This window comes from Vicugna pacos, chromosome X (assembly GCF_048564905.1).
Source record: "Vicugna pacos chromosome X, VicPac4, whole genome shotgun sequence".
NCBI classification, from domain to species: Eukaryota; Metazoa; Chordata; class Mammalia; order Artiodactyla; family Camelidae; genus Vicugna; species Vicugna pacos.
The window spans coordinates 101161921-101306099 of NC_133023.1; the positions used below are offsets into that span (position 1 = coordinate 101161921).

The 144179-nt window shown below is 38.0% G+C and overlaps 1 protein-coding gene and 1 long non-coding RNA gene across 2 annotated transcripts; both read right to left on the reverse strand.

Annotated features, from left to right (window-relative positions):
* Nucleotides 1-40039: 40039 nt before the first annotated feature.
* LOC116277463 (uncharacterized) lies at nucleotides 40040-111476 on the reverse strand. The gene is made up of 4 exons (XR_012067511.1): nucleotides 111239-111476; nucleotides 62933-63073; nucleotides 41320-41518; nucleotides 40040-40765 (listed from the first exon to the last, which is right to left on the reverse strand). It is a non-coding gene; the product is annotated as an uncharacterized lncRNA (long non-coding RNA).
* Nucleotides 111477-142366: 30890 nt separating this feature from the next.
* LOC116277464 (spermatid nuclear transition protein 4) lies at nucleotides 142367-143191 on the reverse strand. Its single transcript, XM_031671657.2, has 2 exons — nucleotides 143047-143191; nucleotides 142367-142855 (listed from the first exon to the last, which is right to left on the reverse strand). The coding sequence occupies exons 1-2, from the start codon at nucleotides 143158-143160 to the stop codon at nucleotides 142484-142486; spliced, it is 486 nt and encodes a 161-aa protein (XP_031527517.1). The 5' UTR covers nucleotides 143161-143191; the 3' UTR covers nucleotides 142367-142483.
* Nucleotides 143192-144179: the final 988 nt, after the last annotated feature.

Genomic DNA, 144179 nt, shown 5'->3' on the forward strand with positions numbered 1-144179 from the left:
CTGGGAAATAGTAAATTGGGAGTTTGAGTCTGCAGATACTAACTCCTATGTATAAAATAGGTAACAATTTTTTTACTGTGTTGCACAGGGAACTATAATCAATATCTTGTAGTAACCTATAATGAAAAAGAGTATGAAAAGGAACATGTGTGTATGTGACTGAAACATGTTGTACACCGGAAACTGACGCAACATTGTAAAGCAACTATACTTCAATTTAAAAAATTCAAAATACACTGATAAGAAAACCAAATGAAACTGCTATCAACATTCACATACTGGTCTTTCTATGTGCCTTAAGCTTCCTGTTCTAGGAGTGAGGTGGCTGGGTCATGTTTCAACATGTGTTTTATGTTTGAGGTTTTAAAAAATGAAAAAGCATTTTCCAAAATAGCCAAATCACTTATCACTTTCTACAACTATATTCAAGAGTTACTCCACATACTCACCATTTCTTGGCTTTATTAGTACAAATTAATAAAACTTTAATTTCAGCCATTTTAATTGGTTAGACTCTGCTGCAGACTATCATGTCTTTAGTGAACTCAGATCTCAGTCTAGTCCTTTAAAGCACAACTGCAAATTGCTTTTACTTTGTATGAGGTACATGTGACTCAGGATTCAGCCCAAGACTTGAGTTTATAAAACATCGTTAGGGTTTCACCTTCCCTAGTGTTCGCCTAGTTCTCTTAGGTATCCAGCAACCTGCTGGTCCCCGGCTTCCTCCCTGCTTCTTTCATGCAGAAAAATTTATTTTGGAGTTTTAGTCACTACACTCACCCTCAGGGTAGTGTGAGTGCACATGCACACACATGCACCCACATGCACACACACATGTACACAAGGTATTTACCCCATGCCAATTGCTTGCTCCAAGTTTTGACTCCCCTCCAAAACCTGCATGCCCCTCTTTGATCTCCAGAGCACTCTGTAGCTATTTTTAAAATAATTTATCCAGGCTTTATAAATGTTATTTATGGGAGGATCTGTTGGTTAGAATATCACTCCTTTATACCAGGAGTGAAACTTGCCTGGTCTTATTTACTCAGTTGCTTTTCTTTCTAAATGACACAAACTGCAGTAACAGTAGTTCAAAAACATTAAAGATATTCCTTTGGTCACTCATTGCTGATCAGTTAAAGGACCAGACCCTACATTTGATCTCTTAGCAAAATACATTCCTTGCACAATCTCTGTTCATTCTCCTTTCCTGAGATCATATCGCACACACACAAAACTTTAAGAAAGTTCTCTCTATATAACATATATAACTCTATTGCCAGGGTAAAATGAGACTCTAAGCATGAAAGCCATTTTCCAAGGTCATACTATGAATCCATGGCAAATGAGAGTCAAGGTTTCTTAAATGCCCAATGAATTTCATTACCAACAGTCTTTAATCAAGGAAGTTGACTGATAAGCTGTTTCTTTTAGTACCCTCCGACTTTGACCCTGAGATTGGACCTGTGACGTGTTTTGGCCAACTTGAAGTTTGCAAATATAACACAAGCAGAGGTTTGAAAAGTTCTATTGGGTTTGCTTGAGAACATGCCCAGGCTAGTTACATGGAAAGCAATTGTGTCATCTCAGTCATTTCCCCTGAAAAAATTCTAGGTCAGCCACAGCCGTCTGACTCCCAGTCATGAGTGAGCCAAGATGAGCCAAGTGCAGCCAGCTGACCCCTGCGAACTAGTGAGTCACGTGGACGAATCCTAGCCACCGGGTCTTCCGGTTGTTCTGCAGCATTATTGTGACTGAAGGTCGCTGACACACACATACCGTGTTGTTTTATCCTCACAGCTTTCTGAGGTTACTTCCTTTCATCTTTTGGGACCCTTGTTTAAACTCTTCCATTTACAACCTGTCTGTCCACAGAATGATTCCTGGTTTCCCTTCAGGACAGTGTAGTTTCTTCTTTCTTGTTCTGGTTCTTTTTCTTTCTCTGATGATTTCTTGTGTGTAAATGGGTATGAGGTTGGCATTTTACACTGCTGCCTTCAAATAATTTTGCTTCTGTATTTGTGCAATGGAAGCTTTTCCTAAAATATAGCCTGATTACTAGTCCCTTAAGACCGTCAGCGGCTAGTGAGTATCTTACACAGATTGTCTCCCCGGTGTCTGTCCTTGTCGTGGAGCTCAGTAAAAGCTGTTTAACTGAGTAAATGTAAAACAGCTACTACTCAGCTAGCACCATCTGGCAGCATCATTCTTTATCCTTGCTATGCTCATCTCCCAACATCCTGGCCATTGCTTCCTGTCTTCTGAAGACCAGTCATTTACTCTCTGTTTTCCTCCTTACCTTAAGCTTTGCCATTATTCAAGGAATTTGGTATCCACCTGGAAAGCCTGTGCAACACCCTGGTTTCCACTTATTTGAGCTCCTTCACTCCACCCATCATCTGTTTCTCTATAGATCATCCTTCAGAACAGCACATGTTCACAACCGAATCCTTCTCATCACTTAGAACAGATTATCCTCCCCAAATCTGAAATGCCTGTTCACTACATCATGTAGAAGTGCTTAACTTTCCAATTCTTTATACTTTATCCTCAGTGTGTCTGTACTAGACATCGCCTTTTTTCCCTAAATAACATCTTCTCCTGTCCTCCCACCCTCACTTCCTCACCTACTTTAGACATACAATCCATCATTTCGCTGACTGTCTTATTATTACCCTCCACTCTTTGGCCCTTTGTCCTTCTGTTTCATGAATTCAGCAAAATATTTTCTTTTAATGCTTTCCTTCTCCACTCTGAGGCCTAAGCTGCTCATCCAGAACTGCTGCAAAAGAAGTCCACAGTGGCTGACCTCCACTTTGGTCTCTTTTCGTCCTTTTCACAGACATCGTCTCCTTTTCCTCTCTTAACCCCATCCTTTCATACCCACATGGGAGTCTTGCCAACTCAGTTTCCCCCTTCTTCTTTACCTATGACTGTCTCTTTACCATTATATTAAAAAATTTAAGGTTCTTTTCCTAAAAACAAAAATGCTTACTTTCCCACTTACGTCCTATGTGATCTTTCCTCGTGTGCAAAACCAAGGTCTATAAAAGAGTCACCTTCATTTGTTTGCTGTCCTTCTTCAGTCCCCACTCCCTTCACAGCCCACTGCGCTCAGGCCTGCATCTGCACCGCTCTGCTGCATTTACCCTGTGTTAAGGCATCCGCTCCTGCTTCTAATAGGCTCTTTCAAGCCAACATTTATTTTTAAATACTACTATTGTTTAATTTTTAAGTTTCTTCCCATTTTATCTTGTTATAAGTAAAACTGCAAAGAATGAAGAGCATTATTTCATTTGTAAAACTTTTTGAGTACTCGCATTACTTTGGGTTAGTAAGACAAATTGTTTGCAAACAGCAATTTTTTTTGAAATTTTGGCAAAAATCACATGCTTCCTGTTGCTAAATGAGAAATGTTACAAGTCTCTGAAATTCAAATGAAGCTTTATCATAAAGGCAATTCAAGACTTTCCCACTTATGCTAGAGAATACTCTTCAAAGACTATTCTTTTAATATTTTTTTCAGAACAGATTTTAATTTTGGAACATTTTCTATTATGTAATGTAGGTTTACAGATAGAGATTATTCAAGGAAAGTCTATTTTTTGGCCTTTCGAATTAATTTTTAATAACAAAACAAATAAATGACAGGCAGAAAGTATGCAGGAAAAGGCTTCAATAAGAGGTTTTGCAATAAGCTATTTCTTTCTGGTTTCTCACGCTTTTTTATGATGGGACGTCCCTATCTCTTCCATTTGAACACACGGCCACGTTTCAGTGCATTGTGAATCTGGGGCCAGTGCTGGCTTTTCTCCAACCACATCCATCCTCTGCCCTTCTGTTCCCTACTCTGTTCCTCACATCTGTATCATTTCAACTCTCTGGCCCCTCTGGCTTATTATTTGGTTTAGCCAGTAGGTGGCACTGGCAGGAGATAGGAGGGCAGGAGGAAATAAAGGCCACTACCTCCCTGCCTCAGGGCTGGCATTCTAGCAATGACAGGATCTATTTAAACTTATAGCTCAAGTCAAGCATCCATAATCCCTGGCTCTAGCTCTCACTTTTTCCTTCTTTATGATTTAGGAATAGGAACAGAAAATCTTCCAACTTTTATTTCTTGTGTGCCTATATTATTTGTCTATTGCTGCGTAACAAATTACCAAAAATATAGCAGATTAAAACAACAGACATTTAATAGCTCATGTTCTGTGGGTCAGGAATTTGGCAAAGCTTAACTGAGTGCCTCTGTCACGAGAGTTTTTTTTTTTTAATGGGGAAAGGAGAGATCTATTCACAAGGGTATTTTTATGATTGTTTGGAGGCCTCAATTTCTTACTACAGGAGGCTCTTCACGGGGCTGCCCCATGATGGGGAGGGTAGATTCTCCCAAAATAAGAGATCTAAGAGAGAGTGCAAGTGAGAATGCTCAAGATGGAAGCCGGAGACTTCGTTGGGTTTTTTTTTTTTTTTTTACAAACATCTTTTTTCCCTTGTATCCAGAATATATAAAACATTTGTATACAGTATTAAGACAGATACAACACTATAAGCAAAATACTTTAACAGGCCCTTGTGTCAAAAGAATATACAAATGGACAATAAATACATGAAAAAGTGCACAACCACACTTGTCATAACAGAAATGCAAATTAAGCCCTTGATATAGTACCACTACATAGATACCAGACAGATTAAACGAAACAACAATATTGAATGTTGATCAAGATATACAGCAACAAGATGTTTCATGAGTTACATGATTATGTATCATTACAATAAATATGTAAAATTGTTTAAAAATATCTATTAATGCTGAACATATGCATTACTTATGGCTCAGCAATTCCAATCTCATGTATATATCCTAAAGAAATGTGTACGGAAGCACTGAAATACATCTTCAAGAATGTAGAGGCACTATTTACAATAGTCAAAAATTGGAAACAAGTCATGTATGCAACAATAGTAGAATGAATACATACACTGTAAGATAGTCATATAATGGAATATAACATAACTAAGAGAAAAGAACTACGTGCAGCAACATGAATGAATATCAAACTGTAATATAGGGCAAACTAAACTAGACGCAAAAGAGTGCAAGAGGAGAGGAAGGCACTGAATTTATTCAAAATGCAGGATACTATACAACAGTTGAAATGAACTAACAAGCTACATGCAACAATGCAGATAGAAACAGTTACAAACATTATATTATCTAACCCTTACAATACTCTTCCAAATTAGATATGTTACCCAGTGTACAGACGAGAAAAGTAAAGCTGAAAAACTTTTAGTTGCTGAGAATTATAACCTGAAGCTACGATCTGAATTCTGATCCAGAGCTCTATGAATTTCAAGGTCATATTCTTTTTTTTTATAATGTCTTTTTTTCTCTTTTTTTATAACATTTTTTATTGATTTATAATCATTTTACAATGTTGTGTCAAATTCCAGTGTTCAGCACAATTTTTCAGTTATTCATGGACATATACACACTCATTGTCATATTTTTTTCTCTGTTAGTTACCATAACGTTTTGTGTATATTTCCCTGTGCTATACAGTGTAATCTTGTTTATCTATTCTACAATTTTGAAATCCCAGTCTATCCCTTCCCACCCTCCACCCCCCTGGTAACCACAAGTCTGTATTCTCTGTCCATGAGTCTATTTCTGTCCTGTATTTATGCTTTGTTTTTGTTTGTTTGTTTGTTTTTGTTTTTTAGATTCCACATATGAGCGATCTCATATGGTATTTTTCTTTCTCTTTCTGGCTTACTTCACTTAGAATGACATTCTCCAGGAGCATCCATGTTGCTGCAAATGGTGTTATGTTGTCGGTTTTTATGGCTGAGTAGTATTCCATTGTATAAATATACCACATCTTCTTTATCCAGTCACCTGTTGATGGACATTTAGGCTGTTTCCATGTTTTGGCTATTGTAAATAGTGCTGCTATGAACATTGCCATATGACCCAGGAATCCCACTCCTGGGCTTGTATCCAGAAGGAACCTTACTTCAAGGTCATATTCTTAGCACTACTGTATAGGACTTTCAGGATTTGTCCTCAGTCAAGGTAGAGCAAGAGAAATGCTGAAGTATTTTTCCTTCTTACCAGTCTCCAATTCCATTTGTCATTGAAGGGCTATTCAGTTCTGAAGATCCAGCGTGACTAAAATGGAAGATAGATTTCCAGTTTGTAATATATAATGTAGACATCAATTTTTTTCTGCAGACTTGGGTCTATTTTTAATTATACTGATACACCTAAAAATGCATAGTTTATTCTTCTATGTAGATCAATACTAAGACTGATATTGATTCTTTCCATAATCTCATCCCCAAACGTTTGAACACAGCAGTTCCATATAGTATTGATAAATGTCTGCTCCAACTTGCAATTACAGCAATAGCATCAGTACAGTCTACGATTTTTTGACTGAACTTTTTTCAAAGTTCTAAATGTAGTAATTTAATACATAATAATAATCTTTCCTATTTATAGATGCTCCATAATTAAACATTAATAAAAATTTAGCCTTGTATATATAAAATGCGTAGATTCAGCTTCATAATAACAATACAATACTTGACAGATTTTTGATTGGTTGTCTTACCAAGAAACCCTCTCTATTCTGTAAGTCAATAGTCGACACTCCTGCATTTCCTTTATTAAAATTATTTCTCAGAAATAAGGTCCTTCTGAGAGAGCAAAACAAGTAGAAGATTTTCCATGGATACATACATGATTATGAATTACACACGCAGAGATACTTCTAAATTTACATACTGGCATATTTGTGGAAAACCAAACATACATAGAAAAATGTAAAAAAAAATCACATTTCTAGAACAAAGCCATAAGAAAATGAATATTTCTCAAATTTGGACTAAATTCATTTTACCTGAATGCCTAAATATGAAGTAATTTTACATGTGCAAAACCCAAATACATATAATTGTATGGAAACTAAGAGGAAGGATAAACACTTATGAAGAACTCTATAAAATCAGCAAATAAAAACAGACAGACACTCCAATTAGAAAATGGTCAAGAGCATTGAAAGACTTGGACAAAAACTTGGCCAAAGAAGTGACAGAAATGGCAGATAAGCACATGAGAAGATGTTCAGTATCATTAGCCATTAGGGAAATGCAAATTAAAGCTACAAGGAGTTCTAATCTCTCCATATCTGTCAGAATGGCTAGAATTTTTTAAAAAACTGATAACGCAATAAGCTGGCAAGGATGCAGAGAAACTGTATCATTCATACATTGCTGGTGAGAATATAAAATGGTACAGTTATCCTGGAAAACAGCTTGGCACTTTCTTATACAACATGCTGTAAACATGCAACTACCATTTGACCTGGAAGTTACACTCCTGGACATTTATTCTAGAGAAATGAAAGTTTGTGTTCACATAAAAACTTTTACATGAACTTTCATAGAAACTTTATTTGTAGTAACCAAAAATGTAAACAAGCTAGATGTCCTTCAGTGGGTGAAAGGTTAAACAATGGTACATCCATACCAGTAATACTACTCATCAATAAAATGGAAGGAAATATTAATATACATAACAATTTGGATGAATCTGAAGTGCATGCCAAAGTTAAAAAAAAAGGCTAATCTCAAAAAGATACATACTTTATGATGCCATGTATATATCATTCTCAAAACGACAGAACTATAGACATGGGAAACAAATCAGCAGTTGCAAGGGGTTATGGGAAAGGAATACAATTACAAGGTGTTGGTATTAGGGAGAGAGTTCCTTTATGGTTATAGAATAGTTCTATATCTTTATGTGGTGGTGGTTATGCAAATATATATGTGATATATATAATAAAATATTATATCCAGAATATATATAAGAACTCTCAAAAGTCATTAATAAGAAAAAAAAACAAGAAAAATGTGAAATATTTGAATAGCAACTAATTGACCTAAGATATACAGATGACTAGTAAACACATAAAAATTGATTAAAATCATTAGTCATTAGGGGTATGCAAATTAAGTACATAATTGTGTCTTCACATTTTTTAGAATGGGTAAAAGAAACAAATTAACTGAAAACACCAACTGCTGTCAAGAAAAGAGAGAAACTTGAACTCATAAATTGCTCACGAGAATGCAAAATGGTTAAGTCATTTTGGGAAATTTTTTTCATTACCAATAATATATATACATACCATAAAACTCTGTAATCCCATTCCTAAATAATTCTCAAGTAAAATGTAAATTTTTGTTCACTCAAAACCATACATGTCATTGTTTATAGTGGCTCTATTAATAATAGCCCCAAACGGGAAACAACCCAAATGCTATTCAGCTGGTAAACCAATATAAAAATGGTACATCCATATGATGTAATATTACTCAGCAATAAAAAGGAACAGACTATTGATAAAAACAAGTACAGGGATGTTTTTCAAGTTAAGTAAAAGAGCCAGATCAGAAAGGCTACTTACAGTATGAGTCCATTTATATGGAAAAAATTATAAGGACAGAAGACAGACTGATGGTTGCAAGTGACTAGGAAGGAAAGGAAATGGCCGACTACCAAGGGACAAGGGAAATTTGGAGGGTACTAGAAGTGTTCTTTATCTTGACTGTGGTGGGTGGTGGTTACATAATTATATGCATCAGTTAAAACTCACAGCATTGTACTCTAAAAAGGGTGAATTTTACTCTTAGTTAAATTATCTCTTAGTTAAAAATTTAAAATAAGATTAACTTCTTAAAACAAAAATTAATGATAATGTTCTGAAGACTTTTTATACATGTTATAGTAAAAGATATGAAAACAATAGCACAATGAATGGAGAGAATGAAAGTGTATTTTGTTAAGCTTCTTACAAGATAGGAAAAAGATAATATTAGTTGCATCTAGAATTAATAATTTTTAAATGCATAAATGTTTTGCTAATTCTTACACTCATGTCAATGACCAGTAAATATTATCACTCACCATACCTTAGTGGCTCTCTAAGGACTTTTATGAAATGAGCTGTGTCCTATTAGGGCACCAGAGCTGAATCATTATCTGATTCTGCCCTTGAACAACTGAGAAAAAAAAATTACAAAAACTACTTAATCTTTTTAAGTCTCAGACACTTAATTAAATGAAGACCCATGAAAACAGTAAGTTGTGTGATAAAAGATAGTTTACAATTGAAAGCATAAACCAACATCAATTTTACTGAGTTAAGAACCCATGTCTGATTTGTTCATCTTTGTTTTTCAGATAATTTTTAGCATAAAAGAGCCAGTAGTCTTTATTTTACTCCTCTTAAGAAGTACTTGCTGAGAGTTTGATATCAGTGGAGTTCAGCAGCTTTAGACATTTCAGAAACATGATCCCATGATACCCTGAACTCACTGGCTCACTGTCTTCATCTGTTCTGGTTGCTATAACAAAGTAGCATTGAGAGACTTAGAAACAACAGAAGTTTATTTCTTATAGTTCTGAAGGCTGAAATTCTAAGGTCAGGGTGCCAGCATGGCCAGCTTCTAGTGAGGGCCCTCTTCTGGGTTGCAAATTGCTGTCTTTTCATTGTGTCCTCACATGGTGGAATGGGGCTGAAAGCGCTCTCCTTTATAAGGGCACTAATCCCATTCATGAAGGAGTCATGACGTAATTACCTCACAAAGGCCCCACTCCCTAATACTGTCTCACTGGAGGACAGAATTTCAACATATGAATTTTAGGTGGGGAGGGGAGCACGGGGGAACCCAAACATTCACTCCACAGCACTCACTATAGCCACAGGTGATGTTCCCTACTCATTAACAAGGTCCATGAAACCTGTTACAAACTCATCTCAGCCTCCTGCGTAAGAGACGACTTACCATACTCCAGCCACGCTCGCCCTCTCACCGTTCCTTGAGAAATTGAAGCTCCCTCCCAACTGCATTTATTGCATGTGCTGTTCCCTTGGCTAACAGTACTCAGCTGATCCTCCCAGGAATGGCTAAAACAGCATACCCTCTATGCCTTCTTCAAACATCCTCATCCCATTTTCTCTCTCCTTCAGCTCACATAGCTATATATATTTACTTGTTTTGTTGCACTTATTACAGTGTGTTATGCCTTTTATACCTGGTAAACTGTGACTCTCTCAATGAAGAGAACGTACCTATTTATGCTTTTGTCTTTAAGTCGCAGTATAGTATATGGTCCATGGTATCCATGGAGTTACTGGATGAATGAATGAATCAAGGATGAATGAGTTTCAGTCGCTCTTGCTAACTTTAAAAAAACACACGCACAGCTCAAACCCCCCAAGCCACATCCTCTTTCAGAGGAGGCTAAATAAGACACGTTGACCTACTTGCAACCTATGAGCAGGGCAGTGTTTAGAGAAGAGAGTGGTGCGGGGCAGAGCTGGGGTGTCTAATATATTGCTGTCTGATATTCATATATATGTGGCATCTGAAGTCAGAAAAATCACAAGATCAGAAATTCACAGGTGAAAGAACAGATAGCCTTGTTAGATGATAGATATGTTAATTAATTTGATTGTGGGAGTCCTTTTCACAATCTATACCTACATCAAATCATCATATCGTATGTTTTAAATATATTTTGTCAATTATACCTCAATAAATCTGGAAAAATTGACAGATGAAAAACTAATGATAGTTTTAGAATTTTTCTTTGGGTATTATTGAAAAATATGCTTTATCTCAACTACCAAACAGCTTTTGAAAGTTTCTCTGGTGATTAAATATAGAACTAGTTACATTATTCATTGCTAAAATCATCACCTGACTCTTACCGTAAATGGAATTCCCTTTGATGTGATCATAATTGTAATAATCGCCATTACCTATTGAACATCAACTATACACCAGTAATTGTGCTAGTTGCCTTGCATATATTATTCCAAATCTTAATACCAACTATATGGTCATTTTATGGATGAGTAAATTGAGGCCCAGACAGCTGTAGCAAATTGTTCAAGGTTAGTTAACTGGAAGAGCCAGAATGTGACTACAGATACACCTTATCCAGAGTTCATGATCTGTTCTTTATATTATGAAGCAGCTTCATTCCATAGGTGTTAAAAAGATCTAGAGTTAGACAAGAAAGCTACATTTGTGTGTGTGGATGTGTATAAAACTGTGTATATATAACTAAGTGTTTGTGTGTATGTGTGTATATATATATATATTCAATAATGGTGAATTAGGAATACAAGTTGTTTCATAAATAATTATAAATTTGGTGACCAAGTAATTGTATTAGATTCCTTTAAGAAACAGTATAATAGTTATTCTAGCAGTAAATAGTAGCTATAGTTAATGCTCACATTTATCTATTGCATATTAATAGACTGTAAGAATACTTGAGAAGATATAAGCCAGCAGTGTTAGGTATTAACTTTTAAAGAGATCTGAAACCGGAAAATAGGCTTTGAGAAGAATATCTTTATTAAACAGAACAACCTAAACATTGAGGAATAGAGTCAAATCTAGAAGCAATCATTTAACTTTTGTCTGTGCCTCAGTGCACTTCAATTGCTATATTAATGGTATCAGAAAATGCGTCTGGATATGTAAATTCAAAAATACATATTTTGCATTACAGTTACATAAGCACTTAGGGCACTGCTTAGGACAAAGATGTACTATTCAGCAAATTCTGGAGCCGCAGGATTTAAGGTATTATCAAAAGGATCTTTCACATCTAAATATGAGAAATGTACTCCAAAGAGACAAGTAAAATGTTAGAGCCATACGCTTGTTGGAGAAACACTATAATATTAATAGTATTAAAACCATGACAAATAAATGAATAAGGTCATGAATAAAAATATAATAATTCATTTTTTATATTTTTAAAGAAAAAATATTTTTAGTATCTATATAAAGCGCAGTAATAAATGATTTTGTATCTCCTGCTTGAAGATGTGGAGTGCTGGAAAGAGTGTGAGTCTCACTTTACAATTTAAAAAAGCTGAAAAAATCTTCAAGTTTATAATTTTTCACGAACTCATAAGAGATTTGAGGTTGCAGGGCAACCGGATATGCCCAAATCTAAGGAAAGATGTGAGCACTGGCTAACTTGTAGATGACACACCCAGATGGCAGTAAATAGAGTCCGCCTAGGGTGGTCAGCGAATTGGTGGAGATTGTGTGTACACTGCCAAGACTGAATCTTATGAAGACCACAAAAAGTGGGGATGTCTGCAACATCTTGAAGGATTTATCTGCATGTACCTTACAGGATGTTGACAGAAAAGGTTAGCAAGTCTTTAGAAAGTTCCCCTTATGATGCAGACTAGGAAAAGGGAAACAGTGGCCACTGAGAGAGGACATGGAACTCCAATAACACCCTTCTTACTTATTTTTTCTATGGGACAAAATCCATTGCGGGGGGAAATGGGTGTGCAAAGAAAAAGAACAGATGTGCACTTATGCCACTGGTGAAAAATCTATTGTAGTTGGGGGAAAGAACAGAGTTTTTAAAAATCTATAGTGGGGAAGGGATAGAAATGAGTGCTGGGGCCAGAACTACAGCTGGAGGAGGAAGAATAAGAAGGCTGAGAAGGCAGGAGCCTGAGACGTGAGGATTCTGCCTGCCGGTAATGCACTGAGAGAGACACACAGCATTATCAATATCACATCCAGAGTATTTTTGAAAAAAAGGCCTAACTTCAATAAACTGAGGGACATTCTATAACCTGGAGATCAGTACTCTTCAAAACTGTCGGTGTCCTGAAAGCTAAAAGTGAGGAAGTATCAGGGATTGAAGGAAACTAAGGAGGCATGGTAACTAAATGCAATGTGCTGTGATGGATTGCATCCTGGAACAGGAAAAGGACTTTAGTGGAAAATCTGATAGAATCTGAATAAAATCTATAGTTTAATAATATTGTATAAATCTTGATCCCTTAGTTTTCATAATTTCATAATTACTGTGGTTCTGTGAGATGTTAACATGAGGGGGTGCTGGATGAAGGGCATATGAGAGCGTTCTCTACTCTATTTACAACTCTTCTGTAATTTTAAGATTATCTCACCTATGCAATAGCTGAGACCACATACAGTTATGTTTTGAGGGTGTTTGTTTTATCTTCCATTGCATTTCTGTTTTGTGGTAGGTGGTTTTTCATATTGCTGGAAGTAGGAACACCTCCACTAAAACTGTCCTGACAGTATAGCCAGGTTACCAATGCTTTACTTGATGTTGAATCCACTAACAACTTAAAACAAATTTTTTAAATTGAAGTATAGTCAGTTACAATGTGTCAGTTTCTGGTGTGCCGCACAATGTCCCAGTCATGCACATACATACATACATTCGTTTTCATATTCTTCTTCATTAAAGGTTATTACAAGATATTGAATATAGTTTTCTGTGCTATACAGAAGAAATTTGTTTTTTTTTTAATCTAACAACTTTTAAATCACTTCCTAGCATTGCTTCATATCGCTTGATACACTACCATGCTCCTTGAAAGACTCTTTTTTTTTGTTTCTCTAACACTCTACTCTCATGATTTTCTTCCTACTTATCTCCAGCCATGCATCCTCCAGATTCTCTGCAAGTATCTGTTTCTTTGCTGTGCCTATCCTAGAAACTTAGAGGTCTCCTTTTTGTTCATCTCCTATATCTAATAAAGCACCAAGTCTTGTTGATTTTATCTCTGAAATGCGTTTTGTATCTGTTCATTAATCTCCATCACACTGACCCTATCTTTGTCTGAGGAAACATCACAATTACTTCAGCAGTCTCTTAAGTGGTGTCTAGATTTCTGGTCCATTCTTCTTCCAGAGTAATTGTTCAAAACCATACCTGATCATGACACGTACCTCCTTAAAACCATTCAACAGTTCCCCCGCTGCCTTCAGCACAGTTGTCAGGGCCTTTCATAATCTGCCCCTTATTCACCTCTCCAGCCCCACCGCTTTCACCCTTTGGTTTTCTGTTTTAGTCACATCCAGAACAGCGTTATCCCTCCTGCATCTGAACCTTTGCAGGTACTAATCACCTTTGTCCTTGGAACATTGTTCCTTTCTCTCCCCTGATTGTCAACCTGGTTAATTCTTAGTCTTCTTTGGCATCTCTCCTTTGATATTATGTCCTCTTCCGGCTGTCTCTGACTCCCAGAACTGGGTTAAGTGTCCCATTATACAAACTTCTCTAGCAGCCTCTAACTGCCTCTATTAAAGTACTTACAGCACCACATCTAATTACTTATTTGATTGTATCCCTCACTAAATTCCAACTTCCTGGAGAGCAGCAACTTTGTATTGTTCACTATGTTATCCCCAGAACAGTGCTAATACTTTTTTGTTGAGTGAATAAATGACAGCAGGGGAGAGATGCAGCCTCATCTGTGAATGACACTGCAAAAGAGGCTCTGGGCTTCAGTTAGGCGTGTTCATCGGTCGTCTCCCCCTGACTTGTAGACTGATGTATCATTATACTACGCTGAATGCAGGTTTTTTCCCTGCAGAATATCCTCTCTGCTGTGTAGCCATTTTACCATTTTCACCATATCTAGAAAGTTAGTAAATGGAAAGCAAGTCAGTACATTTATGGGGCCTGTCCAAAAAGCACTCACATCGTGGACAGTGTCTGCTGTACATTCCACTCCTTTCCGTATTGCCTACCCTCAGCTAGTGTAATTCACTTAACTGAAATAGATAGTTCTGTTTTGGTGTGTTTCGAGCATGTTGAAAAATGGTATGGGAGTGGAGACATAGTAGAGAATCTATGGTGAGAGCAGATCTTACTGTTTGTCCTTCAGGGAACACCATTTATGGCTGTTTGCCCTGGGCACTCATTTTCCCTGTTAAATGGAGATGTTGCACTGCAGTCATTAAATTGGCAATTGCTTCAATCTCTCAATCTGGGGACAGTCCTCATAATGTGGCCACACACAGACTCATGCAAAGAGAATGAGGTCATGTGTTTGAACACATTCATTTTTACCCAAAGTATTATCCAAATACGGTTTATGAAGACAAAATCAGAGCTCCTCTCTTGAAGTAAGGAGTCAGACCTATACTTCATTGCTTACAGTGGTCCTTGTGACCTTGGCATGGATTTACCAGAGCTCTGATGTGTAAAGTTGGGAAACCCCTCACGATTCCTTACTTCTTCTTCACCTTGACCATTTCTTATTTGCCTAAGGAAGAGATTGTACTGAAATGATGAAATCACATCTAACTCTTGTCACACTTCCCTTGTGAAGACAGAATGGTTTATGAAACAGTTTCTATGCAACTGCTTTAGCCAAGTGCTGTAGATAGCGCATAATAATTTGAATAGCAGTGCAGATTTTGTTTCCATCAGCAGGGGTTTCAAGCAAAAACCCTATTTGCATTTCTTGGTAATGAAGGATACCTGGAGAAATAATTGAAAAATGGTAATTCCCTGCAAATGAAGTTTAGATGATCGCTGCGATGTAGTACAGCATGAGGAAAAGCCGATGTATAAAGGCCAGCTGCGTTTACAAATGGAAACCATCCAAGCGACCTCTTCCATTTTCAGTCTATGAATGGCATGCTGTTTATGATGTGTGTCTGACACTGGATCTTCTGGGGTAGATTTCAGTCACTTTCAGGTTAGTCTGAAACAAAGATAGAAGCCAGGAGCCATATGTCAAAGCTGTGGGTAGGGACCCTAGAATCACAACAGAGCAGGGAATAATAAATCAAGGTATGTGTGCAGCGTAGGGGGTTGTCCTTCACAGACTTTAAGGAAGATACACTATGGTCTTAAGGGGCCAAAGTTCAGCCCAGTTTCTCGTTACTTATCTTGCAGTTTTCTTAAATGATAATTTAAGTCAAATGCTATTGCTTATATACAAATTACATAAAAAGTTTACTTATTATGACCTACCAGTTTATCTTCAGAAGATTCTCTTCACTCCTATTGCTTTTCTTCATGGTGAGCACATCATTGCAGAAAAACACTCATTATGACTTGGGTAAAAAAATTAGAAAATAATAACTGAAGTGAATAGAAGTAATGAAGGTTATATAAAAGAAGAATGCCACTTACAGCCCTTATGAATTTGGAGACTTCTGCTATGTGATTACAAACAAGTCTCTACCACTCTGAGCCACATTCTTCTTTTAAAAATGAGGGTATTTTGAGAATGAGCACAAGAGGATGATCAAAACCAAATAATGACTCAAAACCTCCACTTGGAACTATTCTACTGTAACTGCCACTCTTATTCCATATGTTACAAGTCTCACGGTCAAGTCCAAAATCAATGGGACAGAGGAATATATTCTGCAGGGAAGTCATGACCAGAGCTTGAAGGGAATAACTGTGAACAAACTGTGTCTACCACATCACCCTTATAAGATAATCATTGTAGAATGTTTGTGTAGAGCTTTCATACTATGCTTATTTGACCTGAATTTAGATGGACAAATAGTCATTAGCAGTGCTATCAATGTTTTGACTTTTCATTCATAAATATATGACCTCTCTACAAAAGGATCTATAATCTTTAAGCAAAATATTCATGCATTCCCTAAACATCATTTTCTAAACATCATATATTCACATCAGGTTCAGAGATCTGGTTCTATAATTTTAGCAGTAATATATTTTTTTTTCTTCCAAGTTTACTTACAAACCTGATTTAAATGAACTTTGGAACATCCTAAATGGGAGACAAGTTCAAGTTAATACTTAACTATTTTCACCGTTATGTTCCTTTAATTGAAATTCATTTGACTATTTAGGGAAAAAAATCACTTATCTACCTAATTATTCCATCAGCCCACCCATGTATTGTAGAACGTGGAGCAAGACAAGTGACAAAGAAATTTATTCTGATTAACAATACCATTCTTGAATATATATCTGGCATTCTAATAATAATGAGTCCACATAAGAGACTAAGTTGAAATATTCCGGCAATGTTTAATGTGAAACAGTGCACTTTGAAAAAATGCACTCTTCATCTAAATACTAAATGAGGAAGGGTGACCCTCCGGAATGAAATTAATGACTTATTTGCCAATCCCTTTTTGAAAGCACTTTTTAAAATCTCAGTTGCTGTCATAATTTTTCTTATTTGTAAAGGCTATACTAGATGGCAGACAAAACTCATATGCTGTGAAGATAGGCCCTGAAAGCACCTCCAGGCAAATGCCAGTGCATCTTTTTAAAAGTCCCGTGTAGTAAGTTTTTAAAATTGTTATTCAAGATATCCCAGGGACTAGAGATCATGCCATCCCAGCTGAGGCGCGGGCTGACTGTGCACAGTATGCCTCTACAGAACATCACCTCTGATGGGGCTCCTCCTGCTAGCTGGCTGTGCGAGCTCGGGCCAGTCTCTATGTCCCCGGAGCTCAGTTTCCTCATCCGAGCTTTGACATCAGAATGCCTCCGACATTTGACCGGCTGTATAAAATATTCTTCCTGAACTTCAGTTTCCTTTCTATACAATAAAAATAATGCTAATATCTCCATTACAAAGCTGTTGTGAGGGTTACAATAAATGAGATAGTGTATGCGAAAGCACTGGGTAAACTGTTAAGTACTACATAAATGCTCAAAGGAACATCTGTCCAGCTTACCTAAAAAGGTTGTGAGAAAAGTGCAGTTAATTTATATGAATGAATGAGTGGATGATAATAAAGATAACTTTCCCTACCCCTCTCGTTCTGAACTGTGGCTTTACAGTGGCACTGGCTACAGTCTGCTGTACAATGTGGGCACTTTCGTTTCTGTCTCGCCCTCTAGATTCTGGGTAATTAAAGGGCTTAAACCATTTTTTTAGTTTATCTCTTTCTTTCCTGTCATGCATACTGTTCTAAGCACCTTATAGATATTAATTCATTTAATCCCCAGATGCCCAAGTAAGAATGATGAAAGCTCAGATGAATTTGATGATAGTGAGGGTAGGATATAACAGTGAATTTAAGAGAATGAGTAAACAGGCGTTCTTAACAGTTTTTTTAAAAAAATCTGTTGAGTTCAAGGCAATAGTTTAGATAATATTTCATTTAGGAGATCTTTGAGAATTTATCGTCTTTGATAATTTTACCTCTGTCCTCTATGATAAGCTTCCACCTTATCAAACAAAACACAGGATACAGGTTCCTAAGTCCTCTGATTTTTAATTCAATGCTTCTCAGTCTTCAGAGTAACTCTGTGTTAGGACAAAATATATTCCAGTTTCAGTGCCATGTGTTAGTGAACTTTGGACAAATCACTTTCCCATATTTTCCTCCCTATGAATTCATTCTAAATGGTAGGAAATTATAATGGTGATTTCCTTCTCAGGAGAAAAACAAATAATTCACAGCCCATATTAGCAACCTCCTTGGAGCAAAGTTACTACCTAAAGTGTGACTATTTTATGGTGTTCGTGTCAGCAGAAATCCTGGTTTCTATATGACCTTAGTAAAAAGAAATGCACTTTTTAGATTGCAAGTGCAAATCTGAATATTAAAGAATAATCAGATAGAAAGAAATAATAAGCAATTCAACATGTTATCAAGAGTGTCATTAGCTACTTAATATCCATTTACAAAATTACCCGCAGGACCACAGACCCCATGGATTCTGTCAGGGAAAGGTGCCCTTTCTATCCCAAAGCTTTGAGATCAGGGCTAAACTTTCACTGTAAACACAAAGTGCAAGTTGCTGACACTGTAATCCCTGAATTGGCAGCAAGACAAAGGATGACTCTGTTTACTCCACTTACTCTCCCCATGGGATTCCTGGGTGCCTTGGAGGAGCCATGGCAACAATAACTGACTTAGAAATACATAAAGTTTAGCCTCGGGATGTCCTAGTAGTTGGAACTCCTAGAATAGTCATCTTTTCATTATACGGTGCTCCTGAGATTGGCAAAATTCCAGGGCTCCATTCTATTTGTTCTGTTTTGCCCTGACTGAATGTATGTTGCACCCAAATAATTGGTTGAAAATTAGAAAAATTCAAACAAAGTCATTATCTAACAGTAGATAGACCGCCAAAAATTCCTGGCTGTTTTACTGAAGTCGGTCCATTAGTGAGTTTTGCTAATTTGCCCTTGATTATCTGCATAGAAGAATCTGCCTGGGGACCTCATGGCAGTGGTAGCCTGCTAATGGGGTAACTATCATAAAGAGAGGGCAAAGAATATGAAGGATTGCTCATGTTTTTCAGCTGTGGTGGAACAGAACTGGTGTTAAATGTTTTTTCACTCATAGTAGACCATCTTCACGTTATTACATCTATTCCTATTCCCTATGCATTATTTATAGAGCAGTGGATAACTTCTGATTTGCCTTACAAAATATAAAATATATTTGAATAAATTCAAATTCTGAAAAATCTTGGAATAGAAGTTAAACTCTGGATATACGAAGTGTGACTTAAAAATAAGGTGACTGATTTTATAATGTGAAGATTTGAACTCATCCATCCAAATAAGTGTCATCCCCTTCTAAGGAATCCACATGGGAGAGCATAACCTTATTTCAGTGATGGAGCTACTGCTCAAATAATTCATGAAGCTTCATTCGTGGAGATATCTCTGGAGCTTGTGTCTCACTTATTCATTTGCCCATGATACATTACTTTAGCATCTTCCATGCACCAGTCACCATTTTTGTATTATCCCCATCACATTTTTGTATAGGTGGATAAGATTTTTTTAAACTAAAAACGAATGTGAAATTACTCTAATAAGTGTGAGATTGACAGATATTTTGGTCTATAACAGGTGTAATAATTACTTGGATAAGTTTCTCAAGTGGCTTTCAGCTGGCTTCCAAGAAAATTCCAAGTGATGAATTTCAGACCTGTTTGAACAGTAGGAATAGTATTGGAATAAGTGTTATTTTGAAGCAGCACCTTCATTGGCTGCATAAGGCTTACTATATATTAAAATTAGTATCTTTAATTGGTACAGAATGTGTAAATTCTTATATGCATACATATAGGTTAAATTATTTTATATTTTGTGATTATATTTTACAATGTGTTTTTGTTTCATAAAATTAAATCAATGCCTAGTATTTATGTTGGCTATTCTACTCATGGTAGTAATGTAAACCAAATTCTAGAGATTTTAAATCCCAGTTGTAGTTTACAGTGCAATCATTTGTTGAAGACTCCTAGCCTATAAAATCCTCACAAAGGGTCTCCCTGTCAGACTAAACTATGTATGACCTTGGCAAACCAAACTAGTGTGATAAGTAAAGCTTCAGAATTATGCCTTTAACTCCACAAATGTAGGATTGATGCTTCCTTCTGGAATGATGTAATATTCTTAACCAGAGCACCTTGTTTTATTGCCAGTATCCACTGCTAACTTACGACTGGATTGCTTTTGTTGGGTACATTCTCACCAGCATAGTTGTTAATCCTCTGAAACTTTAAATTATGTTAACATTATTTTCTCCCATGAGCCTCTGAAAGATGTAATTTGGTTGTCTTTGATTATATTTTCCTTTTCCACATATCAAATCATTTGTCAATATGTCAGCACTAAAACGATTAATGCTGTTTGTTGAAACATCAGGAGTATTAATAGTACTATTAAAATGAGGAGGGTTATAAATATCCTCTGAGCTGATCAATGCGACATAGCCGTGTGGAAAGAAATTCAGCTGACTGAAGAAGTGATGCATATTCTTTTCGAACACCGAGTGTAGTAGAATGACTGAGGCTGATTTCATTTGCAGCTGAAGCTCTGCATTTCAATGCTAAGAATAAACACATTCTTCAAAAAACAAAAGTTCTAACAGAGTGTGGAACATAGATATTCTGTGAAGAAGTGGCAGGCATCCTGTATTTTTTTGTTGTTGTTCTTGTCAATTAGAATAACCTGGCTACAAAGCCCTGTGGACTTCCTAGTACAACCCAAAAAGTCTATCAGAACTAGAGAGGATGAAAATCAAAGCAGGAAGGCTAAACGTCATCAGTGAACAAATGTTTTGATGGTTTCTTACCAGATTAAAGAAGAAAGGACAGGGTAGCCATTACATTCGCAGGCTCTAGAGTCAAAACGCCTGAATCTGAAGCCTAGCTCCGTCATTAACCAGCTGTGTGACCTTGAGGAGGTTTACTTCACCTCTCTGCACTGCAGTGTCATCATCTATAAAGTGGGAACAATAATATCATCATCCTGAATTACATGAGTTCATACCTGTAAGCACTTAGAACAGTGCTTGGCACATAGTGGGTTCTCTGATTACTAAGCATCATTGAGATAGTTGGTTTGTTTTCAGCTAAACTTAAAAAAATGACAATTTTTCCTCCCATGGCTGCTATTGGAAAATATCCTTCATTTTATGTTTTGCTGGTAGTGGTCTGGGTCATATATGTTTTGAATAGGGATTGTCTTAAAAATTAAAACTTTCCGTTTGGTTAATTGACCTATAAGTTTTCTTCAAACTCTGAGATGCAATACTTTAATTCTGTGAAATGTGCATGTATCAAAATATCATGTGTGCCCCAAGAGTAATTAACCTATTATTAAAGATAATGACAATAATCAATAAAAATGCCAACTCTGAAAATAGGTTCCTAAACTACCTACAATTATCCAATACTTGAGCAATTATGGTAAGACAGAGCTTGTTTTTTTTAATAATACAAAGCCACATAAAATTTGAAAGGACAGACATATGTATTATGTACAAAAAAAAAGCTAACTATTGAAGAATTAGAAAAACTGGAAACTTGTAAATATTTAGGTCTCCTTGAAAGAATTGGACATCCAGTAACTAAAGGTAAAAACAGACAGATAACAGAAAAGTAAAATAAAAACAAAAACTGCATTTATTTTGGTATAAAACTATTCTAAGAAACATCATTAAGATGATATTTGTTAGAAATTTAATATATTCTAATTACTGGGTATTGTAAAGCAGTCCAATGTAGACTTGGAAATGATCACATTTAATACTGCAGTTTACTTTCTTAAATCTGTCCCTTCCTCTTTATCCACTCCCTAAACCACAAATAACCACTTGGAATAAGTAGACAGAAATGATTTACATTTGGGTTTAGAATCACAACAATAGTACCTTCTAGTTCTATGATGCTGGCAATTTACTTAATCTTTCTGTGCTTTGGGTAACACACTTTTTCAAACGTAGAAAATAATTTCCATCTTGCAGGAGTTTGAAAGTATTCATTGAGATAACATAAACACTTATGCCAGGCACAACCCAAGTGCTCAACAGAGGAAACTGCTTTGGTGCACCAGCAGAAAAGGAATAGTTTCTTCCTGGGAAGATTCTAGCAAATCAAAGTATGGAGAGTATTCACCATGGTCAGAGGAAAATGAGGGACCACATTGGTGAGTGCATGATGTGCAGGAGAAATGGGCGGAAAATGAGACAGAGTAAGTGTTCATTCCTTGAAGGATTAGCAACATGAAAGCTACTTCATTGTCTTCTATCAGTCACCATTTTCCTCCTAAATATAATTTCAATCTGTCCCCTTCTCTTCCTACCATCCATGCTTTAGTTTCGGTTCTCATCTCTTAACCTTGGTCACTCCAGCCTCTTAGCTCTTCTTCTTGCCCTTAACTGTCCATTCTCCACACCGTAGGCATAATGTGTTATTTTTTCCTCTTTTTCTGCCTATTTTTAAGAATTGGTCATTTTCCATGGTGGTATGTTGATTCCACTCTCTTTTATCTTTTGCAAAATGTACTATAGGTATTTCCTTTGCGGTAACCATGAGGCTTACATAAAACATCTCATAGATAAAATAGTCCATTTTAAGCTAGTAGCAACTTAGCTTCAATGGCATACAAAAGCTCTACACTTTTACTCCCCCTTTTGTTTTTATTATCACAATGACCTCTGTATATTGTGTATTCTTTAACAAATTATACAAGCTATGGTTTTTAATATTATTTCCTTTAACTACTATACTATAGATAAATAGCTAATACACCCTTTATTACAGAATTAGAATCTCCTAAATTTGACCTATAGTTCCTTTACCAGAGTATTGTATATTTTCACATGTTTTCATGTTGCTAATTAGCCTCTTTTCATTTCAGTTCGCAGACCTTTCAGCATCTCTTGTAAGGCAGGTATAGTGGTGATGAACTCCCATCCGCTTCCCTTTATCTGGGAAAGCCTTTATTTCCCCTTCATATCTGAAGGGTAGGTTTGTTGGAGCTTTGCTGTTTTGCAGATATTTTTTGTTGGTTGTTTCTTGTATTTGGGACCTTCTCCAACCTTATATGGGACACCCGCTCCACACTTCTTGCTCCCTCTTGTGGCAGAATTCTTAAGCTTGTCAATCTTCTGTGGTTCTTAGGACTCACCAGACTGGCTGCTGGAAAGCTCGCTCTTGTTTTTCAGAAGGTGGCACTACAGGTCAAGTTTGTGGTTTCTCCCGCGCCCACAGACCCTGGCCTGTTTTCCGAGGGGCTCCCTGTCTACCGGAGCTCTCTCCCAATGCCGCTTTGAGAGCGCACACCGGGGACCCACCACGGGGTGGGGGGAGGTGTGTGTTTAGAACTTGGGGCAGCTTGGGCTGCCATAATAAAACATCACAGACTGGGTGACTTGAAAGATAGCAATTGATTTTTCTATAGTTCCAGAGGCTGGAGTCCTAGGTTGTGACGCCAACATGGCTGGGTTCGAGGGAGACCTGTCTTCATAGCTTGCAGATGGCTGCTGTCTTGCTGTGTGCTCACATGGCCTTAGCGCATACATGTCAGATGGGGGAGAGAGAGAAAGAGAAACATCTCTCCCTACAAGGCCACTAGTCTTTACAACCTCATCTGACACTAATTATCTCCCAAAGGCCCCATATCCAAATACCATCACATTGGTGGTTAGGGCTTCAACATATGAATTTTTGAGGGAACACAGTTCAGTCCACAGCAGATGGTATTAATGATGCACTGGCTAAAGGACTGTTATTTATTACTAGATACTTGGATTCAAGATCTGATTTTGTCCTTTACTGACAATGGAAAGTTTCTTTTGTAAATTTTGTGATGGTCATAGTCCCTACTATATGGGCTTGTTGTGAGATTAAAGCTAGAGAAAGTACATCACATTGTGCTAAGCACAATGGTTACTATTCAATAAATATTAGTTGTAATTATTACTAGGAATTTTTGAGGAAAATTATATACTACAGTGTTGTAGTAGTGTTATTCTTGAACGTGGAGATATTGAGAGCATCTGAGTATATTTCCTTGAAAGTATCAGCAGACTCTTCTGTCTGGATATCATTTGACTGTTTGCTCAAGCTCCTCTGTTCTGTGTTGAAGGATATAAAATCATATTTGCATGCATTGGTCATATGCACAGATACACAGTCACACAAATATTGGGCAAAGGGTGCTTGACAAATCTCTGTTTTTATAAAACCTAGTAACTAATATTTGTAATAATAATTATGGACAAAAAGGAAAAACAGTAAATATTTTAAGAATTCATGACTGAAATTTCTTTTTTTAACTCAAAGAAATTACTGCATACATTAATCAAAGTGTCGACAAAACAAATGTTGTAACTTTGAGAACTGAAAATATTCCATGCTTTTGAACAAATTATGCAGAAATAGACAAGATTAATCTATTTCAAATTATTGTGAATATTTCAGAAACAAGTCTATTCTAGTCTCTTATTCATACACTTGTGAGATTTCTCTAATCATGTTGGTTATATTTAAGAATATACATGAATAGAATGGACAGTGATGTGTGAGAAATTCCTTCTTTGCTACCCGTGAAATGACAATAGATGATTTCATTAAAAGTGAATCTCACATACTTGAATTTTGCTGTTTCTCCAGAGAAGGGGTTACAGAGCAGCCAGGAATGCTTGCTTCATACATGCTTTCTGTAAAATTATTTGAGTAGAAAAGTTACACCTACTTTTAAAAAATTCTCTAAAATAATTTATTTTCTTCAAGGTCTTTTGTAGATGACAGGTACAACGTATATGTAAGTTATGAACTATTTAGAAAGAGATATCTGGGGAAAATATTTTAGGTTCGGGTAATGAAAACATAAATCTCCAAGAGATTAAATTCATAGCATATAAGTTAAACAACCAAATAAAGCATTATGCAGTTTCAGTGAGATCATAAAGTTAAGCTATGACCACTAACATACAGCGACTGTGTAGCTATTAGAATAATACTTTAGAAGAACATCTAATATCATGGGAAAATGGTGATTGTGTATTGTGAAGTAAAAAAGTCCTATGAAGTAGGAGCTAATAAAGTTGGATCCCAATTTATGGATAAGATGTAGGCATGTAATACATTCAAGCAGAGAAAACTGAAGAAACGTATCATCATGTCACTTTTCATCTTTGGGTCATTAAACAAACCATAGATTTTTTTTTAGTTGTATTATTTTTCTCAGTATTGCTTTTATAGCCAAAAGATAAAAGTTCTATTTTTGAAAGTTTTTAAAAAGGAAAATTATATATAGAAAAACTTGGTATCTGTTATAAGGACATGCTGATCCTGTCCCCCAGAATCACTGCCAGCTCTGTAATGGGGTCCACTACCAGTAGAATACTTTAATGCTGCAGTAATAGAAATTGCTTTCATAGGGATTTGTCAGTAATTCTTTAATGTCTTTGGGGAAACTTGGCAAGGTCCTAAGATGTACTTACAGATTTAGGACTTTTGCATTTCCATTCTCTACAGTATGAACATAATGAGTTGCTTACAGGCCTTAAAGACATTCGTGAATGTTTCAAATTCTTTCTCAAGTAGAATTGCAACACAGACTACAATGGAAACAATTTGGATATAGAGAGGATAATGATGTTGTTCCCTTTTCCACATGTTAATTAACAACGAGGACTTGATTTAGAAATGCCATGGCAGTTTGAAAAGCAATTACAGATCACCAGGATGCAGGGTTTTCCTGATAAAACCTATCACAGTTTCATGAGTCAATAAATCCCTAAATCACCTTGAAAATCTTTTAAAAAACCCAATCTGTTAAATTAGTGCTGACCAATAAATATTATGCTACCCAGAGAAAAGGAACAGTAAAAAGTCTGCTGTAGCTAACGAACCCCTTTGAGATTGCTGTTGACAGTTCTCATTTGGAGTATAATTTCAATATTGTGGCTTTTCCTAGTTTGTTATTAATATTGAAATTATGCAAATTCTTATCATTTAAAACTGGACATTTAATTTTGCATCAGTCCCGTGGAATGGACAGAGTACACCATTAGGCGCACTGATGAATTAGACTCTATTCTCAGCATCCACCACCTGGTCCACTAGTGCAGTGATTTTTCTAGCAATGGAAATGAGTTTTTCTGCCATGATTCTTTCTGTGTCCACTAGTGCTCCTACATTTATTTGCAAAAGCTCTCAAGACATCTCTAACATTCAAGTAACGTGTCTAGTATTATTGTCAAATACATTGGGCTATAATCCGGGGAATATGCGTTCTTCTAAATCTTTATGAAAACTATGACTTGATTTGCCTATCATCATTTTCCCATCATTTCTCTCACTTGATGATTCCTCAGTGATTACTGAGATTGACTTGAAAACCTTATCTGCAGGTTCTTCCAACAACGCAGAATACAGTTTGTTATTTCAGGAACTTAAAGGAAAATAATTCTTCAAAGCAGGGAAGTTCTGAAAATATATGTAGAGATGAAAAAGAAGTTAGAGGATATTTATTGAGTAAATAAAACAGCATAATTACAAAATAAATTAATGTGGGGGAAAATAAATAGGACCTCCCTATTCTATTCTAAAATAAAAATTGGGGGCTAAAAGTGAAGTAAATCTCCCCTGCTGAGACACCTGAAAGGAACATTCATTTCATTACCTAAAGGGTAATTTTCGTAAGAGTAAGAGGCTATATCTACCCGTATATCCATTCTATATGCTATGAGATGTCGAGAAATGGTTTATCCATGTTATGCATCAGTTTTTTATCTGTACAATGGAAATAATCATCCATCCTCGCAGAGTTGCTCTGATCTATAGACAGGATAATTTATTAAAGTCTCTGTCTTCATTATTTAGACAATTTAAAGCTGAGTGCAAGAGGAAATTGAGTAAGTTATTGTTTGATTTGCATTTTCTGATTTTTTTATGTGATCAATTATTTTAGCACCTTGATATTTAAAATGTTTAATTGATATTTTATCTTGGAACATACTATATTCCTGACAGAATTCTCCTGAAGGAGTAGTTATGTTTTTACTTATGATTTGGGAGAAGTATTGATTTCTGAAATACTTGCTCTGATTCTTCTGCTGACATTTGTAACAAAGACTTTAAAAAGAGCATACATTATTCAAACCAGTACCACATTAAAATTAATTGTTAACGCAAGCCAGGATGTCACTTTTAGTTTCTTTTCAGGTGCTGACAGTATGCCTTCCACTACCCAAATCTGCTCTCCTTTTCAGGTTATCTCAGACTGTAAATGTCTCCCTCTCTGGAATAGCAAATATTTTAGACATACAAAATAGAATGCTTCAGAGATACACTTCTGAGTGCTTCCTGCACTACCTCGTAAGTATGTCTGTCATCAGAGTCACAGCCAGCCCAGGGTCACTTTCTGGGAAACAAAAGGGCAAAAGAGACTCTCATACCAGCTCTAATCTCAATTTGCCTTATCTGGGGTTGCCTTGTATTTTAGTCTTTATGTACAGTTCTGTTGCTCTCACTAGACTGTCTAGTTTTTTGGGGGGAAATCAAAGATCCTTCCATGTTTCCTTTTATCCCCTACAACTTCTGGAACAGTACTTGGAGTAAACAGCAATAAAACCTGCAAGAAGTTCATGCATAGCAGGGTCAGAAACCACTCATCAGACAGAAGCCTGAAGACTGTTTCTCAGGTCTCTAGGTGGTCAGGTTTACTCAGGCTTGGGACTGCCCATCTCTGCATTTATGAATGGAATTTAACCTTCAACCATGATGGGGTGAGAATAGCCCCTCTCAGACAAAGAAAGTAAGTCAGAGAACAAGCAAGGAGGTCAAGACTCAAGTCTAGCCTCTTCTTTTTTTTTTAAATATTGATTATTATGCAGCCAAATAGAATTCTGGGTAAATATGTACTTTGGTAGAAATAGTGTCATTTTACTTTCATTAAATCACCTTCCATTTTCAGCTATAAATATGCATTCTGCATTGCCGCCTTAGGAGTTGGCAACATTCCAAAAGTGAGAATAATTCAGTAATATTTTGGAAGTACATACTGAGGGCTATGAACATCTAGGACTTATGACCAGCCCAAGGAGGCCAGATCGTGAATAATTCCTCAGGAAAAGTGTCCTTACCCCCGTAAACTAGACGAGGCCCCTAGATGCTGTGCTCTTAGCAGTATGTATATTTCAGGGTATTGGTTTATTTTATGCTGGAAAGAAAATGCTACTGTTTCCATTTGGTCCATGGCCTGGGATAAGGATCCAGGGTGGTTAAAATACTGCCTGGTGGCTGGAGAGAGAGGCTCAGGAAGTCCTGTTACCAGGTAGATGAGTGGGGCCCCTCAAAGGCAACTGGGATTCAAGGGCTCCTAGCTGTGCCCTTGGTAGGCTCCTAGCCTGGGGGCCAGCCAGCCTGTCAAGATTACTCAGATGGTTGCTCGTCTTCTTGATGAGTTTCACCTCCTCATCTAGACAGTAACTCTCCAGTTGGTCAAGACATGAGGCCAGAATTGTCCTGATACCAAAACCACCTAAGGACACTACAGTAAAAGTGTACAAACTTTCAGTTATATGATGAATAAGTTCTGGGGATCTAATATACAGCATGGTGACTGTAGTTAACAATACTGTGCTATATACTTGAAAGTTGCTTAAAAAAAGTAGATCTTAAATGTTGTCACCCCCCCCCAAGAAACGGTAATTATGTGAGGTCATGGAGGTGTTAATCCTACTGTAGTAATCATTTTGCAATATACAAATGTATCACATCATTACTTTATATATCTTAAACTTATACAATGTTATATGTCAATTATATTTTAATAGCTCTAGAAAACAATAAAATACAATAGTTAATGATATTTTATAAAAAGAATAAAGCATTGTACTAAGTTGACATGTCTTTTTAATCTCCTTTAGTTAGTTGTTACAGTTCATTGTCATTTTAGTTACTACTGATTCTACCCCTAATTTTCCAGACCCATGTCTTCTTACTGCTATAGATTATATTAGGGCCCTATTGCTGCTGAAACAAATCACCACAAACTCAGTAGCTTAAAACTAAAAAATTTATTCCCTTAATCAGTACTTGGAGTCATAAGTCTGAAATTGATTTCACTGGGCTAAAATCAAGGTGTTGACAGGGCTGGTTCCTTATGGAGACTCCATTTCCTTGCCTTTTTGGGCTTCTAGTGGCCTGTGTTCATTGACTTGTAGCCTCTTCCTCCATTGTCAAAGTACATCACTCCAGTTTCTGCTTCTGTCTTTATACCAGCTTTTCCTCTTCTATAGTCAAATATCCCTTGACCTCCATCTTTTAAGGACACTTAGATTTACATTTAGGGCCCACTTGGGTAATCCAAGTGGCTGGGGATAGTGTTCCAATCTCAAGATCCTAAATCACATTTGCAATGTCCCTTTGCCCTGTAACATAACATATACAGGCTCTGGGAATTAAGACATGGTCATGTTGTAAGGTATTATTCAGCCTGCCGCTGGGACACAGGTTTCTGATTCAATGCATATACTTTGACCTAGAGGATGGTTTCCCTTCCTCAGAGCATATTGCCTGTGAGCAGATGCTTCAGTTATGTCTTCAGCTCTTTTTCTAAATTGTTCCTCCAGTTACTTAGTGAAGAATCTTTAACTCTCCAAGTATCTTTGTAAGTTTGTCTCTTTCTCTTTTGAATCTTGGTTTTTCTTCCCTTTATGTATTTCAAAGCTCTGTTATTAGGCACATCATTTATATTGTTACTTTTTCCTGATGAAACATTCCTTTTATCTTTATGGTTCTCAATAAATATTGTTGAATTAATTTAGATTAAGAATATAGCATATTATTAAATTCAACATAAATGCAAAGTAAAGTAATATACCTTGATGGTTTCTTGAAGTAAAGATACTGATCAGAACTCCAACTTTTGGGAAACCTTTCAGAAAACTTTTTCAACTCTGTAGACACTTATTTCCTTATCACAAACATGCCTGTGCTTGCTATTTAGAACTAGGAACTAAGAAGAAGGTCACTGTTGTATTTATAGAATAAAATGAAAAATCTAGCAAAATTCTATGTCCTTAGGATTAACATAGAGTCCTTGATGTTAACAGTGTGTAGTGGATTTTGCCAGATTCTTCCTCTGAGCCTCCCGGAAACCTTGGTAATTGTGGTCTGCAGTTTGGGTGACCCCCACTAGAGGGCAATCATATAGTATAATGTTCATTTTAGTATAGATATTCTTTGTAATTTTTTTTTTAAAAAAGATGTGGATGTACAGACATCAAGTAAATCTGTGGAAATAACTGAGTAGACCAAAACTTTTGAGTTTGATATAGAATAACAGGGGTCTTAGTCACCCTGAGGACATCCTTCCTCCCATACACAAGCTAGGAACCTGGTCTTAGTGAACTTCTTAAGTTCAGAATGAGTGACAAAGTCAAGATATCTTTCATTCATTACTGGCCAGAGATCTCAAAACTATCTTAGCTTTATAATTCTTGTTAAAATTCAGCTGCAGGATAAAGGGTTCAGGCTTATATCCAATGTTAAGCATCACTAACAGCATGGTAGAACCTATTTTGTCTTTTGGAGTTGAATTGTTCCATCAAAGAATCCATTTCCCCATGTTAAATTCAAAGTGAACTTCTCATCCTGGTCACCCTGAAGTAAGCCCATTATAGCTTCTATTTCCTACTGATTACTGCTAAAAAAAAATGGACTGAATATTAAAAGCAACTACCTGAGGATCTTGAAAAGTAGGAATAACAGGCTGTTGGGAGAGGGAGTAAAAATGTAAAGGACGAGCACCATGGTGTGCTTCCTGGGTTTTTTGATTGTTTGCTGTTTTCCTCCTCTATCTCTTAGCTTTGACCCAAATCACAGAAATCTGCAGAAAACTCCTAGTGAAACCTCTTTGTGGCCAGAGGACCAAGAAAAAGGCTCACTTGAGAACTGGGGAGTGAGGTAGAACCAACCAACCTACTTACCTACCTTCCGTCCTTCCTTCCTTCCCTGTCCCCACTCCCACACTCCCTCCCTTTCTTCTGTCCCCTCTCCTTCTTTCTTTCTCTCTCTCCCCTCCCTCCCTTCCTTCCTCTTTCTTTCTTTTCTTTCTTCTCTCTCTCGCTTTCTCCTTCTCTCTCTTTTTCTTTCTCTCCTTTCTTTATTCCTCTTTTTGCCATGGTTCAGATGGGAGAAGGTTTCTCTCCGGAGGGGCACTGCGAGGGGGTCTGGGGGGAGTAATCGGACTGTTGCCTCTGTTGCTTGTGGTGGTGGTTACATTGCTCTATGCATTTATCAGAACTCACACACCAAAAAGAGTAACTTTTACCCTATGTAAATTAGAAAATCAGTTACCAAAAACTCAAACTGGCTCTAGGCAGTGTGCTGTTTTGAATAGAACATGAGATTTTTGAATTAGGAAGTCTTAGGTTCAAATGCTAGTTTTGCTACTCACCAATTTTCTGATCTTTTCTGTATGTGATTACATGACAATATATATAATCAATTACTGAAATGAAAGTAAATTAAAAATATCAATGCTCAAGTATATCTATCTATATGTATATCTATATCCATATCTATAGAGAGAGATCACAATCTCAGTAATAGTAATTGTGAGTATCAGTACCTCCCCCCATTAGTACTCAGAGGAGATTGTGAAGTCACTATTTATTTTCTTTAACTATGACTTCCCAGTTGGACTTGGCCAACCCTGCTGGCTTCCATCACTGCCAAGTAGACAATACTGGTAGGACAAATCGGGGTCCTCAGACCTTCCTCAGCCTACTACAGATATGGCTAATTGGTCAAAAACTCAATAGACCCTTGTCTGCTCTTTATCTTAGAGTGACTTTTTAAAGCTAAATTTGCAAAGGAAAAGTCCATATTACAAAACTAAGTAAACTTAACATGTGGCTTACATATGTAAGTTTGTGTCAGTAATGAAAGGTGAAATAAAGCTGCATTGAAAATACAAAATGACAGGGCTCTTGGGCATCCTGATAATTATAATAATATGATACGATATATAATATAACTAATATAATATATTAGAACAAACCAAACATTTAAGTGGTCACTTCCCTACACACATAGGTGGTTGGAGTTAAAAGGGATTTCAGTTATTACTGTCTTGGTGCTCAAATAATCCTGAAAAGCTTTTAGTTATTTTTTTTTTCAATTTTATTTTATTTGCTTTCCATTGAAAAGTCTAACCTTTCATGAGGCAGAAGCCTGGAAAACTTTGGGAGAAAATTACAGGGTTTTAACAGCCATATTTTTGCTGTATCGGTGTAATTAACTGAGAAATACTTAAGGTTTTGGTACATTGATTTATTCAAATATTTTTGATAGTTCTGTATGGAAGGAAAAAATTATATAACGATTGTAGAATTCCAAGACAGATGGAAACTGTTTTGGGTTCAGATACCGGGTGACCTGTGGTCATGGCTTCTTCCTAAACCTTTGCTCCCTAGACTTGAATACAAATGAGGATACTTTGTTCAATCTCATCTTTTCCTTGAATTCAGACTACCCTTCTTTGTGAGTAATTTTTATTCTAAGGACTTCCACAGCAAAAGAGAAAGAGAGAAATTCTGTATTGTTTTGACCCAAGATAATGTCCATTAGCTTTCTCTGATTCAGTGATTATAGAATGATGTATTTTCCATGAAATGACATGTTCTCTGAGGAATGTACTTGTGGGCAAGGAAAGAGGCCAGAGGGGAATGACAGCCCAATTTACATACTCTGTAGGGTTTTGTAATGCTGAATTTGAGCTCCCACTGTAAGACAATGATCTCACTTCTTCTTCATCCTGCCCAGGAAAATGTGCTGTTGCTGGCACTTGATGTAATTTCATACTTCTTAAACTGTCTTACAAAAGTTAAAGAGCAAATTGAAGGGAATCCCTTCTGAGTTGAATATATTAATGATGAGACTATTTCTTCTGCAAGGCTGGGTCTACATGAATATAATGATAAGACAGTACAGAAATAGTTCAGCCATGGTGACTAGTGACAAGAGCTGAACCATCTGAGCTGACTATGCTGTGATTCATGTGGATGGCCATCCTTAAGTCATATAGTAGAATCACAGACTCTGCAAGGTGGAAGGGACCTTAGAGGCCATTTCTAATTCAGTCTCCTTTCTAATTCAGTAGTCCCTTTTTCAAAATGGTCGGTACATTGGGATCCAGCCTTTGTTTCACTCCTTTCAGTGATAAGGGAACTCACTAACTTAATTCTTTGTGAGGCACCAGGCATCCCATAATCATGCTGTAATAATGTACACTCTAACCAGTCTTACAAAGACGGAATTCAATCCCCAAACCTAAATTTAGTAAGAATGTTAGTGACCTTCATTTATACAAACAGTACATTCAAAGATTAAAGTCTATATGAATTTGGGAACAAGGAAGAAATTTGTATAAATTAACATAGTGTCATCATTAGAGATAAAAATGTGCGTTAGATTTTTTATTATTATTTACATTTTATAGACATTTTGATTACCAGACAATTCTGAAGAAGCTATGCCTTGATTTTAGAAATTCTTCAGTTTATGTTTCCAAGGGTTACTTCACTGATTGTTTATAACTAATATTTACTGAGTTCTGCTGTGTGCTCCAGACTGTGGGAGAGAGAGAATACTGGCAAACATTCATCATTGGTTATTGAGGAACCATATTTTAAGGAATAAATCTAACTCCAAATATAACTCCACTCAAAACTAGATAGCATTCACAGTTACAAATCTGATTACACACATATATTTCAACAAAGATAACTTGAACCTGGTACATATAGAATGGCCTGTCATATAACATGGCATAAGCAAAACAAAATTCTGAAATACTTGAAAATGGTAATGGCTTGTGTGATATTTTTGTGTGTGGTATATTGTTGCACACATTACAAACTAAGAAGAATTTGAAAAATATGAGTGATTATCTATCTCATTAGGACCCGAGGACATATAGCTGTATTGAATACCCCAAAGTAAACGTGCTGTTAAGTGACCAAGTCACTCCCTGATAATATGTCTATTAAAAGGGAAAAATTTAAAGAGGCATGAAAAGTTTTAAGCGGTATCTTAGAACTTTCATGGGTAGGGGCTCTAAATTAGTTCCTACCGAAGCAAATTTATGGGCGTAAAATAACACAAATTGATTTTCTTATAGTTAAGGAGGTCAGAGATTTAAAATAGGTCAACAGGGCTGTGTTCATTCTGGAGGTTCTAAGGGAGAACCCATTTCCTTGCCTTTTCCAGTTGCCAGAGGCTGTCTACGTTCCTTGGCTCATGGCCTCTTCCTCTATATTCAAAGCCAGCAGCACAGCATCTTCTAATCTCTCTCTTTCTCACTTTCCTTCTCCCTCTTGTTTTTTCCTTCCTTCTCCCTGTCCCTCGTCCCCTCTCATACACACACCCCTCTGGTGCCATCATCCTGCTTGGATTCTGAGCCTCCAGTCTCCGTCTTGAAAGGACCTTTGTAATTATATTGGGCCCACCTGAATAATCCAGGCTACTCTCCCCATCTCAAAATCCTTAACCTTAATCATGTCTGCAAAGTCCCTTTTTACCATTAAATTGACATATTTACAAGTTCTGAGGATTAGGACATAAGACATCTTTGGAGGTCACTATTCTATCTACCACAGTGTCCATCTGCCTGAATGTGGGTGTGGGACCTAGATGACCTAAATGTAGGAGTTGTGTGTGTGTATGTGTGTGTGTTTAAACAGTCCCCTAAAGCAAAGAAAGTAATAAGACATTTTTGTTTATTTCAGGTCAAACCTTTTTAAAAGCTAAAATGCCATGATCATAATTAAATAAATTAGTGATGATTATGTCCTTAAGTGTTGACAAGAAGAGTCCTACCAGAAAAGTTTAAATTAGAAATTCCAATAGAATGTGAAAAGGTCATTCTGTCATTGATTTACCTACAAAGCCCACAATTTTCTCAAGCTTATTTAAACAGCTGTCTGAATTCTGCTCCTCACATCACTCGTTTTCTGTGCTCTTTGCCCCACGTTAATACAACACTGACAAATATTTGAAGAGTAATCAGTTGCTTCAGTATGTATAGATTTAAAATGTAAAGATAATACCTTCTACTAGGTAGTATACGCCTTGAATAATAAATATATTCCCAGTCACTATTCCTTTCTAACTATGCAAATGATACATTTTTGATGTTTAACTGGTCCTGTATGCTTTATTTGTGCACCATATGGTTTTCATAGATAACTATAGTCTAATTGGTTTGAATCAAGCAACTGACACAAATATGCAAATATAGTCTGAATAGAGAATACTTTCACCATAGCCCTTTCTGCACTACTGATTGAAATATGAATGCTTAAAAATAGTTCTGTAGAGCTAGTCTATTTGAATAGTTTGTAATTACATCCATTCTCAATTGTCTACACTCAGGAGTATGACGCTAACAAGGAAAAATGACTGACCAAGTGCATTTATTTAACATAGTACCAACTCAAGAAGAACATTATGCTTGTGGTTATTTGTATTTGGTTAGCACAAAATCAGCATGTTTCTCAATAAAACTGCTGTGAAGGATATACTGTTGTAGGACAAAATTCTGTGCTATTAGGCTAATGTTAGATTACATTCTTGGTAAAGTTGTTTTTTAAAGGGACCTTCATTATAGAAACATTTTTTTTTCTTTCTTTTAGGCAGCTTCTTACTTTTTTTGTAGAAAGCCAAGTGGAGTTGCTTTAATTAAGGTCTCTAGCTAGTTCTACCCCTGTTATTTGCCATCATTCTTTTTTTTTTCCCTCTGACCTTCCACAATCTGTTCACATTAGATACGAGGTGGACCATGCCATCAGTGAGCACATTTTCATTTGAAGGACTGCCAGCATAGCTTTCTGCTGTTCCTTTCCATTAGCTCAAAAGTATCGATGGGACTATCCCACCCTCCATTTAGGGTTTAGTTCCTACACAGTCCTACAAGATTTTCAATAAAAGCTGAGTCACTCCTGATCGTCCCTTAATGTCTCCATTTTCCTTCGTACTGAGGACCATTTCTATTGTGCTTATTAGTATTTTGCTTGATACTAATTCCGAAGTCTATTTTCCCACGAATATATATACTAATGAAACTGAATGAGACTGAACGTGTCAAGAAGAGGAAGTATATTTCCTAAGTCATGTATCTCCCCATAGTAACTAACACAAGGCTTTACATACAATAGAACTCAACAAATGCTCATGCCTGTCGGCCCATGGATGTTCACAGTATGTTGTAACTATGTATTCTATCAGCCAGTTTTCCCCAGTATATACTTAGTCTCTGAGTGCAACTGCTACAGATTTTTGGGGGGAGTATTTGCTTAGGTCACTGAGATAGTATCAAAAACAGCATTCTATAGTCAATTAACTGAAGCCTTTAATAGTTTGCAATTATTAGTCTATCTCCAAAATTTCAAAATGATTAATAAAATATACAAAATCTTGGCCTGATTTCCCCCTTCAGGTTGATTAGCATATAAAGCTGACTTTAAAGTAGCTGCGTATTTCTTTGAGAGACACCTATGCCCATGGATGCTTTCAGTGGATGTGTGCTTCATTTAAAACTGATCCAACAATGAAGCACAGAGTTAAGAAGAAACTGAAAACAGTTCAATAAAGTTCATTATTTTTGAGTTAATCACCTTTCATTTTTTAATGATCTAGGAGTAATAATAGTAACATGCCCTTGATATTATTACCTGGTTAGCATGGCTATACATCAACTGTCAAACAATCTAGAGAGAACAGACAGTATGGTTACTATTAGGTTCTAGGTGCTTTTTCTCTTCGAGGAAAGTAAGCTATTCTTCCTTTCAACAGTGATTCATCAGTCAGTATTTCTGTAAACACCAAATCACATCTTAATTTCTCTTTCTTATCTAGGCATTTTTCATTAGAGCTGGTAATTCTTTCAATGACAGAAGTTTCAATGTTTAAGATAAAATAACAAGGATATTGGAGGGATCCTAAAGAATGAATTTTTTTTACACTTGTACTTCAAAAATTGTCACTATAATAATTTGACTTTGTTCTATAACATATTTGTTCTTTTCATTGATGTGACCATTATAATTACATACAAATGGAACCACATACATGCGCATTTCAGTATATGGCTGGGATACTTGCTGTATTTGAACTGGTTGAGAATCAGACCACTAAAAACTGAATTAATGCTATTTGACATAGAAACCAGATGGAGGGATGGGCAAGGGTTGTGTGTAATGACCCCACTATATAGGGGACAAATACAGCTCTTGCCAAAATGCACTTTGAATTCTCACTAGGGAATCTTACTCACTTCTGTGTCTTCATGTGCCATCTGAGCCCTGGCCATCTGTGACTCACCTTCAGGCCAAGAATCACTTGTGCTTTCAATCCTAATGAAAAAAAGCCACCTCATATCATATAGACCTTTGCTTCCTCTAGCACATGTTTTCATGCTAAGTCTGTCCCTTGGTAATAGCCTCCTCTGTATCACCTTGAATTAAGAAAGAACAAGTAATTCAACTATCTCCTGACCAAGAACCAACCATTGCCATGTTGGCAGATGATACTTAACATTCAATGTCTTGCAGTGACACAGGAGGTATATCATGCATGATCCCTCCTAGCTTACAAACATGGCACATCGAGACATCCATATGGACCATGGCTAATTGGCATAAATCCTAAACTGGTATGTGTAGCCAAGTGCAAAGGAAAATAATAGGTGGTGAAAATTACTGTAAAAGTTAAAAACCCCACTATAAACGTACACTATTAATATTAATTTGCTGATCAAATATAACTTTGTAAGACGTAGAGTTTGACTTAACATCCAGTAAATCTTCAATATTATAGAAACTTTCTATTCTTACAAATAATCAGATTGATGTAAATGAGACTTATCATTATTATTATTCTTATTATTTTAGTGCATATACTTGTTCTTTAGAAAGCACTGGTCAGATTCTGGGTAGGCAGATGTTTTGCACATTTGTCACTGGTGAGTGCATCCCTTCTGAAGCCATGTTATAAGAGGACAGCTTTCCCACACCGTGAAGGAATATTCCTTAGCCAATAGTACACGAATAACTGTAATACCAGACTAGAATCACAGCTAGTATGCACTATTAGGTTTCTTTAAATCAAACTTACTACATATATTCAATTCATTGCTCTGGGTGTTGATTACAACTCAAGTGTGGTGTGGTCAACAGGTAAGGTTGTGTCTCTATAATGCCAAAATCACTCAGCTCAGTAATTAACAAGCAAGCAAACAGAACAGTCAAGTCAGTAGATGGGTGTCACAGTTGCTGAAAAAACTTATTTACTTTTTTTTTTTTACTTCTAAGTAGGCATTGTACTTTGAATTAAGCATTTCATTGACTAGATCATTATTTGCTTGGATTTTTCCATTTACACTTACAGATATAAAGAAACTTGGGTTCTTTTCTCTATGTATAAAATCAACATCCTATTTCACTGGTAAGAAACTGCCAGTAATTCTTCCTCATTCTGAATTTACTTTAAAAATACTTTTAATGGACATTTTCCCCCCCCATTTTTATTTATTTATTTATTTAACTTTTTTTATTGTGTTATAGTCATTTTACAATGTTGTGTCAAATTCCAGTGTAGAGCACAATTCTTCAGTTATACATGAACATACAATGAATGTGACATTCATTGTCACATTTTCTTTTGCTGTGAGCTACCATGAGATCTTGTATATATTTCCCTGTGCTATACAGTATAATCTTGTTTATCTTTTTTACATATGCCCGTGAATATCTACAAATTTCGAACTCCCAGTCTGTCCCTTCCCACCCCCCCGCCCCCCTTGGCAACCACAAGTTTGTATTCTATGTCTATGAGTCTGTTTCTGTTTTGTATTTATATTCTTTTTTTTAAATTCGTCTAACATCTGTTAGATGTTACTAGTTATTCATTGTGACATAAGAATTTATAAGAAATATATACTTGGTCCAGATGAAAATATATTTCTTAAAAAAATATACTTTTCATGGACTTGACTTGATAATGTCATGTTATGTAGTTTAGGTCCTTACAAGAAATAACTGTTCCCAAAGATAACTTTTCTATTTTTTCAAAAATATGGCAGATAGTAACCCATACAGACCTTAATTATTAGATCAGAGGTGTTGTGTGTACTTAAGGAGAACTTTAAAGAAAAGACTTGGGCAGTGAAGAGGGGTGCATGATTAATTTTGACTGCAGGCATTGAGAAGGACTTGATAGAAGCAGACACATTTGAGCTGAACCTTGAATCAAGAGTTGATTCATTCATAGTTTAAAAAAAAGAGTGGCTGAGGAAATTGTATTTAACTGTATTTCCTTATTTTCTGTAGTCCGATGCTTTGGTATCTGGGGCCTTGCTAACCACTGGGGAGGAATTGGCTAAACCTCCTAGGGTTTAGCTAATTCCTACAGACAGCAAACAGCTCACCCACAAGCATGCCTTCTGCAAACCAACCAGTTGCAAGCTTACACTCCCCAGCTACCTCCTTTATGTAGTTCTTAGACTCTAGGCCACTATCTACCTGCCTTAATCACTCCAGGGCCAGGTATCAAACAACTAGGGGAAGCCCCTATACCCAGAGCCCCCTGAGGTTATTCACACTAGCTAATCCTCAGCCTCCTTCCCCTGCCTTGTCTTGCCTTTCTCCCAGAAACCACAGTGTGTGAGGGGCTAAAGGATGGGGGTACAGTGAAAGCCTACAGGGACTTCACCGATCTATACCTACTGATACAACTACGGGAAACCACAGAGAATCAGTGCTTTAATTAAATGTTTTACTGTGTTTTAGCCAAGGAAATAGTAGTCAGAAAAACTCAGGTTCTTATCATAGAGGTGACTTTAATGACTTGATCATTTTAGAAAAATCAAATTACTTATTAGAGAGACTATCAAGTGCAATTCACATATTTATTCATTTGCAGTCTTACTGGCCTAATATCTATACAATTCAATTGATCCTTCTAAGAGATGTTAAAATGAAGAGCTCCGAATTAATGGTATTAACAACATAAAAGAATGGCCCCATTGAATTGCCTTGTTAATGGTAAAATGAACTTTCCCTGCGGCGAGAGATACCTGATACTGTCAGAATCAAACTGCTCTCTTAGTAGTGAGGGAGGGTCTGATGTAACATCAAAGTTTATTCTGCCTGTTGACATCTTGATATAAGGTTTCTTATTGTCAGATACCAAGAAACTTGTCAAGTTTCAGCATCTTTGCACCCTTTCCCTATACCCTGCAGAGAGAAAAAAACAGAACTGCTAGTCAACAAACCCCCATCCATTCTCTTAAACTGCTCTACACCGCCACCCCTTCAGGAATAGGAAACCTGAGAAAAACAATACAGTGTAACTTGAAAGTCCTTCAACTTAATGCAAATTTTCTTTGTTTTTATATTGAGTCTGGCTTAAAATTAGGCACACAGGCAAATAAGTTCCAGCTTATGAGTTCCAGATTTCAAGAACAACTTATAAAGCCAACCTATATACGTGCCCAGAAAGGTCAGAATAGAAAATCCTTCTTGATTCTGAGGCTTGTAGTATATAATGATTCAAAATGGAGTGAGCTTCTTTGAGTGGAAATGCTTCCTTTTCGTTCACCTAGAAAAACAACAGAGACCAAATTAGCTTGAAGTTGACACGAGGATTTCCCAAAGGAAAATGATCAGGCACAGGGTGAGTTTAATCCCTCTGTGGTCCCAGAGTTCGCCAGTGATTTATAAAACTATGTGGTATGCATTCAGGTTTTTATAGCTCTAAAGTGTTTGTTTTGTGTCATTATTTTAATCTACTTACTTCCAAAAAGTATCAGAGGGAAGATACTCAATTTAAAAATATACATAGACAACAGTTGCCATCAGATGCGAGTTTAGACATTATAGAGAGATAAAAATCTGGGACAAATGATAAATGATGTGGAGATGTAATTATTAGCACAGTTGAAAATTTAATCTTACTTCCTGACAGGAAAAGTGACAACTTAAACAAAGGTAAAAGCAAAACAGAAAAGAAAAAAGCCCTCAAACCACATCATAGTGTACCATAGAGTTCTCATTGTCTGATAAAAATCTTTTTTTCCCCTCAAAGGCAAGCATTTAACTTATTCTAAACTCTAGGAATATTTTATAATTTTAAAAGCCATTTCTTCTATTTACCTGGCATTAAAGCACAGCCACAGAAGAGAGTTGTGGCTGTTCAGGGAGCAGGCCTGGGGTTTACTCCAGGTAGCCAGGAACTCCAGACTCAGCCGGGCCGGGCAGGGAATCATCCTCCTCTGTTGCTATGGCCACTGCCTTCTTACTGAGCCCAAGAATTTGCTGTCACTGCCTCTGCCCCTTCTCGGAGCAGACTGCCCTGAAAGCAAATAACCATTATAGTTAGAAAGCATAAAGGAATGGAACATTTAGGCATCCTTTCAACCACTGTTTTTTAATTTCAAACTTGTGCCAGGTAACATACAGATTGCAAAGTCATAGGATATAGATGATGTCACTTCTTTGAATCAGTTTACTTGAATATTTCAGGGGGGAGATGTTTTAAAGCAATTTCACGGGTCATTTAAAATAAATTTATATTTAAAAAGGTGTAGCTTTTCGTGGAATATAAAATGTATATGAATGTTAAAGCTAAAAAAGAAGACATAAATAAAAGAAACCTCTTACTTCTTGTGGCCTCCTTTAGAGTGTTCCTCTCAGACTCATCCAGAGTTCAAGTTTCCTCTCTGTCATAGAGACATTCATTGGACACAACTGAACAGCCCTTTTCTACATTGTTTATAAAAGATCAAAGAATTCATTCTGTAGAGAAGTCCAATTAAAGCTAGATTCTCTGCTAAATACCTGGAAATGCAAATGAGGTTCCAGCAGTGCATAAAATGTAAGCACTGTAACAGGTTTATTTGTTGTCGTAGTTTTTCTACAACTTTGTATTCTTTGGAAAGAAAGTATAATGTAGCGTTTGGGAGCGTGGATTTTGAAGTGAAATAAACCCCATCTCTGGCACATCATGGTTGTGTGACCATTGGAAAATTAACTTCTCTGTGTCTCAGTTTCATTGATGTATCAGATAGCAAAAATAATATTACCTTATGAGTTCAGGGGAAGATTGAAGAAGATAATGCACATGAAACACTGTGAACAATGTCTGGCACATAGAAGCCTTTTACATGTTAGTTATTATTGTATATGAATATTTAGAACATACAGAAAAGCAAAATCATGAGAAAAATCCCTCATACTCTTGGTATCCAAGTAAACTACTGTGTGTGTGTGTGTGTGTGTGTGTTCACGCCCATATATGTGTATGAATATCATGTGTGTGTATCTTGTGTGTATTCCTAAAATGTCATCATCTTGGGGAGGGTTTCACTTCTTTACTCCAGCCAGTGAACACTCACAATATCCAGTGATCATGGGAAAACCAGAAATTAGATTGTTGGGTCATATGGTAGTTCTGTTTGTCATTTTTTGAGGTACTTTCACACTGTTTTCCATTGTGGCTGCACCAGTTTACATTCCCACCACCAGCGTACAAGGCTTCCCTTTCCTCCACGTCATTGTCAGTACTTGTTATCACTTGTCCTTTTGATAACATCCTTTCTAAGTGGTATGAGGTGATGTCTCACTGTGGTTTTTGCTGTTAGGTATGCAGCATAGCAATTCAGTATTCTTACAGATTATACTCCAAGAAAAGTTTTTATAAGATAATAGCTATAATTCTTTGTGCTAGACAATATGTCCTTGTTGTTTATTTATTTTATACATAGTAGTTTGTATCTCTTAATCCCACACCCCTAACTTCCCCCTCCCCTTGGGTAACCACTAGTTTGTTTTCTAAATCTGTGAGTCTGTTTCTGTTTTGCATACACATTCATTTGGATTATTGTTTAGATCCCACATATAAGTAATATCATGGAGCATTTGTCTTTCTCTGTCTGACATATTTCCCTAAGCATAATATTCTCTAGGTCCATCCACATTGCTGCAAATGGCAGAATTTCATTCTTTTATGGCTGAGAAGTATTCCATTGTGTGGATATGTGTGTGTATATACACACAGAGACCACATCTTCTTTACCCATACATCTGTTGATGTAAACTTGCATTGCTTCCATATCTACTAGATAGATATATGTAAAACAATGAGATTAGAACATTTTCTCACACTATATAGAAAAATAAACTCAAAATGGACTGAAGACTTAAATATAAAACTCCTAGAAGAGGAAATAGGCAGAACACTCTTTAACAGAAATCATAGCAATATTTTTTATCTGTCTCCTAACGCAACTGAAATAAGAGAAAAAAATTTAAAATGGGACCTAATTAAACTTAAAAAGCTTTTTCACAGCAAAGGAAGCCATCAACAAAATGAAAAGACAACTTATGGAATGGGAGAAAATATTTACAAATGATATACTGACAAGTGTTAATATCCAATATCAACAGCTCATATAACTCAATATAAAAAAAATTAAGAAATTGTCAGAAGACATGAATAGACATTTTTTCCAAAGAAGACATACAGAAGGGCTAACATGCACGTGACAAGATGGTCAGTATCGCTAATTATTAGAGAAATGCAAATCAAAACAACAATGAGATATCACCTTACACGTGTCAGAGTGGCTATCATCAAAAAGTCTACAAATAACAAATGTTGGAGAGGATGTGGAGAAAAAGGAACCCTTGCACACTGTGAGAATGTAAATTGGTGCAGCTACTATGGAAAACAGTATGGAGGGTCCTCAAAAAACTAAAAATAGAAGTACCATATGATGCAGCAGTCCCACTCCTGGGTATGTATCTGGAAAAAAATGAAAACATTAATTCAAAATGATACATGCACTCCAATATTCATATCAGCACTATTTACAATAGTTAAGATGTGGAAGGTTAGTTGTCTGAGATAAATCTTTTTTTAACATAGGCATTCATCACTATAAAATTCCCTCTTAGAACTGCTGTTGCTACATCCCATAGGTTTTGCTACATTGTGTTTTCAATTTAACTTGTTTCATACTTTTGTCTTTCAATTTCTTCTTTGACCCAATGGTTGTTTAGGATTATTTTGTTTAATTTCCACATATTTATGAATTTTACAGCTTTCCTTTTGTTACTGATTTCTATTTTTGTACCACTGAGATTGGAAAAGATACTTGGTGTGATTTCAATCTTCTAAAATTTGCTAAGACTTGTTTTGTGACCTATCATATGTTCTGTCTTGGAGAATGTTCTATATGTGCTTGAGAAGAATGTGTATTCTGAAGCTATTGGATGGAATGCTTTGTATATGTCTGTTAGGTCTATATGACCTAACGTATGGTTCAAGTCCATCCTTCCTGTCAGGATGTTGAAAGTGGGATACAAAAGTCCCCTACTGTTATTGTATTGTTGTCTACTTCTCTCTTCAGGTCTGTTAGTATTTGTTTAATATATTCCAGTACCCCAATTTTGGCTGCAGATACATCTATGATTATTGTATCTTGTTGATGAATTGACTCCTTTATCATTATGTGATAGCCTTCTTTATCTCTTGTTACCATTTTTGGCTTAAAGTCTATTTTGTCTGATATAAGGATAGCTACTCCACCTCTCTTGTAGTTTCCACTTGCATGAAATATCTTTTTTCATCCTTCACTTGGAGCTTATCTGTAGCCATAAATCTGAAGGGAGTCTCTTGTAGGCAGCCTATAATTGGTTCTTGTTTCTTTTTCCATCCAGCCACACTATCCATTTGATAGGAGAATTTAACCCATTTTCATTTGAGGGTAATTATTTATATATAAGGACATATTAATGCCATCTTTTTTATTTTTGCCATTTTGTAGTTCCCTTGTTTCTTCCTCTCTTATAACCTTCCTGTTTGAGTTGATGATCTTTTTTTGGGGGGGTATGTCTAGATTCTCTGCTTTTATCTTTGGTGAATCTCTTACAGATTTTCACCTTGTGAGTACCATGAGGCTTTCATAAAACATCTTATATGTATAACCATCAATTTTATAGATACAACTTAATTTCGACCAATAGAAAAACTCTGCCCTTTTACTCTCACTTATTTTATATTTTTAATTTCACAATTTACCTCTTTTAAATTGAATATTCATTAACAAATAATTGTAAGTGCAGTTAAATTTAATATTTAGCCTTTAACCCTTATATTAGAGTTAAGTGGTTAATATACCACCAGATTACAATATTAGAGTATTCTGAATTTGACTATATACTTACCTTTACCAGTGCATTGTATGTCTTTATATGTTTTCATGTTACTAACTAGTATCCTTTCATTTCAACTTGAATGATTCCTTTCAGGATTTCATGTAAGATAGGTCCAGCTGGGATGAATTCCATCAGCTTTTTGTTTGTCTGGGTAAGTCCTTCATTTCTCAAGGATAACTTTGCCACATAGACTATTCCTGGTTGATAGTTTTTTTTTTCTTTCAGCACTTTGAATATATCATCCCATTGTGTCCTGCAAGGTTTCTACTGAGAAATCTGCTGATAATCTTATGGGGTTCTCTTATATATTTCAAACATTTTTATCTTTTGCTGCTTAAAATCTCTTTTTGATTTCTAACAGTTTTACTATAATGTCTTGAAGAGGATCTCTCTCTCTTTTGTTGTTAAGAGTTTACTTGAGCAAAAATGGATTTGAAGCAGGCAGCGCCAGACCAGAAGTGGTCAGGTGAACTACCAGAGACGGTATCCTTATGTTGAGTTTGTTTGGTGACCTATGAGATTCACGAACTTGAGTATTCAAATTTCTCCCCAGATTTGGGAAATTCTCAGCCATTATTTCTTTTAAAAAGCCTTTTGACCCTTTCTCTCACTTTTCTTCTTCTGGAACTCCAATAATTCACAAATTGGTTATTTTGATGGTATCCTGTAGAGCAAGTATGCTTTCTTCACTTTTTTCAATTCTTTTTTCTCTGTTCTCCTGTTAGATAATTTCAAAGTTCCTTATGTCTATATCACAGATTCCATGTTATGTTAGATCCATTTTGCTGTTGTTGCCCTCGACTGCATTTTTCATTTCATTGTATCCTTTAGTTCTAGAATTTGTGTTTGATTCTCTTCATGATTTCTATCCCTTTGTTAAACTTCTCATTTTGTTCATGAATTCTTTTCCTTATTTCTGTAAACTGTCTTTCTGTGTTTTCTTGTAGCTCACTGAGTTTCCTTAAAATAGCTATTTTTAATTCTATATCAGGTAAATCACGTATCTCCATGTCTTTGGGGTTGGTTACTGGAAGATTACTGTGATTCTTTGGTGGTGTAGTATTTCTTTGATTGTTTATGTTCCTTGAAGTTCTGTGTTGCTGTCTAAGCATATGAAGTAGCAGTCGTCTTTTCCAGCTTCTACTAACTGCCTTCGGGAGAGAAACACCTTCGGTCAACCCCGTTAGGGGTTCTGAGGCTTTCTCAGACCTTCTTCTTAGATCTGTTCCATGCTTCTTGCTCCCTCTTGTGGCATAATCTTAAGCCTTATGCCTTCTCTTAAACCTGCAATGCACCAAGCTCGATATTGACAGCCTCCTTTTTGTTTTCCCAAAGGTGGCGCTAAAGCTCAAGTTTGCCATCTCTTCTTGGCTTCCAGATTTGGGCCAGCTTTCTGTGCATGCTCACTAGCCATCTGCCAAAGCTCTCCCTTGCTGCCTCAACTGGGAATGAACAGAGGGAGCTGGCCACAAGGCGGGGTATCTGTGGGCTAGGTGCTCTGAGCTCTGGGGGTACCTATGGGCCTACTGGGGGATCTGTAGGTGCGCTGTTCCCAGCAGCTATGAGCTTCCTGGTGGAGTCTGTGATGTAGTTAGTAGGATCTGCATCCCTTTAATGCCCTCCAAGAGTCCTATTTGCCACTCTCCCAGCCTCTTCCTGCTCCCCAGTCATGCATCTTATGATTCGGACTCTGGATGCGGTAACAGAGTAATCAGCCTCTTTGTCAGCTTCCCGCACAGCTGGGGAAGCCAGGTGCTCACTCACATGCTCTCACTTTCCCCTTTGAGAGAAATCATGGGCCAAGAATGTTCTGGCTCTAAATTGTGCTGTTTTGGGGGAGGGGTGCTGCGGATTAAGTCAAGCTGTTCCTCTTACCCTCTCCAATGTGTCCAAATTCTTTCTTTCCTTTTTTTGGCTCCGGTGGTGTGCTGGAACTTTTCCTCTGTAAACCTGGACTTCCAAAAGGTTCTCCCATCTGTGGGTGATTGTCTAGGACAGTATTTTCCAGGCATTTTTGGACTGTAGCTGAGAGGGGCTGGAGCTGGTTTACAAGACACTGCCAGGTCCATATTACCTAATTACCTAATGCACAGGTGGGTGAGACTCCTCTAGGGTCCCTTGGTGTCTGTTGCTAGATCCTGTGGTTCCCAGAAAAACACTTGTCTCTGGATGGATCCCAAATTATTTTTGTTGTTGAGGGGAACAAAACCCAGGAATGTTTAATTCTACTATGATGCTGACATCACTCATTGCCTCTATTTTTTTATGATGCTTTTTGCATATGAAAATGTTAATTTCATGTAGATGAATTTATCAGTAATATTACCTATTCATGTGTTTTTTGTATCTTCTTTAAGAAATCATTCCCCACCTCAGTCATTTAATAGTCTTGCACACTGTTGTTTAATAATTTTGAAGACATGTTTGTATCATTTAAATCTCTAACCCATTTATAGTTAATTTTTGTAAAAGGTGAGATCTAATTTTATTGTTCAGATGGATAACCAATTGCTCAACACCATTTATTGAGTGGCCTATCTTTTCTCTGCTGACTTGCTATAACCTTGCTTTTCTGTATCATTTACATATATTTACATGTCTTTTTTTCCCTGGGTTTTAATAATATATCTTGATATCTTTTAGGATGTATGTCCTCACTTCATTGCTCTCTTGTCTTCATTGTCATCATTGATATAGTTTCCATCCCCTCCGTCCCCTCCCCTCTTTTTCTGTTCTCTGAAAAAGATCATATAAATTTGGACTTTCTTCTTTGCCTATTCAAGTAGATGTCATTACTAAAACTGTCTGGGCCTGTTTGGGTTTTATTTGCTTGGTTTTATGTTTTTTTTCCCTTTTCTTGGTATTACTCTCTATGAAATGGAACATTTTCATTTCTCCTTATCCTTCCAAACTTCTATCAAGCTTCCAATGACTGCTTTTGGACTTAGAACACTAGAAGCTTATAGCTCCAGACTGCTCGGTGCTTCATGATTCTATTCTGTTTCTCATTCTCAGCAATATCTATCATATTTTTGAGACTAGACATGTCTATTTTGTTTTGTTTTAATCTGTCATTGCTGTATGACTGGAATATATGTATGGCTGCATAAACTCACTAAGCCATATTGACCAAAAGTTTGATATATAGTTCTTTTCTTTTCAAAAAACATCATCATTCTATAATATTGGTTAAAGATAGGGAAACCATGGCCAATCATTAGGATTCCCTTCTGTTAATTATTATTTTACCTCTGGAGTAGGCATCTTTTACACTAAACCATGGACGTAAATGCATTTAATAAATTATGAGTGCCTTTGGTACATATGGAGAGAGAATCATGTACTTAAAAAAGGAGTAGGGAAGATATTCAGTAATAATTAATAGGGTGACATGGAGAGTAATATGAGGAAGACGCAGTTATTTGCCATCCTGTTGTGATTTTCCCACTGTGTATATTAAATGACATCCTAAGAGAACAAGTCGATCACTCCCAAGTAGGGTTTCTTCATAAAAGAAAGCTTTCCAGAGTGATAGCAACAAGTCAGATGAGAGGAAAATAAAGTAAACCCACTACAGCAGCCAAGATTTGTAACCATACAAGACATAAGAATTCTACCTCCAGAAATCCATTCTAAGTAAGCAGAGATGTAGCAAAAATAAGTTTGTAAAAAGATATTCATCCCAGTGTCGGGTATAAAAAATTAGAGACCATCTAAATGACTCAAAAGAGGAGATGGGTAAAAAATGTCATGATGCACCAGTGAGTATTTCTGAGTTCTAAGAAAAGATACGTATACTAAGAGAACCTATTAGAATATTGTATATAAAGGGCAATTACAACAATAACGATAACTGCAACCACAACAGACGTTTACTGAGCACTTACTTTGTGCCAGGGACTGTGCCAAGTGCTTTACATTTATTCATTTAAATCTCACATGTGACGGTGGGGCTATGTGTGTACATGTACTATATACAAATTTCTATGTATATTTTCCAAACTATCCACAGTGAGCATGGATGTCCTTTATAATCAGAAATGTAAATTATTATAGATACTCCATGACCTTCACTCATTTGTTTCTTTGTTTTCACCTCTTTGTGTGGTCCAAAATACAGGAAGGACTCTTTATTGGAATCTCGTTGTCTTATGAGGACAGGGAGGTCAATGAAATAGTCATGGCTGAATTTACCAGGGATGTTATTAAATCTACTCTTTTTTATGGAAGAGTGTGTGTGTGTGTGTGTGTAAAAGTGAGCTAATGAATTTTAATTGAGCATTCCTCATTCTTTTTTTCAAAGTAGGAATTATTATTTTACTGAAAAGGAAATTAATGCACAAAGAGGTTAGACATTTACCATGGGTCACCCAGTGTGTAAGCATAAAGCCGTGATTTCAGGTCAGATCTTTTTTTTTTTAATTGAAGTATAGCCAGTTACAATGTGTCAATTTCTGGTGTGCAGCATGTTTCAGTCATACATATGCTTACATATATTTGTTTTCATAGTCTTTTTCATTATAGGTTACTACAAGTTATGAATATAGTTCTGTGAGCATTCCACGTTCTAAATGCCATCTCTGAGAATATAGCACTACATTATGCTACACAAAAGCAACTTCTGAGCTAGAGAGATGAGACAGTAAGTGGCATTATAAATGTGATGATGAATTTGATAGACTAGGATCTGAATGAAACATATTATGGTATGAAGTGAAGCGGAAACTAGTAACAGCACAGTAAGACTTAATAAGAGTGCCAAGAGCTTTGTGGTAGTTTATGCATACATGGTATTATTAAGGAGCGGACTGGGGTTAACTGCATTCTCCTGGTACACTCATACAATTACAGGGAATCATGCATCCTCACTCACTCATTGTATCCCATTCACCCCATGAATATCCTTTTATAATATTACTGCTAAGCCCCCCCAAAACCCTATAGAATGAAAAGGTCTGTTTTTCTCTTCTCTTTAGTGTACAATGGTCTGCAAATACTGAAGTCTATTTTGCTGTGTTTAGAAGCATTTTCAGCACGCTATAAAAGAGGGGTCTTCAGATGTTTGGATGAGATTACAGTGCTTCAGGGAAGAGAGTTAAGTCTTCAAATTTTAAGTCTTCAAAATTTTCCTCTTGGGAAAATTTCTTTCCCTCATGACAGTCTATTATTTGTCAGAGTGCCCTACTAAGACCAAGATTTCTTAGTTCCTCATCTGGTGTTCTACAGAACTTGCCAGGTGTCCAAGGTATATACCCCAACACTTTAATGCCTGCTAGGGCTTACTTACATATTTCTATGTGCTTTCTCATCTCTTCAGATTTTTCAGCTGTTCTGAACTGCATATTTCTTGCCAGGACTCAATTAAAACCTGCCGCTACCCAGATTAACAGCCATGTAGTTGTTTGACCATCAGTCTGCCCATCAAACTCACTATGTTGACAAAAGAATAAAGGGAAGTGTTAGCTACACATGAAACTTTAGGGTGGTGGGTCTCAATTTGAGGGGAGAGGAGCCTAAGTTTCTGTTGAGAATCTGATGAAAGCAGCAGACCCTTCCCCATCAAATGTTTTTGAATACATATATACTGTGAGTCACATAAAAATTTAACGTTTTATAAATCTCATGAAACCCATGTATGGACTCCTTAAAAATATGCAGATTCCAGGTCTAAAATGTTTGCTAACGCCGAGTTCAAGGCCATTCCCTTCAGTTTATCCCACAGGAGAATCAGATCTGCTATCATGGAATTCACTGCGATAAACTGGACCACGGGGATCGAGGGTTGGGTTTTCAGCGTACATGAACCTAGGGTAGCAATGTCCTGATACAAAAGACTAGGAGGAAGCCTGGTAAGCAGATGACTCTAGGGCCACAGGATGTGTCCTCCAGTTTAGTGAAGTCATCTTGCTTGTTCAGTGGGTTTATCCCAGCTCCCCAGGGCCTAGAGTTGCATGGCCAAATCCCTAAGGGCATCCTATGTTGCTAAGTCTGTGTATATGGGATGGCAGTAAGTGGGAATATAAAATGTGCCCCCTCCATCCTTTTTATCATAGGCAAAATTAACACCAGCCAACTGGGAAGAAGAAATTATGATGACAGCAAACTAAGCTTTGAAATCTACTGGAAGATTCTTTCCTTTATAGCTTCTGAAGATACAGTTGTGGCAGAGCCAGTTTGTGCATCTGAATGAAGACATGGATCTCGGCTGACACATGTTGGCTACAATGGACTGAAAAATGCCCCAGTACTAATTGGCTATGGACTCTGATTTTTCACTAAACGATGTCATTTTGGAGCAGCACAACTCAATGAAAGGAATATAGGCTTTGGAGCCAGACACAGCTGGGGCTAAATTGTAACTCAGACACTTCATGCAATCTCTTCATTACTCTTCAACTATGAGCCTGTTTGTTTTTAATCTGTGAAAGGGGTATAAATAATACGTACTTTAGTGTCACTGTGAGAATACAAAATAGTTTAAAATCCTAATCTTTACTCATAGTAAATAGTAGCTGTATCTGACTATCGCCTTGGGGCCAGTGCTCGTGTATGCCAGTATGACCCATTCTAGGTAATTAGTCAAACCATTGCACAAACTGGTAGATCTTAATACCAGGATAAGAAGCCCATACTTTATACCATAGATAATGGGGAGTCGGTGAAGATTTCTATTTTTTTATGTGTACAGAAGCAAAATAAGTTAATGGAAAATGATTAGAAATTACTCCTTCAGTACTGCAAATTTAGATTGATTTAATTAAATTCTGTAGGCCTCAAAAACATAGTCATGTTTCAGATGAATGACTTAGCATTTCAGTGACATTGCACTGTCTTGTAGTTAGTGTTTTCATTGTTAGAAAGGCATGCTGTGCACAATTAGTTTATACCTAAGTGTTGACTTTTGTTCAGAAATGGTCAGTATCACTCATGAAAATCTGAGCTGTGCTATTTGAAGAAAAGTCAGGCTCCAAAAGATGTGAGGCTTTATGTAAACTATATTTATTTCTACAATAGGGGTTTTAATTGCTGGAAGCCTTCTTAGATGGCCCAGGTGGGGAAACTGAGGCCCAGGCAAAGGAGGAAAGTTGTATAGCAAGACAGTATCAGATCAGAACACAGAAATTTTCTTTCTAATGCTAAGAAATGTGAGTGAAACCTCTGCGGGGGGAAGTTTGTTCATTCAACAAGTATGTGAGTTCCTACTTTTGTGTGTAGTGGGGGGAAGGTCATTTATTCAATAAACATGTGAGCCTCTACTATGTACCAGGCACTACACTAAGTGAATGAGTCAAATAAACCCCAACCCTCATGGAGTTTACAGATTTGAAGAATGAGTCAGACAGTTCAAAACAAAAAAAACAAAACAAAACAAAACAAAAAAACTCCCGAATAATTTATTTGATTTAATTGTAATTCTATAACTCTGATGCAGGAGATACACAGGGCTAAGAGAGAATATGAAAGGGGAAGCTTATCAATGTGTTGCCTTACTTGACTTTATATTTTCATTATATGATTTCTTTCTTACCACACAGATGGGAAAACTATCTTCGGATTTCAGTTAGTGTTTCATTGGTTCGAATCTATTAGCTACACCAGAGTGATATGAGCAGGTCTAACCACTAGGGGTCGCCTTGGGCCAGGGCAGCAGCAAGAACAAATCGTAACCTACATCTGTGGCTGTAGTCAGCATGAACACAAAACCGTGTTTGGGATTTGAGCTGGGCCTGGAAGAGTGGTTACGATTTTGGATATACAGAGGTGGATGTGAGAATAGCCTCAGTGATTTATTCCAATGTTAGCAAAAGCAGCAAGGGGACGAGTATGCAGGAGGTTAATGGGGAAAAACAGCTAAATCAGTGGGGCTGGAACATTGAGTGTGTGAAGGACATAAGTTGAATATAAGATTGGAAAGGAGGTTTGGGATGAAATTTTTGAGAGTCTTAGTACCTGGCTAAGGAGTTTTAATTTTATCAAGCTAGCAATTGGGAGTCTTTGACGATTTTTAAGAAGGAAATATAAACAGAATTAGCATGGTTTAGGAAGCTTTTTAAAATATCCTAGGGAGACATAAGGAAGGAATTGTCAGCAGTGGCTTATCACAGCAATAGAGAGTGCAGAAAAAGGAGGAGGCCTGAGAGAGAGCTGAATTAAAGTGTGAACATGCTCTGGACATCCTGATTTGATGGACCTGGGAGTCAGCCATACAGAACATAGAACAGGCAGTTGAAAATGAAGAACTGGATCGAAAATGAGGGCTACCAAAAAAAGAAAAAATCAAGGAAAATCAGCTTAGAAGCAATGGTTAAAGCCCCAGGACAGGGCACAAGAATAGAAGCAGAGAGAACCTAGAAAGGGCATTTAGAAAGTTACCAGCATTGGGGGTATAGGATGTGGATGAAGCATTAGAGAAGGAGACAGAGAAAAAGTGGCCAAAGTGGTTCTAATTCTGCTGAAAACAGCCGATGTTGGAACAAGACTGGCAAAAACATTTTTTGTATACTCTGTAAGAGTTAGAAATTGATAAATAAAAGTTAACGAGAATAAGCTTTGCTCCCACACCTTTGAGAGATATAGATAGAGCTTAGCTAGCTAGATTTACTAACCACTGAATGGGCAGTAGAGGAAAGGACTTAAAAGATGGGGGAGCTGAGTCAGATGGACTGAGGGTGGACTCTTGCTCTGTTGTGTGACCTTCCATACTTTACTTTCCTCTCCAAGCATCACCTTCCTCTTCAGCAAAATATAGATATTAATGATACCGCTTCATGGAGTTTTTGTGAAAACACACGTGGTAACGCATATAGGAAGTATTTAATGTAGTTCCTAGCACATAATAATATTTACTAAGTGCTTACAGTGTGCTGCTTATGATGTTTGGTATAAAGGGAATGCCCCTCTGTCTCTCGATAGTCTCTGAATAAAACCTCAAATGCAAGATGATCTTAGAATATGGTTTCACAAAAAAAATGCTGGCTTTCCTTAGAAACTGATGTATTTTCTACATCATCTAAGTGGACTGAATCACTTTCTGCTTTGTGATAATGAGAGCTATTCAAGTGTTTATTATTGTTGTTCATAGGTTTGTCTCCTTTTCATTTGGTTTTCTTAAATATCAGGACTAATTTTGAAACTCAAACCCAACAAATAAGTTAACCCTTACAGGTTTCATATTTGCTGCCGCTGCCTCATTTCTATGCTTCTGATTTTATATTTTAAAATTGCTATTACTGTTTTAAATGATCATTTATTATGTACCAATTTTTTTCTGGCACAGTATTACTCTACATGTATTCTCAAAATACCTTTGAAAGGTAAAAATTATAAACCCTACTTAGCATATAAAAAAACTACAGATCAGGGTGGTGAGGTAACTTCCAAAGTCACAGTTAATAAGTACAAGAGTAGAAATTTGAAACTACACCTCTCAAACCCTAAGCCTTCGCTATTTCTCTTATGCTCGTTATGAGTCAAAGGAATAAAGGAATAATGAAAGCAAAAACAACGTGATTTAAAAGCAGTACATTTGAAAAAAGATTGGGCTTTAAATGGCTGGACACATAAAACACATGAACTCAATGATATGGCTGCTACGAAAACTGGCAATGTGGGCCCCACCTGCTTCTTTACAGTCTGACTATGTTTAGTTCTAGGCATTGCATTCCGGGAGGGGAACAGTCAAGCTAGACTGTGTTCAAAGAGGCTAACCAGATGGTAAAGAGACCTAAAACCATATTATGTGAGGATTGCCAGCATCAACTCGAAAAGCTTTACATGAAGAGAAGACGTGGTGCAGGTGCCTTTCTGCTGTTGTACTTGGGAACCGTGGATGGATCAGACTTGCTTTGCGTGGTGCACAAGGACAGAAGTGGGACCTGTGGTGGAAGCTATCGGGCGGGAGATCTGGCTCGGTGTAAAGGTGGAATTTTCTAATATTAAAGACTTTTCATTAATAGAATGCGATCTCTCAAGGGATAATGCACTTTGGAGCAATTTAGGCTTTTAAGCCAAGGTTGGGGAGTCACTTGGCAGGGATATCGCAGAGGTGTTTCAGGCAGTGAGTATGGGGTAGACAGGCAGTGTCTGAGTCCTCTCCAACCGTGAGTTTGTCATTGTACAAAATGGAGAGACGTGTATTGATCTATCCATATGTTCTCTGTCAGATGTTTCTGCATCATAAATGTAAGCTGGGATATGCAAAACAGTACAACTCCAACATCTCAGTTGTATAAAGCAACACAGCTTTGTTTCGTCTGCATACGAGAGTTCTCTTGGGGGTCAGCAGGGAAGCTTTGCTCTACCTGGTCGCTCAGTGCAAAGACTTCCGATGTTGACTACTCAGTTAGGCCAAACTTCACAAGTTGAGGGTACAGTCCCCCACAAGACTGCCCTCACTTCAGATACCAGCCACAAGCTTGGGGGTTCCAGGGCCACCTGCACTTCCGACCCACAGGTAAAATTTTGGGGGTTCCCACTGCCCCCTCAATAATTTCAATAATTTACTAGAACAATTCACAGAATTCAGGAAAGTGCTACACGTAATATTACAGTTTTATTACAGCAAAATGTATACAAATCAGAACCAGTCAAAAGAAGAGAGACACAGAACAAGGTCTGGCAGCGTCCTGAACGGGAAGCTTCTGCGGCCTTCTCCTGGTAGAGTTAAGACTGATCACCCTCCCAGCACCGGGTATTGTTAACCAGGGGAGCTCGCCCAAGCTTTATTGTCAAGATTTTTATTGGGGTTTCACTATGTAGGTATGATTGATTGAATCACTGAGCAGGAAATTTAATTCATCCTCCCCTCCCTAGAGGCTGGACTGCTATCAAACCTTTAATCTCATGGGTCTTTCTGGCTTGGCCACCCCCATCAAGAGCTACTTCCTTAGTTAAAACTATCTAGGGACTCAACATAAGTCACCTATTAGCATAAACTATCAAGTGTGGTATGTGGGGCCCATCATGAATAACAAAGCCACTAAAAAAAGACCAAGGCTTTAGCGGCTACCTCCCAGGAACCAGAAACAAAGGCCAGCCCAGTTCTCAATTATACAAAAGTTAGGAGCCCAGGCTGATGGAGCAGACACCATCTTGAACTTTGCTGCTTGCTCTCTCTGGGAGAGAGAGAAACAGAGAAAGAGAGAAGGGAGAAGGGGAGAGGGGGAGAGAGAGGGAGAGGGAGATCTGGATGGTCTCTGGTGCTTAAAAGCCCTGGCCCAGAAGTGGCATGTTTCTTGTGCTCACAAGTCATTGATCCAAACTAGCCACACGATTTCACCCAACCACAAGGGGGTCAGGAAGTACAATCCTCCCATGGGACTAGAAAGAGGAAGTTAAAAAACAAATTATCTGAATGGCCCTGAAAATTTTAACAATATTTTCACTCACATACTAATTTTCTTACATGAATGTAGTCTTTAAACCTAGCTAAAATATTATAATGAATTATCTTATTTGGAAACTCATGATTGTTTCTATAGATTTAACTGTTTTTTTAATGATATAAAGTGATTTCCATATAAAGCATCTGTTTACACCTTTTACTTCCATTAACCAAATTAACTTTAAAGTGTGTGTTGAAAATAGAAACGATAAGTAGCAGAGATATTTTAAATATTTTTCTTTGTGGAGTTATTTCAACAAAAATAATTTTAAAGGGTAAAACATAACCATTTTATTATATTAAATAAAAAACTTGGGTTTGAAAAGCAAATGTTTCCCATTTATTTGCTAAGTAATCTAAGCTGTTATCTAGCTTTATTTTGATATCACAAATATTAAGGGGAATGAAGCAATCAAACTATTAGTCATAATATCATGCAAACACATAGATAAGTAGCTCTTAATATGACTTCAGAAGGTAATGGATTTTTCCTTTGCCAAACAGAATTTATAAATAGATTAAATGAAGTAGGAATCTCAAAAGCAGTATTCAAGATCATTCATCTGACATTCAGATGCTCAGTATATATAACCACTTCTGCATGATGTCAAGGATATCACATCTGTGGGAAAGAATGAAAAGAACTGAGAAGGGAAAAGATGATTATTTTAGAGAACAGACTTGCTTTTGTTTAGAGACTTAGAATAGTTGAATCTGCTCCCTTTCCCCATGCCCCAGGCCTATGTGAATAATTGGTGGGTATTTTACTTCACATCAATCATCACCTAATAAGATGGCACTTCTAAAATCTTCCTGAAATTGCATCATGCTTCCGCATCTACTCTTCTGCTAGGAATTCAAAGAAGGAATGCCTAACTAATCAGGCAGCATGGGAATTTGTAGTTAATTTTGAAAAGATTCTCACAGTATTAGAACTTCGATGGGAAGTTCAGTTATAAAGAAAGAAGACAGCCTCAAAATTAGCTGGGCTCTTCCATGTCGAAAAAGTTAAAAATAACTTAACAGCAACAGTCTTTGAACAGCAGTGTTGAAAAGGATGATGATTTCTATACACTGAGGGTCTAACGTGTGAGTTATATTCACTATCTCTCATGATCATAATAATAGGCAAAATAAATGTTAGGATCGTTAATTTTAAGATGAGGAAATGGAGACTCCAAATAGTAAAATCACTTGATCAAAACTGGATCTAACAGTAGACCACAGTCACCAGGTTTATGCCAAGGACTCTTCTTTCTTTCCAAACATTGGCTTGCTGGAGCTGACCTGTACTGTTATGCAAGGGCCAAGTTTTAAATTTTCAGGGATTTTTCAAGCCATTATTAAAAACTAAATTATATAAACCTACAATCAAATAAATTGCATTTTAAAAGGTAATACTCAAAACTCATCATTTTCTAGTTATTTTTCTACATTTTACTATTATCTGGGTTACTGAGGTTATGACATTTATTGTATCTGTATGGTAGAAATAACACACAGTGGTGCACTGCTGTGTCTCTTTTTCTAGTGCCCCATTCAGTGGCATCATTTCGGTAGCTTGAAAACAGTCACAGTGTGATATTTACACCATGGAAATCAGCAAATGCTATAAACCAGAGCTTGGATTATTGTTCTGGTTCTTTTCTAGATTTAATAAAGTGATAGAGAAAGTGTTAATGATGCAGATTAAACTTAAAAGTGTTCTATGCCGATAGCTATTATGTTGTGAATAGCAGAAATAAATGAGGAAATATGTATTCTTGCAATATTTAAAAACTATCATCCAATTTAGCAAAAATTCACTTATGTCCTTAACAGAATGAGTGAAGTTTCACCATTCACCTTTGATGTTACTCTTTCATCTTACTTCTTAACATAAATGAAAATATCACCCAACATTTATTTCAGAGCTATATTAATTCATCAATTGTGACCAGAATATAGGAGTTTGGCAAAAATCAACAAAAGCATTCTGTGAGAATAACTTGACTATATAGAATTGACAATAAAGTATAATAAAGAGAATGGTATATTTTATTAGTATTTGTAAGTCACATGCTGCACAATCATTAAAATATATTAGAAATATATGTATGTATGTATAGCCCCCGCTTTTTTTTTTTTTGGAGACCTGGTTAAACATTTGCCAGAACACCAGAACTTTCAATGTCATGATATTGTCAAAACTTAATGAAACTGCTTTTGCTAAAGTCACCAATTCCTAGTTGCTAAATTCAATTCCTTTCTATTTGATTTCTTTGTAGCATTTGGCACTTATCTTCCAGAACCAACTCTTCTTGGCTTTTTATCACAGTTCACTCTAAGTCCCTTATTTTGATCTCTCTTCTATTTCCTACATCCTCAATATCAGTGTTCCAAAGAGTTCTAGCCTAAGGTCTCTGCTCTTATAATATTCCCTCTTTAGACAATCTCAACTACTAACAATCTCAACTACTAACAAGGCTTAACAACTTACAGTTTGATAACTTGCAAATCTGTATTTCTGACCTAGATATCTTTCTTAGCATTATATGGGCAAATGTACAGATACCCCTAAGTGGATATCTTTTAGCAGCTGCCATAAACTGTTAGTATCTCCAAAACTTCGTGCTGAAACCTCATCCCCAATGTGATGGTATTAGGGGGCGGGGCCTTCGGGAGATGATTAGGTCATGAAGGCAGAGCCCTCATGAATGGCATTAGTGTCCTTACAAAAGAGACCCCAGAGAGCTCCCTCACCCTTCCTGCTGTTGAGGACACAGCCACAAGATGGTCATCTGTGAACCAGGAAGTTGGCCCTCACCAGACACCAAATCTTTTGGCACCTTGATCTTGATTTCCCAGCCTCTAGAACTGTGAGAAAGAAACTTTTGTTGTTTATAAGCCACCCAGTCTATGATATTTTTGTTATAGCAGCCGGAACAGACAGAAATTCTGCACTAAATACGGCCAAAACCTAATATGTTTTTCCTTGCAAATGCGCTCCTTCTTTGTTATTTTCTAATCTGATTAATGGCATATGCAGCCATCCAAGAAACATGTGAGTCATCCTCCAGTGTCAATCAATTATGAAGTCCCTTTATCTGGTACATCTCTCCTTTTCTTTCTAAACCTTAAACTAATGTTTTAATTAGGCTCTAAAATCTGTTGTCTGGACTAGTGTAATGAGTTTCTAACTCTTTGCCTCACACGTACTTTTGAGCACCTATAATCAGTTCAACAATCTACTGCCAGAGTTGTATTTCCAAAATGCAAATGTAATCATGTTATTCTCTTACATGAGATCCAATGTTCTATAGCTGTTTTTCAGTATTTTTTCTTATAGACAGAGATACCTTGTTTATCAAGACCCAGTGTATGCACATATCCAGGTGTGCATATGAACCCACCCACACACACACATACACAACTGATACAAAAATGTAATGAAACAACAGTTATCTTTCTTGTATGTTTGCATCCTGCCATTTGATACTTATTATTTAATTTTTTAAATGCTGGCTGACTACACGCCACTGCATTTATTTTGTGACCTACTAGTGGGATGTGAACCATCAGATTGTAAAATAGTGAAGTAGAAGGAAAAAAATCTGGATCCATGAAGCATAACACACAAAGCCTTTCAAGATCAAAAATAAAACTAGAAAATGTTTTTAAATGAATGGTTATAAAATACAACCTATCAGAGTTTGTTAAATGATTCTGTAAATCTAAAGCTATTCTAAAATAAAGTTCATCAGAATTTTGTTGGATATAGCTAACACACTACTTAGAAATTTAAAGATGAGGCTTAACTAAAAATGGATGTGAGGAAACTTTGGGATGATGTTAATATTCTATACCTTGAAAGTTTAGGCTACACAGATGCATGTATTTGTTAAAATTCAACCAATAGTACTAATATTTGTGCATTTTATTATATGTAAAATTTACCACTAAAGAAAAAAAGGAACTGTAAGAGCATTTTCAGCTATAATTGAAGATATGCATGCTGAGGTCTTTAGGAAACATTATATGAATATATGCAACTTATTTTGATATGTGTAAAACTTTAAGATGTATTCATGAATAGATAGACATGTGAGAAAGCAAGTATAATAAAAGGTTAATGGTAGACTAGTAGGTGGGTCTATGGGTTTTCACATTCACACTCTTGAAAATTTTTAGTATGTTTGAAATGGTTCTTAGTAAAATGTTTAAAAAATTGTGCTGTGTGAAGGATTACAGACACAAAGAGTACAGACTGTAAGATTCCATGTATGTGACATTCAAGAACAGTTAACAGTAACCTACGGGGAGGAAAGAGAAAACAGTGACTGACAACAGGGATGGGAATTGACTAGAAGGGGTAAAAGGAAAGATTCTGGGGTAACAGAAATGCTCTATGTGGTGGTAGCTATACGGGCACACATATTTATTAAAATTCATCACATCTACACTTAAGATAGATGCGTTTCTATATAAATTTTGACTGAATAAAAAAAAGACATAGGTTGTGATACTGATATCAGACATTGAATTCAGAGACAAAAGTACTAAACAACACAATGAAGGGTACTTCATAATGAGCAAGTGAACAATTAACCATGTTGATTTTAGGTTATTAATTTTATGTACCAAATACTATAGCATCAAAACTTACAGCACAATAGAGTCTGACTCCATTACTGCTGTTCAACTGCTGACAGCTTTCACGCACCAGCACTCCTCCTTGCCCATCTGCTCTACATCTGGGCAAGGTGATAAGGAAGTCTGGGTGCTACCTCCTTCAGTGCTGGTGGATAGTTCAAACCATGCAAGCCCTGGCCCACACCGGGAGAACCCTCACTCCAGCCCCATTCCCTAACCACGACGGCAACATCAAGCCAATCTCCTTTCCCTGCCCTGTGAAGCCGTTTGCATTCCTCCTTGGGAATCCCCCAGCTCTCCCTGGAAAGCCTTATTATATAAATGATAAATAAATTATTTCAAACCCTTTTAGTGTATATGTGCTGTCATCAGTCTTTATATTTGTACCAAATTTTGGGTGAGAGGGTCCATCCTATTTCTGTGGAGTGGCCACTTAAAACAGGGCATGCAACAAATAGAGGTCATAAGGGTATCCTTTCATTTGTCTCTTTTGCCCTTGAAATGCCATGTAAACAAACCAAAAAAAAAAGTATTTATCTCTTGCTGCATGGCAAAACACCCCATTACTTAGAGGTGGAAAAATAATGTATTATTTCTGACAGTTCTTAGTGTTGACTGAGCTCAGGTGAATGTTTCTCACTAGGTTGCCATCAAACAGCATGGATGGAATCAACTGAAGGCTTCTTCACTTGCATGTCTAGTTCCTGGGCTGGGGGGCTAGAGAAATTGGGAGCTGTCAGTCTCTCCACATGGTTTAGGGCTTGCTCACAGCATGTCATTCTGAGGTTAGTCACACTTCTTACTGGTGTTTGGCTTCTAAGAGGCAGGAGCTGGAAGCTGCCAGGTCCATGATGTACTATGCCTGGAACTGGCATAGTGCCACTTCTGCACAATTTTATTGGTCAAAACAGTAGCGGGCTTGCCCAGATTTAAGAGGGTGGAGAAGCAGGCTTCTCCTTTTGATGGGAAGTCTCACTGCAGAAGAGCACAGAGGATGGGAGTTATTGTTGTGGCCATTTTTGGAAAATACTATCTTTCATAATAAGGGTAAGAGACTGAAATACATACTATAAAGTAGAGCTAGTTGATGTATGTTGTACTCTGTAATCTGAAAACTGAAACCTGACACTATATTCCAATACACATAAAACATTCACGACACTGACCATAAATAAAAATCAATACAAAATAGAAGCAGGGCAGACAACATTTTCTGATCATTATATCTGAATAACAACACTTATAGATTATGAAACTAAAAGTAATATTAATTATCCCCCAGAATATTTAAATGCAATAAAAACTTTAATACTCTACTAAACAACTTGAGTCACAGAGCAAATCACAACCAAAAGGCTGGAATCTCAGGAAAGAACAACAATGAAATTGTTATACATAAGAAACTGAGATACAGCTCAGTCAGAGCTCAGAGGTAAATTCATATAGAATATTAGTGAGGACAGACTGATGGCTGTAACAAATGATCTGCATCTATAATGGCTCAAACACGACACAAGTATATCTCTTACTCACGTAAAAGTACAGTATGGGTGAAGAGCTCATTGGGCTACCCTCTTCCACGTGGTCATCTGGAGTCTCTGGATAATGGGGGTTCTGCCATATTGAATTTCTGGCTTTCAAGGTTTCCCCCGGTGTCATCTCCATTCCACCCACCTAGAGAAGGGCAAAACAGCAAAGAGGAATGGCTAGTGACTTTTTAATGGTGCCAACTCATTTTGGCTCCCATTCCATTGGCTAAAACTCAGCCACCACATAACTGTACCTCCAGGGAAGATGAGCTAAAGGAGCAGACTCTATGTTTGTGGAAGCAATCTTTCAGTTATCAAGTGTTTATTGAGTACCTAGTATTTACTGGGACCTGTGCTATGAATTTGGGGTTTAGTGATGAATATAAATGATACACACCATACTCTCATGAACCTTAGAGTCTAATGAGAAAGCAGGTAATTATAATAATATGAGTTATAATACATTCATACAATGGAATGTTTTCATCCGTAGAATTAAATGAATTAGAGCAGTATCAACACACATACTTCTTAAAAACACTGTTTAGTGAAAAATAAGTTGCATAAGGTTACATTTTACATGTTAGTTGCACATATATATGTATTATTTAGGAATCTTACATATTAGTGAACTAATGAAGACATGTATATGAGAGATAAATTCAGGAGAGTGGTCAGCACTGGGAAAGTGGAAGGATGAGAGAAGGCAGGACTGTAATTTGAAGGAGTCTGGGTGAATTTAATTGATTTTGTAATGTTTCATTATTTTTAATTTTTATTTATTTTTGACAAATAAAAGTTGCTTATATTTAAGGTATACAACATGATATTTTGATATATGTATACACTGTTAACTAATTAAAACAATTGAACTAACTTCTCCATCACCTCTCATAGTTAGCATTTTGTGTGTGTGTGTGTGTGTGTGTGTGTGTGTGTGTGTGTATGTTGAGAACACTTGAGATCTACTCTCTTAGCAGATTTCTGGTATATAATATATTATTATTATTATTATTATTATTATTATTATTATTATTATTATTATTATTATTAACTACAGTTACCATGCTGGAATTTAGGTTTCTGGAACTTACTCATCTTATAGCTGAAGGTTTGATCAGTAACTCCTCTTTTCCCTTACCCCAAGGCTCTAGCAACCAGCATTCTACTATGTTACTATGAGTTCAACTTTTTTTTTCTTTTTTTGTAATGCTTTATTCTTTACCTTGGTCATGGGAACACAGGTGTTCATTATACTTTTCATATTTTTGTATGTCTGAATTTTCATAATGTGAAGAAAATTTTGAGTGCACTAAAACTATAATCTTATGCATATATTCAGTAGTAAATTCATGTATAAGTGCTTCTGTCATAATCACCAGTAAGTATTTATGGAAAACTTTTTTCAAAGAGTGTGGAGAAGACACAACATTTATTATTCACTGGTCCAAAAAGTGATTTTATTATGCTAGATAGGGTCGGAGAGTTTGATTGGATCAGTGGCTCTCATGAGCATCTTCTAGATAAGAAATTAGTTTTTTAATACGGTCAATCTGGCCATCTGTGCTTCTGCGTATTCAGATGATTTCTCGCTAAAGTGTCCCTCAATCCCATTGACAAATTAGTAAATTTTCCCATGGCTAGAGCAAGGTAGAAGTTTCTACTAACTTAGATGGCCATTGCTTTTTGGTGCTGGCCCCAGGGATTTAGGATTGACTGAGAGGCTTAGCGACTGGCCAGCAAGTCACTGCCAGATTTTTTCTTCCGGAATTATGGGTCAAGTAAGTTTTAGCTGAGTGCTTGACGATTCATTCTGGAGAATTCTATTTGATAGCAACTAATACCAAAAGCACCATTAGGTCCTGTTGTTTGAATCCCTGAATGAGCAAATGGAAAAAACAAAGATCCGCTAATACTCTAGTGCTTCTGTTTTTCTCCTTGATAAAGCTTTTCACTTTTGCTCCCTGCTTAATGGCCTTGGCCTCACAGTTTGAATACGAAAACTACGAGGTTGGGGTATTGGGTTGGGAGACATCTCTGATCTTCCTTAGAACGTTACATCGGCTTCCATGCTGCTGCTGTCATACCCATAGACACGTATTTGTATTTAGTAGAGGTAGTACAGGAGGTGCATTGGACAGGCCCTAAGTTTCTGGGTTCTCCAGTTCCTCTGGCTTCTCCCAGATAACCCCATTCAAACCAGTAAAGCAATATAGTGCATGTTTACCTAGTCAGCACATTCAATTTAGTTTTAGAAATTGGCTGCAGCAGAGAGTTTGACTGCTTCAGCTCAGCAAAGTTCATGATTACAGAAATTTCAGCTCAGGAACACTGGTTAAAGTCAGAAAGGGCTTCCTTAACAGAGCTTTCCCCGTCATTCATTGTAGACTTTCAGGTGAACAACCATGGATTTCTGCACTTATTATTTAACGTTTTAAAAAATGTTTCAGCACCCTGGCAGGAAATTGATGGCACACCCAAACTAAGGAATTTGAAAATAAATTAGTAAAGGGACTATTAATACAGGAATGTTCAGGAAAACCAATGATGGAGAGGTTGGTATCGCAGGACTAACAATAACAGACCTAAAAATACAGAGGGAGGGACCTGCTACTGAAACCAGTGGTAGACGTATGGGCAGGGCTGCCTGGCAGGAGCTGTGGGCCTCCACAGCATGACTCAACTATGGTGACGCTACAGAGTTGGAAGTATGGGAATAAAACTCTGAGCTCAATTTTCCTCTTCTGCCCATTTATTTCCTCTCATTGTCAGATCCCAACCAGACACCAAAGGTCAAGGCCAATCCCTGATGCAGTCCATATGACTCAGTCCACCATGGCACAGAGCCTGGTGGTGAAGGGTGGTTCTAAAGGGACAAACCTAAGATATCCAGCATGCTTCCCTGTCTTGCAGTTTTTTTTAAGACTTTTTTTTTTTACAGCAGTTTTAGGTTCACTGCAACATTGAGAGGAAGATAAAGACATTTCCCATATAACCCTTGCCCTCACCACATGCACAGTCTCTCCTATTATTAGCATCTGCCACCAGAATCGGACATTTATTACAAGTGATGAACCCACACTGACATATCACAATTACTCAAAGTCCATAGCTTACCTTAGGGTTCACTTTTCCTGTTGTATAGTCTGTGGATCTGGATAATGTATGATGATATTTATCCATATTTATAGTCTCATATAGAATATTATTGCTGCCCTACCTATTCATCCCTTCCCCAGATGCCAACCCTCGGCAACCACTGACCTTTTTAGTCTCCATAGTTTTGCCTTTTTCAGAATGTTACACTGTTGGAGTCACACAGTATGTAGCTTCTCAGACTGGCTTCTTTTACTTTGCAGTAAGCTAAGGTTCTTCCATGTCTTTTCATGGCTTAATAGCACATTTATTTTAGCACTGAATAATGCTTCTTGTTTCTTACTGAAGATCACGAGGGTAGCTTACATGCTCTGATACATGGCAGTTTCCTAGAACTCTCTTAAGCTTAAGCCACAGTAGTTACATATGCTGAATCTTATACGCTGCATTCACATCGTCAGTGGTACATACTAAACCTACATTTCCTGTGATTATACATAGTTTCAGAAAATCTAAGAGAGTCTAAATCATGTCTCATTGTTCTAATCCCAAATTCCTCGGGAAGATATTCTTTTGGGCCTTAGAGTGGTTCACGAACAGATTAACTTTGGTAAGTCAGTTATTTCAGACTGGCGCATATACAACGCCACAAGGCAGAAACAAAGTTGCTTGCAGCCACCTCTAATCATGTGAATTAGAGGCTGGGGTAGACAGTTCTGTGGGATGAAAAGAAGACCCAATAGCTGTTCAATTGTGGTCATCATATTTGTTCTTGTGATACAGTCTCTTCTAATACAAGCTTTCATTATAATATAGTGAAATGATCGCTAGACTCAGATTCATAAACCTTGTTTTGAATCACTACTCTGTGACTTAGAAGCCATGTGTTATTCAATAAGTCACTAAAATCTCTGAACCTGAATACCATTATCTCTAAAACTAGCTTCAATAATACATGCTCTAACCATCCATTGGGCTTTCATGACCAAAAGATTATAAATAAATTATTACGAGTGAATAAAATGAGATAATGTATGTGAAAGCTCTTTCAGAAACTGTAAGTCAATGCAATTTTAAGTTGTTTGCAGTGTTTAAACAGCAATTTCTCCCGTCCCTTTTCTAACTTCTCAAGTTAGATGCATAGATCATTAATTTTCATTCTTTCCTCCTTTTAAATATAGAATTAAATGCTATACAATTTCACTTTAAATAAGACAGCTGAATCCCATGAGTCTCGAAATGGTTATTTTCATTATCGTTCAGTTCTAAATGTTTCCTAATTTCCATTTTTATATAGTCTTTGTTCCATGAGTTTTTTAGATATGGTCTTTTAAAATTCTAAATCTACATATTTAAAAAATTTATACTTTTCCTATTGGTTTCTAACACAATTCATTGTGGCTAGATAATGAGGTCTGTATTTTTTAAATATATCACGGTAGATTGTTACTTTGGTGGCTCCAAGTGAGCCACAGTTCCCTTTATTCAGTACCTTCCATAGTATCTCTACCATACTGACTCTTGGCTTGGCTATATGATAAGCTATGGAAAATGGAACATTAGCAATCATGGTATAAGATGGAGCTTGAAAAGCACTGGCAGTTAGAGTTTGTCCTCTTGGAACATTCCTTTTGGGAACCCAACTATCATGCTGTGAAAGGCCACTTGGAAAGACCATGTATTTTGGTTATCTGTTGTTGTGTAACAACCCCCCCCCCCACAAATTTAATGGTTTAAAAACAACAAATTCTTACTTCTCTTTATTCTATGAGTTGCTAGGTGGTTCTTCTACTTAATGTGGTAATGTCAGCTGGGGCATTGGGGCAAAGTGTCCAAAGTGGCTTCATTCATTTAACTGTCAGATGTCTGAAAACATAGTTGGGCGTGTTGGCCAGGGGCCTTGCTTTCTTCCCAAATGGTTGCCTAGGCTCCCTCCCAGCTTGGCAGCTGGGTTCCAAGCAGTGTTTCAAAAGGATATAACATTACTTAACAGCAGAACCAATACTCCAAGGGGGAAAGGAGCAAAGAGGCAAATATCACAATGTATTTGATAAGCATAAACTTAAAAATGTATCTAGCATTCTAGATATAGATTCCACAAAAGCAGAAGTATGAGAACAGGCAGGCTAATAATATATAATTAGCCTAATAAAGCCTATTAAAAGAGATAAAGTATATAAGCCATATGAAACAAGAATGCAAGATGAAGAAAATATTAGGTAGCAAAAATATAATAATGGAAATAAACTATGCAATATATGAGATAAATAGCAGAATGGATGTAACTGAGGAATCAGGAAATTTGTAGATCAGATTAAGAAATCTCATAGAAAGAAGAAAAGAAAAAAGAAATAGGAACCCTAAGAAAAGCTAAGAAACTTGGAGGATAGAAGTAGGCAGCATATCAGGAAGTGAGGGAAAAAAAAGAAAGATCTGAAGCAATAACAGATAAATTTCCCCCAAAGTAAAAGAAATAAAAGAAATCAGATGAAAGATCCCTTAGGGGGCCAACATGGAAGAATAAGGAAAAGCCAAACCTAGACATATTTAGTGGGGAAAATATCAATAGAAGATAGAAAAGTAAATAAAATCTTTAAGGAAGAGAAGATCACATATAAAGAAACAAAAATCAAATTGACATTAGATTTTTCAACAGTAAAGCTGGACTTACGATAACAATGGAGTATACTTTTTGAAATACAGAAGGAAAATAACTTATTTATATCCAGCCAAACTGTCTTTCAAATGTAAAATCATTATAAAAATAACTTTAGACTGAAACATTATGCTGTACACCAGAAATTGACACATTGTGAACTGACTATACTTCAATTGAAAAAAAAATAACTTTAAGTATAGATGGCCGCCAGAATTTTGTCACACAAAGCTTCACACTGCAAACAGTTTTGAGTGAAGTGCTTAAATAAGAGACAATAAAGGGAAAGAAATAAAATTACGGTGATCATATATCTTGGCAAGATTCACTGATGTCTTTTAGAAATCTAAGACCAAGTTGAAAAGAAGAGAAAATATATTCATAGTAACTCAGAATTAAAATTTTAGATATTTTCATGATGGAAGTTGGGAGTAAGGGAGACCAATGTGTGATCATACTGAAGTTCTTGTCTTGTTAAAGGGGCAAGATAGGTAGCATTTTTAAAATAAGGTAACAAAAGACAAAGATGAAACAAAAATTATGGGACAAATGGAAATAATAAATTAGTATTATTATAAATAAGTCTATCAATAATTAGAATAAATGCAAATGGAATAAATTTGCCAATTAAAAGAAAGATTGACTAATTAGGAAAAATGCAAATATATTCAGTTTACTAGAATGACATTAAGTACATGCAAAGGTTGAGAGTAAAATGATGAAAAAAGACATGAGGCAACTATAAATTTGAGGAAAGCCAGTGTAGTTGTATTAATATGAGATAAAATAGACATTAACATACACATAAAGCATTATTAGGGATGGTAAAGTTTACTACATATGAAGATAAATGTTTACTTTCAAGAAGATCTAACAATATTAAATATGTATGCACCTATTAAAATAGTCTTAACATTTATGAAGAAATATTTGTAGAATGACAAAAATAAATTGATGGAACCATCTTCATTTTGAAGATTTCAACACAACTCTCAACGGATAGGTGAATCAGAAAAGTAAAAATTTAAATGAATATAAAATATATGAATGATACAATTAAGCTTCACCTAATGGATATTCAGGTGTTATATACTGGATGTTAGGATACTATATAATGGAAAAGAGGATGTATGTGTGGATGTGTGTAGGTAGGTAGGTGGATGGATGAATATAGATGATAGATAACAGATGCGATCAGGCACGTTCAGGGTGGTATGGCCATAGACAATGATAGATAACAGATGACAGTCTTCCAACAACTGGAAAACCCACATTTTCTCAAACACACATGGAACGTAAAACATTGAACATTAACTAACTAGGCCATACCATAAAGAAAGCCTAAACAAATTTTAAAGATTGGGTGTTATACAAACCATGATCTCAGATCTCACTTCAATTACATTAGAAGTTAATAAGAAAAAAATATGCTCACTCATATTTGGACAATAAAATATATACTACCAGCTAAATCATGGGTTAACCAAGAACTTTTAAAAGGCCTTTCAAATATAAATCCCCACTTTGTATGAGTTCAAGGTCTGTAATCATATGACCTGAAGCACAAGCCCCATTCTTAATGAGACAAAAAATTCCCCAAACAACTTGCTGCTGTGGATTTCAGTTCTCTCGCTCTTCGTTTTATTCCCTGAGGATTTCCCTAATTCTATTGTGAGTTCAGATGTTCATTTAAAATGATGTTGTTTTATTTTATCCAGCATTTCTTGGTGAATTTTGATTTGGATTTCTGCTTAGCAGGAGGGTGTGTGGGATATCTAGTCTGCCATGTTGCTGGAAACAGATGTCTGTATTCTCTTTTTTTAAAATTATTTTTTTGAAGAGTGATTTATTTATTTAGGTTTTTTTGGGGGGGGCGGGGAGGGAAGTAATTAGGTTTATTTATTTCTTTGTTTTTAGAGGAGATATGGTGGATTGAACCCAGGACCTCCGGCATGCTAAGCATACGCTCTACCACTGAGCTATACCCTTCCCGCTCTGTATTCTTTTTTATTCATTCACATAAATCCATCTACCTTATTTCCTTCAAACCCAAATTGGTAGATATAATACTTTCACTAAAGGTTGTTTAACAGATACAATCTAATTATAAAAGCATAGAATACCCCAAAATATGTACAATAAAGATTCTAAAAATGAAATTTAATAATAGGTATTTAAACCAATTGAGAAAATACCAGAATTTGTCCATCTATAATCATATGATGCTTGGTAATTCACATCTGATTTATTTTCTGACTTCCTGATATTTTCTAGATTTAGTCATATATTATGTGTAGTTTCTGCCTCTGGCACAGCTAGAAACATAAACCAATTGGGATTTTCAATGCTATGACTGTGAATCAAATTACTTTGTCATTTGGACCAGAAAGTGAACAATAAACTCAGTGACAGTTAAGAAAACCAAAGACTTGACAGGTAAGTAAACGTATTTTCTCCCGCAATACATGGACACTGCATCAGAGGTCATACATATCAAAATATCCTGCCCAGGATGTGGATGGTAAACACATACTTAACCCTGAATTTGGCAATAGACTGGATGTTAAGGACAGTTTTCTGATGTTTATAGTGTGATATGTCTTGTTTATTTTAAGAAGTTACCAAAACAAAGAGAATTCGCCTGTGCTAATCATCCAAAATGAAGTTAAATTTTCAGTCATTCGTTTTTTTCTTTCACTATTTGATTATAAGTTACCTGGCTGAATGAATTTCCTCTGAAGCCAATATAATTAAATAATTTCTTTCTGCATTTCCCTGTCTCACCCTAGTGGCCTATGGTGTCTTGTGCATGCTCTGCAGCCTTGCAGCTGTCTTCTCAAAGTCTCTCCTCACATCAGTATGTTGATAGACTGACAGCTGGCTGAGCTGCAGCTTATAAGTATAAAACAAGAAATTGCCTCTCCTTTTCGACCTGACAGAATCCTGTGTAGATTGATATTAAGGAAACTGAAAGTGATTTTTAAACTTCAGCAAAATAGAACAATTCTGTAGCTTTTACCCTCAGAAATAAAGTGTAATACGTGGTTTAAAGACCGTAAATAAATATCCTGAGTTTATCCTTTATCAAATAAATGTGCTCTTTACTATCCTGACTTTCGAGAAGTCATCATAGAATTATCTACTATTTTCAATTCACTGAAGTTTAAAAGTGAAAATACCAGTCTCTTATATATCTCATTTAATATTCTCATATGTGTAGGCAGGCAGTGCAAAAGTCCAATTTAATTTTACTAAACTCTTCTAGCACAAAGCATTCTATAGCTTCATTTCCCATAAACTATTGCTTCTTGTTGACACTCCAGACAAATTGGCCTATGGATTTCTCTTATCAGTTACCAAAATACTCACCCTACCCCTAATCCCTGTATTAGCCAATCAGTTCTTGGTGGCAGCAAAACTGTCCCTCTTATCTTTAACCTTCCAAGGTGTCTAGCCTTTCTTTCAAATAGTAGGTGTTCAATAAGTGTTGAATTCAATTAAACAATCTTAAAATTTTACTTTAGATATTATCCATTTTTGTTTCATAAAGAATCAAATTGCCACACATTACTTCCATAGAAATCTAATGAATTCAATTTTTGTCTTTTATATTCTTATTCTTCTATTCTCTTTACTTTAACTATCTGAGTCTGAAATTTGAGGCAGGGCTGCAGCCTAGTTCTAAGGAGGTAGATGCCTGGAACTGGCCTCTGATTTAATCCGGACCAGTGTCTTGTACTGGCTCCCCTGCTCATATGGTGTGTGGATGGATATAGATATTCAAGGGCAAGCTGCATTAACACCCTAGTGTAATTGATTTACACATGGCTGCATCAAGCCAGCGGGCTGGCCTGGTGTCAGGATTCCTTCACGCCTCTCAGAACAATTAGAGGAATGAGACCTCCCCCAAACAACAATGAAAAGATGAGGGGGAGGGTGATAAGGTTTATCTTCTTGATGGAATACTAATTCTAACTATACAATATCATTGACAATTGTGTGGCCTTGTATGGGGTCAGAGGAGCTGCACCTCCACTTGGGAAAATGCTACTCTGTGTCTCTCTATGCATCCATCTTAGATCAGTTAATCTATTGCACCATTTGCTTATATTAAAGGCAACTTGTATCATGTGTTTCTGGGTTGTTATTACTGCCAACCTTATGACAACTGTCTATGTCTTAGCTGTTCTATAAAATGTAAAAGAATGATTATTGAAATGAGTGATAGTTTTTGTACAGAAACACCATAACTTACACAAACAAATGGATGCTATCATTGTTTTAACTCTTCTGCAGGAATTTGTTTTCTTAAATCACATTTCCTCTAAATAAAACTTCTGCTTTGCTTTAATTTTTTAATTTTCTACAGTGTCCTAAAGATATTTCCATTGCTACTTAGTAACTGTATGACCTTGGGTAAATTACTTAATCTCTCTTGAACCTCTTTTATCATCTATAAAATTAATGTAATGGCACATATTTAACGGTGAGATGTGTAGTATGAAAGGAAATTCAAATACTTATAGAAAAGAGCCTACTATCAGATCCTTCAAAAGGGAACATGGAATATAAAAAAGATTTGGGGGAGACTAATTAAGCAGCCCTTGTAGTATTGCAGGACAGATATGATAAGGGCCTTGGACTAAGGTAATGGATGTAGGAATGGAGAGGAAGCGGCAGATTCAAGACATACGGTATAAATGTCAGGGTTGTGGTTGGAGACAAGCGAGAAGAGAATCTAGGATCACTGCCAGATTTCTGACTTGGGCCACTGGATGGATGGTTATATCACTAACCAAGATAGAGAACTTTGTGAGAGGGGAAACAGTGAGTTCAGTTTTTTAAATATCTAATGTTTTTTGAATTATTATATGACAGACCCTAATTTAAGTTCTTTGTGGGGAATATCTAATTTAATATTCACAACTTTCTTAGGAGGTCAGTGACATAATTATCCTCATTTTCAAATAAGGAAAGAAAGGCTTAGGTTAAATAACTTGCCCACATCAGAAAGCCAGTGAGTTGTGTAGCCAAGCACACCTGCCCAATTCCAGAGCTAATGCTCCCGTTACTAGTACAGCCTGTCCCAGTTCAATCAATGGTGGATACTGCTTTTGTTTATTTTTACTGTGTTCAAATTTCCTATTATCAAGCTAGCACATCTTCTTGTTGTGCAGCCTTTGAGTCTTAGTTAAATACACTAAGACTGTGATTGCAAGATATACAAAACACTGAATTCTATTTTCTTTATTGACTGTATTTGAATTAATGCAGTTAAATTTCACAGACATGTCCTTAGATGTACAAAAGGTAAATTTTTCTGTAACCAAAGCCTTCACTGGCACTCAACAGTGGTAAAACCATTCAAGCTAATTCAAAATCAACTTAGTCACTTCCAATTTACAACTCAGTTTTGCAGGGTCAATTCAGGATTCCATCCACCCTTTCTCTTCCCCTTTTATCTAAGAGGATGGAAGGTGTTTGTTTCTGTCTTAAAATCAGAGGGAACTGGGGCATCTGGTTCACAGTAACTGAATCTACACTAGCTTCCTCTGAGACGCACCTCATATTCTTCTATTGATTTCATTGTCTTTTACTCCCTATTACTGATGGTTGAGGTGCTGCTGTGACCTCCAGTCGTGGGCCTTGTGTTTTCAGGTAAGTTTGTGAAGCAAGCTCAGATACACTGCCCTAGGCCCGACACCCAGCCGCTGCTGCGCTGTAACTCTGGCTTCTATCAGCAGCTCCCCTTGCCTCACGTACTATGGTCTGTGCTTGGAAACCACTGTTAACCTTCTGTCTCCATTCTCATTCTACAGGTTATGTGAGTTCACTTTTACATGTGCACTGGCACTTATGGGAAAGCTATGAAGAGATGGTTAGTGAGCAATGGGAAATAAGAGCCTGGAACTCAGGAGAGAATTCTGGGATTGAGACAGTTCTTACAGAGGCATCAGAATATATATGGTGGTTTCAGACACAGATGCTGATATCACCAAAGAGCCATGTATGAAGTTATGAAAATGGAGGCAAAAACCATGGGTCACAATGATATTTAAAGGGTATATAGAGGAAGCAGAGCCTACAAAGTATACTGAGGCAGATACACATCAGTGTGGGCTAGCTAGCTAGCAAATATCCTGTCCTCAGATATTTCAGAGTGCAAATAACTGGGTCTAAAAAACTAGAGGAATTTTCACATGGACTGGTTTGCATTTCCATTCAAAAATTGAATTGCACACAGGTAGAGTATGAGGGCAGTCTGGTTTAATACAAGCTGGGTGTTGCAAACACCCAGAAGGGTTGAGGTTAGTTGACTACAATCTCACTGCCTAAAGTATCATATAATCTATCTGATTAAAACTGATTTTTCAAAATAATTTTCTTAATTCCCTCTAATTTGTAAGGCCATTCCTCTTAAAATTAGCAGTCGGCTCTTTTCAGGCTCTTAAGTATGCAAAATGTGCATCACCTTATCTGCTATTTTTGCCAGTTTCTGCTTTAGGATCCCTGTAATTGTCATTTCATAATATCAGTATTGTCCAATATCTAGTATGTTCCTCAATTCACAGCGCAACAACTTGACTATTATGCCTTATGTTATTTTCTCTTTTGGCCACTTTAGTACTTTTCATCCTCAAAAGTTAGTCTAATTCAGCATTGAATTCATTACACCCAGACCCCTTTGCTTCAACAACTTGGATCTAATAGTCAGTTGTCAAGCTGGGATAAATTACTCAAACTGATACACTTCTTTAGCCTTATACTGGTCTCTAGCTGAGCTGGCTTGCCAGTATTTGAGCCTTTCACTCAACATGTTTCTGGACAATTGAAAAACATGTGTTAATTGGCCCAAAAGAGACTAAAGACACCAGAAGTTGGAGCCTTGGGAAATTGATCATTAGCCCTTTTTACACCCCCTGAAATTTGTCTCCCAATTGCCTTCTTTAAATTATTTCACAATTTCTTCGAGTAACATAATCTTTCATCTTCTCTATTATTACTGACCTGCACCTGATAATCTGGACTTTCCTCATTTATTTACAGTAATTCTTGAACATCTTTGTTTGTATCTTTTGTCTGTTATCTCTGAAAACTATATTAAATTGTGGATATATTTATTTGATTTTTTTGAATTTACTACTACTACTACTATAAATATAATTACTACCAGTACAGCAGTGATCACCATCACTCACCTCAACAAATGCACCATCTCTTATTCATTAACTTCATACTGTGATTGCTATCGGTCCTTGAACATATATGTGTGCTTCTGAAATACATAATATTCTCTTCTCCATCAGTATTTTAATTCAAGTAAATGATATTGTGTATAGATTCCATTATCTTCTTTAATTCTTTCACTCAACCATACAATTTTAACATATGTCCATGTTAATAGTGCTGCTATGAACATTGGGGTGCAGGTGTCATTTTGAAGTAGGGTTCCTTCTGGATATATGCGCAGGATTGGGATTCCTGGGTTATAGGGTAAGTCTATTCCTAGTCTTTTGAGGAATCTCCATACTGTTTTCCACAGTGGCTGCACCAAATTGGATTCCCACCAGCAGTGTAGGAGGGTTCCCTTTTCTCCATAGCCTCTCCAGCATTTGTCATTTGTGGATTTTTGAATGATGGCCACTCTGACTGGTGCGAGGTGATACCTCATTGTAGTTTTGATTTGCATTTCTCTGATAATTAGTGATATTGAGCATTTTTTCATGTGCCTATTGATCATTTGTATTTTTTCCTTGGAGAATTGCTTGTTTAGGTCTTCTGCCCACTTTTGGATTGGGTTATTTATTTTTGTCTTATTAAGTCATATTAGCTGCTTATATATTCTGGAGAATGTCATTCTAAGTGAAGTAAGCCAGAAAGAGAAAGAAAAATACCATATAAGATCGCTCATATGTGGAATCTAAAAAAAAAAAAAAACAAAAAAACCCCCATAAATATAAAACAGAAATAGACTCATAGACGTAGAATACAAACTTGTGGTTGCCAAGGGGGCGGGGGTAGGAAGAGATAGACTGGGATTTCAAAATGTAGAATAGATAAACAAGATTATACTCATAGCACAGGGAAATACACACAAGATCTTATGGTAGCTCACAGAGAAAAAAATGTGACAATGAATTATATGTATGTTCATGTATAACTGAAAAATTGTGCTCTACACTGAAGTTTGACACAACATTGTAAAATGATTATAAATCAATAAAAAATGTTAAAAAGACATATGTTCATGTTGCTGTGTTTACCTGGCCCGTTGCTTCTCATTGCTACATAGTATGACATAGTATGCATCCATTACATTTCACTGTTCCTTTTATAAAAATGATGAATTAATATGTTTCTGTTCCTTTTTTATAACCAACCTTATTGAAAGAGATGTTTATACTTATTCTCTTCACTTCTTCACCTCTTGTTCTCTCTTGAACACAGAGCAAGTAAGTCTCAACACTGCACTGAGAAAACATTTGTCCAAGTCTCCAGTGAATTCTGAGTTGTTAAATCCAGTTGTCATTTTTTAGCTGTCATCTTACTTGACCTTTCGGCTGCATGATCCAGCCTACCTCTTCAACTTTATTCTTCCCCACGTTCACCTTCATTCACTGGAACCCAACTACCTGTCCTACACTGTTATTCCTCAGACCCGTTAAATTGAATTCAATATCATCACCTTTACTTTTTGTGGTTATTCTGCCTGGTTATTTTATCTCCAGACAGATATATACATCACTCATTTCCTCTGCTGACTAGCTCCTGCCCAGGGCAGCCGTGTTGCTGTCATTCTCGCTTCCCTTACCCTACTTTATGTTAACTCAGAATATGTTATGTGTAATCTCATTAAATCATTACTTATTTATTTTGCTTATTGTCTGTCTCTCCTCACTAGAATGTAAGCTCCCTTAGGGCAGGGGTATTTTTTTTATCACTATTATTGTCTAGCACAATGCTTGACTCAGTAGATTTTGAGTAAATTTTAGTTGAATTAATAACTGAATCATGTCACATGAAATTCTCTTGTAGCTTCTATAAGAAACATATTTTTGCTCAATCTTTTGTTTGCTATTTTAATAGTGTTAGAAAAGAGCCAAACCAGACAATCAAATTATGATTGGCTGTTACTATAGCCAATAATTTCTGCCCAAGGACGTATCATGTCATGGGTCCTTTCAAAATAAGCAATGAGATAGGAATTATAGGAAATTAGAAATATGAACCAGTTAAATATTTTTCTTCTGCCCTTTATCCTCTACCTTAAATAAAATTAAACAGCATTCAGATAGTATCCACACTAGTTTTGGCCCCCTCCTTTTTTTTTCTGTTTTCTCATTATCTGTATAGTTCTGTGCCTCCTACAAGGAGGGGAGAAGGGTGGCTGGCACAGAAGGTGTTGGTTCCTGAAATTTCTATCTCATTGCTTATTTTGAAGGGGCCAGAATTAGGTCTAAACATAGAAGGGAGTCTTCATTGAATTTGGTAAGTGCTTAAAAGAACTATAAACTTATAAAGGACTATAAACTATGCATTATGTAGTAAATATTTTACAGACATTTTCTTAAAAAGCCTTTCTCCTATGAAAACCCTTAACAATGAAAACTTTATTTACAAGTAATATATTTGACTCAATGATAATAGCCTTATTGTACATCTCAAATTGTAAACCCAGAGGAGAGGCTTAGTTTTTCACAAATATCTAATTGTGTCCTTTAACTGATAGTATTCTTCCTGTACAAAGAAATAGCAATCATCAGTATATTATGAATTATTAGAGGACAAGACGACCAGATTGACCTCTGTTCTAGAAGACCTACTAAACCACATCTGGTAAACACAAACGAATAATTATGTCACTTGGTATTGCCATTTGCACTCCAAAATTAAGCTGTCTTATTGTTTCAGCCCTTGTTATGCTAAATGCCATTTGTGCTTGAAACAGATGGGCCCTTGCTAATTAAGAAAACTGCTCTGGTTCATTAAAGAAATAGCAAACAACCAAATGAAGTGTCAGTTCTTAGGGTCACTCGATGTACAAAGCTTGATCACATTACTCATTTGTTCCAACTTCCTCTGAAACACTGACTTATCCTAGCGATTTACCACTTATCACTTTTAAGTACTGTAACCATAAAAGCCACAACATATCAAAAGGCTTAAGTATATCCAGTATTATTTGGGAAGTGACCATTTCATAAGTTTTTTAGATTTTAGAAGTATTATCATACTTGAAAGAGACCTTAAGGATCTTTTAGTTTGATGTCTTTTACTCACTCAGCTGTTCAATACTTATTGAGCTCCTTTTTCTTGCTAGGATTTCTGCTAAATGTTCATGATACACATATTAATAGGACTATCCTTGTCCTCAAGCTTTCAAAGTCTATTTGGGGAAGATACACACACACATACAGATCTACATGTATATACAATACATACACAAATATTAATCATAATAAAATATATTATTTGCCATTGAAATGTGTAAGACATTTTGTGAGTGCAGGAAGAAAGAAACACCTTGCTCTATCAGTGTATAGGATGGTTAGATAAGGTTTCTGTGGAAGAGATAATGTTGCTGGCATATAGGAAAGCTTTTTATCTTTGTGTTTCTTGCTGCTACCTTGAATGCCATTTAATTGATCTTTCCAACTAGCTCTAATCATTTGTTCGTTTATTCTCATTGACTTTCTATGTAGATGGGGCTATATTACTTGTAATAAATGATAATTTTATATCTTCTTTGTTATGTTTATCACTCATTTCTTATTTTTAAAATTTTATTGTATTGGTTAAGATATTCAGAACTTGAATGTGTTTGTATTCTCTTCTAATCAATAATGAATAGAAATTGTGTTAGTTCAATTCCAGCTAGGATATAGAAAGTCAAAAGAAACAATCCTTCTTACCCTATCAGTGAGGAAAACCTAGATAATATACAAAGTTATAAACATTAAAAACCCATCAAAGAGCTGGGAATGTCTCAATGAACTAAATATGTATATTTCAAGCCCTTTCTAGGTGATAAGAAAACTGCTGCTGCTTCCATCCCCTGCAAAGTGGCAAGAGGAAGAAAAAAATCCATTAGATAGGAGCAAGGAAAAAAGAACAAAACTTTTAATAAACATTTACTGGCTACGTGAGGACTGGAACTACAGAACAGAATTCTTAAGAGCCCCTGCCTCAGAGCAAGTATGCATGTACCTGCCAACTCTTTCCAGTGGGCCTTCCACAAGATTACTGGTGTGGTCCAAACAAAGATTGAATAGAGGCAAGAGAGCTGAGAAATATCCCCTCCTGAAGCACACAGGGAGCATTTAGTGAAAAGCCAAGGCCTGAAGATATGACAGGAGAGCTGGCCCTTCATCAAGGTCACTGCAGTGGCCCTCAAAGGCTTCAGGAAAGAGCACAAAAGAGATCACCCAAGACGCAGAAATCCAGGGGTGAGACTGTGGAGCAAAGAGAATTCTAAGGCAATCCAATCATTGTCAGCCAAGTTGTAAATCAGAGTGATTTCTCATGGACGTCAAAGCTGGTGACTGCAGGATTAAACATAAAGAGTTCTCTAGAGTCTTGCCGATACTTTGATCTCCTTTGAAGGGGAAGTTCTGACCCTACCCTTGAAATATTTGAAATCAATGGTGAAATAAATCTAACTAAAATTGAAGAAAAAGCCCATACTCAGAATAAACATGAAAATGTAAAAGAGGACATCAGAATCATAAAATGTGGGAGAGGTGAGCAAGAAAATGTAGGGTTTTTTTTTCATTTTAGAATCCATTTCAGCCTATATGATTGCCAGTCTAAAACAAGTAGATACAGTAATGGGTTAACATATTTGAAAAATAGGGTAACCAAAAACAGAAACATACAATAGAGTCACAAAAACCAAAAAGAAAAGAAGTCAAGCATAATACAAAAGAAACCCATCAAACCACAATAGGAAAAACAAAAAGAGAAAGAAAGGAACAAAGAAGAAATACAAAATCAACTAGAAAACAAGGTTTAAAATGGCAATGAACAAACATCTAGCAATAATTACCATAAATGTCAATGGACTAAATGCTCCAATCAAAAGACATAGAGTGGCAGATTGGATAATAAAACAAGAGCCTATAATATGCTGCCTGTAAGAGTTCCACTTTAGGGTGAAGGACACACATAGATTGAAAGTGAGGGGACTGAAAAAGATATTTCATGCAAATGGAAATGACAAGAAAACAGCGGTAGTAATACTCAGATCAGACAAAAATAGACTTTAAAACAAAGGTCATAAAGAAAGATAAAGAAGGACACTATATAACGATAAAAGGATCAATACAAGAAGAGGATGTTACACTAGTTAACATATATGGACCCAGTGTAGGAGCACCTAAATACCCAAATCAAATATTAACAGGCATAAAGGGAGAAATTGATGGGACTACAATAGTTGGAGACTTTAACACCCCACTAATGCCAATGGACAGATCTTCCAGACAGAAAAACCATAAGGTAATAGAGATCTTATGTGATACAATAGAACAGTTAGACTTAATTGATATTTTCAGGACTTTACATCCAAAAAAACAGAATATATATTCTTTTCAAGTGCACATGGAACATTCTCTAGGATAGACCACACACTTGTACCTCATATACCGTTGGTGGGGATGTAGTTGGTGGGAGTGCAGCCATTATGGAAAACAGTATGGAGATTCCTTAAAAAGCTAAAAATAGACTTACTCAGTGATCCAGCAACCCCACTCCTGGGCATATATCTGGAGGGAACTCTCATTCAAAAAGATACATACACCCCAATGTTCATAGCAGCACTATTTACAATAGCCAAGACATGGAAACAGCCTAAATGTCCATCAACAGGTGACTGGATAAAGAAGATGTGGTATATTTATACAATGGAATACTACTCAGCCATAAAAAAGAATGAAATAATGCTATTTGCAGCAACATAGATGGACCTGGAGATTGTCATACTAAGTAAAGTAAGCCAGAAAGAGAATGAAAAATACTATATGATATCACTTACATGTGGAGTCTAAAAAATGACAGAAATGAATTTATTTACAAAACAGAAATAGACCCAGAGACACAGAAAACAAACTTAAGTTTACCAGGTGAGGAATGGGCTGAGGAAAGATAAATTGGGAGTTTGGGATTTGAAGATACTATTATATATAAAATATATAAACAATAAGGTACTACTGTATAGCATAGGTAACTATATTCAATACCTTATAATAGCCTATAATGAAATAGAATATGAAAAGGAGTTATATATATATAATTGAATCACTATGCTATAAACTAGAAACAAATCCAACATTTTATATTGACTGTATTTCAATGAAAAAGAAAATAAATAAAAGTGAACTCTTGTGAGTTCATGGAGTACATGGATGAATCTCAAAAACATTATCCTAAGTGAAGCCAGACACCAAACAGTACATACTGTTTTTTCCCATTTATATATTGTCTTTAAGAGACAAATTAATTTATACTGATAGAAATCAGAAAGTGGTTGCCTATGGGGGTTGACAGAAAGATAAGACAAGGGAATTTTCTGGGATGAAAGAAATACCCTATATTTTGGGGGGTGGGATGGGGATTATATTATTATATAGGATTGTAGACTTTAACAAGAATTGGACACTTAAAATCTATACATTTTATTGCATGTATTTCATACTTCAGTCATAAAATATGTATTCTTAAGAGTTGAGGCTATGTAACAAAGAAATGCCAATATATAGTGGCTTATATAAAACCAGAGTTTGTTTTTTCTCTCATGTAACAGTCAGTTGTTCTGAGCTGGAGGAGCTACTTTGGTCAGAGTAGTCACTCAGGGAACCACAATCATTTTTTGCTCTGTCATTCCCTAAAGTTGTTTTCACTCCATAGTCAAAGCAGGTTGCTATTTCCATGTTGTAGTTTGTGGATAGAGAAAAAAATCCAGGGAAGTTCATTTTCTTTAATTTGAGATTACCTGGAATTCAAGCACATTTCCTGCACTCCCATTCCAAAAGCTCAAAATTAGTCACACGGTCACTCCTAGCTGGACACTCACCTCCTGAGAGTTATGGCAAGGGAAGAGGATTAAGGAAAAGACAGGTAAAATATAGTCACCTATGAGAGTGGGAAAGTAAAACTGACCAGGGAAAACAGTATGGCTTCAGATGGTATTTAAGACCCACTTAAGGTTTAGGAATTTTGTGGTTTAGATTAGGAATTTCAAGTGAGACGAGTTGACACAGCTGTACTGTTTCTAACCATGCTCAGCTCCACCATCCACACGTGGAACAGCCTGAGAGTTGTACTCAACCAGAACTGGCTTTGCTAAAGGAGTATAAGAAATGAGAGAGGAGCAAGGGAACTGTGAGTATATGCATGGAAATGATTATAATAATTGACCACTTAACAGACAAACAGTATCACAGAAGGCCAAGAATTCACCCTATGTCATGGGCCTAGAAATGTATAGAACCAGGGGTTGAAACCCAGTCAACCTGATGACAATGTCTGTCCTTATTACATTGTACCACAGTGTATCATTACTTTAAGCCAGAGCTGAATACAATTTGAGGGATCAAATACACATATGTATCAAGGAAGTAGATGTGCAACTTTACACAATAGTAATCAACTATTTGACTTCACATTGAGGGAGGAAAATAATACTTAAGTAGAAAATATGTGGGTGATTAAAACAAATAAAAAGAACTGCCTAATGCATCTGTGCAGATAAGGCAAATTTATTTAAAGGTGCTTTGTTACAACCTAGTGACTAGAGGAGTCCAATTACTTAATTTTGTAAATGAAGAGATTGAGATCTAGAATATATGAGGCAGAGCCTGAACTAGAACAGAAGTCTCCTGATAGCTAGGCTAGCATTCCTTCCATTACACCATGCGATTTCAGAGGGTTTAGATGTAGTCCTGCCTAATGCCACGAAGATTGGACTGATGACCTCCTGACATCGCCTTCATTCTTTTCAGATATAGCCTCTGATTCTGTAATATCGACCACACAATTATAGACACTGCTATCTAGTAACAGTATTATCTTAAGCCTCTTTTTTGTAGCTTTATTAAAGTATAACTGATGGACAGAAATTGTATATACTTAAGGTTTATACTGTGATAATTTGATATTCATGTATACTGTGAGATTGTTACCACAATCAAGCTATCTTAGCCTCTTCATGACTCTTTGTATCCTTTATCCTAAAGACTCATGGAAGCTAAGATCAATGTATTAATTTGCCTGTTTTGAGAAAAACTGAGCAAAAATAAATAAGGGATAATGATTTTAGCTAAGATTGTAAGAAAAGGCAGCACTTTTCTTATAATCTCCTAAGTCACTTTCAACTGAAGAAATCTGAAGATGAGCTTAAGAACTGTAACTGGTAGGCAGTGCTTATTGAATTTTTTTCTTACACTGCTGAATAATTTCACATTACTTAGGCTTTGACATTATGAATTTCTATCACAATAGGGGGAAAAACATTAAACTAATGAATGTCGTGCCTCGTTTGTCAAGATCTGAGTCACTGGCATGAAGCATCTTTCATTGTAAATGCAATTTGGGAGATTCAACCCTACTTCTCCTATTTGAAAATACCCAAGTGGTTAGTACTGAGCCATTTTACTAATACATTGAACATTAAAAATAATTTGACATATGGGAAAGCTATTTGAGACTAGATGATTAAAAAGGAAGACTAAATGAGAGGCTGCATGTTGTACTTGTACAAGCCACGGTTTATCCTTTTGTGAAGAATAGTAAGGCTTTTCTGAAAATGGCTACTTACAGAAAGTCATATTGTTTAAAATGTGAAGAAATGAATTTCCATTTTCCTAGATACTTCCTTCAAGATGCTCCTCTTACAAGCATCAAGTGGATGTCCTTCATTGTAAACATCTCAGGACGTGAAGAATCAATGGACACAAAGTTAAAGACAATGAGCAAACTGGCTAACCCATATTTGGAGTGTCAAACTATTGAGGCCAGGAAAAAAATCAGGGTGAGGCAGGTTACAAAAAGAAAAAAATCACTGTAAGAAGGAAGAAGCAAGTGTCAGACTTCCATTCTCCACCTCTGATTATGAAATTAGAAGCTCCAACCTCTATCAGGAGAGAAGAGAAATTAAGCCTAGGAAAATAGGAAGGGGCAATAATTTTACATGATTCATGAGGCAGTCATTTCTGTCAAATAGTGGGTGTGTACTTCTGGATACTAGAATCTGTGCCTGAATCATGAAGCACTGTGTATAGACCTGGAAGAAAAGGGAGCTGAGACTTGCCTGGACATCTGTTCACCATGGTTGGGTGGCCTGGCTGTAATGTCTGGTTCTCGATGCATAAATGGAACACTATGCACTGACGTATATGTGGAACACCTATTAAGGCACAAGAATCTTCTATATTAAATATAATCCTGCCATGCCTGAAGGTGACCTCTAATGATTCCCACCTCCTGGTATGTATGCCTTTGTGTAATCACCTCCCCTTGAGAGTGGGCAAACCTGTAACTTGCTTCTAACCAATAGATTATGGCAAAGGTGATGGGTGCCACTCACATGATTAGGTTATGGTATATGGCAAACTATGATTTTGCTTGTCACAACCATGTGACAATTATGATTATGTTATATATAACACTCTGTTTATATAAGACTCCACTTTAGCAGCCTGGAATGAGACACTCTCCTTGTGAGCTTGAAGCAAATGGCCACGGTGAAGAAGTCTCAATAATACAGTTTCAAGAAAATGAATTCTACGGACAGACACCTGAAAGAGCCTAGAGGTGAATTCTTCCCCAGTCAAGACTCTAGAAGAGAACTCAGTTCCAGCAAACATTTTGATGGTAGCTTTGTGAGACCCTGAAACTGAGGACCCAACTAAGCTATGTCCACCAACTCCCAGTCCACAGAAACTGTGAGATAAAAAACGTTTGTGATGTTTAAGACACCAAGTTGGTGCTAATTTCTTAGGCAGCAGTAGAAAATTAATACAATGCAATATATACGTTCCTGGAAAACCTTGCAGTTTGTAAATTCGTGCATAGAATATAAAAGGGTTTATGAGAAAAATAGGGTTGTGACAGACCACTTAGAAATCATGAAACTGCATTACCACCACAAACAAAACCAGTAACAACAAAAAGTCCTGGGAACATTGAAAAGATATGGTAAATTATGGACAAATATAAGAATATTATAGAAAACAAACTATGGCAACCAAAAGGGAAAGGGTGGAGGAGGGATAAATTAGGAGTTTGGGATTAGCAGATACTAATTACTACATATAAAACAGACAAACAACAGGGACCTACTATACAGCACAGGGAACTATGTTCAACTTCTTGTAATAACATATAATGGAAAAGAATCTAAAAAAATGTATGTATAATTGAGTTGCTTTGCTGTACACCTGAAACTAACACTGTAAATCAAATACACTTCAATAAAAAATAAAATTAAAAAAATTAAAATTAAAATCCCCCCAAAAGAAATAAAGGTCTAAATACTTGGGAAAAAAAAGTAATATCCTAGTAAATATACTCCTTAACTTCATCGAAAATGGTTCAAGGTAACTTAACGGAAGGTGGTGTAGGGAAGGGTTGTGACTGCTGGGTTATGTAGACAAAGGTAAAATGCACACAGATGGACAGAACTGAATGGTAAGTATTTTTCAAGCCATTAGGAGAAGAGCAAGGTGGGGAATGGATTTCATATGTGCTGTGTCGGTTTGTCAGGGCTGCCATAACAAAGCCCCACAGACTGGGTCACTTCAACAACAGGATAATTGTCTCCCAGTTCTGGAGGCTAGAAGTCCAAAATCAAGGTGTCAGCAGGGTTGGTTCCTTCTGAGGGCTGTTCCAGGCCTCTCTCCTTGGCCTGTAGATGCCTGTCTTTTCCCAGTGTCTCTTCACATCATCTTCCCCTCTGTGTGTCCAAATTTCCCCTTTTCATAAGGACACCAGTCAGAATGGATTAGGGCCCACCCTACTGAACCCATTTAATTACCCCTGTAAAGACTCTACCTGCGAATAAGGCTTACATTCTGAGCTACTGGGGGTTAAATCTCCAACATATATTTTTTTAGGGGGATGCAATTCAACCCATAATAAACAGTAATGGACTTCTCTGTGCCTTGCTGGATTCATTGTGTACCTTTGTTCTGCTGCTGTTACTTGGTGGTGCAGAAGTTTAATGTGTGATGGGAAATAAAAAGAGCATAAGCCACATCAACTTCCCCATCATGCTGATGTCACTGCTAATCCTCAGTACAGACATCTGCACTCTCACGGAACAGCCTAGGAAGCATCTACACCTCCTACATATATAATGTAATGTATGTGCATATATATGTGTATGTGTGTGTATTTATCTATCTATCTATAAAATGACATTTATTGAGTGCTCACCACATTTAATTAAATAACTTGCCTGAGGTCACACAGCCAGTAAATGAAAGAGGTATAGTTAAAAAATAGGAAGCAAGCCCAGGTAGCATAGTTCAACAGCCTGCAGTCTTACCCATCACACTGTGGTGTATCTTGTGACACAGATGGGAGAGTAGCCATCCTCTGGATGCACTGTCCCACCAGACTGGGACTGTCGGCATTGCTCTAAGCCAGTATTCATTCAGTATTAAGATCTCTCTGAGGATTGTTAAATGTTTTATTTCCACATTAAGGATAATCTAAAAATATTAATAAAAGTGCATTCTGCATTTTTTTGGATTATTATCTTTGAAAGAGTTCTGCTCATATATCGGTGGCCCTGCATTTTCATTTGTGTTTAAATGGCACTAAACAACCACCTCAAGTGACATCCTTTAGATACTACAGCACTTTTTCTCAAACTATGATCCACAGACCCTTTGGCATTTATATTTTCTTGAGATAAATTGCCAAGTGTATAAAATACTCACTTGACCGAGGGTGAAGGACTATCATAAACAAGTCAGAAAAACAGGATGTTATGTATGAGACTTAACAGTCTACCAAGGGGATGGGATACAGGAAGGTACTTCGGTCAGAAGTAAGAGGTAAGGACCTACAATCACCATCTCCAGCTGACTGGGATACCTAGGTGCAAGAGCAAGCGAGTGAATGAATGGGATGTCCATGTGTGCATGCACACACACACACACTGGTATGAAGGAATATTTTGATTACAGGCAAGGAGAAACGTGACTAGGGGATAACTGGGGGGAAGAAGGATTAGGGATGTTTCTAAGGGACTAAGTCTTAGGTCTGATTGTCAACAATGAGGAAGCAATACAAGAGTCCAGCCAGCTTGCCTGGAGCCCTGGATCTGGGAGGATGATTTAATTGTAAATCCCAGACCTTCTTTGCTCAAAGCATGTTCCCTGGAGCAGCAGCATCACATAGGAGCTTTTCAAAATGCAGAGTCTCAGGCCCCAGCCAGGACCCACTGAATCAGCATCTGCATTTTGACACAATCACCAGGTCACTCCTAGGCACGCTAAACTTGAGAACCATGGATCTAGAACGGTAGTCCTCTGACTCAAGCACTTGGAGGGCTTATTAGAAAACAGATTTTGGAGGTCTAACTCCAGACCTAGTTTAACAGATGTGAGGTGAAGTATTTCTAATAAGCTTGCAAATGATGCCGTTACTTATGCTGCTGTCCCGTGGACTTTACTTTGAGAACCACTGCCCTAGCATGTGGGGGCAATGGAAAGCAAGATAGAAGGTGTAGATATACTTCCTGCTTAATTCAGTATTCAAAGAGAAGATGAAGTAGGCCTGAACCTGTAGGTGGAAATAACCAGTTGGTTCTGCCTTGAAGAGCTAGCAATGTTTGAATGTTATGAATATAATCTCTTCCTACACATGAACAGGCCTTGTGCATTATCTTAGTAATTCCTACACACCCTGCATTAGCAGTTAGTTACGGGTTCTCCAGAGAAACAGACCCAGTAGGATGTGTGTATACAGCTATGTACCTATATCTATATCTATATCACTGTATCTATCTAGAGAAAGAGAGATTGATTCATTATAGGGAATTGGCTCACATGATTATGGATGCTGAGAAGTCCCAAGATCTGCACTTAGCAAGCTGGAGACCCAGGAGAGCTGGTATGTAGTTCCACTCCGAGTCCAGAGGTCTGAGAACCAAGAGAGTTGATGGTGTAAATTCCAGTCAAAAACCCGGTGGCTGGAGACCTAAGAAGAGCCCATGTTTCAGTCTGAGTCTGAAGACTGGAAAAGACCAGTGTCCAAGCTGAAGCAGTCAGGAGTTCCCTTTTATTCAGCCTTCTTGTTCTATTAAGGTCTTCTAGTAATTGGGTGAGGCCCAACCACATCATGAACGGTAGGCTGCTTTACTCAGTCTACCAGTTTAAGTGTTTATCCCATAAGAAACACCCTCAGAGACACACATAGAACAATGTTTGGCCAAATGTCTGGGCCCCTTGTGGCCTAGTCAAATTGAAATACAAAACTATTATGCAGCCATAGTTTTGGTTGCTAATGTGAGTTTTTAAATCATCATTACCTTGCTTAATTTGTTGTGTGACTCTGTAGAACAATTTTGATGTCTTAATCTTGTGTGTACAAACCGCTTGATGAAATGATCTTCGTAAAATTTATTTTGTAGGTATTTTTGTATTTTCTATGTAGATAGTCATATCATTTATAGATAACTTCCTTCCTTTCTTTCTAATCCTTATTGCTTCTTATTACCTGAGATTTTAGTACTAATTACAAGTGTTGAATTTGTAGCCAACTTCCTGGCTTCAATCCCGGCAGTGGAATTTCTGGTATAATCCAGTATAATCTTAAATTAGTTATCTCATGTCTCTGTATCTCAATTCTGTCATGGTACTTATACCTGGTATGTACCTTCATACTGGGTATACTTTGAAGAATTGTTATGAGAATTAAATTAAACATGACAATTACACAAAATTGGTGGAAGTTCCTTATGATTTCTCTGGCTTTCTTGTCTCTTTTTCTGGCACAAGGGTACTTCCCCTTCTTTCAAACTCACCTATATATTACGCTCATTTTTGTTAAATCTTAACTCAGCATTTCTGTATCTGCAGCAGGATGGGGCCTGTCAGTATCTGCTTACTTCTCTAGACTTCAGGAAGGGGCCTAGGTCAGTTTTCCTCAAACTGTAGTCTGACCTATACCACGTCACGTGGGATGCTTGTTAAAAAGGCTGATTGCAGGACACCCTAGACCAGACCTACTAAAACAGAACTTTGGAGCATGGTGCCTGAAAATCTGCATTTTAAACTAAAACATGGTACCTCTGCATATTCAAGTTTAACAGTCAACTTTTTGGGATTTCCAACTTAGTGCTCCAGGACAGAAAAGACAATCAAAGCCCTACTAAAGAGAATACCAATTATATGAATCTCCTCACTCAGTTTTCCATATGAATAAATTCTCAGTCTCACAGAGGTAAGGGGAAATACTCAAAATGCTAGAGCAGTTGTGCTTTTCCCCCTAAAATTTCAGATTGTGATTGACTCTCTGATTCTGCTTGCCTTAATCATGAATTCCTAAGTGTTGGAGTGCCTGTTGTGTGCACTTCTCTAGCAGAGCTGAAACAAGTGAGGCAATTTCAAGCAGAACAGAAGAGAAATTGGCCTACAAATCTGGTTTGGTAAAGGTGAAGGAAAAAAGGAATTTTCCACTTTCAGCTTACTGAAGGCTGTACATTCCATCTGTTTGAAAAGCCTTTTTACACCAATTAAATGTGGCATATTTTAATTTAGTTTCCAATAAGTTTAGATTGTGTAATTTGAAGCTTTTTTTCCCCAGGAGACATTCTCTACCATATTACATTTAGTACCTAACCCAGTGAGGTCAGTGGTTGCCAAGGGACTATCAATGTATGTTTGAACTATCAAAGCTACACCTTCGATGGACAGAGTTAAGGTTAAGAGATGTAATCAGGCATCTAGGAAATGTCCTTCTGAATGTTAAGAGGATGACCACAGGGTTGACTGTAAAGGCATAGCACTAATGAGCATCTTTTTTTCTCAGCTGCAAAACGGAAGTAAAGAATCAGGTATGCTTATCATTCAACTAGCTAATCTTGAATTCTGGGAAAGAACCTCAGCATACTGTTATTCCTGATTGTTTGAGGAACTGGTGTCTTTATCAATGGAGGGAAGATTCCTCCTGTACAGGCAACAGTTGAGAACAGTGACGTGATCGAGAAAACGAAGCCAAGAAACCTCTCTGAGGGGACTGGGCAACATGCAGGGGCCAGTGATACAACTCACAGAAGGAAGATTCCACCTGCCGAAAAATCTTGCCCAATCCTGATCTCAGAGAGGTCCTATAGAAACTCCTGGTTCTTCCCAAGTATTCTCAGGACTGATCACATGCCATGCCTGGCAACTTACTGTGTAATGGCAACTAGCAAAACTCACACACACACACACACACACACACACACACACATGCACATGCACATATGCATACACACTCTTGAGTGTTTACTGGGAGTCTAGCTGAATGAAATAACAACTTCCTAAGTGTACCATCCCTCAGCAGGATCAGTCCTTAAGACTACTTGATGTCTGCTTTTAAACTACAAAAGCATTTCACAGGAAATTAGCCAGATATATCAGAACTGAAACCAGTCTTGCAAAAGTTTAATCTATTTTAAGGAAAAGGGTAGATTTGGAAGAAATGTTATATTTAGGGAAGACAGTGGTTATATTAAGTAGTGGTAAAATTAAGTAGTGATTGACAAGAAGGATTAGCAAGTCAAATATGAAATTGACCTGAGGTATGTAGGTTATTTCAATTTGCTTTATATAATAATCTATTAGGTCAGTAGTATTTATTAATGAGCAATTTTAATAAAGAAGCACTTGTATATTTTCTATGAAATATAAAGCATAATTGAGTTCAAAAGTATGCCAAATATATATAATACATTTTACCCATTCATTAAATAGCTAGGGAAAGAGAGGTGTAAGAACGGTAAAATTTCTTACTTAGCAACATATTGGTATTTCACAGCCCAGATTTCCAGATTTTCACCCCAGTACCTACACTACACTAGGTTTTTGGATATCACATTTAATTTATTTTTGCCTCTGAAGACATTAGTTGCTTAGAGCTTGAGGCCATTATCAAGGCACTTCCATCTATCATAGAGTATCATCTAAATGTAGCCTGTTTACAAGCAAAAGAAATGAAAGGGATATGAATTGGAAAGAAACAAGTTAAACTGTCTCCAATGGAAGACGATATGATCTTATATATAGAAAATCCCCAAGACTCCACAAAGAAACCCTTAGAATAAATGAATTCAGTAACTTTGCAGGACACAAAATGTATAAAAATTTGTTGTGTCTCTGTATACTAACAACAAACTATCTGAATAATAAATTAAGAAAATAACCCTACTTACAGTAGCATCAAAAAGAATAAAATACATAAGAAGAAATCTAACTTAGGTGAAAGATCTGTGCACTGAAAACTAAAAGTCATTGATGAAGGAAATTAAAGAAGACACAAATAAGTGGCAAGATACCTGCATTCATAGATTGGAAGAATATTATTAAAATGTTGATACTACCCAAAGTCATCTACAAATCCAATATATTCCCTTTCTAAATTCCAATGGCATTTTTCACTGAAATAAAAAAGCAATCCTGCAATTTGTGTGGAACCACAAAAGACCCCAAGTAGCCAAAGCAATCTTGAGAAGGAAGAACAAAGCAGGAGGCCTTATACTTCCTGATTTAAAACTATATTATAAAACTAGAGTAATCAAAACAATATGGCACTAGCATAAAAACAGACAGACCAACAGAACAGAACTGAGAGATGGAAAATAAACCCACATATATGAGATAAACTAATCTATGACAAGACTGCCAAGAACGCACAATGGAGAAATAATAGTCTCTTCAATAAATGTTCAGAAACATGAAATCCACATGCAAAAGAATGAAACTGGATCTTTCTCACACTATCCACAGAAATTAAACATGGATTAAAACTTAAATGTAAGACCTGAAACTGTAATACTCCTAAAGAAAACAGGGGAAAATTTCCTTGACATTGTTCTTAGCAATTTTTGGGGATATAACATCAAAATCACAGGCAACAAAAGCAAAAATAAACAAGTGGGACTACACCCAACTAAAAAGCTTCTGCACAGCAAGTGAAACATTCAACAAAATGAAAAGGTAGGATAGAGAATGGGGCAATATATTTTTAAAAGCATTTATCTGATAGGGGGTTAATACCCAAAATATATTAGGAATTGATACAGCTCAATAGAAAAAAAAACATATAATCTATTAAAAAATGGGCAGAGGGATGGGAGGAGATCAAGATGATGGAGTAGGAGGATGCTGGGTTCACCTCCCTCCATGAACATATCAAAAATACATCTACATGCAGAGGAGTTCTCACTGAAAACAAACTGGAGACTGGTAGAAAGACTCTCATACAACCAAGGCTGTAAAGGGAGGTCCACAGAGGTGGGTAGGAAGGGAGGAGAAGTGATCAAGTTGAGATCTACACCCCTAGGAGAGGACTCAGAGGAGGGGGGATGACAAGAACTCAGAGATCCACCTGGGGAGTAAGCAGTTTGAACCAAATCTTGGAAATCTCAACCCTGGAGTCCCACACTGGGAAGATGAGTCCCCTTAGCTGGTTTGAAAACAAATGGGACTAACAGGAAGACTATAAGAAACCCAGACTCCATTTTTGAAGAGTATCACAGGCTTGCTTACTCATGAAACACAGCAGAGGAAGCAGATGGAAGCTGCCCAAGATTCTGGCTGGTTTCCAACAATGGTCCCAGGAAGGGCTCTGACCCGCTCTGAGCACCTGCTCCAATCCCTCTTATTCTGCAGCACACCTCCCAACTAGGACAAAGGCTGCCATTGCTGAGGAGACTGTGGAGGTGAAGGGGGATGGAGCCAGCTCAGACCTGGCCTACATCTGAACAGGTTGAGGGCAGACATTACTGGTGTTCATGAAGCCAGCATATTGGGAGCACTCTGGAACTCTGACTGGTATGCTGGGACTGCCCCAGTGTGCACCCTGGCCAACACTGGACACTCATTCAGCCCCTCATGCCCCAGCACTGCTCTCCCTCGGGGCAAAGTCTCCAATGCTGGGAGGAGAGAGAGCACACACTTAAAGGGAATGGAAGCAGCTCAGACCTGAAACTCAGGACTTCTGGGGATTGGGGAACAAGCTCCATCCCCAATAGGATGGTGTTGGCTGCTGAGCATAGAAGCAGCACTGGTTTACACCTGGCAGTGGCTATGGCCCCTCCATCTCTAGCTGCACCTCCCACCAAGATAACAGCTGCCAGTACACCCTGGGGGAAGACATGATGTATGCTCACTTCAGATCCTGCTCTCCTACCAAAGCCACTAAGCACACTCAGACTGTACAGGGTTGCTCCCACACAAGGACAACCTTCAAGACCAGGTTAGGTAACTATTTCACCTGATTTCATGGAGACAGAGAAAGTTATGCAAGACAGAGGAGTTTGTTTCAAATGAAAGAATAAAAATACATGGAAAAAACCCCTAAAGAAACAGAGATAAATAATGTACCAGGTAAATAGTTCAAAGTGTTAGTAATAAGAATGCTAACTAAACTATGGAAAAGAATACATGAACACAGTGGAAATTTTAAAAAGGAACTAGAAAATATAAAAAAGAACCACTCCCAACTGAAGAGTACAACAACTGAAATGAAAAACACACTAGAAGGGTCATATGGTAAGTTTATTCCTAGTCTTTTGAGGAATCTCCATATTGTTTTCCACAGTGGCTGCACCAAATTGCATTCCCACCAGCAGTGTAGGAGGGTTCCCTTTTCTCCACAGCCTCTCCAGCATTTGTCATTGGTGGACTTTTGAATGATGGCCATTCTGAATGGTGTGAGGTGATACCTCATTGTAGTTTTGATTTGCATTTCTCTGACAATTAGTGATATTGAGCATTTTTTCATGTGCCTATTGATCATTTATATTTCTTCCTTGGAAAATTGCTTGTTTAGGTCTTCTGACCATTTTTGGACTTTTTGTTTGTTTGTTTTTTTTCTTATTAAGCTGTATGAGCTGCTTATATATTCTGGAGATCAAGTCAGTTTCATCTTTTGCAAAAATTTTCTCCCATTCCATAGGTTGTCGTTTCCAGAAGGAACCCTAATTCAAAAAGACACCAGCACCCCAGTGTTCATAGCAGCACTATATACAATAGCCAAGACATGGAAACAGCCTAAAAGTCCAAAGACAGATGACTGGATAAAGAAGAGGTGGTATATTTATACAATGGAATACTATTCAGCCATAAAATGACAACATAACGCCATTTGCAGCAACATGGATGTCCCTGGAGAATGTCATTCCAAGTGAAGTAAGCCAGAAAGAGAAAGAAAAATACCATATGAGGTCACTCATATGTAGAATCTAAAAAACAAACAAAACATAAATACAAAACAGAAACAGACTCATAGACATAGAATACAAACTTGTGGTTGTCTAGGGGGAGGGGGGTGGGAAGGGACAGACTGGGAGTTTAAAATTTGTAGATACTGACAGGCATATGTAGAATAGATCAACAAGATTATACTGTATAGCACAGGGAAATATATACAAGATCTTGTGGTAGTTCACAGCGAAAAAGAATGTGACAATGAATATATGTACGTTCATGTATGACTGAAAAATTGTGCTCTTCACTAGAAATTAACACAACATTGTAAACTGACTATAACTCAGTAAAAAAAAAGTTTAAAAAAAGAAAAACACACTAGAAGGAATTAACAGCAGATGAAGTGATACAGAGGAATGCATAAGTGACCTGGAAAATAGAATAATGGAAATCACCCAATTAGAACAGATAAAAGAAAAACAAATACAAAATAAGAACAGCTTAAGGGACTTCTGGGACAACATCAAGTGTACCAACATTCATATGACAGGGTCTCCAGAATAAGAAGAGAGAAATGAGGGTTGAAAATGTATTTGATTAAATTATGGCTGAAACCTTCCCAAAACTAAAGAAGGAAAATGACACCCAAGATAAACAAACAGATGAACCCAAACAGATCCACAACAAATATATGATAATTAAAATGACAAAAGTTAAAGATAAAGATAAAGTCTAAAGGCATCAAGAGAAAAACACAGAGTGATATAGAAGGGAACCCTCATAAGGCTATTAGCTAATTTTTGTACAGAAACACTGCAGGCCAGAAAGGAGTGGCATGATATATTTAATATGCTGAAAGGGAAAAATCTATAATCTAGAATACTCTACCCAGCAAGATTATCATTCAGACTTAAAGGAGAGATGAAGAAGTTTTCAGACAAGGAAGAACTAAGAGTTCATCAATACTAAATCAACCCTGAAAGAAATGTTAAAGGGTCGTCTCTAAGTGGAAAGAAAAGGCTACCACAAGAAGTAGGAATTTATACAAAGGAAATAGCCCACTGGTAAAGGCAAATATATAGTAAAGGCTGTGGATCAACAACTTCAATAAGCTAGTATGAAGACTAAAAAACAAAAATTGTGTTCCAGGTGACTTTGGTGGATTTACAATGCTGCCTGGGACCCAAGTGTCTTTGTAAGCACAGTGCATGTGGGACATCCAAGCAGAACACTGGTGTGCAGCTGGGGCAGGCCCAGTGTTAACAGTGGGCACATGCAGGTGGAGGTGGGGCTGGGGATAATCCCAAAGCCCACGGTAGATCCAGGTACACGGCTACATGTGACCACGGTGGGTCCTGGTGCCTGATGTCAATGGATATGCCTTGGTGACTTTGTGAGCATAGTGCATGAGGGACAACAGGGCAGACTACCTAATTTCCTATTGCTGAGGCAGGACCAAGGGCAGCACCAACAACAGTGTACGTTGTAAGCCCACACAAGGGGTGACAGGTGACACTGCATGATGTACTTCCTGGTAGACAGCTCTTGCAGAGGAATACTCAGAAGCTCTTTTTCCAGCCAAAGCACTCCAGTCACACCTGTCTCACACAGCAGCTCAGAAATGGATTTGGGGACTTCTACTCCAACAACTGGGGAGTGAACCCAGCCCCTGACAGGGCTGTGAAAACCACAGAGCAAAGAGGTGGCCCAGCTCAACAGTCAGTGCAGGCTTAGGTCACCATAACACCAAACACCCACTATCAAAAGGATAACAGCCAGCACACATGGAGGAGAGATGTGGCAGCAATCTATATTAAAAACAGCCCTTACAGCAAAAATATGAAGATGCACAAAGACTACACAGGGATACTCCTACATAAAAATAGCCTTTTAAGACCACATTAGATAACTGTTACTTGTAAATTCATAGGGTTAGAGAAATATAAGTAAAATTAAGAAGCTGAGGAACCACTCTCAATTAAAATAACAAGAGAAATCCCCCAAAAGAACAATGAAATAAACCTCTCCAGTCTACCAGATATTGAATTCAAAACAAGCTAGTAAAAATACAGAAGGAATTAAGAGAGGCTACTGATAGAAATGAAGATTACTGTAAAAAGGAAATAAAAACTATAAAGAGGAGCCAATTAAAATCAGAAAGCTAAGTTGCTGGGATGAAAGCCAAGCTAAAGGCAATAAACAGCAATCTAAATAATGCATTAAAATGAATAAGTGATCTGAAAGACAGAATAACAGAAATCACTGAATCAGATGAGCAGACAGAAACACAAATTTGAAAAAAAAGAAATCCATATAAAAGATCTATGGGAGAATATAAAGCATGCTGATCTATGCATAATAGTGGTCCCTGAAGAAAAAGAAAAGAGAAAAGGGGATCAAAAATATATTGAAGGAATTATGGGGGAAAACTCCACAGAACTAGAGAAGGAATCAGATATACGGGTACAGGATGCACCAAGGTTCCCCAACAAGATGCACCCAAACAGACATACACCAAGACTATTATAATAAAAATGGCAAAATTTAAAGATAAAAGATTCCAAAGACAGCAAAAGAAGAACAAAGAGTTGTTACAAGGGAACCTCCATAAGGTTATTAGCTGATTTCTCTACAGAAACGTTACAGGCCAGAAGGGAGTGGTAAGATATATTCAAAGTCCTAAAAGAGAAATACCTGCAACCTAGGATACTCTACCCAACAATATCATCAAGAATAGAAGGAGAGATTAGGAATTTCTCAGACAAGCAAAAACTAAAAGAATATTGCAATACTAAACCTATCCTAAAAGAAATATTGAAAGGTCTTCTTCAAATAGAAAAGAAGCAAGAATCCACAGAAAAGAGAAAACCACAATTGGAAATGCGATGATAAATATAATGAACAGCAAAAGTATAAACATGAAGATGTAAAGGAGGACATCAAAATCAAAATGTGGGAAAGAGGAGCAAGAAAATGGAAATCTTTTTCTTTTTAGAATGTGTTTGCACCTATATGACTACCAATCTAAAGCAAGTAGATATAGTAATGGGTTAACAAACATGAAAGACAGGGTAAACATATATCAAAAATATACAACAGAGTCACAAAAAAACAAAAAAGAAAAGATATCAAGCATAATACAAAAGAAAATCATTAAACCACAAAAGGAAAAACAGAAATAAAAAGAAAAGAACAAGGAAAAAAATACAAAATCAACTAGAAAACAAGGTTTAAAATGGCAATAAATACACATCTATGAATAATTACTGTAAACATCAATGGACTAAATGCTCCAATCCAAACACACAGAGTGGCAGACTGGATAATAAAACAAGATCGGACAATATGCTGCCTACAAGAGACCCACTTTAGGGCAAAAGACAGACAATAGATTGAAAGTGAGGGGATTGAAAAAGATATTTCATGAAAATGGAAATAAGAAGAAAGCAGGGGTAGCAACACTCAGACAAAAAATAGACTTTAAAACAAAGGCCATAAAGAAAGATAATATATAATGATAAAAAGATCAATACAAGAAGAGGATATTACACTCATTAACATATATGCACCCAATACAGGAAAACAAATAAAGCAGAGATAAAGAAAGAAATTGATGAGAATACAATAATGGTAGGAGACATCAACACCCCCTAACAAAAACTGACAGATCTTCCAGAAAGAAAATCAATAAGGCAACAGAGATCCTAAGTGAAACAATAGAATAATTAGACTTGATATTCTCAAGACATTACATCCAAAAAAACCCCAGAATATATATTCTTTTCAAGTGCACTTGGAACATTCCCCAGGATAGACAACATGTTCAGACACAAAACAAGCCTCAATAAAATTAAGACAACAGAAATTATTTCAAGCATCTTTTCTGACTACAATGGCATGATACTAGTAATCAACCACAGAAAGAGTAATGAGAGACAGAAAAAAAAAGATTGCATGGAGACTAAACAACATGCTGCTAAAAAAACTAATGGGTCAATGATGAAATCAAAGAGGAAATTAAAAAGTACTTTGAGACAAATGACAACGAAAACACAACCATACAAAATCCATGGGATGCAGCAAAAGCAGTCCTAAGAGGGAAGTTCATAGTGCTACAGGCCTTCCTCAAAAAAACTAGAACAATCTCAAATAAACAACCTAATCTACTACCTAAAAGAAGTAGAGGAAAAATAAACAAAACCTAAATTCAGCAGAAGGAAAGAAATAATAAAGATCAGAGAGGAAATAATTAAAAGATGAAAAATAGAAAAAGAAAAATCAATAAAACCAAGAGCTGTTTTTTTTGAAACGGTAACAAAATCAACAAACCTCTGGCCAGGCTCATCAAGTTGAAAAGAGAGAGGAAACAGATAAACAAAATAAAAAATCAAAGAGGAGAAATTACAACCAATACCAAATAAATACAAAAACCAAAAGAGAATACTATGAACCATTATATGCCAATAAATTGTACAACAACCTAGAAGAAATGGACAAGTTTCTAGAAAGACAGTCCACCAAAACTGATTCAAGAAGAAACAGATAATTTGAATAGACCAATCACCAGAAGTGAAATAGAATCTGTAATAATAATAATAAAAAAAACTCCCTGTAAATAAGAGTCCAGGACTGAATGGCTTCACTGAGGAATTCTACCAAACTTACAGAGAGGGACTTTTACCAACCCTTCTCAAACTCTTCCAGAAGACTGAAGAGGAGGGAACACTCCCAAACTCATTCTATGAAGCCACCATCACCCTGATACCAAAACCAGACAAAGACACTGCCAAAAAAGAAAATTACAGGCCAATATTTTTGATGAATATAGATGCAAAAATTCTCAACAAAATATTAACAACCTGAATCCAACAACACATAAAAAAGAACATATACTATGATCAAACTGGATTCAACCCAAGGTCACAAGGATGGTTCAATATACAGAAATTAATCAATGTGATACACCAAATCAACAAAAGAAAGGATATAAACCACATGATCATCTCAATAGATGCAGAAAAAGCATTTGAAACATTCAACATCCATTCATGATAGAAACTCTCACCAAAGTGGGTGTAGAGGGAACATATCTCAACATAATACAAGCTACAACAAACTCACAGCCAACATAATACTCAATGGTAAAAAGCTGAAAGTCTTCCTGCTAAAATCTGGAATGAGACAAGGATGCCCACTCTCACCATTGCTATTCAACATAGTACTAGAAGTCCTAGCTACAGTAATCAGACAAGAAAAATAAATAAAAGGGATGCAAATTGGAAAAGAGGTAAAACTGTCACTATATGTGGATGACATGATACTATATATAGAATATCCTAAAGACTCCACACGAAAACTACCAAAGCTGATAAACAAATTCAGCAAGGTACCAGAATACAAGATGAACATACAGAAGTATGTTGCATTTCTTTACACTAACAATGAAATATCAGAAAAGGAAAGTAAAAAAAAAATCCCTTTTAAAATTACATCAAACAAATACTTAGGAATAAACCTGACCACAGAGCTGAAAGACATATGCTGAGAACTATAAAACATTGATTAAAGAAACTAAAGATGATTTAAAGAAATAAAAAGATATCCCATGCTCTTGGATTGGAAGAATTAATATTGTTAAAATGGCCATACTACCCAAAGCAATCTACAGATTTAATGTGATCCCTATAAAACTTCCCAGGACACTTTTCACAGAACTAGAAAGAATAACACTAAAATTTATATGGAATCTCAGAAGACCTAGAATTGCCAAAGCCATACTGAAGAAAAAGAACAAAGTTGGCCAAGAGGCACATGAAAAGATTCTCAACATCACTAATTATTAGAGAAATGCAAATCAAAACCACAATAAGGTATCACCTCATACCTTTCGGAATGTCACAATAAGGTTATCACCTTACATCAAAAACAAAAGATAACAAGTAATGGCAATGATGTGGAGAAAAGGGAACCCTCGTTCACTGTTGGTGGGAATGTAAATTGGTGCAAATAATGTAGAAAAGAGTGTGAAGTTTCCTCAAAACACTAAAAAAGAACCACCGTATGATTCAGCAAACCTATTTCTGGGTATATATCGAAAGGAAATGAAACCACTATCTCAAAGAGACACCTGCACGCACATGTTCATTGCAGCGTTATATACAATAACCAAGATGTGGAAACAACTCAAGTGTCCATCAACATATGACTGGATTAAAAATATGATAAAATATACACAATGGAATATTATTCAGCCATAAAGAAGATTCTGACATTTGCAACAACATAGATGAAACTGGAGGACATTATACTAAGTGAAATAAGCCAGATAGAGAAAGACAAATACTGTATGATCTCACTTATATGGTGGGATTTTTAAAAAAGTCAGGATCATAGAACCAGAGAATGATTAATAGAACTGGGCACTGGGGATGTAAAAAATTTTGAGATATTGGTCAAAGGGACCAAACTTTTAGCTATGAGATAAATAAGTTTTAGGGATCTAATGTGCAGCGTGATGGCTATATTTAACTTATACTATATTGTATACTTGAAATATGCTAAGAGAGTAATATTAAGCATTCTCACCACACCAAAAAAAAAAGGTAATCATGTGTTGTGACGGATATGTTCATTAATTTGATTGTGGTAATCATTTCACAATGTGTACGTATATCAAATCATCATGTTGTATTCCTTAAACATATATAACTTTAATTTGCCACAAAATTAAAAATTAAGTTCCTCAGTCATACTAGCCACATTTCAATTGCTCAGTAGTGACATGTATCTACCATTTTGGACTATGTAGTTCTTGAGTTTGTTTTCAAGTGATTTGCAGTAATAACAAAACACGGAATTTAAGATTTCTATAGAGGTAAAGGAGGTCACCGAGAATGAGAATACAATGGTGTCAGTGAATTGAAAACCTAGATTATAAAATATCTGAGAGTATGGTGGCAGAAGGCTAAGAGTGTGGCCAGGTAACTGGGGGTGTGGATGACAATGTTCCAAGTGTAACCACTGGAGTCTTGGTTGCAGTGGAGTGGAAGAAAAGATCATTGTAAGTCAAGATGGCAAGGCACTGAGGTTATGGAGCTTTGGTTGGGTCACCCATCACAGATGCTCAAGTTATGGTAGATCATAACAGGAATAGGGGAGGAGGGAGAGGCCATGAATCAAGAGTCCAGGCCTCCAATAAAGAAAGAATTTTGAGCAAGATGTTGGTAATGACTGCAGAAGTGGTAGCTGGAGTTACAGCCTGATAGCATGGGCTATGGGAGTGTTGGGAGTTTTTTTGAGGAGGGAATTAAATGGAATCTGACAATGTCAGGAGATGCAGAGCTTCCTGTGTCTGTGGGAGAGCAAATAGGAAAGGGAGAGAAAATGTTAAGGATGACATTAGAAAGGACAAATGTCAACCTAAGACTTTGTCACAGTTGAGTGCAGAGTGACAAGTCAGATATGACTTTGGCTAGCAGCCCCTGGGGCCTTAGGAAACACCTGGTTGGAAGGAGAAAAACATTTAATAAAATACAGTTGGGGTATTTCAGGGATGAATGTTGACTTGGGAAACTGGAAATAGAGAGTGGAAAGGGTTGTAACGTGGTTGATACTAGGATATTTCTCAGTTGGCACAATGAGGCCAATAACTAATGAACAATAATATTCCCCTGCTGAATGGTAGCCACGGAGTTAAGGAGAGCAGTGAAGGGAGCTGGCCTAGAAGCCAGGATGAACAACCGTCTTTAATCCTCACAGCAAAGAGCTTCCTATATGAGGAGTAACTCTACCCGGGGACACAAACACACAGCTGCACGCACCCATACAAAATGAAACACTTATCTTAAATGGGTTTTAATAAACAAGGACCTAACAGATGAGGCAGCAGAGCCAGGACGGCTCCCTGCGTAAACACAAAGGACCAGGGCGGACAGGGCCCAGGAAGAGGCATCTGCTCTGACCGATGGCTTTCCGGCTCACAGTGCACCCAGAGGGCTTCCCTCCAGGGGGAAAACGCTGGAGCCACGTGGGCTGTGAGCCACAGATGAAGGCTGCACGCTCCGCGATCTACAGGGCTTCTCAGCACGCCTCCCTGTGTGTCAGGTTAAAAGGCTTGCCTGCCTACTTTGCCGTCAAAGGGCTTTTCTCTCGAGTGCGTTACTTTACACGGGACAAGAGACGAGTGGCATGTGAACGCCTGTCCACGCCACTTTCCTTTGGGCTCCTTCCCGGCACGGATGAGGCCAGTGAGGTGCCCTCTGTCATGAGACTGTGGGGCTTGCTGCCCTCACAGGGCTTCTTCCCAGTGTGAATCTCCTGGTGTTGAACGAAGAGGAAAGTCCTATTAAACCCTTCCTGCCAGTCCTTGCGTTGGCAAGAATCCTTCCTGGATGAAGCACGCGGTCTTTACCGGGCCTGGATGAACCCCATTCCTTTGCAGAATCTTCTCGCAAATTGCTGCTGCAACACGCAAAGAGTGCATACCGTATATTCTCTGTGCTTGCACTATGGCTTTCAGGGCTCGTCCTCCTGGGGAAGGTCTTCTGCAGGACTGGCCATGGTCTTAGGCACCTTTCCTGCACTTCAGAAGGCCCGTGCTTGCTGCTCCCTGGATCACCCCAATGTGGACGGCCCTGAGGCTCCCTGGGTCAGCTGCCCCTCGAGCGAGGTTCCCTCAGGTGAGGCCAGCTGGGAAGTGGTAGGCTCTGAGACACCGTGTGCTGCCCGTGGTCTAAGAGAGGGCACCTCATGGTGTGACGAGAACACAGGGAAGTAGCACCTAACCAGGCCCAGGTGGGAGTGAGGAGATGAGGGGAGGCTTCCCAGAGGAGGTGTCCCATGAGCTGACTCCTGATTGGGCAGTAGGAGTTCCCAGATAGAACAAGGGGGAGGCTCACTGCAGCCTAAGGAGGCAGGGAAGATGAAAAGCACGGGTCTAAGTCCGTCGGTAAAAGGCATCTCACCATAGTCAGAAACCCGAGGGAGGCGGATGGCCCAGGCCAGGCAAGCACTCTGAAGACAAAGCATTCCTTCTGGGGTGGGGGGAGAGGGGTAACTGGTGGAGGCGTGCTAGCCCAGTCATTCCGCGACCCCTGGGAGGTGGCCAGCCTGAGGACAAGACAGACACCCGGACGCGCAAGAACCTTGACTTCCCCAATGGCAGTACCAACAAGGGAGCCGGCCCCCGCTCGGGCTGCTCACCTGCTGGGGAGTGAACGTGCCTCAGGGGAAACCTGAGCTGGTCTTCTGTTGCACGTGCACCTGATCAGCGCACCTGATCAGGGAGCTCAGCGAGGCGTCTGCGTTCACAGCAGCGCTCGTCTTCAGCCGGGCCTGGTGTGAGGCGCTTTGCAAGGATGTCTTCATGTAATCCTCGCCTCAGCCCCAGGGGATACTTATCATTCCATCTTCTATGTGAGGAAACAGGCTCAAAGGTGAGGTCCCCCGAATGAGGGGAGAAGGCCGGTCTGTGTCCATGTGTTCAGCCTCCATTGGCTGCAGATTTCCCAGGCTGGAGTCAGAGATTCAGGAGAGCACGGGGCCGAGGGCTCGATCCCCCTCAGGGAGGAAGGGTAGGAGCCCTGCCCACTATCCCATGGAGTGGGGGATCGCTCTGACCTCCTGGGAAAGGCTGTGTGGATGCTGAGGCCAGGGAAGCCCAGCCAGTGGGAGCCATTTGGCCATCTGGGGCAGGTTTCCATTCAGTTATTCTTCTGACCGATTCTTTGGTAAACAGACCACCAGAGGTTGGGTGGAAAGACAGATGGAATGTACTCATTTATCTTACTTAAGAAAAATGTAGATAGCTCTTGCCATGTGTCCAGTTCTTTCCTAAGAGCTTTACAAATACGAGTTTAATTCATATAATCAACTATCAGGCCAGTACGACTATTGTCCCTCTCACAGATGGGGAAACCGAGAAGGCCCAAGATTCGCGCTGTGACTCCCAAGTGCAGCTGCTTCTTTGCCATCCTGCCGTGGGAATTTCAATTCGAGCAGCAAGACCAAAACGAACATTATGGATTCTTACCAAGTCTCGGGGACCGTGCCGAGTACCTTAAGTACATTCATAAACTTCAGCTAAGTTTAGGGACTCACCTGGAGAAGTCACATAGTGAATGGTGACTCTCATCATTCCAGAACGTGGTAATGCGTCTTCACTGATCCAAGGCTTGTGTAGGTCCTTCCTGCTCTTGGCCCTGTACTAAAGAATTCTACTTCTGGTTTTTCTCACGGCTTCCTCAGGGAGCAGGTGTTGTGACAGGCACCATTTCAGGAATGAAGGCATGGAGGCTCAGGGACATAAACTGATTTGTCATGGGGCATGCCTGGAAATGGTGAGTGGCCGAGGCCAGACGGGAGTGCAGGTATGGCTGTGTCTGGCACCTGTGATGTTTCTCCACAGGACTACTCAATGTGGCTTCAGAAGGTGCCGAGTCCAAGCATGATGACGATGATGACAGTATCAGTCGTAATCAATCGTGATCACAACAGGGACCATAATCACCAATCAGCATCGTCAGTGAACAGCAGGCTATGTTCCAAGCCTTCTCATACATTACTTTCCCTTGAAACAGCCGTGTGAATTAGATACTGTTTTACTCCACTTCACCAATGAGGAAACCGAAGCACAGAGAGGTTAAGTAACTTGCCCAGCGTCACAGAGCTCAAGAGCAGCGGAGCTGGGATGTGGCACAGGCAGTCTGGCTGCAGGGCCCGGGCTCCTGAGTGCTACACCAAGGAGGAAGCAAGACACAGCGGGGGGCCAGCAGCTCTGTGGAGAGTGGGCCGTGGAGACAAAGGGCTATGAATGGGAGGATTTACTTTTCAGGAAATAGGGGCTAGTGGGAGTGGCTAATATGGTAATTCTCAGAATTTGGCATTTTATGAACCAGTAAAAAACATAACCCAGGAAACCCACATAGTTATTTGGTCAATTAAGGACATTTATTCAGACATCACACACATTGTCTACTCTCCTCAATATTTCACAAAAGGGCAGAGGACATCTCAAAGTCAAGGGCCGTTTTCTCAGCTGAGACTCACTGCACTGGCTGAACTTCCCTGCACTGCCCAAGACTGAGACACTGGGAGAAGGAAATGAGTGGCGCATGGACGGTGCCCAGAGCAGGCCTGACAGCTGGGCAGTGCTCACAGAATGGTCGCTGTTCCCTCCATGCTGACCACAGACAAGAGGGAAAGGCACGGCTTTCTCAGGCTGCCCGTCAGTGCCGTGTGGCGACGTGATCACCTCGTGCACCCCTGGAGGTCTTGGCCCAGGCCTCAGGAAACAGGGGAGGACCCTGCAGGCACCTGGGCACAACTGAGCTTTCACCCTTTAACCGAAGCTGTGTTTTCCTCTGAAAGGTACCAGGCGACAGTGATGACAAATGCCTTCTTGGCATTGGTCTGACTCACCCCCCTCCTTGGAGAACAGCCCGTCACCAGTCCCTGCTGTCGGGGCCCGTTCCTCCACCACGCCAGGCCAGCCGGCTTCCCCCGTGTGGAAACCTGGGATGAGGAGCTCAGACTGAGGCCAGCCTGCGACGGGCAGGGGGGTGAAAAGTCGAGGGAAATGCAGGCTCCATTTCCTGCCTCAAGGACAACCACGCAGGCAAGTCCAAGTGCAGAGACAGCTTGAGAGGAAAAAGGTGAAGCTTGCAGAGAAAAGTAGAGGCAAGGAATCTGGGATCTCAGAGAGTGAGAACTGGGGTGACCAATTCCTGCCTCAAACTCACTGCAGCAGAAAGAGCCACTGGGCCGAGAGCAGCCTGAGCCGACGCGAAGAGAGAGGCCGTGGCCGTAGACCTGAGGCCGAGACAGATGGCGGTTCGGCTCAGTTCTGCATTTCAGCCTCTCACGGGGCCCAGCTGGACATCCTGCCCTTGGTTTCTGCAATATAACCCCATTCCCTTCTAATGAAGTCTCCCTTTGTTTTGTATCATCTTGAAGGGGACTCTGATTCTAGCCCCACCAATCCTTGGGAGAGACACAGGGAGACAGGGCAGGACATCAGGAGCTACAGGGAGGGGTGAGGGCAGGCCCCCAGGCCCCCGGGGAGAGCCAGGCCTGGAGCACAGGGGCAGAGCGGAGGCAGCTGTGGGGCCTCTAATGTGGCACAGGCGAGGACCTGCCCAGCAGAAGCAGGTCAGCCAGCTGGGCAGCATCACCTCCTCGAACAGGGCCCTTTGGGTTAGGTCTTCTAGGCCAGGAACCCAAAGTGAAGGTCATAGCCACATCCTCCGATCCCTAGAAAGTCAAAGAGAGACAGGGATGTTGACCTTGTGATTATAGGATGTGATCAGAATCTGTCACTCGGTCACTGGAAACAATCCAGAGGGGCCCAAGGCCTGAATCCCCGTATGCCTGGGGGCCTAGCTCTTTGCGCGGCTCAAGGAGGAGGTGCACAGAACACAATGGGGTCAGAGTGAAGTCTTCTTTAGGGGAAGCCACCGGAGAATGACACAAGATAGTAACAAGTCCCTGGGTCCTGAGATGAGGACAGAGAGAGTAAGCACTGGAGCACGTCAGAGGAAGTAATGTTGATAATAATCGTAACACCAGTAATGGTAACAGCACCAGCAGCAGCAGCTGCCGAGTCTCACTGGTCCTCGCTGTGTGCCTGGCTCCGTGCTGAGCGCCTCACGCGCCGTATTAAAGTGATGAACCTGAACCGTCCCCAGCACTGGAGCCAGATTCCTAAGTCTGAACCAAGCTTCTTCAGCCCGACACGTACCAGCTGTGTGACCTCGGGGAGGTCACTTCATTTCTCTGAATAGCGATTTCTGCATCAATCCACTAAAAGTTCCCACTTCGCCAGGCTATTGTGAGGATGAAACAGAAAATGTTCCCCAGGCAAACACTGGGATGCCAGGCACATGGCTGTGCTCAGTGTGTTTTGGCTACTTGTATCTCTCTTCCCAAAGCCCGTGAGGTCAACACCAGCATGATCTCAATGTCACAGTCAGCATGCTAGGCTCAGGGAGGGTCAACCAGAGTCACATGTCAAATAAGCAGCGTGCTGAAGTCAGGTCCCTCTGGTTCCAGGTCCATGTGTATAACCTGCATGCTCCTCCATGACCACAATCAGGGTGAGATGAGCATCAAGCAAGCTGTCTCATTATCTGCCCTCCGGGACCTGTGCAGCAGCCACGCAGGCCCTCTCATGCCTGCTGCAACATACACACCCCCGCCCTCGCCCACGTGGTTCCCTCTGCCTGGAATGCCCCCTATGCCCTCCTCATTCCTAAACCCAAACCCACCCTGCAGAGCTGACTTCAGGTGTCTCCCCGAGGCCACCCCAGCCCACTGTGGGTATTGTCATGGTTACGAGCGGAGGCTCTGAGGCCAATGTGCTGAGTTTGAGTTTCGGCAACTTTAGAGCTGTGTGACCTTGGGCAGGTAACACAACTTCTCAAAGACTCAATGTCCTCTTCTGTAAAGTAAGGATAATAAGAAAATCTAATTCTAAGAAGGTGAGATTTAAGTGAGGAGGTCCATAATAATGGCTCCTCAGTGCATATCACAGGCCAACTCTTATGATTGTTTTGTTATTAGTATTTTTCCTATTTTATTTCTATTTATTCAGCAACCTGGACAAGCTCAACTCAGCCTGCATCTTTGCTTTTGTAATTGTGCCAAATTCCCTGCAGAAAAAAATGCCCAAGTGAGGGCAGGAGGGGACAGGGGCTATTTTAGCTAGAACTGCCAGGAAAGGCCTCTTCAAAGAGCTGACATGTGAGCAGAGCCCGTAAGGATGTGAAAGGGCAGACAGGAAGTGGTCTGGTAACAGCGTCCCGATCGAGGAGAACTCCAAGGGCAAAGGCTGGAAACAGGGAAGGAGCTTGACATATTCAGGTTGTCATGGCTGGGTGGCAGTGGGCAAGGGAAGAATAGGAGACACAGTCAGAGGTGGTCCCCCAGGACAGATCAGATGGGACTTTCCAAGTCACGGCAGGGAGGCTAGAGTTATTCTATGCATGAGGGGAGCCTGTAGAGGGGAGCATCAGTCACTCACTCACTGAGCACCTGGTCCAGACCAGCACTGCTCTAGGCCTGGGCAGAGAGCATGAGCAGGGCTCACATTCCAGAGTTAGAGACAGATCAACCACAAGGACCTATACGAATGAGCAAGAGAATCCTGAAGGCAACAGAATAAGACTGAGACAGGAGAGACTTAGGGCGATTCTCCACAGGGCAACCAAGGAAGGCTTCTCTGAGGAGGGGACACTGGGGGTGGGGAGGGGGTCCTGAAGTTAGGAATGAAGCCACGTGGACAACTACTGTAAAAATAAGGCAAGTCCTAAGAGCCATCAGGGCTATGGTGAGAGTAATCAGGATGACTGATAGAGAGTTAACAACCTGGTGTATGTTTACATCCAAAGGGACACCTGGATTCAAATCACCGTGCTGCTGTGTAGCTGCTGCATGAACTCGCATAAGGACTCAACCTCTCTTTGCACCGACATCCTCAACTGTCAGATGGGCATAAAAATGGTACCCATCTCTGAGGGCTTTGTTGGTATCAAACACTTTGGTACATGTCAACTCCTAAATATCAGCTTTTACTGTCCACAGGTTTAACACTTTGGTAAATGCTTGGGAGCAAATAAGGTGATGAGCTTTTGAAAATGTGGGTGGCTTTCCTGCTTTTTAAGCATTTAAATTAACGTGATATTTAAGACTCTTGATTTTAATCAAATGCTTAGAGGTGTAGTAACTTTTCAAACAATTAGTAAGAATTTGTATACATTCTACTAGTTAAATCCACATTTTAAATTTCTATCATGTGTTTTTCTTTAGAGAAATGTTTAAAGTAGCAATTATTTCATAAACAAATTCTGGGGAGTGAGTCAAGAGGCCAGTGGGATGCTAGCTCTTTCAGCAGTACAGCTGGCCTGCTGCATGGTCCCCAGAAGGCCAACCTGCTCAAGGAAACTTTCATTGGAACACTGGATCATCCCTCCTGCCTACGGGGCTTGACAGCTGAAGGAGCTGACACACTGGTCTGGCCTGGCCTGGCCTGGCCGACTCTTCTCTTGCTCACAGGGAGTAGACACATCCTGCTGAGCTCACAGAGCAGTGAACACACACCATTCCCCAGCTCAGGCTCCTTACCCAGTGCAGGCCTCTCTCTCCTCAGAGAATAGCCAGAGCCACTAGGGCTGAAGGCCTCCTCCCCTCTGGAGGCAGTTCTGGGGATGCCCATCCGCTGTACCTACTCTCCAGCCCTCCCTGTCACTTCAGGCTCATTTGACATAACCTTAAGATTCCCGCCCCTAAATCTGACCCGCTGGCTATGCCCTGATCCACATCTGAAGTTTCCTCGACATCTCCAGCCTAGACTCCTCCTAAAACTGCAGACTTGCTTGTCCAGCTGTCCATGTGACACACACACACACACGCACACACACATACACACACTTCTGGAACATCTCAGAATCACCAAGTCCAAAACCCTGACCTCCCCCTCAACACAAGACCTGCTCCCTCCACCCAACTTCTCCATCTCCATTCTCCCAGGTGTTCAGGGAAAAAAAGAAAGAAAGAAAGAAAATAAACAAATCTTAGGATGGTCCTTCACTGGCTATCTTCGTTCCCAGCATCTGATGCAGCAGGAAACACTGGGGGCTTTGGCCTCCACTAATGCCATCACTCAGGTCTGGCCCCAGTCAATTGCAGCAGCCTCTTCATTGGTCTCCCTCCCTCTAACTCCAATCTGACCCACCTTTGAAAAACTTCAAAAGTCTTAACCCAGATTGTGTTCCTTTGCTGTTCACAAACTCAAGGCCTGGAGCGCCCTAGGAATGAAGGGCCAGCTGGTAAGGTTGCCATTCCACATGTGCCTCCTCCCCTCACGCTGCATTCCTTACAGACACCACGCATCCTAGGTGTGCCAAACGCTCCCGACGCAGCCGCACACCCAAGCCTTTGCACATGCTGGTCCCTCTGCCCGCAACTCTCCCACATCTTTTCTCAGTGTCTATCAGGAAGGGACCCCGCTCACGAGCACCCACTGTCCTGGACACAGCCGCCTGCGCTTCAGTGATCTGGGCAGGCGCCTTCATCCCGGGATTTAGCATTTGGAGTTGAGGGGGGGGGTCGAGTCGGGTGACGACCTGGGAATAGCAGCACCCACCTGCGCCCGGTCCGACAGCGCAGCTGCCGCCTCAGATCCAGCAGCGGCGGGCGACCGGGGCGGGGACCCGGGCTCGGTCGTCCCCGGCCCAGCCGGCGGCAGGGTGACGCGGGCGGCGACGCTGCCAAGCCTCAGACCCACCTCTGTGCAGTGGAGACGACGCTTTCTCCCCTGCCACCTCGGGTACAACCCTGCTTCGGCGCCTCTGATCCGGGAACCAAACTAAGACCAAATAAAATAACCGCCAGGAGGACTAGCCCAGAAGTCCCGCCCCGAAGTGGTGCGTACGGCACGGAAACGTCCCTCCCCGGGTTCTTCATTGGCCCAGCGACCCGAGGCTCACGGTGCAGAGCCTTCTGGGTAATGTAGTTCCCACCGCGCCAGGCCAGGGCTAAGGGTCTGGGAGCTTAGAAGCATTACCTCCTTCAGTGCAGGTAGCCTTCGGCTTTGGAGTCGGTTTTGTGTATGCAGTATTTTTAACCTGAGACAAGAGAAAAGACTTCTGACAGGACCTTTGTGGCGAAGATGGAGGAGGTGTGGGCTGAAGAAAGACGCACAGCGTAAAAGTTGCGAGTTTTGTTTGGACTTACTAGCGCCGGGGAAACAGCCTCTCAGATGTCTCTGAGGGACTGTTCCAAAGAGGTAAGAGAGGAGCCAGATAGGTGTTTTTGTTGGGAAAAAAAAACAACTAGTAGTTGAACATCAAAAGGTTACTGCTAATCACAGAAACAGCCGTCTTCAGTTAATGAATTTAGTGCTTTTCTTTGTTTGGGCTTATTGAAATCTTTCCTTTCATTTGCACCTTAACTATCTAGGGCCAATATCCTGTTCTCCATCCTGAATTCCCTCAGGGTGCATCGCCAGGGGCGGCTGCTGTGGCTGCTGGCTTCTTGGCTAAAATATCCTTTATTTGCTGAAATGCCAGGCAACATCCTTTGTCGACAGAGGCAAGCCACGTGGTCCTGAAGTAGGTAGACTGGGGTGGCTCTTGCCTCTGGTTCCCTCAAAAAATAAAATCTTCCCTGCCTGTATAATTAGATACTGTGTTCCAAACCAGTCAGCAAAATTGTTTCATCCAGGTATTTCTTACTCCATATCCTGAGATACATTCAGTTCCTTATAAGAATATGAGAACAATCTGAAAAAAAAAATGACTTACCAAGTGCTATTTCCTGTGGGGATAGTGGCTGCACTGGTCATAATCAACTGGTCTGGAAAGGGGCTATCTGAAGCCTAAGTAAAAGTTGCGGACATCATGATCTCATCTCCTTGCTGGAAATTGATTATAATTTCACCTGAAATGTCAGTGACAATGTCTGTCTAGGGAGTTGAGATTATCTCAGAAAAAGGGTGGTGAACTATCTACTTAATTAAAGCTACTGGTAATGACTATGTAGTTATTCTAAGACAGTGGCAGAAACAGCTCTGGGTAAACATGTCTGTGACATATGGAAAAGGTTAAGATCTCATTGAAGTTTGACCAGGGAACACTGAGGTCTCAGAAGCTGAGGCCATGATTACACTAGAAACCTGGCTGCCTTGAGGTTTTGACTTTAAAAAATATGATTTTTTTTAATCACTCTTGAGCACACTGAGCAATATCAACATGATGAGAGAGACAAAGTAGGAATACAGAAAGAATTTTCAGAATGGTAATGGCTCACATAATTACTCACAAGTAACCCACTGGTTTGACCAAGTGCTATGCAGGCTTCTCTCCACATACCCCTAAATTTTGGCTCACCCTCAAGCTTAAGCAAGCACTAAGATGCAGCTCATTCCTGGCTGTGTAGAGTCAAACATTTCCTGTTAAACTACCCCAATCATGCTGCTGTCTACTCTCATCCCCATAAATACCCCCTCACCTCCCAGAAAAGTTCCTGCTAGCCCTGCTTATCCCTTCCTATTAAAAAAAACCCAGAAAGAGAAAGAACCCTTTTCTGTTGGATTCTGAGATGTCTATGGATCTGGTGGTCAGAGCATTTTCCCTATTACAATAGTCTTTTTGAATAAAGTCTCCCTTACTTAAGTCTGGATCTGTTTTATTTGACAGTTTTATGTTGCCATGAGTTGGCTCAAGATTGGACTTTCCTCGTGGAACCCTGTCATCCCTGCACAGGTAACTAATGACACCTTGCAAATCTTTTGAATGCCTCTACTGCTCATGAAATCGGGAATCCTTTGGTGAATTCAGTTCTCAAACCAGTGATCTGGGCATCATGTCTGTTACAGCATGGTAAGAAGTTATTTTGAGTCTTCTGAGCAAAGAAATTGTTCTCTGGTGTTTTGAGTGGGGAATCACTCCCTAACTCTCAAGCAGGAGACTTCCCTGGCTCCTTTAAGGTCTTATTGCTGATTTAGTTAATTAATCCCATGAGTAACCCTTACTCTACTATGTTCCCTCCCTCTCCTTTCCCTGCTCTACCATTATGACATTAATTCAGTTCAATATCTTAAAAAAGTGACAAAACTTTACTAAAGATAATTAGAGCCACAGTGGCCTTGGAAACATGGGATCTCCCTAAACTAACTCAGCAAATATCCATCCCTTCCCATCACTCTGCCCCCCATGCTCCTTCTTTCTTTTCATGACCTTCAAACTTCCCTTGAGCTCCTTGAATCCTTTGATTTACCTGTCTGCCTTCAACAGTCTTACCTCCTCCATCCCTCTATCCACCTCTGCTAAAGCTTTTCCATCCCTCTTCAGCCCTTCAAAGTCCTATAGTCACTTCATCTCTAGACCACCTTCTCCTTGTTGGTTATTCTTGAGGGGCTCAAGGACCCCAAGAGCAAACATTCAAGGTTGAAAAGGCTAATTGAAAACAAGTTGGATTTTTATCCACTCCAGTGAGCTTTAGAAGCACCCAAACTTGGTGTATCCTTAGTCAGTTGCCCAAAATTCAATACACAGCCTCTGTAAAATTACATACCAGAGCAAAGAAAGTCTTAAAAGGTCTCCTCCACTAATATTATTGGGGAAACTTCTACTCTCATATTGAGTAGGTAACTTCAACTTGCTCCATCTACCAGAAATGCAATCCTGATTTAAAAAAAAATATATATATATATAGGTGGTTGGGGTCAAGAGCCAGCACTTTTATATAAACCAATAAGTTAAAATTTTTACATTAAAGCTATTAGTTTGCTGTCTGTGTCTGGTTTTGCATTTATGTACGGATGCCTGTTCTTTTCCTACTTCAGATAATATTACAATATCAGACTATAAAATGCTTTAAGGGAACTCTATTCTGACTGGCTTAGAGATAAATAAGTACTTCTATAAGTTAAGTATTCCTAAAATTCTCAAAAATTAAGGAAATTTAACATCTAAGACTTTAAAAATATTCTTACAGAAACTAACTCAAAAATTTAAAAAACCTCAATTTCACATAATTTAAATCTTGGCAAACAAGACTAGTTGAATAAAATCGGTTATGTCTTCTGAGTTACCAAGTTTAGATAAAATATAAACATACATTTTTATTCTATTTGGGATATTCTTCCTAAACTTATACAGGTTTATTGATTGCGTACACAAGCACTACAGCTGTTAAATATTTAAGATTATAAAAAATGTAAATTTATGTCTAAACAAATTAAATCATTATCCTGGCAAACTTTATTTTGACACTGATTATGTTTTGTGATATGTTAGCTTGAAAACAGTTTTCAAGATTTTTGGTAAGTGAAACCCTTAGACCTACGCTAAGTTAATTAATGAATATTCATTAAATAACTAGATCACTTTTAAATAAGATAAAATACTGAAATATTAATTACTAACCATACTTTTAAGACTATATATGTTTGGGTCTATTAATGAATGTATTTATTTCTACCTCATTGAAAAGCTGTACTATAAAAGATAGTTATGGCTGTATTCTTAAGCTCTGTTAGTCTGCCACAAAATACTGATGTATGACAGAAATTCACTATTATCCACTTCAACTTTTCTCTAAACTAAAAGTTACTGTGAATGAATGTTATAATCAATATATGAATAAAACTCTACTAGGAACAATAGTAACGTATAGAAACAACTTTGTATGCAAAGTATAAAAGATATGTTTTTATTAAGGAAAGAAATAGTTTTGTCCTAAAGTAAAAATGACTGGTTGTCCCAAAATAAAAGAGAAGAAAATGTAGGATAAAATTTAAGTAGATATAAAAAGTTATAAATGGGAATTTTATTTGTGGTGTTCACACCTAGCAAAAGATTAATGGATTTGTTTATAATTTTTAAAAAGTAACTTTAATATCAAATTTTACATCACTACAAAACTGGAATGTGGTTTTCTCTCTGTCAAATGACAAAATGTTCTTGGATTGTTGATCTACTCTTTTTGAAGCTGAAGTATAGTTAATTTACAATATTATATTAGTTTCAGGTGTATAGCATAGTTATTCAGGATTTTTGCAGATTAGACTCTGTTATAAGTTATTATAAGATAATGGCTATAATTCCCTGTGCTATACAAATTATCCTTGTTGCTTATCTGTTTTATATAACTGTTAACCCTATACCCTTAATTTGACTCTCCCCTCTTCCTTTGGTAACTGAAAGTTCATTTCTTATATCTATGAATCTCTGTTTTGCATATACATTCATTTGTATTAGTTTTTAGATTCCACATACTCTTAAGAAATTATAAAAGTTTTTCTTTGACTTCTAAGTAATTTGACTAAAATGCAGAAATACTGGGTTTTAGAGTAATTCCCTGTGCTTTTATATTTATTTTTATCATGTCCTTGATTATTTTAAGAAGCCAAAGTCTTCTCAGGGTTCTTTACAACCTCCCTCAATTTCCATGCTTTGCACTGGGAAATAACCGAGACTACGGACAGTCTTACCAGAATCACCGACATGATTACCATGAAACTACCTCAAGTCCGACAACTGGTCGTCTAAAACCGTTTGGGATTGGACATGGTTCTGGCTTCCCAAAGGGGCACTTATATGGTGGTCAGTGGTCAGAAGTGACTGCTGTTCATATGTTCCCCAAAACATCTGTGATGTCTGGGCCATCACCAAAAATATTCAAAACACACACTGGAAAATTCGTCTGATCACCACTGTGATTGTCACTCTGCCATCTAAGGACACTTTGGGTCCAATGTCCTGGAATCTTTTTGGCTGACCCCTTCCAACCTCAGCTTTTGGTTTTATGCCCTTATTTAACCCTTAGTAATCATTCTTTTCATTGTATTCCCAGGCATACTTCTCACCAGCACCTTATCTCTAAGACCCTCCAACAGCTCTCACTTGACAACATGCTCAACAGATATATAGCTAATTCTTCAAAGCCAACAGGAATGTGAAGGCCAGTCCACCCCTGAAAACTGTTTTGACCACCCTTACCCTCACAGTGACTTATTCTATCCGTGTAGTGTCTAGGTACAGACTTGGCCTCTCAAACAGCAGCAGGGACTGACCAGGTGCTCACAACTCTCCGTCACATACCCACTGACTTGCCTTGAGCAGACTTTAGTCAGGCTTCTCTCGTCCTCACCAGCCCCTGAACCTTGGCTTTCCCCCAAACTTGAGGAAGCACTGAGATTCAGACATTCCTTGCTCCCTTAAGAGCTCATGCTGAGAATCTACTCACTCTAGAGAGAAACGCTTTCTATTAAACTGCCCCCATCATACTGTCTGCTCACCCTCACCACTTGCCCCATCGCGCGCGCGCGCACACGCACGGTTCCTGTCAGAGAACTTGTGGTCAGAGCATTCTCCCTCCTGCAATAGTCTTTTCAAATCAGGCTTCTTCTTACATAAGTCCGGAGTTGAATTTATTTGACTGTAAAACGAACAGAAATTCTTTGGCGTAATGTTTCTTACTTAACAGATATTAATGAAACCCCTGCTGTGTTTCAGGCACTGTTGTGGGTACAAGGGACACATCAGTAAGTAAAGATACACAGACCCCTGCCCTCATGGGCCTTACATTCTAGTCAAAGAAGAACAACAGAATAGTGAGTTATACAGCATAGACAGAAACTCTGCGGTTATGAGAAATGGGGAGTTTTCCTCCCCAGAGGTTAGTGAGGGAAGGCCTTGTTAATCCAGGGCATTTAAGCAAGGACTCAAAGAAGTGAGGGACTGGCCTTGTGGCTATCTTGGGGAATAAATTCTAGGCAGAGGAAACAGCCAGGGCCAAAGGCCCAAATTGGCATTTATTGTCTGTGCCCTTCTGAGAAAGCTGAGGCTGGCGCAGGTGGAACCGGGGCAGTGAGGAGGAGAGGAGAAAGGGGTGAGCTGCTGGGGAGAGAGAACGAGGCAGGAAAAGGAGGAAAGTAATATTAAATTAACTTTTCCATTTATGTGATGAATTGGTTCGTAGTACACAAACTGTTCCGTGCTGTGGTGGTAAAGAGGAGAGGCATTTGTCATAGTCGGAAGGCAAGGAGGTGGGAAGACACCTGAGATGAATCCTAAAACACCCGAAGTAGACAACCAAGTGAGAGGAGGGGAAAGTGTCTTCCAGACCAAGGGCAGGGGGAGAATCTGCACAGGGACTGAGACCCAAGAAAGCTGGTTCTTCAGGAGTTGATTATGACTGGAATCTAGGGTATGATGGGGGAATTGGGAAGAAACGTGGCCTTGGAAATATAAAGAAGTAAGAACTTGAAGGGACACCTGGGCTTATGTTAATTTAATGTCTGTATTACTCTGCTTTGAAAGAGCATTATTAATGTTATCTGATTGCAAATATATACTCAATGCAAAACAGTTTGGAAATGCAAAAAAGTATAAAAAATGAAATTAGAGAGCACCATTAAGGCCATATCACAGAAGTACATACAGTTAGTATTTTGGTTTTTATTGTTGTACCTGAAATGCTTATAATGTATATAATACATACTTTATGTTATATATTATATATGTTATATAATGCTAAAATGTATATAATACACATATATTTGGATGGGGATAGAAGCTTAAATGAATATCTTTATTTATAGAGATTGAAGCAAACTACACACTATATTGTAGCTTTCCTTTTCAACACAATATATTGGGAGAATCTCCATCTCAACAAACACGTGTCTGCCATTATCTCTAAGGATTGCTCTAGTGTTAATATTTTTGCTCCCATAGTCCATGCAAGTTCCAGGAAGACCGGGACCACGTGTGTCTTGTTCATTGTCATGTCCCTAGCATCTAGCACAGTGTCTGGAAAAAATACCTTAGTAATATACTTAATTAATAGTAGGTTTTCAGATTATTTTTAACCCTTGCTATTGCAAACAGTACTGCTGTGGAGAACCATGTGTATAAATGTTTACAAACTTGTTGGCAATATTTTTAGATTAAATGCATAACAGTCAAAATCCTAAGTAAAAATGTATGTTCTATTTCTTTTTACTAAAATATAGCTGATTTACAATATTATATTAGTTTCAATTGTACAGCATAGTGATTCAGTATTTTTATAGGTTATACTCCATTTAAAGCTGTTACAAAATATTGGCCATATTCCCTGTGCTTTACAATATATCTGTGTAGCTTATTTAATTTATATGTAGTAGTTTGTACCTCTTAATCCCCTATCACTGTGTTGTCCCTGACCCTACCCTTTCCCCAGTGGTAGCCACTAGTTCTCTAAATCTGTGAGTCTGTTTCATTTTTGTTATATTCACTATTTTGTTTTATTTTTTAGACTCCACATATAAGTGATAACATACAGCATTTGTCTTTCTCTGTCTGATTTATTTCCCTAAGCATAATACCCTCCAAGTCCATCTATGTTGTTGCAAGTGGCAAAATTTCATTCTTTTTTATGGCTGAGTAGTATTCCTGTGTGTGTGTGCACACGCATGTGCACGTGCATACCACATCTTCTGTATCCATTCATCTGGAGACTTGAGTTGCTTCCATATCTTGGCTATTGTAAATAATGCTGCTATAAATGTTGGAGTTCATGTATCTTGTGAATTAGTTTTTGTTTTCTTTTGACACATATCTAGGAGTGGAATTGCTGGGTCATATGGTAGTTCTCTTTTTAGTTTTTTGAGAAACTTCCATAATGTTTTCCATAGTGTCTGCACAAATTTACGTTCTTACTAACCGTACACAAAGGCTCCCCTTTCTCCACATCCTTGCCAACGTTTGTTATTTGTAGACTTTTTGATGATAGCCCTCTGACAGGTGTGAGGTGATGATACCTCATTATAGTTTTGGTTTACATTTCGCTTATAATTAGTGAGGTTGAACATCTTTTCATGTGTCTGTTCATCATCTGCATTTCCTCTTTAGAAAAATGTCTGTTCAGTTTTTCTGCCAATTTTTAAATTGGGTGGTTTGGGGGTTTTTTTGATGTAAAGTTGTATGAGCTGTTTATATATGTTGGATATTAAGCCCTTATAGTCATATCATTTGCAGATATTTACTCTCATTCAGTAGGTTGTCTTTTCATTTTGTCAGTGGTTTCTTTTGCTGTGTAGGGGATGCATCATGGAATAAGAGGGTCCAGAGCAGGCATTCAGCCTGGGTTGGGGCACATCCCGGGACAGTTGTAAGAAACCAGCCAGAGACCTGGGCATATTCCATCTGCTTCCTCTGCTGTGTTTCATGAGTGGCAAGTGTGTGGTGCTCTTCACAAATGGAGCCTGGGTTTCTTACAGCCATCTTGTTAGTCCCACTGGTTTTCAAACCAGCTAAGGGAACTCATCTTCCCGGTTTCCAACCATAGGGCTGGGGTTCCCAAGATATAGTTTGAACCCCTCACTCCCCAGGGGCATCTCCAATCCCATATAATCCCCCTCCTGTGTGTGCCCTCTTAGGGGTGCAGGTCCCGACCTGATCACTTCTCCTCCCTTCCTACCCACTTCTGTGTGGACCTCCCTGTACAGCCTTGGTTGCATGAGAGTCTCTCTGCCAGTCTCCAGTTTGTTTTTAGTGAGAACTCCTCTACATGTAGAGGTATTTTTGATGTGAGCTCAACATCTTCCTAGTGTACCATCTTAATCCCCTCAAATGTATGTTCTTTTCAAGGCTTTTTATATGAATTGCCAGGCTACCTTTCAGAAAAGGTTTTATTGCCAGTTCCTAGTCTCACCAAAAATAGGTAAGAATGCCATTGTCCTCACACATCTGCCAACCCAATATAGGAACAGTATTATTCATTTTTGCAAATGTGATATGTGAAGAATTAATGTCAGTTTAAAATATGTATATATTCGATTTCTAGTAAAATAGAAAGTCTTTTTATATTTTATTGATATTATCACTTGTAATTTTTCTTTTCTGAATTTATCACATCCTTTGCTGTTTCTCATTTTGTGTTTGTCTTTCACTTTTTTATGATGGCCTTTTATTTATAAAAAAAACTATTGGCATTTTTTTTTCTAGGCAGCAAATATTGGAGTTGCTTCTGCCACATTAATTTTACCCTTTCCCAACTGTATAGCATTCATGTGGTTTCAGATGGATTAACCCTACTCCCAGCTCCAGTAGTAGACTGGGATTGGTCTAACCTATAGAGAATAATTCCATCTTCTTTCCTTGCTGATTATTAGTTTAGGCACCAGTGTGGGCTTAGGCGAATCAGTGATTGGTTCAGAGGTGACAAGTAGCCCTCCAGTGGAGGAAGTCTAAGCTAAAGGAATTTGGTTAGTTACACCCTGCTGTCCACAATGATAGGCACTAGCCCAAGCGTAAGTGAATCACATGATGGAGATACTCCCTGAACATAGTGATTGGGTTTAAGAGTGACCTAATCTGAAATAAGCTTAAGATGTTTTTGATGGTTATGGAAAGTAGAACATTTTCTCCTCTTGGAACGAAAAAGGGATAATATAGCCCCAGTTGCCATTCACAAACATGTTATGATTTTGAAGGATGCCAAACTGAGAATGAAGCCAATACTAGAAAGTGTACGGAATCAAGAGGAACACAGACAATTAGACCCAGAGCTCTGATACAACTGTACTAGAAATCTATTCAAACTGAGAAAATAGAATTTTCTAAAAATATTATTAGGCACCTTGTTTAAGTTGTACTTTCTGTCACTCATAACTAAAATTACCTGGATGTGGTAGTCTTATAATTTTCGTGATTTTTCCAGTTTTTCATTTGTCACTTATCATTGTTCATAATACTTTTCATAATGTTACTTTTTAAAATGCTTTGCCGTTTATGCAAGTCTATTGTTCCTGATGTATTTTTTAAACTATGACATTTGTCCCAGCTGTCATCCAAAGTCTGTGATAAGTCTCAAGAGCCAGGCAAAATTTCAAGGTGTTATTTCTTCACTACCACTCTACACATACCAAAACGTGTAATACCTTATTTCTCAGTGTTCATGTTTCTCTTTAGCCAAAATAGATCATATGATCTCTTTAGATCCTTACTTTTCTAATTCTGTGCGTTTTATTTTACTTAGCCAATTAAAGAATTCTGGCTGTGGACTTCTTTTGAGACATTCTTGGGCTCTTAAGCAGAGACAGAATACTGTTCCTAGATAGTATTTAGTTTGCCCAAGTCCAATTCTGTATACAGTTGTTGGTGTTATTTTAAGAACATCGTCTACAATTTCATAGCATATCTCAAACATCAGTATAAAATGATGAGCTATTGAGTTTTAATTTTTAAAAATAAATAACTTTCTATGCATGAGTAGGCTTTAAGAAATAAAAACAGGTGTACACAAGAAGTAAAATAATCTGTCAGCAAAATTATGTGAGAGATAAGTGTTCATTTCATCTGCAAATGGAAACAATTAGAATTTCCTTCAACTTTTAATTGCGTGAAAAAAGAATTTCAGGATCTCCATATCAGTGGAAATAACAAATCATGCACAAGGATAAATACAAATGAAGATAAAAATAGAAGAAAAATTTAATGAGTGCATTTGATTTTCTGTAACTTAAACTGTATAAAGTGATTCTTAATCATAAAAAATGACATTGAAGACTTCTGGTTTCAGCTGTGACATGTAAAGAGCTTGAAAATCAAGACTCTCATCCTTAAAGCAAGAAAAAAGCTCAACAAACTAAAAACAAATGACTTTTCCTGGACCCACCAGAGTATTGAAGTCACAGGGCAAAACCCACTTCCAAATCTGGAAAACAAGCAAATACAGAGAATCCCAGCTGAGATCAGCTTACCTGGAATGGAAGACATTGGAGCCACAAACTGGAAAGTGCACTTAACAGAAACTTTGATGAATTGCTAGAGGCTGAGTGTGGCCTACAGTGAGTATGAGAAATTCCTGGGGGCTGTATTGTTTAGGAAGGCCTTCGTGCCTTCATAGGGTCCAGGAGTCCAACAGGTTCTCTTGGTGAAGAGTCAAGAAAACATTCCTTTATGGCTCTGGCAGGAAGAGGAGAAACGTCTCCACTTTGAGCTAAAGCATTATCTATAACAAAGGCCTACTCTCCGAGGGAAAAGGTTTTACCAGAGTCTTCTCAGAAGCAAGCAAAGGGCAATTGTTCAACTCCAGTCCTTTCTAGCTTTCCTGTATCACCCAATAGGGAGGGTAGGCTGAGAAACACTTGTGAAGGCACAGCCCAGGGACACCTAAAAGACAGATTTAATAAGATAAAAGAGCATTGTTTCTCCCTGTACCTTACCATACAATCAGCAGTGCTCCCATATACTAAAGTTGGATGACAGCTCAAAGAGCAGCAAGGTGCTTCTATTATTTAAGAAAGCATTTTTAGGGAAACCCAAAGCCAACAGGACAGAAAAAAATCAAGGACTAGAACTAGAGGAAGTTGAAACCTCTGGCACCGACAGCTATAGCAAACATTAAACAAGATCAGCTCATAGTCAGGTTAGCATAAAACCTGGCAGTGTTGACCTTAACCAGAGTTCTATGATCCTGGAAAACAGTTACTATTAAAGAAATCCCACCACCCTGCTCAGACTTGCAGGTCACCCCTTTATTTACCCAGAACAAGGCCAGGCACTGACCCTACAAATTCCCATTCTTTGTCTTATAAATGATTAATTAGCTGAACTGTTTGTCCCCACTGGTCAATGAGAACATAATGCCTACTGACTTGACCAAATTGTAGTCCTGAACTTTGACTCACCCCTAAGTTTAAACAGATTTGGGGGTGCTTAAACAAACATTGGAAACAAATGTTGGAACAATGATCCCTCCTGAAAATGAGCTGACCATAAGGAAATACATTTCCAGCTTCAGTTTCTAGTCACAGCATCTTATGAATATGAGCATCACATGAACTGTCTGATCATGCCACTGGTTCATCTCACTCCCTGATAGCCAATTCTTTCAAGCTTTGTTACTACAAAATAAAATTCCTTTCTGGCTGACCTTGGAGACACTTTTTGGATTTTGTGCACTCTACCTACTGCAATCATCTTTCCAAATAAAGTCCCTCCTTACTTTAGTGCTTATTTGTTTTTTATCCAGCAAAACTTATGATAAAGGCCAATTTACCTCAGTCCCTGTGATGGTTAATTTTATGTGTCCACTTGGCTTGGCCATAGTGTCTAGAGATGTGGTCACATGTTTAAGTTTGTGTAACTACCTCCACAGTCAAGGTGCAAAACTGTTTAATCACCACAAAGGAACTCCCTTGGGTGTCCTCTTTATACTTGCACCACCACCTACATCCCGCCACCATGGGGGAATTTTAAGCAGGAGAGTAGGAGAATCTGAGAGCTATCAGCTGGATCGAGGGTATGGCCTATCCAACATTGGGTGCCCTAGAATCCTTTGACAAAGCAAGTGAACTATGAAGGTATATTGTTTTTTATTTGTTTTATTTAAAGACATTCATTTTAGAGTACTTTTACGTTCACAGCAAAGTTGAGTGAAAGGTACAGATATTTCCCAAATACCTCCTGCACCCACACAGACATAGCCTCCCCCATTATCAACATCCCCCACCAGCATGGGACATTTGTTACAACTGATGAACTTACATTAATACATCATTAGCACTCAAAGTCCATAGTTTGTATTAGTGTTCACTCTTGGTGTTTTAGATTCCATGGATTTGGGCTGATGTATAATGACATGTGCGCATCATTATAGTATCATACAGACTATTTTCACTGATCTAATAGTCCTCTGTGCTCTGCCTATTCATCCACTCCCTGCCCCCTTGCAACCACTGATCTTTTTACTGTCTCCATAGTTTTGCCTTTTTCATAATGTTATATAGTTTGAATCATACAGTATGTAGCTCTTTCAGATTGACTTCTTTCACTAACTAATATGCATTTAAGTTTCCTCCATTTCTTTTCATGGTTTGATAGCTCATTTATTTTTAGTACTGAATAATATTTCATTATCTGAATGTACCACACTTTATCTATTCACCTACTGAAGGACATCTTGGTTGCTTCTAAGTTTTGACAATTATGAGTAAGTCTGCTGTAAATATTTGCATGCAGATTTTTGTATGGATGTAAGTTTTAAACTCCTTTGGGTAAATACCAGGGAGCATGATTACTGGATTGTATGGTAAAAGTATGCTTAGTTTTGTAACAACCACAAAACTGTCTTCTAAGGTGGTTGTAACATGTTGCATTCTCACTAGCAATGAATGAAGGTTCTTGTTGTTCCACATCCTTGCCAGCATCTGGTGTTGTCAGTGTCATGGATTTTGGCCATTCTAATAGATGTGTGCTGGTATTTCATTGTTGTCTTAATTTGCATTTCCCTGATGATGTATGGTATGGAGCATCTTTTCATACACTTTTTTCCCATCTGTATATCTTTTTCAGCAAAGAATCTCTTAAGATCTTTGGTCTATTTTTTTAATCAGGTTGTTTTTTCCTTATTGTTGACTTTTAAGAGTTCTTTGTTTATTTTAGATAATAGTCGTTTATCAAATGTGTCTTTTGCAAATATTTTCTCCCAGTCTGTGGCTTATCTTTTCATGGTCTTGACATTGTATTTCATAGAGCAGACATTTTTCATTTTAATGAAGCCCAGCTTATCAATTACATCTTTCATGTCTCGTGCCTTTTGTGTTGTATCTAAAAAGTCACCACCATACCCAAGGTCATCTAGGTTTTCTTCTATGTTATCTTCTAGGAGTTTCATAGTTTGCATTTTACATTTAGGTCTGCATATATATATACACCATTTCAGTGGAGAACCCTGACTATTATGTTCCATATTACCTGATACATCATCTGGATTTCAACAAAAAATATATACACCATTTCAGTGGAGAACCCTGACTATTATATTCCGTATTACCTGATACATCATCTGGATTTCAACAAAAAACTGCAAAGCATCCTGAAAGGCAAGACAGAAACACAGTCCAAAGAGACTAATCAAACATCAGAATAAGACTCAAATATGATACAGATTTTGGAATTATCAGACAGGTAATTTGAAATAACTTTAATTAATATGTTAAGGAGTCTAGTGGAAAAAGTGGACGATGTGTGAGAACAAATGAGTAACATTAACAGAAAGATGGAAATGCTAAGAAGCTGTTAAGAGGAAATGATAGAAATCAAGTATGCTGTAACAGAAATGAATAATATCTTTGATGGGCTCATAAACAGGCTGGACGGAGCCAAGGAAAGATTCAGTAAGCTTAAAGATATGTCAATAATAGAACCTTTCTAAACTGAAATGCAAAGAGGAAAAAAGAAGCAAAGGAACAGAACAGAACAGAACATCCAAGAACTGTGGATAATTTCAGGATAAGTATAAAAGTTTATATATATATATGTATATATATATATATATATAATTTGTATCTATATAAATAATATATGTGATATTAAAAGTCCAGAAAACCAAAGACAAAGTGAAAACTTGAAAGAAGTTAAAGGAAAAAAAGCCTAACCTATAGAGGAACAAGAACAAGAATTTTTCAGGGGACTTATAAAAGACCACACAAACAAGAAGAGAGTAGAGTGGAATATTTAAAGTATTGAAAAAAATGGACACCTACCTAGTGTTCTGTATCCAGTGAAATTATTCTTTAAAAGTGAAGAAGAAATATAGACTGATTCATAAAAAAGAAGGAATTTATCTCCAGCAGCTTTGCCCTGCTAGTAATGTTAAAAGTTCTTCAAGGAGAAGAAAGATGATATGGGTCATAAATTTAGATCTACATAAAAAAAGAAAACATCAGAGAAAGGATACATGAAGGGAAAATAAAGTCTTCTATTTTACTTACTCTTAACTGATCTATTGTATAACAGTTAAAAGTAATAATTCAGTGTAATTAGGTGATTATAGCATATGGATAAGTAAAATGAATGACAGCAATGTTATAAGGGACAGGAAGGAGGAATTGGGTACATCTGTTATGTTACCTTCATTATCCATGAAATGATAATAATTATTTGGAAGTTGACTTGGATCGGTTGTAATTTTATATTGCAAACTCTTGGATAACCACTAATACATTGAGAAAGTGTATTATACTTCAATGGGTGAGGAAAAGCTGAAATGAACTCAGGGAAAAATATCTACAACACTAAAACACAGAAGCCTTTTAAAAAGAATGTGCAATTAGCATTTAACCAAAAGCAAGAGGAAAACAAATCAATTTATGAAAAGGGAAAGTAATGTGATGTTAATATCTCCAGTCTGATACACAGATAAATAAAAAGTAGACCTATTGGCAGTATTCATTCATGAAAAAAGTCCCCCAGCTTTTAAGCCTCTTACATTAAAAACATCTACAGCACAGTGGTCACATGTGGCATAATTAAGGACAAGACATACTTGGTAATGGCAAAACTATTAGGTCAGCTTCTGAAAATAATTGAAGAAATTAGAAAATTTGGAAAATACACATAAGAATGCATTAAAACTAATTGTTCAAAATCCTACCTCCTGGTAAAGGTTTATTTTTAAAAATTTTAAATTTTTACTGTAAGCTCTTTTTAAAATTGAGATGATTAGAATTTATGACACGGGGTGTTTCCTCTTGTTTATGTTTCAAGATTTTGTACTTGGTCTGGTTTGGAAAAACGAACTTTGTTGTGATCCCTTGGCCTCCATGAAGTATTTTTGTCCATTTTTATTGATGTAAATGTTTTCCTGTATGTCTTATTCTTTTGCTTTTTGTTTATTTAGTATGCAATTTGAAATATTTTAAAGTCAGATAAAATGAGGTCAAATTCATTCATTCATTCAAGAAATAGTAATCAGTCACCTACTTTGTGCCAGGTATGCTATTGGGTACTTGGGATACATCAGTAGACACAATAGAGAATAATTTTTGTTTTTGTGGAACTACATTGGAGAGAATTAATACCTTACATGTTACACAGAAGTCTTATTTAATCCTCTTGATAATTACATTGTATATTAAAAAACATTTTATATAAGGAAACTGAGCCCTAGAAAGGTCAATGACTTGTGAACATCACATGTCTGATAAAAAGCTGGGCCAAGTTTATAACCTAATTTTGCCTTTGACTTTCTGGATAACTTCAGGAAATGGCATTGTTCTTGTTACAGGAATGATGATGCTATATTTGAGTGAAGAATGTTTCTAAAAGCAAATGGGAAAATGACCAAGCATAGCTATTGAGCCCCAGTCCTGCCTGTTCAATCTTTCAGGATTTAATGGTCAATCACTGATTTCTGATAAATCTTCCTTTCTTCCAGTATTTAGGGCAGACATATTATCTTCAGTTGCTAGAGTTTGTATGAGAATCAAAATACCTCAGGCACTTAGACCCAGTATTTTAGAGGGGCCTTTGTTTACAGAGATCCTAACATAAATAGATGAATGTTTATAGTGGATCTTAAATCATAAGAAAAAAGCCCATAGGACCAAAATATATGAGAATGTAATAAAGCAATGCATTTTCTTATCATGATAGGTCATGTTCTAATCAGAAAACAATTTTTCTCATAATCCATCCCTTTGAAACTACGCAAAAAGTGAGTATTTTGGAAGAATTATATAGCTTGTTTTTATAAAGAGAAATTTATCTCTATTTTTCTATAATTTCCCTCTTTGGGGAGAGAGTTAGATAATGATATGTTGATTACACACTGTGATGGATAGCAATAAAGAGTAAAAACAAAAATAAACTATACATTCCCAAAGCAGGTTTTGTTTTGATCTTGATACAGACTCTTCTTTTTATGTTTTGTTTGGTTTTATATGGTTTCCCATGAATGATTTCTTTCATTCATATGGATTTAACTTCTTACTATACTTCAGTAACTGCTATTCTCAATTTTCTCCTGAGCTTTTTGACCATATTTTTCAACTACTAGCTGGATATCTCCATATGAGTGACACAGAGGCAATTAAAGCAGAGTGGGCCTAGAAGCACATTATCTTCTCCCATACAAATGGCCCTTTTTATGTTAACCTAGACCAGTTAATGTTGCCACTATGGATATTCCATCTCTCAAGATAGATAGAAGTCATCCTTAGTTCCTTACTGTCTCTAATCTCTCGTTGTCGATGTCTTGTCAATTCCATTGACATAACTCAAATACACTCCCTCTAATACATCTGCAATGCTTTAGTTCATGTACTACTTAGATCTTGCCTAGACTTTTGAAATACTAACCTACCATAGTTGTGATTTACCCAAGTGAGTTATAAAAGTGCAGTTAGAAAGAGACATGCATGCAATTAATGATTCTGATAATTGACTATATAATGTAATCTGGATAATGAGGGATCTGAGGATATAAGTGGGGTGGCAGATAACAAAATGTTGTAGGTTCAATGTATTAGATACCCTAGAGTGGTCAAAGAATGTTTTAGACTTTATTATTTCCAGTAACTGCAACTCTTCCACAATTCCCATTTCTACAAGTTAGGAGGTTGTAGTCAAAGAATGGGATTATGAAATAGTTGTGATTACTGGATATAAAAAAAGTCTGGGATATGACCATGGAGTGACTAAGTAAGGGGGTGGAAAACAGTTTCACTGGAGTGGAGGAAAAGGAACTGTGAAGACAGGACTGGTAGGACCATCTTTGTTTATATTGAAATTGCCCAGAATTAAGACAGGAGTTGTGTTGGAGAGAGTGCCTGGGAGCCAAGGGTCTATAAACGCCTGCAACAAAGAGCAGGGACAATGGGGTCTCTGCTGTGAAGAGGTGAGATATTTTGCAAATGGAGGAGTTTATGTTGATGGTGATAATTTCCAAAGGGCCCAGTGAATGAGTTTCAGGAGTTGAGAGGATGTGGGAGAAATGGTCAGAAAAGAGGATGCAGAATGGCTTCGAGTCCAGGAAATGAAGGAGGGATGACTCAGGACTCTTGGTTTCTTTTGGTAACTGGCATCAACATATATAAAAAGCAAGAGGAAATTTATTTATTTTTTTATTGTGAAAAACATGAAATCTAAACTTAGATTTTAAGTGTACAGTACAGTCTTGCTAAATAGATGCACATTGTTATACAGCAGACTTCTAGAAATCGTTCATCTTGCATGAGAAACTTTATACCCACTGAACAGCAACTCCCCATTTTGCAATCCCTGCAACCCCTGGCAACCACCGTTCTATCAGCTTCTATGAGTTTGACTACTTTAGATACCTTATATACATGGGATCATGTAGTATTTGTCCTTCTGTGACTGGCTTATGTCCTTAAGTTTCAACCATATTGTAGCATGTGGATTTCCTTCTTTTTAAAAGCTGAATAATATTCTATTGCATTCATAAAGCATACTTTATCTATTCATCTGTCAATGACTGCTTCCACCTCTTTTCTGTTGTAAATAATGCTTCAATGAGTATTAGACTGCATATATCTCTTCAAGATCCTGATTTTATTTTTTTCTAATATATACTCAGAAGTAGGATTGCTTATTTTCAATTTTTTTGAGGAATGTCCATACTGTTTTCCCTAGTGGCTGCAACAATTTGCATTCCCAGCAACAGTGCACAAGGGTTTCCTTTCTCCACACCCTCTCGCCAGCACTTGTTATCTTTTGTCTTTTTGATGATAGCCATTCTGACAGGAGGGAGGTGATATCTTATTGTGGTTTTGATTTGCATTTCCCCTATGACTAGTGATATAGAGCATTTTTTCATGAAAAATGGAAAAAGTGTCTATTTAGGCCCATTTTTTAAATCCAGTCATTTGTTTTTTTTGAGATTGAGTTGTATGAGCTGTTTATGTATTTTGAATATAAACCCATAATTAGATATACGATTTGTAAATCTTTTCTCCCATTCTGCAGGTTGCCTTTCCCCTTTTTTTTAAAAAAACTGAAGTATAGTTGATTTATAATATTACATTAGTTACAAGTATATAGCATAGTGATTCAATATTTTATAGATTATATTCCATTTAAAGCTATTACAAGACAATGGCTCTACTTCTCTATGCTGTACAATATATCCTTGTTGCCTGTCTACTTCATGCCTAGTAGTTTGTGTCTCTTAATCACATATCCCTATCTTGCCCCCTTCTTGCTTCCCCCTCCTCACTAGTAACCACTAGTTTGTTTTCTATATCTGTGAGTCTGTTTCTGTTTTGTTATATACATGCATTTGTTTTATTTTTTAGATTCCACATATAAGTGATATCATGTGATATTTGTCTTTCTCTGTCTAACTTGTTTCACTAAGCATAATATTCTCTAGGTCCATCCATGTTGTTGCAAATGGCAGATTTTTGTTCTTTTTATGGCTGAGTAATATTCCATTGTGTGTGTGTGTGTGTGTGCATGCGCACACACACACACACACACACACACACAAACTGCTGCTTCCTTTATCCATTCATCTATTGATGGGGATTTGAGTTACTTCCATATCTTGGCTATTGTCTTTACCAGTGGGATTTTTCCTTTCTTATAAATTCTTACTTCTTATTGCAGCCTTTTCTTTTCCACTTAGAGAGGACACTTTAGTATTTCTTTTAGGGTAGGTTTAGTACTGATGAACTCTTTTAGTTGTTGCTTGTCTGAGTTCTTTATCTTCAATTCTAAATGATAATCTTACTGGATAGAATATTCTAGGTTGTACGTTTTTCACCTTCAGTAGTTTGAATATATCATGCCACTCCCTTCTGGCCTGCAAAATTTCTGCGGAGAAATCAGCTGATAGCCTTATGGGGGTTCTCTGGTATATGAGTCTTTGTTTTTGTCTTACTATCTTTGTAATTCTGTCTTAATCTTTAACTTTGGTCATTTTAATAATGGTATATCTGGGTGTGGGTCTGTTTGGGTTCATCTTGTTTGGGACTCTGTGCTTCCTATACCTGGATATCTGTTTCCTTCTTCAGGTTTGGAAAGTTTTCACCCATAACTCCTTCAAATACCTCTTCAACCCTCTTTTCTCTCTTTTCTCCTTCTGGGGCTGTAATGTTGAATGTTAATATGTTTGACGTTATCCCAGTGATCTCTTAAACTGTTCTCATTTCTGGTTTTCTTTTTGCTGTTCTGATTGAGTGATTTCCATTATTCTAACATCCGGATCACCTGTGCATCCTTGTGTATCACCTCAGCTGCTGTGTTTTTCATTTCAGTTATTGTTTTCCTCAGTTCTGTCTGGTTCTTCTTGATACTTTCCAGTTCCTTGTTCAAATTCTCACTGTGTTCATCTATTCTTTCCTCTAATTCAGTTAGCATCCTTATTACTAATGCTTTGAACTCTTTATCTGATAAATTATTTATCTGTTTCTTTAGTTGTTTTATCAGTCTATAAGTTGAGACCAGTTTCTCTGTCTTCTCATTTTGCTAACTTTCTCTGCCTCCATGCATTTAGGTGAATCAATTACCTATCATATCTTGAAGGGGTGTCCTTGTGTGGGAGCATCCCTGTACCTTCTGCATGTACCTAGTGACTTTGATGGGAGAGTTGGATTTGATGTGAACACAAGTCGTTTTTCCTCAAGGGGTGCCAGCAGCTATCACCTTGATAAGCAGTAGGGCTGGAGAAGGAGAGGCTAGGGCTGGAGCCAGGTGTGAGATAAAGGCTTCCTCTCTGCTCAGTGGCCTTCACAGCCCTACTGGGGGCAGGGTCAGGTCCCAAGTTCCTGGAGCAGCAGCACTGAGTGTCAGGCCCAAGCTGGCTCTGTTCCCTTCAAGTGTGTGCTCTCCCCTCTCCCAGCACTGGGACCCTTGCCCCAGAGGAGGGGCATGTTGGAGCAAGAGGGGCCCGTGCGGATTGAAAAAAAAGAGGCCCATCTACGGGCTGGCTGCAGACTGAGGTCCAGGCTGCCTCCAGTTTGCCACCTGTGCAAGCACCAGCAGAAACTAACCGCCCCCCGCCGCCATCCCCATGGCTTAGGCACAGCTTCCAATCTGAGTCCCCTTTGTCTCTCACAGCTGATCACTCCTCCAAGTCTCTGCTGCCCCCACCCTGTTGAGGAGCAGTGCTGCAGGGCAGGTGGGGTCTGCATGGGCTCTCGGCATGTGTCATGTCAGGTTGTCTGCTGTGGCAGTCTGGCCTTCATTAGAGATCAGGACTGTCCCTGATCCACTGCCTGAGTAAGTGCCAGCAATGGCCCCAGCTGCCCCACTCAGACGCCGCCCTGGGTCAGATTGGCCTCTGTTCCCCACAGCCAAGCTCTCTCCCTGGTAGTGGCAGCCTTTGCTCCAGTGCAGAGCTGCAACACAAAGTAAGCAGGGCTGGAGTGTTTGCTCTGTTCAGGCTGGCGGGTATGCAGGGGCAGTTGTGGGAAAGCAGGCAGCCACAGTGCAGTCTCAATCTGTCCTCTCCTCCCTGCCTCGGGAGCAAGCCAACAAGCATGCACTCCTCAAGAGGCGTGTCCAGGCTTCCCACAGTCATCCTTTTGGTCCCAGTGACCCTTCAACCAGCCAAGGATGCTTGTCTTCCCTGTATCACACCCCAGGATTGGAGTGCCCTATAAGTGGCTCGAACCACTCACTCCCCAGGGCAAATCTCTACCCATGTAACCTCCCTCATCTTTCTGAGTCCCCTCCCAGGGGCACAGGTCTGGACCTGATCATTTCTCTTCCCTTCCTACCCTATTCCTTGTGGATCTTTCTTACAGCCTCGGTTCAGGAGTCTTTCTGCAAGTTTCCAGTTAGTTTTCAGTGATAACTATTCCACATGTAAATGTACTTTCGATGTGTTCTTTGAGGAAGGTGAATTCCATGTCCTTCCTATTCTGCCATCTTGATCTATCTCTGCCTGTTCATTTGTTGATTTTTTCTTTTGCTGTGCAGCAGCTTTTTAGTTTGATATATTCCCACTTTTCTATTTTGGTTTTATTGCCTATGCTTTTGGTATAATAAATCATTTCCAAGACCAATGTTGTAAAGCTTTTCCAGTATGTTTTCTTCTAGTAGTTTTTTAAGTTTCAGATCTTACGTTTAAATTTTTAATCAATTTTGAGTTTATTTTTGCATATGGTATAAGGGAAGGGTCCAATTTCATTCTTTTGCATTTGAATATCCAGTTTTCCCAGAGTGATTAATTTAAGAGAAGGCAGGATTAATTTTTTTTAACTGAAGTGTAGTTGATTTACAATGTTGTGTTAGCTTCAAGTGTACAGCATTTCATATTATTTTTCATCATAGGCTATTACAAGGTATTGACTATAGTTCCCTCTGCTATACCTTAGGACCTTGTTGTTTATCTATTTTATATATAGTAGTATGTATCTGCTAAACACAAACTCCTAATTTATCCCTCCCCTTTTTTCCCCCCTGGTAACCATAAGTATGTTTTCTATGTCTGTGAGTCTGTTTCTGTTTTGTAAATAAGTTCATTTGTATCATTTTTTAGATTCCATATGTAAGTGATATCATGTGATATTTGTCTTTCTCTGTCTAACTTACTTCACTTAGCATGATAATCTCTCGGTCCATCCATGTTGCTGCAAATGACATTATTTCATTCTTTTTTCTGGCTGGGAATTATTCCATTGTATAAATATACCACAACTTCTTTATCTAGTCATCTGTCAATGGACATTTAGGTTGTTTCCATGTCTTAGCTATTGTAAATAGTGCTGCTATGAACATTGGGGTGCATATATCTTTTCTAATTAGAGTTTCTTCTGGATATATGCCCAGGAGTGGGATTGCTGGATCATATGTTAAGTCTATCTTTGGTTTTTTTTTTTTAACATTTTTTATTGATTTATAATCATTTTACAATGTTGTGTCAAATTCCAGTGTTCAGCACAATTTTTCAGTCATTCATGGACATATACACACTCATTGTCACATTTTTTTCTCTGTGATTTATCATAACATTTTGTGTATATTTTTCTGTGCTATACAGTGCAATCTTGTTTATCTATTCTACAATTTTGAAATCCCAGTCTATCCCTTCCCACCCTCTACCTATCTTAAGTTTTTTAAGGAATCTCCATTCTGTTTTCCATAGTGACTGCATGAAACTGCATTCCCACCAGCAGTGTAGGAAGGTTCCCTTTTTCCCACACCCTCTCCAGCATTTGTCATTTGTGGACTTCTGAATGAAGGCCATTCTTACTGGTGTGAGGTGGATACCTCATTGTAGTTTTGATGTGCATTTCTCTAATAATTAGTGATATCGAGCATCTTTTTATGAAGGCAGGATGAAATTTAATCATGGTAATCTTAAGGCAGAAAGGGATAACAAGCCTGTGGTGAAGGCACAGGGGTGAGAAGCCTTGCCGGGAGCATGTAGAGTGTGGGGACTCCCACTTGATCCCTGATGATGGATGTATTGAGTCCTGGGCTGAGGTGTTCTTGCTCTCAGTGCATGAGCTTCCTCCTGAGCTCTGCCAAGAGAAGACTGTGGGCCAGCAGTATTGTGCTCTTTTTGTGAGTCCATGGGCATCCTTTTGGCTTCTACCTTTGGTATCCTGCAAAGGGTGGTCTTAATATAAGGACATGGAGTTCCTCTTGACCTCTGATGAAAGAAGCCTCTGGTTTAAATTCCTTTGTCTTCTTACCCACTCTTCAGTTTGTCTTTGTTTTTTATTATGTTTTCAAAGCAGATTCTTAGATGTAATTTGCAGAATACAATGGTTGTCTCCCTTATAGTCCTAGATAACTCTGCTTCTGATAATATTTTATGTCATCACACTGTTGATTTCTAATAATTTACCCCTTTGGCATGTGTTTCTGATAAGATACATATTCAAATAACTATCATAAAGGCAGCATGTAGTAAACAGTAAGATAAATGAGTAGAGAACATAGAAAAATTGGTACTTATTGGGATGATTGAAAAAACAACTTTGGGAGGTGACCATTAGGCTGGCTGGGCTTTGAAGGATGTGAGGTTTGGGTCCCAGAAGATAGTATGGAGACAGGCAAAGAGGAAAAGAGAGGAGTCTTAGGGAAATCATTGCATTAGTCAATTTTTCTGGAGCAAAGGTTGCTTGATAGAAGTTGTTATGGACACAGCTAGAGAGGTAAGTTGGAGCCTGTTCATAGCAGACCTTTAATGTAAGCCTAAAGAGTTTGTACTTTTTAAGTGCTAATGAGCAAAACCCCCAGATTTTGCAATAGAATGTGACATGTCTGAAGCATAATATGCCATCATTTTCGAGGGGAACCACATCCATCTGATGTTGATCTTTTATTTGTTGCTCTATTTGAATATATATATATATATTTTTTTCTCTGTTCATGACATCTTATTTATGTTTTTTTCTTTTAACCCTAAGTGTTCTTCGATCCTTTTTAAACTCTGTGTATGCTCAGGTCTTCGTGGAATGTGGCAAATGTATCCTTGCATATTTAAATATATACCAAGGCTACTTTGGGGAAACAAGGCACCCTAACATTTGCTTTTGGTCAACTTCAGCTCTCTAGGCATAGAAATCTGTTCCCTTCCCCTATAAGAGCAAGCATTTCAGCAGCTCCTACAACAAGGCATTAAAGTGCAGTAGTGTTAAACAGTGATCATATATGCAGATCACCAGTAACAGCACGGGCCAACTGTAGACATGAGCTCTCTCTGTCCCTATCATCCTGGTAGCTGCTTCAGATAATCGATTTTCTGCAAACAAGGCGTGACAGTGCTCCCACTTCCTTTGAAAGGACAGCACTCCCAGGGTGTCTTTCACTCTTATTGATTTTAAATCACACTCAGTGACTGACTTTGAATCATCTACTGGGTTTCCGTGGAGTTAAAGTGCCAGAAAGATTTAATTAGAGAGCTGCGATCCAGATAAAAGATACCGAATCATTGACTTAAAATCTGAACTGAACTTCTCTTTTGCTGCCGATGGGTGAAAACACTGTGTTTTGTTTTTTTTCTAAAATGTTTTCTGAAGTCACACAGGATCCTTAAGGTCAGAGACTGCCTCATGTATCTCTGTATTTGATTGACTAGTCCTTGAACCTTTTAAAAAAACATTTCAAAATGAAAGTTAACACCAAATTAAATATTCTGCACTCTAAAACGATTTACAAAATGTCTGGTTCCAAACGCATGGAAATATCTTCTTTTTGGGGCTTAGTAAGAGCGGGAAGTATCTTGCCATGTTAAGCAATTAGAATGTGAAACTAGAAGGAGGTTTCTGATGTCACCAGGGAATGATTTCAGCTGCAAACCTCAGCGATATTTATGGTTCTCACCACATTGTAATATTTTTCATACGTAATGTTTACATTATGTGAGAATCTATGGACATCTCTGAAAATGTCCTTGGGATAAGTCCCTACAAACAGAATTGTTGGATGGTAAGGATACATATATTTAACTAACTAATTGGTGCCAAATTCTTCTCCAGGTTGCTGCCCCAGGCCATATTCCTATCATCAGGACACTCCCAACATCTCAACCAGAATTTGGCATTATCCAGCTTTTTAATTTTTGCCAGTCTAATAATAAGTGCATTGTTATTTCATTTTCACATCAGTTTATTGAAGTATTTCAGTGCCCTGGTTTACATATGAGAAAGCTGAGACACAGCAAGATGAAGCCATTTACCCAAAGCTGGAACTTCATTCTCGAACTCTGACAAATCTGATTTGGTCTAAGTATATAAGAACAAACTTTTGGCCTTGTTTCCCCCACCTACTAGCCTAATCCTGTAAGGAACACATTCCGTAAGGAAACTGTTCATCTCATCACGTACATTTTCACGTGTGCACTCTTCACTTACTGGCCCCGGATTTCGAGTTGGGCTCCCCTTGGCCATCTGTTACCACCTCTGCAGTCCCCTGATGTCCTGCTTTCACCCATCTGCCAAGTTATTTGGGTTTTTGTTTATCATGTAATTCTGCACCTAGTCCTTTTCCAATGTTACTCTTTTCTAATCAGGAATTGTGCACATGATCTCTATTTTCAGTTGGTCTCCTCTGTCTCAACCCTTTCACTTTGCCTTTCAAATTTCTCTTATGCTGAGGATTACTCAATGACAGCACGGTGTCCATCCCCACCCCTCCTCAAGCTAGCCATACAGTATATACCAACAGTTGTCCCTCTCCTAACATGTGTAAGACTTTCTCATTAACTCGGAGATGGACTTATAAATTAGTAGTTCCAAAACAACAAACAACTGAGTGGAATGTGCCATTCAGTAGAGAGGGAAAAGGCTGGCTTTAAAGCCAAGCTTTCACATCAGTATTGGCTGTTAGATTATGGGCAAGATAACATAAGTTCTGTATACCTCAACTGATGCTTCTGCAAAATGAGGACAATAAAATCCAAGTCATATAGAATTTGTGGGGATTAGATGAGTAAACATATACAAAAACTACCCAGCGCAATGCACATCTGATGTATCATAAACAGTAAATAAGTGGTTTTCATTGTAGTTGTTGCTATCTTAATACTTTCAAGATAATATCAGCACAATAAATTTATTTTCCTGAAGAAATATTTATTAATTTAAATATATATGTTAATCGCAAAAGTGTATTCACTACAAAGGTCTAAAAAAATACAAATATGTACAAAATTAAAAAAAACAGAAAAAAATGTGACAATGAGTATGTATATGTCCATAAATGACTGAAAAATTGTGCTGAACACTGGAATTTGACACAACATTGTAAAATGATTATAAATCAATAAAAAATGTTAAAAAAAAAACAAAACCAGATCACTCCCCAGTCACATTTCTCAGAGGTAACCCTAGTCCTTAAAGACATCTTTCTTTGCATATGCATATAGATTTCATATTAACAGAAGTAGGAATACAATACATTTATTTTCTATGATTTGACTTTTTCCTTATCTATTTACATCTTCATTTAATAGTATGGTATTCTATGACATGGCTATACCCAGAGGTGGGTTAGTAAATTTTAAAAACTGGTTCTCCAGAAAAATGGATCCTAAGTTATACCATTTTCCTTTTTCTATGTTGTAAATACTCCCATAGCTGAATTCAGGCAACAAATGTTGACATCACTGAATGTGGTATTACGAAGAAATGCTCATAATCACCTCTTGCAAAGAAGTGTGACAGGATTCCAGCACACCACTGGTGGTGCCATCATGGTTTTAAAAAAGTGATGTTTTTGTAAGCAAATTGTAAACAAATACAGAGATATCATCTTAGGATGAACCAAAATGATTATAGTGTGGAATAGTAAAAGAGGAATTGTATTTGAAAATCGAAGCAAGTACATAAATAACAAGACTACATTTTCTCGAAACAATTTTTATAAAATGGTCTAAGAAGTATAAAGTATAAAAATCTTATGGTTCATAAAAGCACATTAAAAATACAATATCAACATAATTTTATGAATAACTGAAAGATACACATTTTGATAAAGACTCACACATGCATTTAGATAAACACTGATCAGATATAAAGTTGACTATGAGAGTGCTTATCAGTAGGCAATGGGATTATTGGTTATTTTAATTTGCTTCTTTAAACTTTCCTGTATTTTCAAGAAATTTTTACAAATCTCCTATTATAATATACAATTCAGGTTTAAGAATAAAATTCCACTTTTATGATCAGATTCCATAGTCCTAGAGTACCCTGCACTTAAGGGCGTTCTAAAAATAAGGCAAGCCAAGAAATGTAGAAACACAATCTATGTAAATAGTCACTGAAATAATAATTGTTTAGCCACTCACTGTCAAAGGTCCATCGCTTAAATTTGCTGCCATTAGAACTCGTTTGGCTCCTATTCTAGCACCAGCACCACTACTCTCTCTATCCCGTCCTTATATACTCAAGCCATATAGTTGCTAATGAATGCAATTTAATTATGTATACATGCAGTAAAATATTAAATAAAATCAGTAATATTCAGAGTCAGCTCATATTCACTGAGTGATTTGCCTAAGTATGCAATTTGCCCAGCAAACAGTAAGTACTAAATAAATGTTAGTTTCCATTTCTGTTTTTAATCTCATTTATTTCAAACTCTAGGCATATTTATAATCAGTGTTCTATTAGCAAAACAGGAAAAATTGTAAGTTTTTCAGACAGAAAGGGATTTATTACAGTAAATCACTTCTCTTAAAAATCACAGCATGCGATAAGACTTCCACTTCTGAGAAAGATTAAGTAGTGAGAACCTTTACCCTCCTGCCTACAACAACTTGAAAAAAACCCAATTAAATATATTGAATGTCAATTTTCAAAACATTGGACGTTGGCTAATGAAGGACAGTGATATCGGTGAGACAGGATAAAGATAAGATGAGACTTAGGAGGAACCAGCTTACTGCTTAGATTGAGCTTCCAGGCTGTGGGACAGGAACAAGCAACCCAGGGAGATCCTGGTGGTCACCCTGAAGTGAAGAGAGAGAGCTGGCAGTCCAGTCAGATGAAGGCAGCTGGAGTTCAGAGGGCAGAGCGCCAGAGAGGAATGAGATGGGGAGAGAGGGAGACAGACGGAGACAGAGACAGAGACAGAGACAGAGAGAGACAGAGACAAAGAGACAGAGAGACAGAGACAGAGACAGAGAGAGACAGACAGAGATTGATTCAGAGATCTACAGATGTCCCCCTTCAGTGTTTGGCAGAGTACTGGTTAGCAATTGCACGTGAGGAAACTACCCCAGGCCAAGGAAAGGACTACCCAAGAGAACTGAGAGGAACAGTCCTCAGGGCTCAAATGGGACTAGGGACAGTGTACAAATTATTGTACAGCCCACAAGGAAGCACACGCAGAGGGTTTTGCATCAGGAGTGGGGAAATATTAGCCCTAGACCAAGTACTACTCTGGTCCCACCTAACAAAGCTTAAAAGCAACACCCAAGAGTTTCAAACTCTGCTTAGCAGCTTATTAACAAGTTAACGCAGTATGTGTTTACCTTGACAATCTTTATGATATCCCTGTGTGTTTAGAATCTACTGTTTAAACGTGGGGTGTGTGTGTCACCTACTTTATCTCAGGGATTGCAGGCGGGAAGTGTGCAGGAAGTGATCTCAGATCATCGAGAACCTTCTATGGAAAGGAGCAGTGGTAACTGTGGCAGCCTGTATAACAGAGACTGTTCCAAATTAACTCCCTCATAGAAGGCAGTGAGTTTTAAAAGAGAAGTACTACAAATGTGCTATTTTGAATATTGCATAATTTTTTTGCATTTTAATGAGAAAATGTAACATAAAATAAAATTCTCCCTTTTAACCATTTTAAACTGTACCATTCAGTGGCATTAAATTCATTATCAGTGCAGCTATTGCCATTATCCATTTCCAGAACTTTTCACCATTTCAAACAGAAGGTCTGTTCCCATTAAACAATAACTCCCCACTCCTCCCTCTCCCAGCCCCTGGTAACCTCTATTCTACTTTCTGTCTCTATGAATTTGCCCATTCTGGGTACTTCATGTCAGGGGAATCATAAAATATTCGTCCTTTTGGTTCTGGCTTATTTCACTTGGCATAATGTTTTCAAGGCTCATCCACATTGTAGCATGTGTCAGAATTTTATTCTTTTTATGGCTGAATAATATCTCATTGCATACATATATCACCGTTTGTTTTTCCATTCATCTGTTGATAGACATGTGTTCTTTTACTTTTACCTATTCTGAATAATGCTGATACGAATAACGGTGTACAAGTATCTGTTTGAGCACCTGCTTTCAGTTTTTCCGATATACAATTAGCAGTGGAATTGCTGGATCATATGGTAATTCTATGTTTAACTTTTTGAGGAACCACAAAACTGTTTTCAACAGCAGCTACACAATTTTACCTTTCCACAACAATGTATGAAGGCTCCAGTTTCTCCATCCTCACCAACATTTACTTTCAATTTTTCACAATAGCCATCCTAATGTGTGTGAAGTATATATAGTGATTTTGATTTATGTTTCTCTAATGACTAATGATGTTTAGCATCTTTTCATGGACCTATGGGTAACTTGTGTATCTTCTTTGGGGAAATATATCCTTAAGTCCGGGGAAATATATCCTTAAGTCCTTTGTTTCCTTTGTCCATTTTTTAATTGAATTTAGTTTTTTGTTTAGTTGTAGAATGAAGCTTATACTTTCAAAACTTAAACCACATTAAACTTTTAGAACTTAGACTAACAAAAGACTTTGTTGAGGAAGAGTGTTTTAGCACTGTAGTTATTTAGAAAATCTAGGGTATGGTGATAATTAGAAGACCAACTTTTACTCGATTTTGTACTTGTATTAAAATTCTCTGCAGGCAATGGTCCTCTTTATCACCTGCACCAGGAGTGGACCACTGGACCACTCCCACTGACCTGCCCTTGGAAGGCCACTGCTCCACTCTGAGTTTTTTAGCAAAGAAGTGGTCTAATCAGCATTGGGTTTGTCCCTCCCAACATTATTTTTGTCCTTGGGAGTGCTAATGGTAACTTTTAATAGGGTGAGCATTTTGTACCTTGTGAGTAACTTCAGTTTACATCATACAACAGGGGTGCAACAAAGCCCATTATGAGGTAGGTGGCCAAGAGGTGATTTCTCTTCCTGACTTGCTTTGAGGAGGTTATCATAGTTGCTGTCCACACATCAAACCCTCTTCCCATCTGGGTTCTGGCAATCTAGACCCCAATGTCATTCCCCAACCCAAACAAATGCAGTAACACTACACCATTTTACTCCTTGTCCCTGACTCAGTGTTAGGAGGGAAATTTATCTTCAGTGCACAGTCCTGACCCAGGCCTGACCCAGTCCTGACCTCTACTGTCTGACTCACTGTGGACCTAAGGGTCTGGTCCCCAACCACCCAGGACCTCACATCCCTCCCTTCCCATGCACCTGCCTCTCCTCTTCCTTCCCTCCCTCCCCATCATCAGAAAATTCAGATAGACACACAAATATCACGTTTTCACAACTTGATTTTTATTTTGATCATAGCCATTGGTGTGAGATTCAGATTACTATATTGGTGTGAGATTCAGTCTTTGTGGTTGGCCATTTCTCAGAAACCAGGCATCTGGAGACACAATTCTAAGATCTTTGGCCTTTTCTATTCAGTTGCTGGCTTCACAGGTTATATGAAGTGGTGGGCTTCTCCAGGGTCTCTTGTTCTGGGACAGGTTGAGCTTGTCCCTTATTTTGATTCTGCCTCTTATTTTGATTCATTTTCTTACTTTGATTCAATTTCTTGTTAAGCATGGGCTTCTCCAGGGTCTCTTGTTCTGGGACAGGTTGAGCTTGTCCCTTATTTTGATTCTGCCTCTTATTTTGATTCATTTTCTTACTTTGATTCAATTTCTTGTTAGGCATATAGTAACAGGCCACCATTTTTGGTTTTCTGTCTGTTTTAAGTTTTTTAGACTGAGTGGCAGATGTTTGAATTTTTTTTCTTGAATTCCTTTGACAGGATCTTTTGACTTTCATGGTTGTCTTCGGTACCTAGAAAGGCAAGAGAGCCCAGAAGGGTATTAGTTTGGGGAAAGACGATAAGGACTGAATGGGAAGGGGAGGGCTTCATGAAAAAGGGGTTGTGGGGTGATGATTGGTTTTGAGCCAGGCAAGGGCAGGGTCGGGATCTTGGGCAGCAAAGTTAATGGAGAAGAGGAGGAGCTTGGTTAGAGTCATCTTACTTTGACACCATCTCTGGACCTTGGTTGACAGAGGGTCTTCTTCTCTTTGATCCTCAGACTGGATTTTACTGCAGCTGTTCTTGGCTCCTGTGGTTTCCTGCTTACCTTAGTCATGATGGTGCCAAGAACTGACCTAACCCAAAGCCTCTGCTTCTGACCTCCCTATATATACCCTCCTCAGACAATGAGGAGCCACACCCTTCAATTTGATTGGTCAGCTAGGCACTGCCCCAGCCAATGGTGGCTTAGGAGGCCTTAGACATCACAATGCACCACTTAGGACATCAACATGGGGTAGTGGATGCTGGGGAGGCCATGATATGGCTTTGATATCAAAGTACCACTTCTGATACCTCTGTGGGGGTGATTCTGTGAAGGTAAAGGTTCTCTGGTTGGACAAAAGGGGCTTTTCTTCAGCACCCCCCAAACAGCATTCCCAAACTGACCTGCTAACTCTCCTCATCACTCCATGTTCAATTCTGGAGGCTCACATGTCAAGGAGAGGATATTTTGTCTAGGTCATACCCCATGGCCACCCCTATTCCACGGTTCATTCTGTTTTCTCTCACCCTTCACCATTACCTAGTATTTTGTATAGCTTACCCTCTGAGCTAATATGGCCATATTTAAGTCTTGGTAAAGGTGTGGATCATTCTACTTCTCTCCTATGAGAAGGGATAAAATTAAAAAATAATTACAAGTGTTGACAAAGATGCAAAGCAACTGGAAACCATATACAATGGTACAATCAATATAAACTGGAACAATCATTCTAGAAAACCCTTTGGTAGTCTCTCTTTAAAAAAAACAACTTTATTGTGGTATAATTTCTGTACAGTAAACTACACACATTTCAGATGTACAATTGGTTAAATTTTGATAGATGAATATACCTATGAAATCACCACTGCAATCAAAATGCCTAACATTTCCATCACTCCCCAAGAGGTGTAAATTTCGAACTCCCAATTTATCCCTTCCCACCCCTTTTACCCACTGATAACCATAAGTTTGTTTTCTATGTCTATGAGTCTGTTTCTGTTTTGTAAATAAGTTCATTATGTCATTTTTTTAGATCCCACATATAAGTAATACCATATGGTATTTTTCTTTCTCTTTCTGGCTTACTTCAC

Excerpts from the sequence above, each read along its gene's own strand:
- LOC116277464 (XM_031671657.2), bottom strand. The coding sequence starts at position 143,160 with ATGACTAAGGTAAGCAGGAAACCACAGGAGCCAAGAACAGCTGCAGTA. Across the intron at positions 142,856-143,046 it reads GGTCCAGAGATGGTGTCAAA|GTACCGAAGACAACCATGAA; the intron begins GTAAGATGACTC and ends TTGCCTTTCTAG.